At 43.5% G+C, this 144,179-nt stretch overlaps 4 protein-coding genes across 7 annotated transcripts; 1 reads left to right on the forward strand and 3 right to left on the reverse strand.

The window, feature by feature from the left end:
• Positions 1–14,938: 14,938 nt before the first annotated feature.
• AMPD2 (adenosine monophosphate deaminase 2) lies at positions 14,939–26,816 on the reverse strand. 4 transcript variants are annotated; one of them, XM_037826448.1, is made up of 19 exons: positions 26,703–26,816; positions 26,403–26,536; positions 21,410–21,540; positions 21,079–21,209; positions 20,652–20,720; positions 20,450–20,561; positions 20,026–20,212; positions 19,576–19,717; positions 19,375–19,464; positions 19,030–19,159; positions 18,660–18,854; positions 18,445–18,576; positions 18,044–18,207; positions 17,701–17,827; positions 17,429–17,592; positions 17,016–17,136; positions 16,518–16,691; positions 16,193–16,303; positions 14,939–16,029 (listed from the first exon to the last, which is right to left on the reverse strand). In XM_037826448.1, exons 2-19 carry the CDS (start codon positions 26,410–26,412, stop codon positions 15,820–15,822), a joined length of 2,400 nt encoding a protein of 799 aa, XP_037682376.1. In that variant the 5' UTR covers positions 26,413–26,536; positions 26,703–26,816; the 3' UTR covers positions 14,939–15,819. The 4 variants fall into 4 exon arrangements, 3 of the variants coding, with proteins under 3 accessions (XP_037682376.1, XP_037682375.1, XP_037682377.1); XM_037826447.1 differs by lacking the exons at positions 26,403–26,536; positions 26,703–26,816 and adding an exon at positions 25,489–26,369; XM_037826449.1 differs by lacking the exons at positions 26,403–26,536; positions 26,703–26,816 and adding an exon at positions 22,721–22,792.
• A 6,685-nt stretch (positions 26,817–33,501) lies between these two features.
• Positions 33,502–40,318, forward strand: GNAT2 (G protein subunit alpha transducin 2). The gene is made up of 8 exons (XM_037826451.1): positions 33,502–33,619; positions 35,398–35,440; positions 35,718–35,859; positions 36,574–36,731; positions 38,596–38,724; positions 38,834–38,963; positions 39,541–39,694; positions 40,128–40,318. The coding sequence occupies exons 1-8, from the start codon at positions 33,502–33,504 to the stop codon at positions 40,316–40,318; spliced, it is 1,065 nt and encodes a 354-aa protein (XP_037682379.1).
• A 6,808-nt stretch (positions 40,319–47,126) lies between these two features.
• GNAI3 (G protein subunit alpha i3) lies at positions 47,127–95,572 on the reverse strand. Its single transcript, XM_037826450.1, has 9 exons — positions 95,327–95,572; positions 64,014–64,056; positions 63,757–63,898; positions 59,370–59,527; positions 57,387–57,515; positions 54,202–54,331; positions 53,627–53,780; positions 49,281–49,493; positions 47,127–49,194 (listed from the first exon to the last, which is right to left on the reverse strand). The coding sequence occupies exons 1-8, from the start codon at positions 95,442–95,444 to the stop codon at positions 49,303–49,305; spliced, it is 1,065 nt and encodes a 354-aa protein (XP_037682378.1). The 5' UTR covers positions 95,445–95,572; the 3' UTR covers positions 47,127–49,194; positions 49,281–49,302.
• A 1,401-nt stretch (positions 95,573–96,973) lies between these two features.
• GPR61 (G protein-coupled receptor 61) lies at positions 96,974–104,828 on the reverse strand. The gene is made up of 4 exons (XM_037815418.1): positions 104,783–104,828; positions 102,044–102,242; positions 99,559–101,799; positions 96,974–98,890 (listed from the first exon to the last, which is right to left on the reverse strand). Exon 3 carries the CDS (start codon positions 101,172–101,174, stop codon positions 99,819–99,821), a length of 1,356 nt encoding a protein of 451 aa, XP_037671346.1. The 5' UTR covers positions 101,175–101,799; positions 102,044–102,242; positions 104,783–104,828; the 3' UTR covers positions 96,974–98,890; positions 99,559–99,818.
• Positions 104,829–144,179: the final 39,351 nt, after the last annotated feature.

The following is a 144,179-nucleotide window of genomic DNA, read 5'->3' on the forward strand; positions in this document are numbered from 1 at the left end:
TTTCTGGTATTTTGCATAAAACCAGCATTAGCAAACCAGAACACCCTCCCTTCCAGCCTCTGCCCCAGCACATGCCTCTCTCCCAGCAAACCTTTTTCCCAATTCCAGGATCTGAGGAAAGAGCAGCAGCTGGTCAGGCATCTGCAGCACAATCAGCCTCCAGGGTCTACTGGGGAGAAGAGAAGGTGAATGGTGGACACAGAGATGGAGACAGGAAGGAAGCCACCAGAAAGAAAGGAGGACCAGCAGGGAGCAGGGTCACCTATGCCAAGAAGCAAGAATCGTCTCCCAAAGGGAGCAGGTGATGGGCTACAGAGGCTTGGAGAGGGCAAGGAGACGAACGGAGAAGTCTGGCCTTGGAGAAGGAGACTAGTGGTCAGTGGGCATTGTCTGGAGAGAAGCTGCCAAGTGGTAGAAGTGAAGGGTAAGGGGGGAGTTGATAAAGAAGAGGAGGATAGGAAGGTGCAAACTGCTTGTTAAAAAGTTATTCAGCGGGGGCAAGATGGTGGACTGGTGAGCTGTATGTTTTAGTTACTCCTCCAGGAAAGTAGGTAGAAAGCCAGGAACTGCGTGGACTGAACACCACAGAGCAATCTGACTTTGGGCATATTTCATACAACACTCATGAAAATGTGGAACTGCTGAAATCAGCAAAATCTGTAAGTTTTTGTGTACAGGGGACCCGCAACCCTCCCTGCCAGGCTCAGTCCCGTGGGAGGAGGGGCTATCAGCTCCGGAAAGGAGAAGGGAGAACTGCAGTGGCAGCCCTTATCGGAAACTCATTCTACTGATCCAAACTCCAACCATAGATAGACTGAGACCAGACACCAGAGAATCTGAGAGCAGCCAGCCCAGCAGAGAAGAGACAGGCATAGAAAAAAACAGCATGAAAAACTCTAAAATAAAAGTGGAGGATTTATGGAGTTCTGGTGAACATAGAAAGGGGAAGGGCAGAGCTCAGGCCCTGAGGCTCATATGCAAATCCCTAAGAAAAGCTGATCTCTCTGCCCTGTGGACCTTTCCTTAACGGCCCTAATTGCTTTGTCTCTTAGCATTTCAATAACCCATTAGATCTGTGAGGAGGGCCCTTTTTTTTTTTTAATCCTTTTTTTCTTTTTCTAAAACAATTACTCTAAGAAGCCCAATACAGAAAGCTTCAAAGACTTCCAATTCGGGCAGGTCAAGACAAGAGCAGAACTAAGAGAGCTATGAGACAAAAGGCAATAATCCAGTGGCTGAGAAAATTCACTAAACACCACAACTTCCCAAGAAAAGGGGGGTGTCCGCTCATAGCCATCATCCTGGTGGACAGGAAACACTCCTGCCCATCGCCAGCCCCATAGCCCAGAGCTACCCCAGACAACCCAGTGTGATGGAAGTGCCTCAAATAACAGGCACACACCACAAAACTGAGCATGGACATTAGCCTTCCCTGCAACCTCAGTTGATTGTCCCAGAGTTGGGAAGGTGGAGCAGTGTGAATTAACAAAGTCCCATTCAGCCATCATTTCAGCAGACTGGGAGCCTCCCAACACAGCCCAGCAGCCCAGAACCACCCTGGGGGGACGGCACTTACCAGTGACATAGCACAGTCATCCCTCAACAGAGGACCAGGGGGTGCACGGCCTGGCAGAGGGACCCACTTGCAATTCTCAGGAGCCATACGCCAATACCAAGGACTTGTGGGTCAGTGGCAGAGACAAACTGTGGCAGGACTGAACTGAAGGATTAGACTGTTGCAGCAGCTTTAAAACTCTAGGATCACCAGGGAGATTTGATTGTTAGAGCCACCCCCCTCCCTGACTGCCCAGAAACATGCCCCATATACAGGGCGGGCAACACCAACTACACACGCAAGTTTGGTACACCAATTGGACCCCACAAGACTCACTCCCCCACTCACCACAAAGGCAAAGCAGGGGAGAACTGGCTTGTGGAGAACAGGTGGCTCATGGACGCCACCTGCTGGTTTGTTAGAGAAAGTGTACTCCACGAAGCTGCAGATCTCATAAATCAGAGATAAGGACTTCAATTGGTCTACAAATCCTAAAAGAACCCTATCAAGTTCAGCAAATGCCAAGAGACCAAAAACAACAGAAAATTATAAAGCATATGAAAAAACCAGACGATATGGATAACCCAAGCCCAAGCACCCAAATCAAAAGACCAGAAGAGACACAGCACCTAGAGCAGCTACTCAAAGAACTAAAGATGAACAATGAGACCATAGTACGGGATACAAAGGATATCAAGAAGACCCTAGAAGAGCATAAAGAAGACATTGCAAAACTAAATAAAAAAACAGATGATCTTACGGAAATTAAAGAAACTGTTGACCAAATTAAAAAGATTCTGGACACTCATAGTACAAGACTAGAGGAAGTTGAACAACGAATCAGTGACCTGGAAGATGACAGAATAGAAAATGAAAGCATAAAAGAAAGAATGGGGAAAAATTTTGAAAAAATTGAAACGGACCTCAGGGATATGATAGATAATATAAAACGTCCGAATATAAGACTCATTGGTGTTCCAGAAGGGGAAGAAAAGGGTAAAGGTCTAGGAAGAGTATTCAAAGAAACTGTTGGGGAAAACTTCCCAAATCTTCTAAACAACATAAATACACAAATCATAAATGCTCAGCGAACTCCAAATAGAATAAAGCCAAATAAACCCACTCCAAGACATATTCTGATCACACTGTCAAACACGGAAGAGAAGGAGCAAGTTTTGAAAGCAGCAAGAGAAAAGCAATTCACCACATACAAAGGCAACAGCATAAGACTAAGTAGTGACTACTCAGCAGCCACCACGGAGGTGAGAAGGCAGTGGCATGATACATTTAAAATTCTGAGTGAGAAAAATTTCCAACCAAGAATACTTTATCCAGCAAAGTTCTCCTTCAAATTTGAGAGAGAGCTTAAATTTTTCACAGACAAACAAATGCTGAGAGAATTTGCTAACAAGAGACCTGCCCTACTGGAGATACTAAAGGGAGCCCTACAGACAGAGAAACAAAGAAAGGACAGAGAGACTTGGAGAAAGGTTCAGCGCTTAAGAGATTTGGTAAGGGTACAATAAAGGATATTAATAGAGAGAGGGGAAAATATATATGACAAACATAAACCAAAGGATAAGATGGCTGATTCAAGAAATGCCTTCACGGTTATAACGTTGAATGTAAATGGATTAAACTCTCCAATTAAAAGATATAGATTTGCAGAATGGATCAAAAAAAATGAACCATCAATATGTTGCATACAAGAGACTCATCTTAGACACAGGGACACAAAGAAATTGAAAGTGAAAGGATGGAAAAAAATATTTCATGCAAGCTACAGCCAAAAGAAAGCAGGTGTAGCAATATTAATCTCAGATAAAATAGACTTTAAATGCAGGGATGTTTTGAGAGACAAAGAAGGTCACTACATACTAATAAAAGGGGCAATTCAACAAGAAGAAATAACAATCATAAATGTCTATGCACCCAATCAAGGTGCCACAAAATATATGAGAGAAACACTGGCAAAACTAAAGGAAGCAATTGATGTTTCCACAATAATTGTGGGAGACTTCAGCACATCACTCTCTCCTATAGATAGATCAACCAGACAGAAGACCAATAAGGAAATTGAAAACCTAAACAATCTGATGAATGAATTAGATTTAACAGACATATACAGAACATTACATCCCAAATCACCAGGATACACATACTTTTCTAGTGCTCACGGAACTTTCTCCAGAATAGATCATATGCTGGGACATAAAACAAGCCTCAATAAATTTAAAAAGATTGAAATTATTCAAAGCACATTCTCTGACCACAATGGAATACAATTAGAAGTCAATAACCATCAGAGACTTAGAAAATTCACAAATACCTGGAGGTTAAACAACACACTCCTAAACAATCAGTGGGTTAAAGAAGAAATAGCAAGAGAAATTGCTAAATATGTAGAGATGAATGAAAATGAGAACACAACATACCAAAACCTATGGGATGCAGCAAAAGCAGTACTGAGGGGGAAATTTATAGCACTAAACGCATATATTAAAAAGGAAGAAAGAGCCAAAATCAAAGAACTAATGGATCAACTGAAGAAGCTAGAAAATGAACAGCAAACCAATCCTAAACCAAGTAGAAGAAAAGAAATAACAAGGATTAAAGCAGAAATAAATGACATAGAGAACAAAAAAACAATAGAGAGGATAAATATCACCAAAAGTTGGTCCTTTGAGAAGATCAACAAGATTGACAAGCCCCTAGCTAGACTGACAAAATCAAAAAGAGAGAAGACCCATATAAACAAAATAATGAATGGAAAAGTTGACATAACTGCAGATCCTGAAGAAATTAAAAAGATTATAAGAGGATACTATGAACAACTGTATGGCAACAAACTGGAAACATATGAACAACCTAGACTGACCAGAGAAGAAATAGAAGACCTCAATCAACCCATCACAAGCAAAGAGATCCAATCAGTCATCAAAAATCTTCCCATAAATAAATGCCCAGGGCCAGATGGCTTCACAGGGGAAGTCTACCAAACTTTCCAGAAAGAACTGACACCAATCTTACTCAAACTCTTTCAAAACATTGAAGAAAATGGAACACTACCTAACTCATTTTATGAAGCTAACATCAATCTAATACCAAAACCAGGCAAAGATGCTACAAAAAAGGAAAACTACCAGCCAATCTCCCTAATGAATATAGATGCAAAAATCCTCAACAGAATACTTGCAAATCGAATCCAAAGACACATTAAAAAAATCATACACCATGACCAAGTAGATTTCATTCCAGGCATGCAAGGATGGTTCAACATAAGAAAATCAATCAATGTATTATAACACATTAAAAATTCGAAAGGGAAAAATCAAATGATCATCTCAATAGATGCTGAAAAAGCATTTGACAAAATCCAACATCCGTTTTTGGTAAAAACACTTCAAAAGGTAGGAATTGAAGGACACTTCCTCAATATGATAAAGAGCATATATGAAAAACCCTCAGCCAGCATAGTACTCAATGGTGAGAGACTGAAAGCCTTCCCTCTAAGATCAAGAACAAGACAAGGATGCCCGCTGTCACCACTGTTATTCAAAATTGTGCTGGAAGTGCTAGCCAGGGCAATCCGGCAAGACAAAGAAATAAAAGGCATCCAAATTGGAAAAGAAGAAGTAAAACTGTCATTGTTTGCAGATGATATGATCTTATATCTGGAAAACCCTGAGAAATCGACGATACAGCTACTAGAGCTAATAAACAAATATAGCAAAGTAGCGAGATACAAGATTAATGCACATAAGTCAGTAATGTTTCTATATGCTAGAAATGAACAAACTGAAGAGACACTCAAGAAAAAGATACCATTTTCAATAGCAACTAAAAACATCAAGTACCTAGGAATAAACTTAACCAAAGATGTAAAAGACCTATACAAAGAAAACTACATAACTCTACTGAAAGAAATAGAAGGGGACCTTAAAAGATGGAAAAATATTCCATGTTCATGGATAGGAAGACTAAATGTCATTAAGATGTCAATTCTACCCAAACTCATCTACAGATTCAATGCAATCCCAATCAAAATTCCAACAACCTACTTTGCAGACTTGGAAAAGCTAGTTATCAAATTTATTTGGAAAGGGAAGATGCCTCAAATTGCTAAAGACACTCTAAAAAAGAAAAACGAAGTGGGAGGACTTACACTCCCTGACTTTGAAGCTTATTATAAAGCCACAGTTGTCAAAACAGCATGGTACTGGCATAAAGATAGACATATAGATCAATGGAATCGAATTGAGAATTTGGAGATAGAACCTCAGATCTACGGCTGACTGATCTTTGATAAGGCCCCCAAAGTCACTGAACTGAGCCATAATGGTCTTTTCAACAAATGGGGGTGGGAGAGTTGGATATCCATATCCAAAAGAATGAAAGAGGACCCCTACCTCACCCCCTACACAAAAATTAACTCAAAATGGATGAAAGATCTCAGTATAAAAGAAAGTACCATAAAACTCCTAGAAGATAATGTAGGAAAACATCTTCAAGACCTTGTATTAGGTGGCCACTTCCTAGACTTTACACCCAAAGCAGAAGCAACAAAAGAAAAAAATAGATAAATGGGAACACCTAAAGCTTTGAGGTGAGGAACTCCTGCACCTCAAAGGAATTTCTCAAAAAGGTAAAGAGGCAGCCAACTCAATGGGAAAAAATTTTTGGAAACCATGTATCTGACAAAAGACTGATATCTTGCATATATAAAGAAATCCTACAACTCAATGACAATAGTACAGACAGCCCAATTATAAAATGGGCAAAAGATATGAAAAGACAGTTCTCTGAAGAGGAAATACAAATGGCCAAGAAACACATGAAAAAATGTTCAGCTTCACTAGCTATTAGAGAGATGCAAATTAAGACCACAATGAGATATCATCTAACACCGATTAGAATGGCTGCCATTAAACAAACAGGAAACTACAAATGCTGGAGGGGATGTGGAGAAACTGGAACTCTTATTCATTGGGACTGTATAATGATTCAGCCATTCTGGAAGTCAGTCTGGCAGTTCCTTAGAAAACTAGATATAGAGTTACCATTCGATCCAGCGATTGCACTTCTCGGTATATACCCGGAAGATCGGAAAGCAGTGACACAAACAGATATCTGCACGCCAATGTTCATAGCAGCATTATTCACAATTGCCAAGAGATGGAAACAACCCAAATGTCCTTCAACAGATGAGTGGATAAATAAAATGTGGTATATACACACGATGGAATACTACACGGTAGTAAGAAGGAATGATCTCGTGAAACATATGACAACATGAACCTTGAAGACATAATGCTGAGCGAAATAAGCCAGGCACAAAAAGAGAAATATTATATGCTACCACTAACGTGAACTTTGAAAAATGTAAAGCAAATGGTTTATAATGTAGAATGTAGGGGAACTAGCAATAGAGAGCAATTAAGGAAGGGGGAACAATAATCCAAGAAGAACAGATAAGCTATTTAATGTTCTGGGGATGCCCAGGAATGACTATGGTCTATTAATTTCTGATGGATATAGTAGAAACAAGTTCACAGAAATGTTGCTATATTAGGTAACTTTCTTGGGGTAAAGTAGGAACATGTTGGAAGTAAAGCAGTTATCTTAGGTTAGTTGTCTTTTTCTTACTCCCTTGTTATGGTCTCTTTGAAATGTTCTTTTATTGCATTTTTTTTTTTTTTTTTTTCATACATTGATTTAAAAAAAAAAGAAAAACAAGGAAAAAAATAGGTAGAGCCCCCTTGAGGAGCCTGTGGAGAATGCAGGGGTATTCGCCTACCCCACCTCGATGGTTGCTAACATGACCACAGACATAGGGGACTGGTGGTTTGATGGGTTGAGCCCTCTACCATAGGTTTTACCCTTGGGAAGACGGTTGCTGTAAAGGAGAGGCTAGGCCTCCCTATAATTGTGCCTAAGAGCCTCCTCCCAAATGCCTCTTTGTTGCTCAGATGTGGCCCTCTCTCTCTAGCTAAGCCAACTTGAAAGGTGAAATCACCGCCCTCCCCCCTACGTGGGATCAGACACCCAGGGGAGTGAATCTCCCTGGCAATGTGGAATATGACTCCCGGGGAGGAATGTAGACCTGGCATCGTGGGATGGAGAATATCTTCTTGACCAAAAGGGGGATGTGAAAGGAAATGAAATAAGCTTCAGTGGCAGAGAGATTCCAAAAGGAGCCAAGAGGTCACTCTGGTGGGCACTCTTACGCACAATTTAGACAACTCTTTTTAGGTTCTAAAGAATTGGGTAGCTGGTGGTGGATACCTGAAACTATCAAACTACAACCCAGAACCCATGAATCTCGAAGACAATTGTATAAAAATGTAGCTTATGAGGGGTGACAATAGGATTGGGAAAGCCATAAGGACCACACTCCACTTTGTCTAGTTTATGGATGGATGAGTAGAAAAATAGGGGAAGGAAACAAACAAACAAACAGACAAAGGTACCCAGTGTTCTTTTTTACTTCAATTGCTCTTTTTCACTTTATTATTCTTGTTATTTTTGTGTGTGTGCTAATGAAGGTGTCAGGGATTGATTTAGGTGATGAATGTACAACTATGTAATGGTACTGTGAACAATCGAATGTACGATTTGTTTTGTATGACTGCGTGGTATGTGAATATATCTCAATAAAATGAAGATAAAAAAAAGTTATTCAGCAAATTCATGGAGACAGAAAGTAGATTACTACAGGCTACTAGTATTAGTAATTGGTGGTGATGGTAGTGAAAATAACAAAGATCACTGAACTATACACATGAAAGCAGTTAAAATGGGAATTCTGCATTGTATATATGTTACCTATGGTAATTTGAAGCTGTGTGTTGCGGGACACTGATTACGTGCCTTAACTTGGCGGGCCTGGGCTGGGGGACCGGATCCACCCCTGGGGAGGGTAGTGGGTACGGGTGAGTGCGCCCTCCACAGCCCCCCGGGCCTGGGAAAGTGAGGCCGGAGGCAGGCCCCATTTCCTCACCCAAAATACCAGTGTTAGGGGAGGCTTGCCGGAGGGAACCGCCTTTTCCCCACCCCCTTATCTTGCCCGGACACTCCCCGTTGCCAGAGCAACTCCCCCACCGCCAGTGCGCATGCACCGTTGCCAGAGCAACTCCTGCCCGTGACAAACAGCTTCCGCGTCCTCTCAGAACCAATCCAAGCCTTTAACCCTTACAGCTACCCCGCCCTCTAAACCGCCCCATATAAGCTTGTACTCTCCCCCAATAAAGCTCTCTCTCTCTTGGTTTTCATCACCCAAAAAGAAACGTGTCCCGCCTGTTCCTTTCTCGCCGCCCTCCATACTTGCACGCCTCCCGCCGGGGACCTGGCCAAGTCCCCCGCCTCGCCCTCGCCTCCGGGAAAGAGCCCCCGCCGCCGGTACCCTCGGAGCAATCCTGGGAGCCTAGGATTTAGCAACCGGCCGCCACCCTCCCCCAGACGAATCAACTGTGACCGCATGTGTACCCCAAAGAAATTTGTTCTTAAATCTAATCCATTCCCATGAGTGTTGACCCATTGTAAGTAGGACCTTTTGATGAGGTTACTTCAATTAGGGTGTGGCCCAGCCCAATCAGGATGGGTCTAATCCTATTAATGGAATGCTTTATAAGAACTGAAATTCAGACAGAGAGAGAAAGGCACAGAGGAAGCAGCCAGAAACTGAAATCAACAGAACCCAGGAGAGAAGGGAGAGACCAGGAGACACCGCCATGTGACAGAGGGGCCGAGGATTGCCGGCAGCCAGCCCGAGACGCCCACAGTCTTTGGGGAGAAAGCATTGCTTTGATGACACCTTGATTTGGGCTTTCTTCTAGCTTCAAAACTGTGAGTGAATGAATTCCCATTGTTTAACCCAACCCATTTCATGGTATTTGCTGGAGCAGCCAGGGAAACTAAAATATTACCACAAAATTTTTGTAAACATATGTATATTCAAGAAAAAAAATTATTCAGGGACAGGAATGAGATAAATAGGAAGTTGGCTGATGGGGGCTGGGAGCAGAAGAGAAGGAGCTGGGGTGGTAGGCTGAGCTGAGGGCAGTGGGCAGGGGCAGAAAGAGGTCACGCGGTGGCCAGAGCCTCCACAGACACCCAAGGAGGGGACGGGCTCTTGCAGAAGGTGCCCAAGCCCGAGAGGTGGGGACAGAGAAAGAGGACACCAGAGGTGTTAAAGAAGCCTTAGTGTCCTGGTCAAGGTCCAGGCCCCACCCCCCAACCACCTCCCCCTCTAGCTACACTCTCACCTAGGAGTCCCCCCTCCCCACTCTGTCCTCTCAAGAGGCCCTGTGCCAAATCCCCAGCAGGTCCCAAAGGGAACTCGAAGCTAGAAGAGCCCTGGGCCAGGGGTCCAACTACAGGTCCTCGTCCCAGCTGCCATTTCCTGGCCCCGTCACCTGGGCAACTTATGGGACCACTGTGATGTTCTGTGAGGTCTCCATCCACTGTGTATGTATAATACCGCACGATTTCTGTTTAGATCCTTCCTCCTTCTTGTTCCAAAAAGGATTTGAGGTCTCTGGTAGGAGTGACCACACTCCTGTTCAACTCATCAGGCTGTGGTAAAAATTAAATGCGGAAAATGATATAGCACAAAGTAAAAGTGATATTGCAATTTTTTCCAAAAAGGAAGTAGCTCACCCTACCCTGGCCTTCTAACTTCCTGTTTCTGAAGTAATGGCATAATTATCCTAGTCCCCTGGGCTTGGACTCAAGCATGATGTATGATTCCGTCCTCTTCCAATATCGAGCACTAGCTCCTATCGAGGCTTCATAAATAATTACCTGTCATTTATGGATTGACAGTTTTCTGTGTGCTAATCACTCTGCTAAGAAAGCTTTATATAGAGTATTTAATCTCTATAACAGAAGAATGAATAGACACTGGTATCCCCATTTATACACAAGAGAACTAAAGCTCAGAGTTCATATAATTTGCCCAAGATTTCACAGGTAATAAGTGACAGAGCTGAACCATGAAACAGTGATTTTAACCTAGGGATCACAAACTCAGGCATCTCCCTGGCAATGGGTGGATTGAGTCATGCGTGAGGCAACAGGGAGGAGTGGGGCTTGTGGCCAACTGGCATGCATGCCCCACCTCAGGACATTCACATTCTCAATCTTATATAAGGCTGTGCCAGCCAATTACACACTGGGACCTGCTCTGCCACCCCTGTCCTAACCACTAGTCTTAGCTACCTCCCTTGGAAAGCTCCTCTCCACCCCTACTGCCAACACCCCAGTCCTCATCACACATACCTACAGGAGCCTCCTCCAGGGCCCCCAGCCTCCAGCTTCACTCACGCTGGCCAGCTGCTCACCAGAGTCGGGCACTGTCCTTTCCAAGCATCCCACTCCTACAGAGAAACCACCACCACCACCAGACACAACACTCACAGCCTCACTGCAGAACCATAGCAGGGTGGGAAGAACGAGGCTTTGTAGACAGACCACATGGGTTCAAATTCCAACTCTGCCACTTCCTTACTGGGTCACCTTTGGATAAGTCACTTAACCTCTCTGAATCTCTATTTTTACCTCTCCAAAGAGGAGGAGGATGATAATAGCTCCCATGCAGAGTCCTTATGAACACTAAATGCATTCACACTTGTAAAGTGCTTTTTAAAAAGCATTTACCCCACCATGGAAAACACATAGTGCAGGCGCAAACATATCCTAGTTGCTTCTTTGGGAACCCAGGCTGGGTGGGTGCTCATTCCCCTTTCCATATCTCTCTCAAGCCTGGGAAGTCAGAGAGAAGGAGTAACTTGCCGAGCTAATAAGTGGATTTAGGGAGGAGGTGGGGGTGGGGGAAGAGGAGCTGGGCCAGAAGCTGAGGGGACCCCCTGTCCCCAGCCCAGAGCAGGACTGTAGTGGAGGGCATTTCAAACCCTTTATAGATCTCACATATCTGATTCTTGGAGATCCCAACCCCATTGAAACAAACATTTAAAATGCACCCACACCCCCCAGTAAATATAACTAGTCTTTGCTTTACATCTGAAAGGATTTTTATAAATGTGCTGCAGAAATTATTTGACTCTGAGTAACTCATTTAGTTTACTATTGGTTATGATTTCTCTTCCAGCATCCTGCATACTCTGGAACTCTTGTCAAAATTCCAACTTACAAATTGTTTTCAAATATCATGACATTTTTACGGGTACTAAACTGAGTAAATATTAAAGTTGGCACGCTACTTTCTGAAGGCATGTAATAAAACATTTATTTCAATTTTGACTTTGCCCTTTTCATACTTTTCACCCCCCCCAACCCCCAAATTTTTTTTTTCGGGTTTCCAACATCTCCCAGTCCTTCGAAAGTTCTGGTCTGCCCGCTGCTCATGAAGCCCCGTCTCCAGACATGCAGGCTACCCCTGAGGGTCCAGCTACAGAGACCACCGACCACAGAGGGTCCAGGGCACCCTGATTTGGGGCAAGTTTACGTTCATTTTGAAATAAGTGATATGTCAAATAGATCATATGTGATTTAATGTTTAAACCTTTATTGGCATTTTCTATAAATAAATTTGCACATGAAGCAATACCTTGATGTGCAAATGTTCTGATGCAGCGTTTGGAAATGAGGATCACCGTCACCCTAAGCAAGCACCCCTGCCCCCAGTCTGCTCCCCTCGATTCCCCCCAGGAGGAGGCTCCAGGGAGGGGAACCCATGCAGGGCAGGGTGGGGTGTGGCCTGGCACAGGTGCCCTCGGAACTGCCAGGCCGCGATGTTCTGTGGTTGACAAGGGACAGCTCTGGTGGACACCTCACTCAGGGACAGCCCCGCAGGGCAGACTCATTTGCCTGTCTTATTGTGCTCTGCTTGGGTCCTTTCAAAGCAAAGCTATTTTTAAAATTCCCTCTGCCACCCACTCTCATGTCCCACCCCTCCCCATGAAAGACTCTGGGGCTGGAGCCAAGGAAATTATGCTTCCTACTTTACAAAGACATCCACACAAACCTCCCAAGCAGGTCACAGGGCAGACGTGATGGGACTCCATAAAAGGAAAGGGGGTGGGAGGAGACAGGGGCAGGCAGGAGGCAGGGAGAAGGCAATGGCATGACTTTAAATCTCAGTTTACATGCTTTTGATTCATTTCTATCCAAAGCCCTAAAAAATGTTGTATCTTAGACTTTGTAATTTTGCTCATGAACATCTAGACATGGAAAATAATCTGTAAAGCCTTGTATGCAAAGCACATACTACCTAATATTTTTTGAGAGCTTATTTAGTGCTTTATGCCAGTGACTGAATGAACCCAAAATCAACCTATGAGCGAAATGCTATTATTATCCTCATGAAACCGGTGAGGAGCCTAAAGCACAGAGAGGGGTAGTAACTTGCTCAAGGTCACAGAGCTGGAAAGTGATGGAGCCAAAATTCAAACCCTGGTGGTCTGGCTCCAGAGCAGCACTGTCAACCTTGACCTTAGACCAAAGTTACTTTTAACTGAGAAGAGCCATGACAGTAAATTACGATGAGGTTTACAATGGCACAGTGCACAGTGATGAAAATTTATATTTACAAAGAGTATTTTAATGAAATGTGGAGACTTATGTTAAAAATTTTAAAACATGTCATACATATATGACCCAATTCTTAAAAAGAGTGAAAGGAATATGAAAATATATAAAACAGTAAAATATATAAATATCTCAGGCATGCAGTAGGTGGTCAACAAATATTTGGCGAAATTGGTAGATTATGAGTGGGATTTTTTTCTTCTTCCCATTTTATTATATTTTCCAAATTTCCTTAATGAGAATGCTTTCTTTTCAGACAAAAAAAAGAAAAGAAAAGAAAAAAGCGTTAAAATGGTTTAAAACTTCTTTGCTCTGTATAAATGAGAGAAAAACTTCTGAGTAACTAGAAAACTAGAAGTTGTTAAAAAAAACAAAGTGGAGAGGTTATTACGAAACCCTTTAAATAGTAGTATTGTTAGAGCTAGACCTCAGAACACATTGAGAAGAACGAACAAGGGACCAAAAAATGGAACAAAGGGTTCTATTGAACGACAAATTGAATGAGTGGACCTGGAGCCCTTATTGGCTAAGTGGCAAACGAGACAGGCCATGCTTGCCTTCAAGGGGCCTCTAAAAAGATATTTTAATCCTGCTTCCTCGTTTAACAAAGAGAAGACACAGCATGTTTTTATTACTGAATATGTCCACCTCCTTGAAAAGAAGGCCCCCTCACCCTTGGAAAGTATCGACCGCAGCTCCTATCCCTCCCATCTAGGTCCTGCCACTGGCCGTTTTCACTGAGCTCGGTGCCCCAAACAGAAACCAGCCAGAATTGGACCATTTCTCACTCATTGTTCAGCTCCAACCTTCAGTTCTATATGTAAGTGGCCAGGACAAACTGGTAGGAGAGACCTGGAGGCTGGGAGGAGGCTGGCTAGAGCCCTGAGGAGGATCGGGGGGCTTCTGCCGGGAGCACCGAGAGGCTGGGTGCAAACCGGCTCCCATGCCTGGGAGAGTCAGGCACTGGGGCAGAGCGAATAAGCAGGAGGGAGGAGGAAGGCAGCGCCTCCCCGCTGCCCCACAGGTCCTCAATTACAGACAGGCTCACGCTGTTCTAGGCTAATTGCTACTGAAGCCTGTCTTTTCTCCCCACCAGAAGGGCTTGCAGGCGCCTCCAGGCAGCCTCAATAGGCTCCTCTGTCGCCCTCCCAGAACCCTGCCCAGCACAGAGCACATTCTACCTTTCTCCTTTACACAGGCAACAAACTCCAGTAACCTCTGTGCCTGAGGTGGTGCTCCAGGAACTCTTGTGTGTAAAGCACAAGACAGAAGCAGAGTTGGTTAAGGCTGATTCAGAATGCACAGGCTTGCTCCAACCCTTTGCAACACAATTTCCCAGGGAGCTTGCAGAGTTCTGTGCCATGTCCTCCATCTACATAATTCAAATCTCTGAGGGCAGAAACTGGAAATCTGCATTTTAAACAAGCTCCCCAAAAGATCTTGAGTTTGAGAACCACTGGCTTCAGGTCTGCTTATAAGTGCCCATTTCCACATCTCCCAGGCTGTCTTAAGAGGCTGGAAGTAGGAAGTACCAAAGTGGGACAAGGGTGCCATCCCCTCGGCTGGCGCGACAGGGATGTGCCCCAGACCTGGCGCCAGATGTCCCCCTTAGCTGGGGAAAGCTGGGTGAGGGCCTGGGGCAGCAGACAGGGTCCCAGCAGGCCCCTCCTCTCTCCTGTGGCTTCCTTTGAGTTTCCATGTGCAAAACACACATCACTCAAGCCCAGTTGCCCGCCTCAGAATCTGCTGAATCTCTATGCAAAAATCTCCTGACCCACAACCTCAGCCACCCCCACCACGACTCTCCCTCTCCCCACAGAGAGCCCACCTGCCTCATTACTTAAATAATCTTTATTTCTCATGCACTAGGAAAGATGGTACTGTATGAAACACTGCATTTCACAGTAAAGGCCTCAGTCCAAAACATGGCACTGGGACCAGCTGGGATCCAGGGCTGGTTAACGCTCTGGGGACCACACTGGGGACACCACCCCCAGGGCTGGTGGCAGATGCAGGACCCTCGGGCCACAGTGGCCCCAGACACAGCACAGGGTGGCTGTGGCTCCCAAAGAGACACAGGAAGCTGATACCACAGGAGGAGCAAATGGATTGGAGAAAGGATGAAGGCTGCTGGGGCAGTGACTTGACAGAGGTGAGGGGTGCGGAGCTCCTGGTCCAGCACCTGAAGGCCTAAAGTCATCCCTCAGGCCCGGAGAGCCCAGGGCTGTGACTGAGCTCAAAGGATGCTCAGCAGCCTCGTGCCTATAGCAGGCTGTGTAGACCCCACATGGCTGCCCCTCGGCTTGGGTGTCAGGCCAGAGTAAAAGCTACAGAAACAAGGTGGGGCCTAAACTAAGGTCTTGCCAAAGCTTGGATTTGCCCAAGCAGGACCTCAAAGGCTAGAGGGGGCCAGCCCCCCACAACCACCCAGGCCCCTGTGGACACTGGAGACACACACAGGACAGCCAGGCTTCGGAGAATCCTGGGGCAGGGCCAACGCTCAAGCCCTTGGGCCTTGGGTGCCCCCTGGGCCAAGACAACGGCGATGCAGATTCCTGAGCATCGTTTCCACTGGGGATGGCACAGGTACATAGTCAGAGACATGCAGGACAGCAACAAAGAACTGAGACGTGCAGAGACCAGAACATCATAGGAGGGGTCCGAGAATAAAACATGGTCAGGGTGCTGAGACGTGGCAGGCGTTGCCTGGGCCAGGCTCACTGAGGCCCGGGGCTCATGGTGAGGCCCACCTCCTCTGGGATGGTCTCCAGCATCTCACTCTGGACGGCCTGTGTGATGAGTGCCAGCTCCTGGCACAGGGTCTCATGGCGGTAGCCCACGCGGATATCCGGTACGTTAGTGCGGCGGATGTCGTTGCCCTCAGGGCCCTCCTTGGTGTAGCTGGGTCCCAGCCAGTGGCTCTTCACCTGCGGGGTGTGGGGGCAGTGGGCAGAGCTGCAGCTAGCTCTGAGGGGCCACCCACAACCCAAAGCCATCTCAGGGACAGGGCCCCTGGGACCTTCCCAATGCCGAGGAGGGGAGGAGAGAGGAGATGGCAAGGTCCAGGCGGGTCAGGGAGCGGTGTGGTACCTTGTGGGAGAAGCCACTCATGAGCACACTGTTGCGGGCCAGCTCACACATGTCGCAGGAGCTGAGCTTCCACACCTGGGTAGCGATGCTGTACTCCTCCATCAGTGGCTCCTGCACAAGCCAGGCTCCGTCAGCCAGGCCCAGCCAGGCCCAGGCCCTCCCTCCCTGGTGGGACTTGCAGCAGGGCAAGCGGGACCCTGGTGTGCTGCGTGCCACCAGCAGGGGGCAGCACCGGCCCTGAGAGCTCGCCCCCGCCCTCCCCTGCCCCGTGCCCTGGCATCTGGGGGTACCCCCTCCCCCTGCCCACTGCCTGCCAGGTTCTGACCTTGGTGAAGTGGAACTGCAGGGGGTCGTCAGTGGACAGCGAGACCATGAGGCCACGAGACAGGTACTCAGGTAGTGGGTTCCGGTGGTAGCTGAGGAAGAGGCTGTTGTTGCTGAGCGGGGACATGGCGATGCCGATCTGGGCCAGGTAATACAGGTACTGCAGGACTGGGGCCTGGGCGCCAGGAGGGGGCGGGGTAGGGCCTGTCAGGTGGCCTCGAGGCCAGCAGGGACCTGCTAGTCCGGGAGGGTACAGACCACAAGAAGGCAGGGCGGGGCAGGGGGCAGCGCTGGGAGGAGTCCAGGCTGGGCCTGCTGTGCAGGGGCCAGGTTAGAGCCAGAATCCAGGCTAGAGCCTGAGGCTGGGGATGGGAGTGAGGGGTCCACATGGTGCAGGGGTTAGTTGTATTGGGAAGGGGAATCCACACCCGGGGCTTGGTGAGGAGGAGGATCCACGGCTGAAGGGTCTGGGAGGGGATGCTGGGGTGCAGACCCTGACCTTGCGCAGAAGCAGCCCATGGGAGATGTTCTCAGCCAGCATGAAGGCCGATACCAGGTGGTGGATGGGCCCGGCCTCCCCACAGTGCGGCCTGAGCACAAAGGTGTGGAAGCCCCTCTGCCTGGGGGGCACGGAGACAGCGTCAGCTGCTGAGCCTGGGCCGGCCTGGACTTGAGCCCCCTCCCCATCACATGCATGCCCTAACGTGGGCCTGGCCTAAGGGGGGCGGGGGTGGGTCCTTGGCAGTGAGGGGTGAGAGACAGAGCCCCAAGGGCCGAGAAAGAACCCATCCATCCAGGCGTGGGGACAAGAGGTGGGTCAGGCTCCCGTGGCCCCAGCCTAGTGTGGGCTCAGAGCGAGGTCAGTTGGGTGAGAGACAGTGAGCAGAGACACGGCCCTGGGGGTGCAGGGACCTGCGCAGGTGGTTCAGCATGGCCATGTTGGCGAAGGTGTAGTACAGGTAGTAGGCATAGGGTGGGTTGTCCTCCTCCACCCAGGCCTCAGGGAGAGGGCTCTCCAGGTTGAAGACATGGTTCTCAGGCTTGGATTCATCATCCACGCTGTCAAAGCCATCCACCTGGCACAGGCCCCGTGGTCAGGCACAGGCCCCGTGGTCAGGCCCAGACCTGCAGCTGGGCCCTTGCCAGAGGCCTCCCCACACCCCAGCCCTGGGCTGCCCACTCACGTGCTCCAAGAAGAGGTGCAGCTCTGGGTGGCTGGCAGGGTGCACAGTGGCCTCAAATAGTGGCAGGAAGATGTTCTCCAGCATCTCCTGGAAGTTGGCCAGCTGGCCCTTGGTACGGTACACGTCACTGCAGGTGAGAAACACACACACGCACATGCCAGTCAGGGGGTAAGGAAACCCGGCAGGCCAGCAGGGATCAGAACTTGGCCCAAGAACTGTACTGGGAAAGAGAGGACACCGGGGCAGACCATGCTGGACTGACCAGGGATGGAACCAGGGAGGTCCCTCCTCTACTCAGCCACTCCCAGCCCCCATGTTCCCTTCCACGCCAAGGGACACTCACAAGAGGCGGGGCACCTGCACGAGCCAGCGTACGTTGGGCGAGTGGACGCGGTGCAATACAGCCCAGCGCGCCAGCTTGTCCCACTCATCCCTCGAGCGCCCGTAGATGGAGAGCCGCAGCTCCGCATTCTGGTATTTGCTCTCCTCCAGGTCTGACATCACCTCCTGAGAGACATGCATGGGGCAGCTGTCACATGGTGCCCTCACACTGACAGCGACTGTCACACCCAGGCTTCTGCCTGGCCCTGTCCCTTCTTTCTGTCTCTGCATCTGCCATGTGTGCCTAGTCCGACCTCGTTACACATCTTCCATCCTCCTCCCCCTATTGAACCCACTCTGTCTGGGGAGGGCTGACCACAGGCCCCTCCTGTGCACCGGACCCTGGCAGCCACTCCTCCTTACCTTGATGATGTGAGCAAAGTACTTCCCAGAGACCTTGTTGTCAGTCTTGATGAAAATCTCTCGGAGAACGGACTCCCCAATAGGGTTGTACTTCGCATTGAACTTGTCAAAGCGATGGAAGGTGTTCCTGTCCTGGGAGAGAAGGCCAGCCCTCGGGTCACCGCCCAGCCCCCGCCCTAGCCCAGCCGCTCTGCCCCCGTGCCACCGGGACAGACCGCATGCACGTCAAGTGTGTCCACGCTCAGGTCGTAGGCGGTGAGGTTCATGCTCTCGAAGACCTCCCGCAGCGTCTGCTCGCGGCCCTGCTCCACGTGTACAATCTCCTCCAGGTGCCGCTTCATCGCCCGTTTGATGAAGCGCAGCAGATGCTTCTGGTTCATGCAGGACGAGGCGTGGATGTGCGTGTCCACCTAAGGGGGAGTGGTGGGCTGCTGGGTCCATGGGAGGCCAGGCTGGGAAGGTCAGGGCAGCAGGATGGGAGAGGCCTCCCAAACTGGATCCTGGGGGGTGAGAGGTGGGGAGGGGGCGCCAGCCCTCAGGGTGGAAGCTGGGTGGAGGCACAGGTTGGGGGCAGCCAGGGCCCACCTTGCGGATGTTGTAGAAATCTCGGTGCGGCACCTTCTTCTGGGCAGCCAGCTCCTTCATCTCATTGAGCAGCACATGCATCTGGAACTTGGAGCTCAGGTACTGCAGCCGGCGATAGCAGAACGACTTTCTGGGCAGAGGGTGAGGGGGTGAACAAGGCAGGAACTCAGGGTGCAAGGGAGGAGCTGTGGGCAGGAGGGCCTGGGTAGCAGAGTAGAGGGAGGGGGCAGGAGGATGCAGGGCTGAGGCTCCCTAGGAAGGGGCAAGAGACCAGGCGTCAGGTCTGGGTGGGGAATCAGGGCGGGGAAGGTGGCCATGTCTGGCGCAGGCCGGGTGGGGGCTCACATGGGGCCGTTGATAATCAGGGCCATCAGCACATTGACATCAGCCACAAATTCCTGCAGGTCGGGGTATGGCAGCTCCAGCTCTGCGCAACTGGCATGTGGGGGGAACTGGGGTGAGGAAAGCAAGCCAGGCCCTCTGGCCCCTCCCCCAAGCCAAAGCAGCCTCCCAGGCACCTTCCCCCAACACGCCAGCCCCTCTTACTGCTCATCGAGCTCCCTGCGGGTGTAGACGTGCACCACGCCCCGCACCATGCGCAGACCTAAGCCCAGGTCCCCAGGCATGGTGCTGGGCTCACAGTGCTCGTAGGGGTGCTGCTCCAGCGCAGGGGGATGCACCGGGGCGTCTGTGGGGTAAGGAGGTAGAGTCAGGGCCAGGACTCCACCAGCTCTCTCTGCCTTTCAAAGCTGGGGAGGCCGAAGAGCCCTCCCTCTGCCCAGTCCAGAGGCCCCGCAGGAGGTGAGAGATGCCAAAGGCCCCAGCAGGGCAGCTCCCACCCCCATCTCTACCCCTTGCCCTCCCTGGGGGCACCAACAGGCCGGGATGAGCATGGACAGTGGGGAGAAGCCCGTGGGGCAGAGGCTCTTGGGCCCTGAGCTCAGGGAGCCCGGGAGACACAGGCACCTGGAGTGGGGCAGGGATGAGGGGCCCTACCAGCAGACACGGGGGTCTCGGGGCCCTGCTCGTAGGTCCGTGTCTCCAGAGGCTTCTCAGCCAGCTGCTGCAGGTAGCGGCGGGTCGTGGGGCAGAAGCTCTGCAGCGCCAGCGCCATGTACTTCTCCCTGATGAAGAGGGCCCGCACCACACTTTTGGCTGCATCCAGCAGGTCTGTGAACGGCACCTGGAGACAAGGACATGTGATCGTCCTCCCCGGTCTCTGATCCCGGGCCACACTCTCCCCATCTGCACAGGCCCTGATCCCAGAAACTCTCAGACCACGTGGTTCTGGAGCATCCTCACCACCCCAGCTTTCAGGAAGAGAACAGGGCCAGCCTCCAGCTGCAACCCCCAGCTCTGCAGGCTGGATGAGCTCCCCGGGACACCTGGGGGATGGAGACAAGCCCTGCCCCATACTCACGCCACACTTCTCCTCCCCAGAGATGGTGACCCGCTGGAATTCCCGTTCCAGCAGCCCGTCACGCTCCCGCAGGCCCCGGTCACCCTGGCCCTCGCCCTGCTCCTTGTAGAGCCTGCACGGGGAAGTGGATGGGGACCGGGTGGGAGACAGAAGTGGCCCGGGTCCCACCTCAGCAGTCCCCTCACCCCTCTGCCCTTCTCACTGTAAGTCGGAGTCACTGTCTGTCTTCAGAAAATCTTGCTTAGCCCGAAGCAGGATGTCTGGCTCCAGCCTGGAGGTGAGAGGGGTGAAAGGTCAGGCAGATACGACCCCTGGCACCTGGCTTAGCCCCACCCACGTACTATCACACGTGACCTCCCAGGGTTGTAGAACCCTGGGCTGTGGGCACTGTTCTTAACCCACTTTAGAGATGAGAAAACAGATCTGCAAGTTAAGCAACATGCTCCAGGGCACAGGGGTGGGAGGAAGACTGAACCAGAGCCCGGCAGCCTGATTCCAAAGCCCGTGCTCTAGACTGCCTCCTGGGGGCCCCAAAGGGAGAGAGGACGGGGAAGAAGACAGAGGAGGGGCTCGGCAGACAGCCGTGGCTGCGATGGGCCAGCCAGGCTCTGGAGGTTGGGGAGGCGCACTTGACATCCTGGCTGATCTGCCGCTCCAGGCGCTGCCGCCGCTCCTCCAGCTGCTCGATGGGGCTCTCCTCAGGGAACTCATAGGGAGCACTCCGGAGCTCGCTCTCAGCCAGCGAGCGGCTGAACAGCTCCTGGAGGGACGGAAGGCAGGAAAGGGTCAGGCCCTGGCCCTCACCCCGGCGGTCCTCCCCAGCAGGCCTGGGGGTGGACTCAGAGCAACAAGAGGTGGGGATCAGGGGACAACCAAAGGAGAGGACAGGGGCAGCTGAGGTTGGGGAATGCAGGGGCAGAGGCAGGGCATGAGGACCCGCGTGAAGGGAGCCCGGCATACCTCTGCGATCTCCTTGCATTTGCCATCCATAGAGGTGCGCAGGTCGAGCGGGAAGTGCTTGAGGCAGGGGGCGGGGCCTGGCAGGGATCGGGCGGCCTGCAGCGGAGGGGCCCCCAGCCCACCTCGAGCCTCTGTGGAAACAGTGGTTGGTTGGGGGGGCAGGGCCTGGGTATCCTAGAAGCCCTGGGTCCCTGCCCACCCCAGGCCAGCCCTGGGGAGAGGCCAGAACAGGCCTGGAAAGCGGGCTCCCTGGTGCTAAGGAGCGAGTCTGTGTGTGGATCCCATAAGATCTCACCCTCACGGTGTAGCCAGGAGGCCCCCCACCCATTCCAGGCTGTGGTTGTGGGTGCTGAGTCTGGCTGTGAAAAAAGTGGATTCATTCTCTCGGGAATAAGAACTTGAACCCTGGACTAGGGCCCACTCCCTTGGCTGTGAGAACCTCCAGATGAGTGCCCGTGCACACACACGCACACACACACATAGCGGGCGCTAAGGACCAGGTGGCCCCACAGGGATGCCCAGCCCACCGCAACCAGGGCAGGCAGTTGAGGATGAGACCGGCCTCTTACTAGCAGATCCTCACCCACAGGGACAGGGCCCCCGCCTGCTATCGCAGCCCTGCAAACCACGGGGGAAGCCACTGGCTCTGACCTGGGGACCAGCCCTCAAAGGAAGAGGAGGGGAAACGGAGGACCTGGTTGGCAGCCGGAACCCTGTCTCCTCCCCGGAGGCCTGCCCTCTCCCCCAGGACCCCAGGCTGCCAAGACGTGGCCTGGCCCCAGCCTGCCCCTCCCACTGCTGGCTGCCCCTCTGAAGGGAGCTGCCACAAACAGGCTGCGCCACTGCGAGGCCCCAGGATCTGGGCCGGAGGCCCCACGGAGGGCCCTGGGAAGGGGAGTGTCAGAAGCCAGGGGTCTCTCTCCACTGAGGGGCAGAACTCTGTAGCTGCAACGCCAGGAGGCTGGCACCAAAGGCCTTGAAGCTGTGAGCCTGTAGGGGCTGCCTGAGCAGCCAGCCCACCCTGAGGGACCCTTCCTCACACTCGGCAGCCTCACCCTCATGGGTGGGAAGCTCGCTACACTCAGCCAGCTCTGGGGTGCTCCCCTCCGGAGCCCTCCCCTCTCCTCTCTGCCCGGGCTTAGGGAAGGATTGAGGGCTCTGCCTAGGTAGCATGCCTTAAAGTCTCCATGCCCAGTTCCCCACACTCCAGAGTCTGGTCCCCAGGCTGGACAAAGGGAAGAGAGAAGAGGAAGTGCCTACCCAGATCCAGGGCCCAGACCCCAACCCACACGGGTCCCTGCCCAGCCCTACCTGCCGAGTTCAGGCAGCTCCTGCCAGCAGCCCCGTGCCCCCTGCCCGCCTGCTTGCTGAGTGAAGCAGCAGTCAGTCCCCCAGGACAGCTGAGGGGCCGGCACGGGCTGTACCAAGTGCAGCTGCAGGGAGGGGAGACCCTGGGATGGCGGTAAGCAGGGACTGGAGGAGTTCGGGGAGCCCAGAAATCAGGGAAGGGGCCTCAGAGTGGGGAGTTATGAGGAGCCCCAAAGCTGAGCAGTGCCTTAACCTGTGCAGTACCAGGGCCCAGTCAAAATGTGGGGAGCCCCTAAGGGGGAGGAGCAGGTATACTGATATGGGCCGGGCACACTGGCAGGAAGGGGCCAAGCCTCCTTAAAACCCATTGCTCTAGAGAACAGAGAGTAGGCAGGGCCTGGCTGGCCAAGGGGTAGGAGGGGAGGAAAAGGAAGGGGAGAAAAGCCCTCCTCATCTCATACCCACCAGTCCAGGCCCATTTTGTCTGCCCAGGGGCCCTGTTGCCCACCACAGGCTGTCCTCTGAGCCCCCGCCTGGGAGGTCCCTCTAGAGAGACAGAGGAGCTGGGGAGAGGAGCTGGCTGGGAGCCAGGGCAGTGGCCTAGCCTGGGTCATAGTCAGGTCCTGAGGCTTCCCATTGCCCAGCTTCTCAGGGGCTGTGCTGGTTCATGGCCCCTGAGATCTCCAACCCCGGTCCCAAGCCTAAGTCAGGAACAGGACAAACGGTCCAGAAAGGGAGGTTTGAGAGATGAATGACTAGAATTTGGAGGACTTAGTCTGACTCTGATACACTGACTGGCAAGTCTCTACTTCTGGAAGCTTCAAGTCCTCGTATAAATGGGGTGATAAGTGGTTCCTGCCCTGTTCCACCAGAGCTGCTGAGAAAGGGTTGCAGAGATAACGACTTGGCAAGGGTTCTGCAGAGCCCCGAGATGAGGCTGTGCAATTATGAACTCCTGGGACCCTCAAAACGGCTTTCCACATGTAGCACCATCCACTAGGGCCAAGGCAGCCGGCAGTGAAGGGCAGAGAACAGAACTTGGCAGGGAAGTTGTGGCAGGGGATGATGCTGTCTCTTACTTGGTGGAGGGCAGAGCAGGAAGGGAAAGGAAGATGGGTACCCACCCCAACCCCTGGGTGGAAGGCAGAGCCTAAGGTCCTTGCTTGCCCAAGAACCTGATTCTACACACACATCCTCCCCACACAGGGCCCCAGACCACTTCTAATCCCTCAAGGGGAAGCAGACCACAGATCTCCATGGCTGATCTGTGCTAGATCCTCAGGATCTGAGCCAAAGGCCCTAATCTCAACCTTCTCTCCCAGTGGGATGGCTTGGAGCCTCCAAGGCTATGCTGGGGGTGACAAGGACAGGTTCCAGCAGACAGAGCCATCCATGCAACCTGCCATGCCACTGCACAGGGCTGCCAGGGATTCAGCCTTCCCCCCCACCCCCAGTGGAGGTGACACACAGGAGCAACCTCCACACTCTGGGAGGCCAGGGCCTAGCAGGACCCAGAAGGCTGAGCTGCCTGTGGTCCCTTCTCCCGGGCCCTGTGCTGGAGGTTCCTGCCCATAGTACCACACGCCCACCCACACAGGGGAGAATAAACCAAAAGCCCATAATCCATACACAGCCAGTCCCCAGCCATTCCTACCAACTCCAGGATTCTGGGTAACTGGGCCTCATAGGCAGGGAGGTGCCTCAGGCTGTGACTCATAAGTCTCAGAAGCTCTCACCCTTTGACCACCCAAAGTTCTCTGGGTCAGCAATAGGGCAACTGGAACAGATCCAGCCCCAGGAACACATCTTCTGGGGGGCACGGACGTGGCCTCAGGACAGTACAGGTCTAGGGCCAGGTATCTTCAATGGCATAAACAACACAGGAGGGAGATGCTCAGGCTACAGGGACAGACAGTTGCTGGGGGAGGTAGAGGCTATCCCCAAAGTGTGGATAGGTTCTTCCTTAGTCACAGGATCTGGAGGCACTGGGTGGCAGGCAGACCTCCCGTACCAGGCATAGATCCTGGTAACCAAGCCCTCACCGAGACGGGCATGGCTACACCACGCTGCCTGCTCCAAACCTCCTGCTCCAAATGGTGCAGAGAAGCCTACTAGAGAGGGAGCTGAACCAAAGGGTGCAGAAGCACATGCAGCACAGCCTGAACCCCGATACGAGCCTGACCCAAGGACACCCCATACCCTTGAGAAGACTCACATGCACAGACCAAGAATAAGCAAACATACAGTTGAGTCTCCCAGCTCTTGGTTGCCAGCCAGCAATGGGTGTACCCTGATGTCAAGACTCCCCCGGTGAGGAGGTTCAAGGTCAGGGGTCCTGGAAAGAGGAGCTAGCCACAGGAGGACAGCCCCAGCCTACCCGGTGAGGCACGGCCACCAGTGTGGCTGGTCCAAAGCCCAGCCAGCCCCACACACATGCTCCCCTCATCCCCCCTCCATTCACACACACTCCACATGCAAAGTCGTCTTAGCACATCCACACGCTGACACGTGTGCAAACACACCTCTTGCTGCACCCACATCCACGCCCACTCCTTGTTACAGAGGACAGCATCCCTGACACCGAAACCTCAGTTACCCCCATCCCACCTCCCTCCCCACGCCACCTCTCAAACTGGCTGTCCCTGGGACCGAGGTCGAGGGGCATGACCACAGAGGGGGCCAGAGAAGAGGCCCCCCTCCTTGAGGGGCCAGTGGTCTGGATGAGAAGAGGTGAGAGGGAGCCCGTGCCCGAGGCTGCAAAGCACACTCACCCTGTACTGCAGTGGAGGCCTGCAGGCTGGCCCGCTTCTTAAAGGGATATTTGGCCTTGGACTTGCTGGGGGCAGATGGATAGGATGCCATGGCTGGGGGAGCTGCACGATGGCGGGGAGCATCCGAGCAGCACCGACTAGAGCCTCGCATTGCCACATCCAACCTCTTCCTCCGCCCCGCCCCCAGCAGGAGTGACTGATGCAGGAAGCAGAGGCCCCGCAGGCGGAAGAGGCCCTGGCCATGATTTCTGATGTTGTCTAGGCAACCTGGCATAGTGGTTGCCTCCATCCCCACCCCTCACCCCTCCCCTCCCCTCCTCAGTTTCTGGAGTGACAGGACTGATGGTGGCTGGTCCTGGAGGGGGGCGGGGGTGGGGTGGAGAGAGAAAATAAGATGGCAAAGGGCCAGCCCCCAGCTCTCCAACAACCCAGCCAGGAACCCTCACTCCTTGCCAGGGCTTCAGGGCAAAGCCCCCGTTAGCTGGTCCAGCCAGCCTGGGAGAAAAAATAAACAGGAATCCAGCGCCTGCCTTCACGCTCAGAACACATTCCTCTCAGGGCAGGCATAGTGGGGCTTTCCTCTGTGAAAACCTGGTTCCTCTGAGGCAGAGCCTCCGTTTTTCCTTCTCGAGGGAGGACGGGGGTGGTAGTGAGTAGCAGGAGCCAGTCCTGGGAAAATTCCACTGTCGGGTGGCAAAGAGGCCAGGAAGAGGGGGCTTGTCTGGGGGGGAGGGGGGTCTGTGAAAGAGTTCCTAGTCTCTTCGGACTCTTCCCTCCTTCTTTCCACAGTCAGGCTCTCCTTCTCCAGGCCCTCCCCAGAATGAGCCGGCCGCCTTCCCCAGGTCCTCCTGTCACCCTGGTTACTGCACTTCTCCATCCCCGAGACGATCCCCCCAGCGCACGCACACACTCACCTGAGGCCATGCTGCCAGAGTCCCCAGGGGCACCAGGGACGCTGCCCACACAGGGTAAACGGGGACTCGAGGGAAGAGAGGGGTGCTGAGTCCCAGAGCCCGGCCAAGTCGCTCCGAGGGCTCCTGCCCTGGCACTGCGGTGGGGAAATAAGGCAGTGTTTCAAGGCTGGCGGGAGGCGGACCCCCACCGACCGCGGCGGTTGCGCTGGCCTGGGTAGACCCAGGAGCCCCGACCCCCAGGCCGGCACTCTAGAGACGGGCAGACCATGTGCTTCCCGGAGAGCGGGACCCGGAACTCACCCTGCTTTCTCTCAACACTGTCGGGGTATTTGGGCTCGGACTCCCATAGCAGGACTGCCAAAAACTCGCCAACGCCGCGCTGGGGTCCGTGGCCCCGCCCTCGCCCGGGCCCACCCCCCGCCGGGCCTGCCCCGCCCCCGCCATTTTTCCGCTTCCCGGGCGCCACGTGGGCTTCCTCCGCGCCGCAGTCGGCCTGGCGGGGACCTCCGGTGTTGGGCAAGTTCACAACCCTTGGGTGCGTCAGCTTCCTCATCAGTAGATGGAATGGGGTAATGACCGTACCTCACTCAAAGGGGTTATTGTGAGGATTAAATGTGAAGCCCCCTTGCACAGTGCATTGCACAAAGTCAGCGCCCAGTAAAAAGTAGCTATTATTAGTGTCCCAGGATTCACTTTGAGCCGTAAATGCCCAGCATTCCCACTCGAGGTCCTCTGTTTTCTTCTGGCAGGCGTAGGTACGCAGGGTGTGACCTGCTATTCTGGCTCCCCTTTCCTCATTTATTTCTATATTTGGTGGTTAAGGGCTTAGGCTCTGTAACCAGATTGCTGGGTTCAAATCCAGGCTCCTCCACCTACTGACTTGACTTCTCTGTGCTTTCATTTGATGTGTAAAATGAGTGTAAGAGTACCTGCTTTATGGTGGTGGTCAGGATAAATGAGCTAATACAGGTAATGTGCTTATAACTGTGCCTGGCCTGTAGTTTGAACTCACTGAACATTCATATCACTACTATGTCCTAGGTTTTGGCTTCTTATTGACACTCTCACAGATTGATTCACCTTCCAGCCTATAAAGAAGTGGACTGTTTGTGGGATGCTGCAGATACTCCAATCAACTACCACCCCCATCCCCAAGTGGCAGAGAAAGCTACATAAAGGGAACTTGTGCGGGAAGGGGTTAAGTCTGTACGATTTCCCTGCATAGAAATAAGCACCTAATAAGCAGCAATTAGAACAGTCTCCTCCCTATTTCTCGCAGGTATCCGAGGGCCCTTTGACCCCCACACCCACACTCAGTTATACTAATGCTGTTTGTTCCGCTCTTCCCAGTTCTCACCACCCCCACAGCCAAGTTTCTTCTTTCAAACTTTGCCTCACCCACCTCTCCCCAGGCTGGATTCTGAACCTTGAACCCTATTCTCTACCTATATCCAGTGTTGCCTCCATTGATCCACTGCTCTTCACCCTGGACGCACATCAAAAAACAATAGTTTCCCTCAACACACACATACACACAAAGTCCACCTCAGAAGGAAACAACAAAACTAAAAGGAAAAAAGGAGTTCCCATGTTTTACCTATCAAATTAGCAAGATAGGTAAAAAAGATAATTCTAATAATCCCTCAAAAGATCATCCTAATGCAGTTAGTGAGATGGGAGACACACACACACACACACACACTAATATGGACATAAACAAATCTTTCTGAAAGCCATCTAGGAACATATACTCAAGAATTTTTAAAAGGTTCATATTATTTGACCCAGTTATTCCATTTCAAGAAAACTGCTCTTTTTTTAAAGCTGCCAGAAAAAATATGAATAGTTGTTCATCACTGCAATGTTTATCACACAGAAATGTTGAAAACTTAAAGGCCCAACAATAGGAGAATGTTTAAATTGTGTTAAACACATACAATGAAATAGAGACATTAAAAATTGTTTTTGGAGAATTTTTTAATGATGTGGAAATGTTTACAATATAAACTCAGGTGAAAAAATGGATGCAAAAAATTGTACATACCATATGGTCCTGCTTATGGAATACATATGTACAGAAAAAGAAACATGCCTACACATTTACATGATTGTCTTGTGAGTGGTGGATTTATGGATATTTACTTTCTTCTTCGTACTTACCTGCATTTTAAAAATTGTCTACAGTGCATATCCATTACTTTTATTATCAAGGGGGAGGAAAAAACAATAGTCTGTAAAATAGCCTACACACACACACACACCAACTTCCCTGGGTCTTAACCCCAGACTTAAAACTATTCTTAATATAGTCCTCTAAATTGGTCTTGGGGTCCTTAGGAATTTTGAGCCTGTTGGCTCTCAACAATGAACAATAAAATAAATCTCAAAATTAAAAATCAAGTACCATATAACCATGTAGAACACCATCTATTTTCTTATAAAATGGAAATTTTGACTTAGTTTTGAAGGGTAGGATCTTGCATTGGGCCAGGCCTCTTCAAGATCTCCCCTCAATCCAAACCTACCTACTACCTAGCTGGCCAACAGTTGGCAACTCCTGCCCTCTACACTACCTGGGCAAACTGGTTCCCTAATCCCTTCAGGTTTTTCCCCTAGTCCCGTCTGTGACACACCCTTCACCTTATGGCCCTCCTCTATTTCCAGGCCATCCCGGTTGTGTTGTAACTGCTAGGAAGTCTGCCCTGATTACAGCTAAGCACCAATCTCCCCACCTACTCAACACTAACAAGAATCTCAGTATAATTTCATTGTCTTTGTAGAACAGAGCTCGGGAAATAAAGGAGTGAGTCATGCCCTTGGCCTCTGGCTTTCTTCATGTTGGGGCCTGAATGTTGCCTTACAGCCTCAGGGATCTTCCCTAATTCCATACACAGCTTCCTTCCTTCATAGCCTGTGCCTCAGGTAGTTCCTTAATTGGCCCGCCCAGAATCCTGGGCCCTCTCAGGAGGATGCACTCCTATTTCTCTGAAGAACTATTGCTCCATGCTTCTGGCCTCCTACCTAGGCCAGACCCCTCTCTGCAGATATTAGCTTTAGGATAAAATACCTGCAGCTTCCAAAAGATCCTAGGTCAGGACAATTTCCCAAACCACACCCTATGCCTAGGCTCGCCTAGGCCCTGGCCCACTAAATTCTGTCCTGATTCTGTCATCCGGGCTTCTCACAGGCTCGAGTGCACCTTACAGCCAAGCCTTACTCCAAGTCCCGAGTCACACCACAGCCCCACCTCTCCAGCAAGCCAGGGATTTCCCCTCCTCCCCTAAGCAGTTATTTCGAACCAGCCATTCAGCTCTTGCTTCTCAGCTTGTCCCAGCAGTCACTCCCACCCACTCTCCCCTACCTCCACCACCCAGCACTGTTTATAGCACCCTGCAGCTGTATGTCTGAACTTGTTTATAAGACCGCATTGGATTTTAGCCAAACCTCTAAGCTTGTCATTCAAGGTCCTTCATTGGCTGCCCTCAATTTCCCTTTCCTGTCCTCATCTCCCACCCTCCCCTCCAGGCACCTTCTCTCCAGTCACATCAGGTTTCCCACTCTTCTCAGAGAACACTTTGTACCTCTTACCTCCATGCCTTTTCTTCATGCTCTTTCCCCTCCCCAAAATGCCTGTCCCCTATTTCTGATGTTTCACTTTTTTGCCTGTTGGAAGTCTGTTCATTTTACAATCATCTGTGCCTTTCTTCTACCACAGAATTTATCAGCTTGACCTCTAGTTGTGTGCATAATTATCTTTCCGACCAGATGTGGAGGATAGGTTTTAAACAGCTCTGAATTCCCCAACACTAGCATAGTGCTCTTTTGGCGAAATCGTTTTCTGTGATTTTACCTCATCTCCTCCTTTGGCCTGGGAGGTCCTAAAGGTGGTACCACATTTTTCATGTCCTCCCCAACCCATCTGAGACAAGACTTTACCCACAATCCTATCACTGGATGTAAAACAGATGCTGACATCGCCCCTTAACTCAGGAAAATTAAATTAAAATTTGCCCAAATTAAAAAAAATTAAATTTAAATTTGCCTAAATTAAAAAAAAAGAAGTGGTAATTCCTTTTCAATCACAATGATATGGCCATAAGGGCTGTGAACCAGGACACCTGAGCTCTAGCTCTGATTCTGATACTAACTTGTTTATCAATATGGGGATCATTTTTTTTTGTGCTTGGTTCCCTTATCTCTAAAGTGGAAATAGCACCTACATGCCTTACCAACTTCACCAAGACACTATTGCCAAATGGGATATAAAACAGCTTTGAAAACTAAAGAGGCACAGTACACAAATTCACAGTTTTTGTTTTTTTTAATGCCCCTTTCTTCTAGGAGATGGAAGTAGAACAGTCACAAGAAAGATACAGGAGCTAAAGACCAGAGGTGGGAGGTCACTGGCATCAAGATGGTGGATGCACAGATGTGGGTCTGTGCTCTCAGAGGCCAGACTAGGGCCAGGAGTGTCCTTACTTTAGCTTAGTAGTGAGAATGGGGAACTTGCACCCAGCAAGCTAGGAAATGAAACAGAAGCAGCACTGAAGTTTGCAGATATGGTAGCTGAAAAAGGAACAAACTCAAACATTTTCTCCATGTGTGAAACAAGTTGGTGATTCCTTTAACAACACAAGTGCTATTATCAAGCTGATGCATTTGCCTGTATTTTGGGACCAAGTGTTCTTTCTCTCGCTGGCTGGTTACGTGGGGGTAGTGGAAAGATCACCACCCTGGGAACTAGACCAAGTTGGGTTGTCTGTTTAGTAAGCTATTTGACCTTGAACAAGTTACTTACCCCTGAAGTCTCAGTTACAGGGTCTGCAATTTGGGGACAATTGCACTTACCGGGAAGTTATTGTGAGAATTACCTCACAGGAGCCACATAAATTGTCTAGCACAGTTCCTGGTGGTCCCTTGCTTTGAACAGTGCAGCTCTGGGCTAGGTAGAAGTTACTAATGATGTGGGTGGGCTAGGGCAGGGCTGGTGGTGAGGTATGATTACTGATACCTTATAGCAACGATTCCAGGACAGTCACAATTTCAAATGACTCTCCTATTTTCCCTTATGTTAATAAGCAAGCACTTGCCAATTTCTGATTGGAAAAACATAATCACCTAGTCTATTTCTCCATCAGCCCTGAGAGTCTGGGCTTCAGGCCAGGGGCTTCTCCACCAGATACCCAGACATGCTCTTGAAAGGTGGTGAGAAGGCAGAGGATGATCAGTGATGGTTCAGGGTACCTGGTAAGTGGGAGACTCCCACTTTCACAGTCCAACTTGCCACTACTGCACAAATGTGGCTCTAAAAGGGAAGAGCAAATTAAATCCTTCTAGCTCAGTGGTTCTCCACCTTGGCTGTACATCAGAATCACTTGGGGAATTAGAATCACTGCACACCAGACAAATAAGGTGGAGAACCAGAATCACTGCACTCCAGACAAATCCAATCAGTACTTAAAAAACAAAACAAAACAAAACAAAACCAAAAAACAAAATCTCCCCAGGTAAATTCCACTGTACACCGAAAGTTGAGAACCACTGTTCTCAGGGTTTTTCAGACTTGCCAGATGACAATAATCACTTATTTATAGCTAAAAATACAGTTTTTCAGGCTCTATAACAAGGATTTATTGATTTTAAAACAAAACTTTAAAAATATGTATTTATTTTAACACCTTTGAAATCAGGGTGTATCTTCCAATCAGTGGCTTCTAAGATTTGATGAACTACGGAAACAAGCATCCCTGGTGATTCTTATATTTGGCAAGGTTGGAGGAAAAATCATTTTCCTAAGGCAGTGCATCCCCACTCTTAATGTCCTTAGGAACCACCTAGGATCTTGTTGAAATGCAGATTCTGAATCAGAAGGTCTGGGTTAAGGCCTGAGACTCTACATTTCTAACAAGCTCCCAGGTGACCTGGTGTTGCTGGTCCTCAGACCACATTTTGGGTAACAAAGACTTAAAGTATGCCCATCTGAGGAAGACTGCACCCCCAAAACTCAAACCGAAATAATTGGCATAGAGGAATATGACCAAAGGAGAGCATCTTTTATAAATCTGTGAGGCAATTGCTAGATTGCACTCATTTCTCCCTAGGAAGGGGCAGCTCAGACGAAGGCCGGAGGGCAAACTGCCCCAACCTCTGAGAAGCCGGACTGGAGTCCAATTTCCCAAGGAAGTAGAGTTATTCATGTGAGGCAGCATAAATCCCACACCAAAGACTAGCAAAGTTCAGTTACCAAGTGAAGTCAGGCCTCAGGAAGCAGCCCCACTCTCTCTACCACATATGCTTTTTTCTTTCATTCATTTACCAAACTCTACTGAGAAAACACAAGGACTGAAATTCAAAGATAAAATGAGACTGGTTCCCTGACCTACAGTCAGAGGGGAAACAGGTTTGTGAACAAAGTACAATAAACAATGTTAATGGCTTCCTGGAGCAGCAGCCACTGGGGGAGCTGAGTGAAACATATCTAATCTTTCCAAGGAAAAGCACAGCCCAAAACAAAAATTCCTTGCCAGGACCAGCTTGCTACAATGGAGGGGTATGCTTTGATGGCTTGAGAGCCCTTAAAACCAAGACTATCATTTGGCAACTCAACATGGGGAGTTCATCTTGTTTATGCCTCCAAGATCCAAGTGAATCTAAGGCAGGAGACTTCTAAGGGATGAGTCCCTCAAAAAATATGGGAGCAGCTGTTATCCTACTCCAGAGAGTTCCAGCACCCCCATCCTACCCTCCTGTCTCAAAACCCAACAGATCATTTCCCTAGTTACACAAACATTTGAGTCTTTGCCCTTTGTCATATTAAGCTCTTAATCGGTTTGGCCCATCACAGTGCTGAATATACAGGCTATAATCTCTAGGCTAAGAAGTAGGTCCAGTTGGGGTAGGAAATCTCAGCCAAGGTAGGCAGGGTACAGAACTTTTAGCCTGCTCCCTCACCCAAACCCGCATAGGATAGCTTTTTTAGGAGGGCTAGGAGTTGACATTCAATCTGGACTTATTTCTCCCTTGTCTTCCATATTACAAATAGGAAACCCTAGAGGAGAAGTGTACGAGTTTGAGGAAGCAGCCAAGGAGAAGCAGAAACATGGGGAGTGGAATCAGTGCCGAGGACAAAGAATTGGCCAAGAGATCCAAGGAGCTAGAAAAGAAGCTGCAGGAGGATGCTGACAAGGAAGCCAAGACAGTCAAGCTGCTATTGCTGGGTGAGTGAGATGGGACAATGAACCAGAAAAGGAGTAGGCACTGCTCCTTCCGGCTTATCCTGGGTAGCAGATGAGTCCTAGCCCACCCCATGGGAAGAGGGGTGGCAGTTTTTCCCTCTTCCCCACCCAGGCTCAGGCTAGGGGACTGGGAGGTCTAGGGATGAGTTAAAATGGGGCCTGCACAGCCACCCCTAAGTTGATCTAGAATGCCAAAGCTAGTCTGGAATTTTTCTGTTCTTCTGAGCCAGGAATAGTGCAAGGACCAGGATGGACCAACTCATCTCCTAATCTAATCAAACCTAAGAGTTCCTTGTGACTTTAATCAAATACCGAGAACCCTGGGCTTCGGATACTCACCCCCATCTGCAGTCAGAGAACTCTGAGCCAAGGAATCAGAAGAGGACAGGACCTTCCCTCACCAATGGACTCAAAAGTTCCACTGTAAAACCAGTACCATATAGTCCCAAGGAGAGTCCCACTGGTTCTTCCCAAGTATACTGGCTCCTTCCTCTTGCTTTCAGGAGTAAAATCTTTGAAAATAGGGAGCCCCGCTGGGGAGGAATGGAGTCTTCATCTACAGTAGTCCCTTCCTGGCTTTCTATTCAGTGGCTGTCTCTAAAGCTCCTGCCAGATGGGAGGTTCATCAACTTGATGAGCTCCTAAGCAGATCATCCGTCTGTGCTGAGAAAAGAAAAGCACCTCAGTTGGTCAGTCTGAGAAATAGACCCTGGCTGTAAATAGAATCAAGGCAAAAAGAATTTGGGACACCTGGCTTAGAAAATAACCAATAGTACCAAAGAGTAAGCTAATAGGGGCAGATGGGCTCTACGAAGCAAACAACAGGCTGGCCCAGTCAGCTCCACACCCATGAGGAGCCTGGGAACTGGAGCACCAGGCTAAAGAACCTTCTTTTCCCAACTGATTTGTGGTACGGCCCTCTAAGGACACACTAAAGGAACATAACTCTGTAAGCTGGACACAGAATCCAAGGAGCCCAGGAGGTTGCACAAGGGGAAACAGAGATGGCAGGGCCACTTAGACCTTTTAAACCTAAGCAGCTTTCTCCAAGTTCAGGATAAGCAGCTTAGAGGGAACAAGCACAGGCTAAGTGGAAGGTGGTTGAAGCATCAGGGTTGAATAGATTGTGGGGAGAGCTGAAGGATATGTGAGGTTTTTGATGGAGGAGAGTGTGAATGAGGGTATCGGGACATTTTAGTCAATAAAGGAAACCAGCAAAACGATGAAAAGATGGTATTTCAGTGAAGTGACTCAACTCTCTGAAATCCTATCCTAAGACCAATCTCCTGGGTCAAAATGGACAGAAAGGAGAAGTGTGTTAAAGGAATTCCCCTGAATCTATCGGTTCTCCAAGGGGGGAGATTTTGTCCCCCAACCCCCACCCCAAGGGTATTTGGTAATGTCTAGAGACATTTTTGGTTTTCACAACTAGGGATTGTGACAACTGGCCTTTAGTGGGTAGAGGCCAGGGATGCTGTTAAACATCCTACAATGCACAAGACAGCTCCACCCCCATCCCCTGCCTGCTAACAATTATCCAGTCCCAAATGTCCATAGGACCAAGTAGAGAAATTCTGGTCTAAATCCAGATTGAATGGTCTGAGCTCAAGGCTAGCAGAAACTGAAGGCAGCAGTTATCTCTGTCTTTTCCCCTAACATGGTTCCCAACCAAGCAATGACTTGGAATTCTCACAGGTCATCTACTGGAGGGTTGGGGAGAACTGGTAGAAATTTGAAGCATAAGCATTTTTTCCTTCTAGGTGCTGGGGAGTCAGGAAAGAGTACTATCGTCAAACAGATGAAGTGAGTAAGAACAAAACCCCAAAGAACTAGGGTAGGATGAAGTCAGTGGAGCTAGTGGAGGTACTGAGGATGAAGGGCTCTTTAGCCTTAAGAGACCCAGATGTAAAGGATTCCCAATGTCCCTCATTTGCACGCCCTTTGCCTTGCCTTACCCTCCACTTTGGGACAGCCATAGGAATAGAGACATGATTCTTGTGATCTTTTAAACCCCCAGATTTCCAACCCCTTAGGTCTCATTACTGAGATCCAGCTGGGGCTAGGTGTCTGCCACTTGCAGGATCATTCATCAGGATGGCTATTCACCAGAAGAATGCCTGGAGTTCAAGTCTATCATCTATGGGAATGTGCTGCAGTCCATCCTGGCTATCATCCAGGCCATGTCCACACTGGGCATCGACTATGCTGAACCAAGCCGACTGGTAAGTGTTTAAGGGTGGAGGCAGGAAAGACAAATGAGGAAAAGAAACAGATGAGAGGCCAACAAGCTATAAGGAAAGATGGGTCAGAAAAAGTATTGTATGACTCAAATCCCACCTGTTGAGCCTCAAATCTTTTTATTCAGTCCTAGAGAAGTACGCAGTTCCTACCTTTATAATCAATGTTTACAAAATTCGCTCTCAACTCCCTTTGCCTTTGTGTCTTATTTTACCATTTAAATCGCTACCCTTGGGCTCCTTGCCCTGGCCATGGAACTTTTATAAGCCAAATCCCTAGTTCTAGTACTGGTCTTTTCCTAGATTTAAATCATTGAGAGAACAAAGGTGATGGGTTCCTGTTTTCCGTCTTGATTTCACGATCAATTTGGCCTTCAAACTTCCAATCTCCCTGCAGCAGAGAACCCACATTTTGTGGTGGTATACTTCCAGACTAAGGATGGAAGACAGAAACACCAGAAAGGAAGCACCTGAGATCTTTGCTATTCCATAGGCATTCTAGGGCTGGATATATTGCCACCCTGTTTATCTTGGAAACACAGCTCAATATGTTTTCTTAGCGTAGAATCTTTGCTGGAGATTGACTCCACCTTAGGCTTTGGGAGCAATGCAAAATGCTTTCCATTCAGCAGTACTTCCAGAAGCCTCCTGGAAAGCCATTACCCTTCTGTAGTTCTCAGCCAGGTTTCTGCCTTACAGGAAGCTGGGCGACAGCTCAACAGCCTGGCTGACTCCATTGAGGAGGGCACCATGCCTCCCGAGCTGGTGGAGGTCATCAAGAAGTTGTGGAAGGATGGTGGGGTGCAAGCCTGCTTCGACAGAGCCGCAGAGTACCAGCTCAATGACTCCGCATCTTAGTAAGACTCTGACTGGGGAGGGGGTGGGATGAGAAGTCTTATCCAGGTAAAAATTTTAGGCACTGAAAGCTGGAGACGCATGAACTGAATGCAGTTTGCAGACCTATTTTGTTAGGCTTGCACAATATTTTACTGTATCTTGAATTTCATACCTTTAGATAGGGACATTTGCCACATTCTCCACCACTCTGTTGTCTTACATTTACTCACTGGAGCAGCAGCTCACTGGTACAAAGTTGAAGACGCAAAACTCAAAACAGAGGTGCTCTTGTCTAATAGGCCACAGCCCCTGTCCTCTTAATGAGGCCACACTCTCCACTCTCAGAACCATAAACACCAAGATACCTCTGCAGTTCTACACTCTCCTAGGAGGCATGTGATTCATGATGGCCCTTTCAGGTATGAATTATCTGACTGGTAACCCAGACTCCACTTCGGCAACTAAATAGAAATTAAAGTCTCCTCCACCCACAGCAGCTTATGCCAGGGTGCCACAGAAACTGCCAGGGCAAACAAATGAAAGGTGGTCAGGGATCAGAGAGATCCAACATTGCAAAGCTGGTTCCAAAAAGATGAGAGACAGAGTATCAGTCTTAGCTCAGGAAGCATGCTATAGTGATCAGTATGGACTCAAGAATCAAAGAGATATGTGTTTAAGCCCCATTCTGCCACCTCACATTTTAATGGAGCACTCAGTAAGGCCGAGACAGTGTTAGGTGCACCATATATGCCATCTCACTTAATCTGCACAGTCAGCCTTCAAGGTAGACAGTACTTTTATTAGCTTCATTTTAGAAATGAAAAATGGAGGTTCAGAGAGGTTAATTAACTTGCCCAAGGTTACATAGGTAAGTGGCCAAGACTGGATTTGATTTCCAGGTCTACCTGACTACAAAGCTGAATATTTTTTACAATACACCACAAAGCCTCTTGTCCCTGGGCAAGTTATTTAATTCATCTCTATTTTTCCTTCATCTTTAAAACGGAGATATAAACTTGAAGGCTTACGAGGGTTAAATGAAAAGTTTAAATATGAAAATGCTTGGTATAAACAAAGCACTAGTGTTAATTCCACCCCCTTCTCCTCTCAGTCATCTCACTTCACAAATGCCTTCCTCTTGGCCCCCTTTTTTTTGAACTTTAAACTATTTTATGGTAACTTTCAAACACAAACAAAAGTAGAATAATACAATGAATCACATAGCTTCAAAGGTTATCAACTCATGGCCACTTGTGAGTTTCATTTTACCTCCACCCCCACCGGATTATTTTGAAGCAAATCCCAAATATTGTATCATTTCATCTTAAATATTTCATTGTGTAGCCCCCCTCAAAAAAAAAAGAAAAAACAAGGACTCTTAAAGTATCACCATACCTAAAAATTTTCGTAATTGCTTAGTATCATCAAATATCCAAGTCTGTCTTCAAATTTCCCACTTATCTCAAATGTTTTCCCCCAATTTGATTCCGGTTACAAACACAGTCCACGTATAACATTTGGTTCATATGTCTCAATCTCTTTTAATCCACTCCCATCGCTTGATGGAACTTTTAGCACCCATTTAAATCACTAAATCTCATTTAAGAGTCTAGAAAAACTCAGGCTAAACCCAAGGTCAAGTTATCTGACTTGATTTAAATGGGATGGAACCCCGCCTCAAAAAGGCTTGTCTCTCAGCCCACTCCCCGCTTCCTTTTATAATTACACATGAGGGTTTGAAGGAAAGAATCCTAGATTTAATATGGATTTCAGTCCTGGCTCTATCACCAAATGAGTGTGTGACTTTAGGTAAGACCCTTTAACTCTCTTGGCCTTGGCCTGTAGAAAATTTAATGTCATCAATGCCAATCACCATTTCTCTAGCTACCTGAACCAGTTAGACCGGATTACATCCCCTGACTACCTTCCTAATGAGCAAGATGTGCTACGATCTAGAGTTAAAACTACAGGCATCATTGAGACCAAATTTTCAGTCAAAGACTTGAATTTCAGGTGAGTACAAGTTTCCCTGGGGCACCTCAGATAACACCTCTCTGTGGGTCCTAAGACATGTGGGTCCTAAGTTGGGCACATCTATGGGAACAGCTGCTTTTTCCCTCAGGATGTTTGATGTGGGAGGGCAGAGATCTGAGAGAAAGAAGTGGATCCACTGCTTTGAGGGAGTCACCTGCATCATTTTCTGTGCTGCCCTCAGTGCCTATGATATGGTGCTGGTGGAAGATGACGAAGTGGTGAGTAGCCTTTCCTCAAGTCGCACAACTATTTAAATGATGGAAAGGGGATTGGAACTCAGATCTGTTTGGCTTTGGTAAAGGAAACTCCCCTTTGACCTTTCCAATAAGGCTGTTGTCATTCCAGTGTCCCAGCTTGGGTGATTTCAGCTAGCACTGAAATTCTAGCAGTCTTCTAGCAGACCACTCAATGTCTCATGCAAATAATTCCAGAAAAACCTCTTCTTCCTCAGCTTCGGGGATAACACTTTAGAGCTCCATATTTACTGAGAGAGGGTAAGCCACTATTGTGGGCATTGTACATATACGATCTCATTTAACTTTCCCAAAAACCCTATGAGACAGGGAAACTGAGGCTCAGAAAAGTTCAATAATTTTCCTCAAGTCGCATAACTATTAAAATGATGGAAAGGGGATTGGAACTCAGATCTGTTTGACTCCACTCCACCACAATAAAAAGGGATAAGCGGTTCCCTTTCTTTTTACATTTGGAACACTGGTTTCTCCAAGGGGAACAAGAAAAAGAAGTAGATAGATTGCCCAGTCTGATATTTTCGGTGGTGTTTCCTCTTATTAGAATCGTATGCATGAGTCTTTGCACCTGTTCAACAGCATATGTAACCACAAGTTTTTTGCGGCTACTTCCATTGTCCTCTTTCTCAACAAGAAGGACCTCTTTGAAGAGAAAATCAAGAAAGTTCATCTCAGCATCTGTTTTCCAGAGTATGATGGTAAGTGTCAAGGGCTGGAGACAATGGTGATGCTTCCTTACTAATGACTGGTGATTTCCTCATTCCCTATGACATGGATACCCAAAGGAAATTATCTTAAGGGAGAAACTTGGGCTTTCGGTTATAGGGTTTTAATTCACATGTCTCTGGAATAGAGCAGATGTCAGATGCAAGAGAATCACTGAATGTTCAAATTATACCTACCAGAAACCAAGGGCAGAGACATAGAGAGAGAGACCTCTCCCTTCAATTTCATTGTTCAGCTCAGATGAGAAACACTGGAAGTGCAATGGAGAGAATCCTTCCTCTGAAAATAGGCCTCCAAACTGCAGTTGTCTAACCCAAACTTTTGAGGATCAATCTCCTAACAAGTAAGTGAGCATAAGAAGGGTTAATTTAACCAATTTCTTCACCATTTTTTCTGGAAAATCAGGGAACAACTCTTATGAGGATGCAGGGAATTATATCAAGAGCCAGTTCCTTGACCTCAACATGCGAAGAGATGTCAAAGAAATCTACAGTCACATGACCTGTGCTACAGACACACAGAATGTCAAATTTGTGTTTGATGCAGTTACAGATATTATCATCAAAGAAAACCTCAAGGACTGTGGACTCTTCTAATCCTCACCATTCTTCGGTTATTCATTCTATAAACAGCCTTGGAATTTGAATTTCAAACAGAAAATTACAGGTCAATATACCATGATAAGAACAAATCCATTCTCCTTTGGAGATGGAGTATGCATGAGTGCAACTATGCCTCATACATTCTTTTCAACGTGGGATAACTAGTGTAGTTTAAAGAGCATGAGGCCAGAAGTCAGAAGACCCAGATTCCAGTTCTGGCTCTGCAACTTACTGCAGATATGTGAATATTTTACTTCATTCCTCTGAGCCTTGAGTCCCCCATCTATAAAATGAAGATAACTTCCCTACCTATTTCACAGGGTTATCCTGAGAATCACAAACACAACTGAAGGGAAGGCACACAAAAGCTAATGTGGTTAGAGTCAAAGAAAAAAATCCTATATAAAAGCTGACCTTTATAAAATTCAACACTTGAGTTTTTAGAACAAATTATCCCAAGAACATCTAAGCAAACAGCAAACTTTCCATACGCTCTGCAAAAACAACTAAAAACAAATCTTGATAAACCTTTCACCTACTTTTTGTTAACAGACCTCTATGTGCCTTAGCTCACATATGCATCACTGGATAGGAGATGTGAGTTTGTTAGCTTCCAACACACACATACACAAATGACCATCTTTATTAAGCAGATTATCCCTCTGCCCCCCACCCCAGTATGCCAGACAGAATAAGTTTCCTTTAACTCTATAAATAACTGTTTCTCAGCTATACAAGATACTTTCTAAATAAACTTAGAGGACAACACACTCCCACTCAGAGTATTAATGATCTTTTTGCTCCCACTTCTCTACTATAGAATTTAGAACAAGTGAACAATCCTAAAATTCTCATTTCAACTGCTGCATGTCCCACAACAAAAAGGCAGTGGATCTTACTTTAGGCACTGACAGTCTTTGCAGCTGCATCCATGTAATGCTAGCTGAAAACAAATAGCACCTCTCCAACAAGTAAATTATTCGTTTGAACTCTTCTGAGGGGAAAGGGTGCATATATTTTGACAAGAGATGGTGACGTCAAGTACAGATTTAGCACTTACAACTACTAGTGAGGAAATCTCTTGGCATCCAAGATTTAGTATATAAAAGTGTGTGTCAATTAAAATGAAAACTTGCTTCTTGCCAGAAACACATTCACACTTAACGCTGCTACTAGCAATATTGATACTAGAGAACCATATGAGCTTGAAATACACTGAAGAAAAAATGTGCAGCTGTTAAAACTGGATTCATTTAATAGTCTTTCTGATTTCCTAAAAAGAAACCAACTTGGGAACAGAATTACTAGAAAAATAAGGGACATTACTTTAGCTACTGCCAATTAAAAAACTTAAGCCAAAGAAAAACTGTGGGCAAGACCTCCAGAACCCAAGAGTTGTTCATGGGCTACTCTGAATGGCATGTACCAACCATCACTAACCTGTTCACTTCAACTCCAAATGCAGGGGTTCTGAGTCTTTTTTTTTTGTACACAGTTCTATCTGTAGACTCTCTGGAGCTTTGAAGACCCAGGTTAAGAACTCTCATTCAGGTATGATTTTGTCTAGTCAGGCCCCAAACATAATTCATCCCATTTATTCCATCTTCACTTCCCCAAATTGTTTAACTTTTCCATCATCATGCACGTAGGTAGGAATTGCTTTTGGGCCAAAACTATAAAAGCTAACATAGGCTCCCTTGTTAATTGACGTTCAATATACAACCACTCTATAGTAGTAGCGTGGAAAGCAGGGCCAGTGGGACTGGTCTTTTGGCAGGACAACTAAAATCTCTAACAGGACAAACGGAAGGTTGTATTTTAGTCCTCCTCTGTTTTTCTGGTAGACATCCCAACTTTCAACTGGTTGTTAAACAAATTTACAGAAGCCACCTTGTATGAAACATTTTGCAAAAAAAGTTTATCTGGAGGATGAATTGGGGGGAAAATAGCTGGGCTTAAAACAACCTATTCTACAGCTGCTTACTGAAGTTTATTTTGGGTGAGGTAAGGATCTGGTTACATTCATCTTATAATGTTTTCAAGCTAAAGCTCTTCTGGCAAGGCTACATGGAATACTACCATTGTAGGTTATCCATTCACCTGTACTTACAACAATAATTTTCTGAAACTCCTGGCCTAGATTGGGCTCTCCTCTGAGTAAAGGTAAGAGGATTTCACCCTCAAATGCTCTGATAGGCTTCCAGAAAGGTGTTGTTAACCCTTATCCCCAGCTTAACTGTCAGGACCGCCAACAGATTGTTCCCAAACCTTACACTGTTAAGAGTTAGAGACCAAATGCATTCGTACTTCTACACAGCTGGCTTCTTTTTATCTCATGGGCATTTTGATTGTGTACATGAAAGTTTTCCCTTTTTATAACATGGCTGCTAGAAAGCTTAAAACAAAAATTAAGCCATATACTCTGTTATCTATTTTTATCTCTCTTCTTTTGCCTTTTAAATTTATACTATACTGTTGAATTTTGTGTACCTTTACAAGCCATCAGAAATTCTTTTTGTAACAAAGTAGGTAGAAAACAAATATTCAACCCTATTTTCTTGAATTGCAATCGTAATTCTTGGAATGACAAAGCTAGAAGAAATTTAAAAATATTCCAGGCCCATCATTAGCAATTTACAAGTAGGAAACAGAAGCCCAGGGAGGTGGAGTATCTTTACCAAGATCATACTGCCAGAAAGTAGCAGAACTAGAAACCCAAAACAGGTCTTCTGAATCCAGGTCTTTCAATATACATCTTGCTACAAACAAAAAATCATAAAATCAAAGTCAATTTCCCATGCTCCTACGCTCCTTAGATCCCCAAACAAATTCTTATTTTTTTTTTAAGTTATTATACCGTCTCTAAATCATAGATATTTTAACAAAACCACCTTCAAATTACACACAAATAGTTCTCCAAATGGAATGTAGAACTCGCACGAAATCACAAAAGTATAAATGTTTGTTGAAGGTATTATTTCCAGTTGAAGTCCTTGGAGGGCCGAGACCCTAATGAACACCCATGCCGGCAAATCAAATTAGGCTCCATTTCACATAAATCTGATGATAGTTTTCTTTTAAATAAAAATATGATTGGAAATATGTTTTTGTTTCTGTGGATAAAAAAGAATGAAGTGCAAAATTTCAGTCTTAAAAGCAAGACACATTTACTTGTAATAGTTCCTACTCTGATAGTAAGATTCACTTACATGTATCTGAAATAGTCTGAATCAGGGTATCCTTTACCCATCCCCCAAGAAGAGATACAACAGCATTCAAAACCCACCCTACACTTGGAGATGTGATGTAGACCAAAGTGTGCCAGCCATGCTGGGTGGAGAAGGTGGTGAAGGGTGAAGAGCTCTTACCTCCCACTGCCCTCTCTACCCTGCACAACCCCCGGAGCACAGAATCCAGCAGGACTTCAGTGTTGGGCCAGGGACTGCAAGTGTGCCAGAGCCTCTGGTGTTTCTGCTAGGTAAAAGCATTAAGACATTTCTGTGAGGTCAAAACAAATGAACTGCAGATTGCAGAAGGGAACTTTTCTACCTTTTGACCATGAAAAAGTAAACATTGGTATGAATAAAAGATCAAGAACTAGACTTAAATAAAGGTAAAACAAAGCAAAGACCTTTTCACCCTGCCTCCCAAATTTCAGAGCAATTTATAGCTGAACTCCATTTCAGGTCTTCCAAATGAATATGGGAACAGTGATGCTGAGAACAGACAACCAGCTACAATGAATGTATCTGTTGGTATTGCCTTAGAAGATGACTTTTTTTTGCAGTGCGGTTATCCTGAGTATCATAAAGAACATTTACAAAGTGCTTTCAAATATATTACTTCTATTTATCAGAACCATAGATAATCATAGCTGGGAGAAATTTAGTCCACTGCTGGGTAACAGGTGAATGATACAAGACTGAAAGTGACCCGCACAGATTTCATAGCTAGTTGGAAGCACAGAAAAGACCAGAACCCGGCACTCCAAACAACACTCCAACCTCACAAGATTCTGAGAGGTCTCAGGACCTTTATCCTACAGGAGCAAGGAGGAACAGTTAGACTATACAAATACAAAGGTTAACTTCTTGCTTTTTGTTATGCCATGGGCATCTCTCTTACATATAAATAAGCCTAGTCAGTATAAACCAAGGCAGTATGGGGAAGTGGGGGAGAGGTTAGAAGATATAAACCAGGTTAAACAAAATGTATTTACTGCAGCTGTCAAAGATCTTACAGGCTTAGGGAATGCTAGCACATTGAGATAATGTGTCCCAGGAGTATATTATTCATTGATTATTTCTGCTATCTTGTTGATTACCACTAGATTTCAGGAAGAGAAAACATCAGCTTCAGGCAATATAAAGGCTTACATTTGACTCCTCAATCATTTCCCTTTCCAATTCCTTCCCAAGCCCTCTGAAAAAGACTTCCATTATATAGTTTAGAGCTAGCTAGCTTTGCTCTCTGCAAATGAATATTCAGATTACTGCTTACAGTCACCTCCGTCACATAATTTTATCTTTAATGTAGTGTGTATCATAAACAAATGCAGTGAAATAAATGAAATAAAAGTAAATGTTTGGATACCCCAAGTTTCTTGTTTCATCTTAATTTTGTATAAAAACTAAATACTTTGTATCTAAAATGTGGGAATGTTCCTTTGTCCAAATAGCCCTCATACCAACTTTTTTTGGTGGAAGGCACTTTAAGTCATGTACAAAAGCTGATTCTTACTTATTGGCAAATAAAAAATAACTAATTCATCCACTAGTGATGTTGAAGTTATCTATCCACTCAAGTTGTTTATTTTTAATATTTGTATTGATCTTTAACATTAAGACCTATTCAGTTGTCCTCAAATGTTGACCAAGGTTGGCTGGATCAGAACCACCTAAGGAATTGTATAAATTCAGATTTCCAGATCTGTCTCAGACATTCTAACTTAGCAGGGTTTAGCCAGGAAATGTCTATTTACTGAATCACACAACCCACGTTTGGGAACTACTACTGTATAATATTCTTTACTATCACTCATTCCTGAGAATACTTGAGAAAAAAAATGCCCTGCCCTGACTTGTTCTGAAATATGCTGTCTTCAGCAGAAGCAACTCAGAAAGAGTAATGAGCAAACAATTTAAAAAGTAAACAAAGATAAAGGAATAAAGGCCTTGACCATCCTAGAAGTTAGTTCTCCAGTGCCGCTCTAAACCTTCCTCTTGCTTCTTGATAGTTGATAGCAAAATCAACTTTCAATTTCAGTACCCTAGGCAGCCTGCTTTTTCTCTTGTGCTTGTTAGAAGCAATTTAATAAAACATGATGGCCATAAAGCTTATGTGGAGAGCCATGGCTGGTCCAGGTCAGATCTCTGATTTGTACTATGAAGCCTGAAGTAGAACACAACCTGGCAGAACTGGAAAACCAAGATCACCTTGTTTTTAGTCAGCATTACATATGAGAAGGAAAGCTTTCACAAGTAGTGAGTCTGAAGAAAATGAGTGCTGTTTGAGATTTGTAGAAATGAACAGATGATTTTTTTTTAACATCTGGAAGGCTAAGAATCTATCAAAAGCAAGTTTTTAATTGGAACAAGAGATTGACTTTATCTTATATGTAACTGCTAAAAGAGCAAGAGAGCTCTGCAACAGGAAACACCAGAACTTTGTCATACATGCTAAGTGGATAAATATATGAAGTGACTAGTCAAACCAGGCAAGCAATGTCCAAAGAAAGTCACAGCTACAGATCAGAAAACAGTGGCCAGGATACAAGAGTATAAGGTAGGTGAATGAATTAAAAGAACCAACGGTTATTTCTAAATACTCCAAAATATAAATGTAATAAAACATGAATAGAAAACATGTAAGAATAAAAAATAAGGCAAGAAAATTTTTTTTCTTAAAATTTGGTCAATCTATTCTTATAGAAAAAAGCAGCACTCATGGAAAAAAAAAAATCCATCAGTGAAAATAATAATAAAATGCTACATTGAACCAGAGATTTAGAATTCAAATTCTCCAAGATGAAAATGTCATCCAAAAATCCACTTATAAATAATTGTAAATATTCTTGGAATTTTCATGCCAGGTGGTGAAATCTGTTACAAGGCTAAATTTAAAAGGGATGGGAAGATTGGCCATTAAGGAGCAGAAAAACTCCTCTTTGCACAGAGATTAATGGATGGCAATTCTATGGCCCAAGAGGTTTTAATAGGTAGAGATGTGACTGTCAACAACATAAAGCAATTGCTGCAATTCTCCCTGCTAAGGTCTATCTACTGTTCTTTATTCATTAAATTTTAATTTTCTTACAAGTGCTGATTTCTTACATGGTCAAAAGCTGGACACCTGAATTCTGAAACATTACTCAACACAAATCTCAAGCATTCTCCAGGGAAAAGATAACTAGCAGCTTTTAGCTTCTTAGATTACAAATATCAATCCTTCTTCTGAAACCAGGCTAGTAAATTTGACTTTTCATCCCCAAATTCTGGCCCTATGAGAAAACAAATTAGTGTTTTGCAAACTTGAGGGATGATCAGAATCACCTTTTTAAAATTATAAATTATAAAATTATATCTCAATCTCTGAGATAGATCCAGCTAACTTTGACTTAAAGTCATATTTGTAGCCAATGATTTTAATTGCCTCCTGTGTCCTCAAGGAATGTGCATTTAGGTAAATTATTTGGGATAGTGGGGTAGAGGTGGTCTTCACGTAGGTATAGTGCAAATGTAAATTGTATATAGGCAGAAAAAAGATGGAGAACTATTTTTCATTAACAGAAGGACTAAAAAAATGAATAAATCAGAAATATATATTCAAATGAAAATACAAAATGCATTCCAAAGTAAAATGTACTTTTTGGATTATCTGCTATTGGATTATCAACAACAATATTCCATTAGCCCAGAGTATAGAAAAACTATAGTTAAAAACAACATTCCACCAGTTCTCATTTCCAGATGATCCTGTATTACAGAATACAATAAGGAAAAGATATTCAAAATGAACAAATAAGAACTATCAATCCTATTTACAGTGTGGGCATAAGTGAGTCAGCAATTGAAGCTGATAATTTTCTTTCTTTCACATTGTTTTCCACCCTAAAAAAGTTGTTAGAGAATACAGTTACGCCATATGCATAGTTACACTGTTCCAAAAATAATTTAAAAAATAAAAATTTTTAAAAAGCTATCAATAAAGGCACTGAACTGCTGTGGTTTGCTTTCTGAAGCAGTTTTGACGACCATAAAATTTTTTTTTTTTTTAAACTAGTGAAAGGTCATATCAAAAGATGAAATACGATCCAATCTTTCGGACCCAAAAAGGCACACTGCTCAAACTACTGATTTGAATGCTCAAAATGCATTATCTTCATTTGCCTTCCCCCAATAGACCACTCGATATTTAATGACATTTGCTGTACATTGTACAAGAAGATTTGCAGTGAATATAGCTTTCCACACAAGCAAAATGTAAATCTAGAAAATGGATTGGGACTGTTTATCACTTACACACATATGAAATAAAATTCCTCAGTGTTAGGCCAAGATTCAACAATATTACGTCAAAGGACTAGACCTTCAGGGAACCCTACCTAAATCCCTTCTTAGACAACGACCAAAAGCACACTGAGCAGGGACAAAAAAGAAAGAGAAGAAAATATTTCTAGAAAAGACTAATTACAAACAGAAGCAAACCTGGACACTTTACTCACCATTTTAATACTGCTGCCAACTATTAACAGATTAAAATCTGTACACATGACAAAGTGGAAAAAATTCCCCAAATGTAATAGTTTCAGCAAAAGAACATACTGACTAAGGGTTACTACAGTCAACATAGCTACAATAAAAACAACAGCAAACAAGGATTTGGCACCACATTTACAAAGTAAAAGCATGCACTGTTAATACACTTTAGATGTCTCCCAACAGAAAAGGCCACAGATGATGGAAAACAAGGGGCACTTTTTACAAAACTCCCTATGACTGAGACAAACACACAAGAATCAAATTTAGTAGATATGTAACAGCAAAGTCCTTGGTTCCGTTTGGAATTCAGCAATTTGCATTTTTAATTGGCAGCTGCCCTGGGTGTGTCTGAACCCAAGAAGCTGGTTTTATCATACTACATTAGTATTTATCTAGTAATTTGGAAATCAGCATAAACCAGCTTAATCTTTAACCATAGGCTTAAAAAATAGAGCTAGAATCTTATTGCAGAACTCTCCAATGTAATTTCCATTTAGAAACCACAATGGTACTTTGAGCAGGATAGTAACATAAACTGCATCCAAAAAAAGCTACAATTATAGCCCCAAGAATTTTAAGTAATTACGGAAATATTATATTCTGACCCTAACAAGAGTTAAAAACAAAGAGTTCCTACTAAGAGGAATATTTTCAACATGATCTGGTCACATCGTGTGCATAGTTAAGATTGTGTTTTAATAAAGATTCTTTTGCAAACAAAGAAATAAAATTTAGAAGAGTTATTCTTCTTGGATGGAAAAAAAAAACTTTCAGAATGAACTACTGGTGGTTTGTTAAGAAGGAAAAAAAAAAGTAAGCTACATATTGAAGTTCTGGAATGCAGCACCTCAACTTCATATCTGCCTTTGACATTTGAGATTATGAAATCCAAGTGATATCCTGATGACTGAATCATACTTAACAGATGTTCCAATTCCAATGTCTGACTTTAGCATCTCATGTCAATTAAAAATTCCCTAATACAGAAGACTGTGCTAAAGAATGCTAAGATTCTGCATGCTGCTGCCATTCCCCTGGTCCCGTTCATGCTTGCAGCTGTCCCACAAGACAGCAAAAGAAGTCTGGTCTCAACACGCCACACTGTAATAACTAGAAAAGAAGAACATTCTTAATTAGATAAAGTTCACAAGGCCAAGAAACATCACTGTGGTACTATAAATTGTTTGAAGTTTTACCTTTTACTAACATTCAAATTCTTCAATAAAGTCCACATTCCTTTAAGTTGTTTTTAATGATGACATCAGTAACGGCATCAAAAACAAACTGTACATTCTTGGTGTCTGTGGCACAGGTGAAGTGGGTATAGATCTCCTTGGTGTCTTTTCTTCTGTTCAGATCTTCAAACTGGCACTGAATGTAAGCAGCTGCCTCTTCATATGTATTGGAACCTGAAACAGAGAGCCCATATTCTCATTTCCTATTATAATAGCTGCCTGATCTGAACTAATCAGGCCACCACCATTTATTCAGGAATAGAGGGGAACATGACCAAGACAGAATTCTGTATTTCTATAATTAGATTTTTATATAATCATGAGATTTTTCATTGTAACTAAAATGAAGTCACCACACACAAGGATCAAGAAACATAAAACTTTAAGCCTCTTTTTCTGCTTTCACCTAGATTTTCAGCTAAAAAAGTGGAAGTAGGAGGATGCATTTCTAAAGAAAGAACATAACTGTTTAAAAGGTTAGAGAGCCTGTGCTTTTTGCAGTGATCTTGAAAAACACAATCCAAAAGGGCTTCTTTTCAAAATCACTCTACAGTTTTAAGGAACTTAGGCTCAGAGGCTTCAAGGCAATAATTTAAATGATCAAAGGCAAACTAGTAGAAGCAAAAGGAAAGAGACCTGATTATACACTTTAAAAGGGTGAATTTTATGGTATGTAAATTGTTATCTCAATAAGGCTCTTATTTTTAAAAAGGGGGGAGAGGGAGCCAAAGATAAACCCTATTTTCAAGGTTAACACTCAATCACCTGTTTTCTACACTATCTTGCCTACTTGCAGAGCCTTTGGAGTAGCTCTAGACACAGGATGCAGAGCCAGGGAAACTGACAAAGACAACACAGTTATTCCACTGAACTAGAAGCTATTTTCAGTTGACATTAAGCATGATTTTAAAATGTCAGCTACATATATAAAGATGACTGAATAACACAGAAAAGTATAAGAAAAAAAGGAACACTGATTAAACCAGATATTTAAAGAACTGAAGGAAGACAGCTTGGTAGGTGCTTGAAGATTTCTTGAGCTATGCTGAACAACCTCTGCAAATAAAAAGAGGCAGATGATTGAAAACTGATGTTTGCCTATTGGAAACAGATAATGATACTTGGGAAATCAAGACCCGAAGTCAATGGATAATAGGCTGGAAGTTCAGGCACACACACAAAAAATTGTGTAAGATATTATAAGTGGCTTACTATGTATAAAAATTCCTAGCTAGGCCCCCTTCAACATTAATGTCCTTTCACTTGCCTTTAAGTAAGATTTCTCTCCCATCTTAAAACTTGGCTACTTTCTATAAACTCTTTCCCAGTTCTAATCTACTTCTTAACTCTGAACAGATGGCCACATTTCCAACTTACCTAAGAAAACAGAGGCCTGTGGGGCTTAAACTACCTCTCAATATTTTAGCCACTACCCCATTAAAAAGTTAACTAGAGCCACACTTATCTGTACTGCCAGAGGTGTCTTCCTTCTGGTTCAAAAATAAATTTTTTCTTCCTAGACTTTATTTAAATATTTGAGGTGAAATTCAAATAACATACAATTTACCATTTTAAAGGATACAATTCAGTGGTATTTACTGTATTTACAATGTTGTGCAACTACTGCCTCTCTCTAGTTCCAAAATTTTTCATCACCCCAGAAAAACACCCCATACCCATGAAATAATCATTCTCCCTTTCCCCATCACCTGGTAACCACAAATCTGCTTTCTGTCTCTATGGATTTGTCTATTCTGGATATATCATATAAAAGGAGTCATACAACACGTGGCCATTTGTGCCTGGTTTCTTTCACTTCACACGATGTGTTTGACGTTCATCCAAATTGAATTATGTATCAGTACTTCATTCCTTTTTATGGTTCCTTTTAATATTTCATTCTATGGATAAACCACAATTTATCCATTTATCTTACCTAGAATCTTGATTTCTTTTTTCCCATATGCTGGGAAATCTTGCTATATCAATTACACCTACTTTTTACTTATCTTTTGCTACATGGTCTTAACTCTAAATCTTTAAACATTCTTTTTTTTTTTAAATTATTAGGGATGTTGTAGGTTTACAGGAAAATCATGTGGAAAATAAGAGTTCCCATAACCACCCCCCTCATTAACACCTTGCATTTCATATTCTGATGAAAGAACATTATTGTAAGTATACTATTAAGTCTAAAGTACATGGTTTACATTAGAGTTTCCTGTTTGTGTTGTACAGTCCTATGATGTTTGGGGTTTTTTTTTAAGTTTTTATTCTGATACACAACCTAAAATTTCCCCTTTAAACTAAATATAATTCACATATATAATTCAATGCTGTTAATTACTTCACAATGTTATATTACCCTGTAAACATTCTTAAGTCTCTCCTTCCTTTTATCCAAGCTGCGCAAGAATAGTCTACATTTATCTTCATTTCACTTCCCACTCAATAACTCCCTGCATCTGCTTTACTCTCACCTTTCCACTGACACTGCTCTCAATAATGGTCAACAGCCTCCTAACTGCTAATCCAAATGCCTATTTCCAGAATGTATCTTTAATCTGCACGTGATGTTTTTGACCACTGCTCTCTTTTTGAATTCTCTTCTTTGTTTTTATATTTTGACTTTCTTGGTTCTTCTCTTTGTATACCACATAAACTTTCCTTTTTCTCCTGCCAAAAGAGGCTGGCATTCTCTCTCATTCCACCCGGGGCCCTTTTCTCTCCTCATTCTATATGAACTCTCTAGGTCATCTCATCTATTTCCATGCTTGCTTTACCAATGACGCCCAAATCAATACATCTAACCCCAACCTCTCCCCAAGCTCCAAGGTCATATACGTAACTGCCAATTATTAGATAACGCTACCTGGTTGTTCCAGATTCTTCAAAATTAACATTCGTAAATAGGAATGCAGATCACAACACTAGCATCCAAACTAGACAGAAACCTGGGAGCATATTTTTGACTCTTCCCACTTCCTTCATTTCACTTTATGAAGAAAGCATTTACAGTGTGTTCTTAGCCAACAATAATTCCTCTTCCCTGGAAATATCCCACTCTGATCTACAAGATCATGGTGTACCCCTGGCAGTTGCGTTTGTGCCCCTGAACTCAAGTGATTGACTGGGCTAAGGATGTGTGCCTGACTTAACTTAGTCGAGGATCCTAGGAATTTGAACCTGGGCCCAAGCAATCCCAATCTAGCCTGGTCTCTTCAACGGAGGAGACACAGAAATTGCGGTACGGTCATCTTTTATCATATAAACTGAGTAGCAGAGAAAGTTGATAAGGAGAGAGAAAAGAATAAAGAAACTACACAGAGAGAAAAAGAGAAAAGAGATGGGGAAAGAGAGTGCTTCCAGGGCTCCTGACAGTTTTCTATTTCCTCATTCTAATTCCATTCTAAGATCTGGCTGCATCCTTGCCCTTGGCTTCTGTGGTATATCCCTATATGGTATATTCCCCAAAACTAAATGGTTTTTATTTGCATCCTAAGAGAGTCTCTACTAATTCAACTATCCTATTATCGATCTTGCTTACCATTTATTGCTTAAACTTTGTAAAGCACAGTATCAACTACATCATGGACCCCAATTAAAATCCTTCAAAAATTCCCCACTGTCTCAGCATGAGATACAAGGCCTTCCATGAGCTGATCCCTGCCCGTCTCTCCAACCACCTTTCCCACCACTTTAAACTTCAGCAATACCAAACCCCTTCTGGATTCCAGAACAAATCATGCTATTGTTCATTCCATATTTTCATATATGCTATTCCCTCTTCCTAAAATGCATTTTTTCTCTCATCTGCCTGGTGATTGCCAATTTATCATCTTAATACTTCACTCAACTATCATTTCCTATAGAAAAAGATTACACTGACCTCATTAGGGGTAACCACTTCTATTTTACTTCTATTAAAGTACACTTTACACTACAGTAAAATTATTCATGGCTCTCTCCCTCTGCACCTAGATTTCAAGTTTCTTGAGCACAATGACTGCATCTTTTCCTTGTATTTCCTTGGACATATTTATACCAAATTTTAAATTTATCCCACTCCATTTTCCTCAAGATATGAGGACAGCAATTTAAAATAAACACATTAAACTCAATTATGTATGAAATAGCACTTCAGACTTAAGGAGCCTTAGTCATATGCTTAATGCTGAGTCTATTACCTGTGAACAGTCTCCATAAGATATACATGCATCATTCAAAACAAAAGGCAGTTGCATGAACATCATGAAAGTGCTGATCTAAGATATGCACCTCCAATAAACTCTTTCATGACCCCTTACCTGTGTATTCTGGATAACAGATAGTCAATGGACTCCGCTTTATTTTTTCCTCAAAAAGGTCTTTTTTGTTGAGGAAGAGAATGATTGAAGTATCTGTAAACCATTTGTTGTTACAAATGCTGTCAAACAGTTTCATGCTTTCATGCATTCGGTTCTGAAAAAGAAACAAGGGATGATGGATCAGTAACAAAAGGTGAAGTGAATTAACTATTAATGAAAAACAGAACAAGTTTTAAAAGACTAAATGGCATTCACAGAAATAAGTCAGATAGTGATAACACAAAAGCTGGGTCAGCCCTCATTTCTGTAATTCTTGGGACTTGGGGCTGGGAAGAAGGGCTGGCTGATAAAAGGACTTAATCCTGCCCACCTGTGCTATGTGGCTATCGCATCTATTCAAGAGGAACAGGGCACAGATCACTATTCTGAAAATTTAATCTCACTGACAAGGAGAAAAATTATGGCTATTAAGTTTTGGTTGAATGACAAAATGGACACACAAAGTCTTCCTAAGAGTTATTTTCCATTTCCTGGCTGCATTAGACACGTTTTTTTCACCAGCAGCTCCAACATACCATCTCCTCATCCTCGGCCAGAACAAGGTCATAATCACTGAGAGCCACACAGAAGATAATTGCTGTCACTCCCTCAAAACAGTGAATCCACTTTTTTCGTTCCGATCTTTGGCCACCTACGTCAAACATCCTACGTAAGGGGAAAGAAAGCACAAATTCAGTGAGGTCACACATATACCTCTCCCTAATTTAAATGTTTAGGGAACTTCTCACCGCATATTCAAAGCCTTGTTTATAATAGAAAAGACAAAGACATTTTATAATATAATCAAAATAATTTTATGTTGTTAAAAGGAAAACAATATGAAAAACTAAAATTTAGGAATAATCAAAGCTCTCATTTTAGATAAATAGTTGAGCCTCTTCTCTATCAAAGCCTGTATCGAATGTGCCAAATCAGCAGAATAAGTATTGAAATGGAGTCGAGGAAGGTGAGGGGAAGATAGGACAAATGAAGAACTGAGTAATACAGCTTAAGATAATGATAATATTTATTGTGTTTATCATGGTGCCAGATACTACCCTGAACACCTTAAATACATAAAATTAATTTACCTTCATAATAATACTGTAAATACTATTATTATCATTCCCATTTTGCAGATGAAGACACTAAGGTGGAGATATGTTAAATAATTTGCTCAAGGGGATACTGCTAACAAATGAGGGCTGAGGACCTGAACTCGGGCACTCTAAACCCAGAGCCCATGCTCTTTAACCACAATACCAATCTACCTTTCAAAAAATGGTTTGCCTCTTTAGTTAAAAGAGAACAGAGAAAAAATATAGATCTCCAAATTGCATTCTGCTTTCACAACCTCTCCCAACTGATTCAAGTTTGGTTTCCTTACTTTAAGAGAAAAAAATACTTTAGAGATTATGAAAAAAAAAAAAAAATCACAATTATGTGGTCAGATCTTACAAACCCAGTATCTAAAAACAAAACTTAGTATCTCTCAACTCCACCAAGTTTTATTTGCACTTAATTAATGATTGCAAAGCCTCAATTGTTCACACACGTTATGTTCCACTCCAGGTTAGTTTTAGTACACTACTCCTTTCTGGGGGACTTACTTGATAGCCCGATTCAACTGCTGAATTTCTACCAATAGTGCCTACATCTACTCCTATAGCAAAAGGAACACCTGCACTGCTTTGTCTTTTAGCTTATGCAAGGGTCTGATGAGGTATGCACACAAGTGGTTTGATACTCGTAAGATCTATGTTTGATGACAACAATAAAATTTTAAAAGGCTTACTTCTGCAAGCTGGTTAGTGTGTGTCACATTTACAATAACTTAGGGGCTAAATTTTCGGAGAATTTATTCCCCAGATAGTGAGAGAAATGAGACATAGTTGATAACGCTTCAAAGTATGCTTGAAAAGGAACATTCACCTTATCCTTTCATGACCCAACATCTTCTTTTTGGTTGATTTTGCACAGTTCTTTTCAACCTTTGGTCACGACATATGGAACGATGCAAACATAAACTTGCTTAAAAACATGGTCATTTTATAGGCTTTAGGAAGGCTAACACCACACATCTCACCATGAAAGTTTTTCAAGGGAAGATAATGGTACACTGATGATTTCAGTTTACTCTTTCCTTTTCTTCTATGAAGTCCATAAAACTGGTAAAACATTGTGAGGTTCCAAGTTGGGCTTTTAGCGCATATTAGCATTTACAATACTATTCACTAACAGATCAACATTTTATAAACATTACCTCAAAACTGAGAGGCAAGTAAGCAATTACACAATGCCTTGCATATAGGAGATGCTCAATAAATGTTTGAATAAAAGGATAGTGGTTTTTCCTAGAGAGAAGGAAAAGGAAGAAGTGCTAGTACTTCATAACAAGGTATCTATAAGCCAACAATAAACTGGGTGTGCTACCTTAATTAGAGCTGAGTGTTTACCTAACTAAAGATCAATCTTAGACAACCTCAAAAAGAAGTGTCCCACACTAAATAAATAAAGGGCACAATATTTAACTATAAGTGGAATTTTACCTGCAGAAACATCTTATTCTAATGGTTTCACAGGTGATAATCCATGCTGCTTTTGTTGCTTTTATTAAATAAATTCATCAGTACTGAAGATAAGCAATTATTCTATTTTAAAGGCATTCAGCTGAACTGCTATTTTCCTGTACCAGGTTTCAAATCTGATTTGGTGTATTAAGATTTCTAGTTTCTAGTAATGTTTTCTAGAAATGCCTAAAACCCTGTGTGAGTTTCACAAATCCTACAGAGCAACCATTCTCAGAGAAAAGAAAACCAAGAGGATCCGAGGTTGTAGTTACATTTGCATGCAACAATGCTGAATATCACATTCTACATACAAGCATAATGAGGTAGCCAAAAGGTAAGTCAATATATTGAGGGGGGGAAATTTACTCCTAATCACAAAACAGAAAATCGGAACCCGAAAAGATACTTCTAAAATTTATAAAAGACAACACAGAGAAAATCCAATGCCAATGCGAAAATCCTTTGTAGTAGATTAGCAGAATTCTCTCTCACACAAAAACAACCACTGTTTGTCATCATACTTTCCCAAAATATGTCTATTCCCAGGCGAATATTCCATTCTGTACTGTATTAAGAACTTACTTGTGCATGATGCTGTGCACATTATCAGTCCAAGACTAGTGGCAATATTAGCTCCATTACATTAAACTTAGGAAATGCAGACCAGTAAGAAAGGATTGACACAGGTGAGAAAAGCATCTCTACTTTAATATCAAAATGGCAGAACAAAGCTATATAACTAAACTAAAAAACTGGCTTTCTATCCTTCTAGTACTGTTATCTTTCTAAATCACAAACATTCAATACCTGTTTTGGCAATTCCAATAATAAAGCAACTGAAAAGAATAAAATTAAAAATAAAATAAATTGGTACCCACATGATTAATTCTATCTTATTTTAGGTAAGCTACAATTTGATTTTGAATTTAAAGTCCTCCAAATGGACAAAAATAACTGAAGCCATTTGGAGAAAGAAGAAATATTTGTGTCCCCACCCAATTAAAACACTCAAATACTGGCTAATGAATATGATGGTAAGTTTCTAAACCAAAGATATCCACTAAAGAAAGTTTACTCCAATTAAGAGGTACTAACTAAAGGAAAGATATTTCTGCATCTTGGCACACCTAGCAAAAAGACTAATGACTTACTTGAAGTACAGGTCTTTGAAAGTGAAATGCGTTTCCACAATGCCTGTGGTCTTCACTCTTGTCCGCAGGACATCTTGCTGAGTTGGAATATAGTTGATTTGGGATATTCTATCCAAATCATTTAGGTAACTAAATAAAACACATTTATTTTTACCTGGTAAAGCCAATCATGTGCACAGCAAGTGAACAGACTCAATTAGTGCCTTGCCAAAAGTACATTATGAACCTTTCACTTAAAGGGATGAGGTTGTAGTTACATTTGCATGCAACAATGCTGAATATCACATTCTACATACAAGCATAATGACGTAGCCAAAAGTTAAGTATCTTCAGTATCACAGAAAAAATGTGAAACCAGAATAGGACAATTAAAGTGGGTTCTATATACACTAAACAAAAGTGAGTTTTAATTCTACGGAATGAAACTGTGAAGGCCAATTTTTAAAATGGAAATAATGTTAAAGAGTCTTGAAATTTATTACTAAATTAATTGTGTACCATACATTACAAAAACCAACTTAAAACAAAAGCTCTCAGACATTTAAAGTTAACAGATCATTGCACATTTAAACATTTAATAGGACATCAGGAATGGTGTTTGAATTATTAAAACTAAAAAGAGAATGATATTAAATAAGAATGAGTATTTCCTATTTTCACTCAGGAAACAGAAGAGTTGTGGGGTTTTCCATCTAAGCCAAAAACAAACCATAAATACCTCCAAAGAAATTTAAATAATTTGTTTGGTAGAATAATTAAAAGCCTGCTTCAAAATAAAAAAAAAAAGTCATAAAAGAAAAACAAACAAAAAAACCAAAAAGGGGGGGAAAAACTGCTTTCAAAGCTAAAGTCTTCACTGATTCCAGAGTTTCTAAAGATTTTTTGTCTAATAAATGGAAGCGCATGGGATACCACTCCCAGAAAATCTTTAATTATCTTCTATAAAATCAAGCATGCTATCATTATTGTTAAGGAATCAGTCAAACTTAGATCAACGATTATGGAAAAAAAAACCTCTAAAAATCACATCTCTTCAGGTGTGGTCAGGGGATTCACAGCTTACTAAGTGATAAAAAAGGCAATTAAATAAAAGGTGGGCAAAAATCCTGAAATGTTTCTAAAGTCAAGTTTTCATTGGAAGAATGAGTTTTTCAAGTATCATTTAATTTCTTCTTATAACAATTAAGCTAGAATAAGGATGGGAAAAGTAGGAAAATGTAATCGTGGAGGAAATACTTTAATGTTTAAAAACATTAAAAGTCTTCATCTGGTACAAAGATGCATATAGGTTAACAAGAGCTCACCATTCTCCCAAATGCACATTAAAAAAAAAACATTCTGAATATAGATTTTATAAACATATGCCAAAGAAGCAAAGTAGGATAGCAAGTAACAGCTTAACAGAAATATTGATTACAAATTCTCCAAACCTATGGAATACCCAAGAAAATTTCCTTGACAAATAGATGCTTCAACTTCATTCCAATACTCATCACTCTCTTCCTATACACAGTCAACTATTGTGATCTGTGGTGGCCAGTATCAGATAAATCCACAGTGCAGGCCAGCCACGGAGTTGGCAGCATAGAAAGGCTATCACAATTCTAATTTCCCTCTCTAGCTGGCTTTCAATGCAAAGCAGTTATGCAGAGAGAACTTACTGAGTTGGAAGAGATCTAAGACCTAGCTGCAAGAGTTTCTTTCTTTCTTCACTTACTATAAATATACCATGGAGCTAGCTACTTTCATGGTGACAAGTGTCCCACCTTCCATCTAAATTCCAAAAGGACCTTTTTTCTCCAACTCATACAAATGACCAAGGGTTATAAACCCTACACTGAGAAAATCTTTATAAAGAATCCTACAAACTACTACAAGTAGTATTATCTGTTACTTAAACATCTACTTAAGGAGGGACACTGAACTTTCTCTAGAGTCACCAAATTATTTTCTGGTATAGTTTCACAGAGAAAAATTACTTACTATGAAGCAGAATCATTGAGCTGATATTCCCTGGATCTGCTGAAGCAAGCTTGCACCCCACCATCTCGCCATAACCGTTTAATTACTCCTGCTAGTTCTGGAGTCATGACTCCTTCTTCAGCACTGCCAGCTAAAACAAATAATTGCCGGGCATCGTCCTGAAGAAAGCAGTTAAGAAAGAGGGACAGATGATTCTCTGTTCCTTAAAAACTCGACAAACAGGCTCTTTAAAAGAAACAGATTCTATATCATATTATTTTAAAAGAAATACTAAGAAGACCTTTTAGGGCAGGGCAGTCTGAGAAAATTTACAATTAAGTCTTTCCTCCTTTTCACTCCACCTAAAAGACAGGATTGTGGATAAAAGTCCAGAACTGAGCTGAGGGATGATTTCATTCCCCCTATGCACCTTCACACCACCATTTCCAAAAAAGATCTCTTCTGACTGGCCCATAAATCTCCATCCTGGTTATCATGATTTTCAACAGAGAGAAAAAAAAGGACTGTGAGACAGGCACATGTAATACATTCCCATTCTGTTAAAAGAAGCCTACCATAAAGATAGAAATGAGAAGACTAGCAGCAAGTAAGAAGAGGTAAAGTCTAAACACGTCAAAGGAAGTAAAACGTTAATCAAGTTTAAAGACAAAGCTTTCCAGTCAGCTTAGGATAGCAGAAAATGAAGAAGAGGAGTTGGAGGCATTTAAAAAGAGGTCTGGAAGCCTAGTGGAGGGAATAAATTCCTAAGGGAAGTATTCAGGTCTCTAGATTCCCCCAAAGGAATAATAATAACTCTATAAAATAGGAGAAGGGAGAAAGGCAGGAGGGGGAAAAGAAAGTAACAAGGAGGGATGTCATCAAACCATTCATGAGTTATAAACATAGTTTTATAAGCGGTTACATTAAACCTAAAATATGTGAGAGGTAGAAAGGACAGAAAAAATTATAACAAATTAATGTTTTGCTTTATCCTATCCATCCCTACTTGGTAGATAGTTTAAAATAAACACAGGTGTCATGGGATGTTTTCCCCACCTTAAATCTAACATTTATCTGACTCAGGAGATTTCCAAACAAAGCTAAAACTGCAGATACTGAAAAAAGCACATACTGGGTAAAAGAAAAGTAAAGGGGGAAAGGAAGCAATCAGTTGCCTCAAAAATAGTCATTACAATAAAGTCAACTAGCAAGCAAAGTATTTCAGATAACAGGTGAAATCACAACCCACAACTCCTAAAACCTGTGTATTACCAGAACTTGTATACGCACCTAAGCAAAATCAAGCAAAACTACCAATAGTGCACTCAAATTAATTTTGCCAAACTCAGGGTCTTTGGCCTTAGTGGTCTTTGCCTAGTAATATTCCTCCTTTAAGAGCTTCCCTGTATTCTTTTTAGTATTACATGAAGTCTAACCTCTCTAGAAAACCTTATCTAAGATCTACACTCCCCCTCTTCTCTTTTCAGAGATAAGAATTTTGAAGAAAGGAACAAATGACTGAGATTGAAAAAAGCTGAAAAATTATACAAACTGGCAAACATTCAACAGTGAGCATGTCCTTCTACGTGTATGGTATTGTGCTTTTCTATCTAACATTTGAAGAAGACTTTACAGTCCCTTGGTTCTGAAATCTGAACTATACTCATGCAGGTATTCAAATAACTTCAATAAACATGACTTTTTAATAACAAGATTTCAATTTCAGAAAGTTCAAAAAAGAGGGAGCTGCTGCCATATTTTTGCCGTGCTTACTCTGCAAACATTATTCTAGGAGGAAACACTTTTTCCTTACCGCTTACTCTTTTCTATTGACCTGCTCTTGCTACCCCACAATAAACTTCTTCTTTATAATGAACTTCATACTTTCATCCTAAGCAGATATGAAAAAGCTGTCTATCCTGCACCCAGCCCTATTATTATCCATTCACTCTAACCAATCATAAAAAATTAAAAGATGACAGAGGAGCTTTAAATATAAATCCTTACATATGAAAGGAAAAAAAAGAGAAATTTTTAAAAAACTAAATAGGATTGTAGATTAGGATAGGTGGATCCTGGAAAGCTAAGAGATTCAGGAGGCCTGACAGGGATCAATGATGTCAACTGCATCTGGTGACAGAGGAGTGTTAGGACCCAAAGAGTAATCACAATTGATATGATAAAGGAAAGAAAAGAAAGGAGGGGTGATCAAGAAAAATAAAGAAGGATAGATGGGGAGGGGGAGAAATAAAAACTCAAAGGAAAAAGAAAAAGGAAAAACTAAAAGAAGTAAATAACTGAGATGGAGAAAAAGCCAACAAAGGAAGGGAAGAGCATAAATATGGTATTACTAACCAGTTATCTGACATAGCAAGTTCAACAGAGAAGGAGAGTTAGGAAATAGGGAGGAATAAGAAAAGGGAGGGAGAAAATAAGAAAATAGAAGAGAGCTGACCGAAGAAGGCAAAGCAGGAAAGAAAAGCAGTAGGCGAAAGGAGTAGAAAGCAGTAAAACAAGAATAAAGACTTTATTTTTGCTTTAGCTATCAATTTTTCCCTGCTCAGAGACTTAGAAAAAAACAAAGTCTCAGATTTCTGTATGGTATCTTGTTACAAAAATATAAAATTCATGCCTCACATATTTCCTCTTCCCTTCTTCTTTTGCCACTGTTCTCTCCCATCATTTTATAACCCCTATTCTAGCTCTGCTTCCCCTATGACACTTTAAATACATTTTTCATTGTGAAATTTAACATATATACATAACAGTGATAACTTTCAAAGTACGATTTAACAAGTAGTTAGAAAGCAAATTTCAAAGAATGTTATGGGTTACAGTTCCACAATTTCAGTTATTTCCTTATTGGGAAATATAAGATATATACGGAAAGGTGATAACTTTCTAAGTACAATTAAACAAGTAGCTATAGAGCCAGTTTCAAAGGATGCTATGTGTTACAGTTCCACTATTTCAATTTTTTCCTTCTAACTATTCTAATACCCTAGCATCTAAAAAAACATATTTATATACAGATTCAGTATTTGTAATCCTTTGTTTAATCCTATCTTGTCTGTTGCTACCCCTTCCTCTTGTTTAATCACCTTCTCGATCTTCAGGGGTGTCTAAGCAGTGACCACCCTAACTTGTTCATACTGCAAAGGGGTGTCTACATTATGGGGAAGGGGACTGCATCTGGTGGTTGTTCTTAAAGAGGCTGTTGCCTCTGGGTTTTAGGACTTGTCTGGCATAGGAACACTCTGGTAGATTTAAGTTTCTGAGAGTTACACTCAGTGAGTGAAACTTTTATAGAATCTCAGATAGGGACCTAGGTATTTCGGGACTACTGTTGGTTAGGGCTTGGCATACTGTGGCCATTTGGGATATCTAGCTGGAACTTGCATAAGAGTAACCTCAGGATAGCCTCTCGACTCTATTTGAACCTATGCCGCTTTTAAGACACTTCCTATACTAGTACCATCCAACTAGGACCACACTTTTACTATCTTCCCCTCAACAATTTCCCTACATATTTGTTGAATATTAATTTACATCTGATAAGTTGAGAGGGTGCCTCATAGATATAGGCTTTGCCTTTCCAGACAGACTTCCCAAGTCATTTCCTCTTATTTTTCCATAGCACCTAAGTATGATGCTCTGAACAAAACACTTAGGAGATGCTGATGGCACTCTTAATTCCAAGGAATAATTCTATTCCCAGCCTACTGTTGGACTTCAGCTGATGGTGATATAAAAGATCCCCACTCCAGCCTTCATTGTGGCCCTCTCCCCACTGGTATCAAATATCTTAATTTATAACCTAGACCTTCAGGGCTCCCTATGTATTATAACTAATCAATACAACTTTAAGTATCTGTCATATGCAAGGCATTAAAGAATTATTTTAGGATATGGTATAATCTATAACCTTTAGGTCAAATGTAGACTAGGAATATTCTTGAACTCCTGAAAACTGTCTCTAAAATTTAGACTTCATGTTCATGTCCTTATTTATTTATTCTTGGAAATCAATTTTTACCTTTAATCTCTATGCCTCAGAAAGCAGAGCTATATATCATGGAAACCTTTCTTTTAGATTATTTCTATTTACTATTATTACTAAATAATTACTAAAAGCCAATGGTGATGTGAAAGAAGGAATTAAATAAAACAGCTATTACAGAAATCTATAGTATATCAACAAACTCCTTTTCTTAGACTTTTCTTTGTAATGGTAATCTAGTATCTCCCAAAGCAGACTGCCAACACTTCTCAAATGACGACAGAGTACTTTGCTACATCTTATCTTGTTGTTTAAACTCATTTCCCTAAACGTGAAGCAAATTTTGCTCCTCCCTTAACTGCATCTACTGAATAAGAGCAAGCAATGAGGAAATGAGAAAACACTTACTGCTCTGGCAGCTTCCCCAAAGTCAATTTTTAGCCGTCCCATGGCTCTTATGATTGCAATGATGGACTGTATAGTATTGCTGTAGACAACTACTTTATATTGTTTACATTCTTCCTCTGAATATCCATCCTCATGAATGATTCTTTAAAAAGAAGAAAACCACAAGCCATTACCATGGACCTAAAAATGAGAAGATGCTATAGACTTTTTATGCTTTGAGGAAATCTAGCCTTCCAAAATGCCAGGTTCCAACTTACTTCATCTGTTTCACAATGGTGCTTTTACCAGATTCTCCAGCACCTGAAAGAAAACAAGACAGACCGTGAATTTATCGTATTCAAACAAAGAAGTATGAAATCAACATGAGTGATAATTCTAGATTAATTGGGACTACAGGTCCTAGGGAAAATCTTGGTAAGGTTTCATGTCTATCAGCAAAAATACTAAACTTCTCCATTATAGCATTTCACTTTCTTTACATAACTCAGCAACCAAACATAATTCATTCAAAGTGTCCCAAGGTCTGCTTGACATCATTTGTGTGAAGTAGGTGTGCCCAAGGTGAGATGGCAACTTAAACCTTTAGAAAACTCATCCTGTACATGAAATATCATGATACAAGACCTGAACACAGGCAAAAACAAGGAAGTAATATTTTCTGGTCTATTCACTTGTACTAAGGTCCTCTGTTCAAGGAATTGAGGAATGGTTCCAAGAGCAATCTTCTTACATCACAGGACTAAAGAGATAGAAAACAGACGCAGAAGAGGCATTCTTCACCATTTTTTCACTGTATATCCCCTCTCAAGACTTCATTTCCCTCCTTAGCTAGCTGGAATTGCTTTAAACTAATAACCACAAATATCAAATGGGCCCTTTGAACTCCCTGACAATCCAACTGCATTTTTCTAGTCAATTCTCCCTACATGATGTCCATTTCACACCACCTCCCTTCTCTCAAACCTTACAAATTCCTATTTCTGACTCTCAGTTCATGATCCTGGGAAACTAAAGCTATCAAAAAACTACCTCATTTTTCCGTAATCAAATCGAACAATCTATCTGCACCATCATTATAAATATCTTGCACCACTATGGATCATCATGAGCACTTGGGAAACTACAGGCCTAGACCACTGCAGAAGCTGACCAAATTTTTCAAACCTTACCTTTTTATAGTCAGTTTTCCACTCAGCAGTCAGAAAGAACTTTGTGAAATGTAAATCAGAACATGCCACAACTCTTTCCCAAACCCCTAACATGGTCTCCAATTACACTGATCACTTTTCCATATTACAGATTTGTTCATTTGCTATTTTCCCCACTAAGATAAGCTCCACGAAGACTTTTTCATCTCTATATTTCCAAGGCCTAGAATTGAACCTGACATAAATTATTACTGAAATAAATACAGCTGGACAAATGAATGTGTATGGTTTAGTAAGCATGATCCTTTAAATTTTTCTCACTTCTATCAACCAAAAATGTTAAAATAAAATTCAAATAATATAAAAATTTCAGATATCTACATTCTTACAGAATCAAAAAGAAAATTTATATATTATTTTACCTCTGTTCTTATTGCCTAATTGATAATCAGGGTTAGCCACTAAAACAGTTAAGATTCAAGTAGAACACATAGGACTTTCTAAGGACAGTGTGAGAAGAAAGTGACTTCTTCCATGCAATATCTAAAAGAACTAATGATTCAATTCTGGCAAATAGAACACAAATGCACAATTATATTTTAAATTGATTAAAACACAGAATACCCAGACTATCTCATGTTACCAAGAGCTACTAGGTTAACTAGGAAAAGTAAATATTAATGAAGAAATGTGCACTATTTTTCTATTTAATAAAAATAGCATTTTACCACATGGTGAATTATTTTGAATGAAATAATAAGTCTATTAATCTCAGATCCAATTTCTACTCTCTCATTAAATTCTGCCCTGCAAAGGAACTGATTAAAACAATTATGTTGCCCTATGTTCTAGTTTGCTAATGCTGCCGGAATGCAAAACACAGAGGTGGACTGGCTTTTATAAAAGGGGGTTTATTTGGTTACAAAGTTACAGTTTGAAGGCCATAAAGTGTCCAAGGTAACACATCAGCAATCGGGTACCTTCAACTGGAGGATGGCCAATGATGTCCGGAAAACCTGTTAGCTGGGAAGGCACGTGGCTGGCATCTGCTCCAAGTTCTGGTTTCAAAATGGCTTTTTCCCAGGACGTTCCTCTCTTCAAAATGTCACTCTCAGTTGCTCTTGAGGTGTTTGTCCTCTCTTGGATTCTCCAGAGCAAGAGTCTGCTTTCAATGGCTTTCGTCAAACTGTCTCTCATCTGCAGCTCCTGTGCTTTCTTCAAAGTGTCCCTCTTGGCTGTAGCTCCTCTTCAAAATGTCACTCACAGCTGCACTCAGTTCCTTCTGTTTGTCAGCTCCAGTGATCAAGGCCCACCCTGAATGGGTGGGGCCACGCCTCCATGGAAATTATCTCATCAGAGTTATCACCTACAGTTGGGTGGGGCACATCTCCATGGAAACACTCAAAGAATTACAATCTAATTAACACTGATCGGTCTGCCCACACAAGATTACATCAAAGATAATGGCGTTTGGGGGGACATAATACATTCAAACTGGCACACCCTACCTCTCTCATGTTTTTCCTAGGCTCCCTGATAAAATGCTCCTTCTAAAACAGGAAGTAAGGATGAGGGGTGAAGTTACAGAGATTTCTGAGAAAAAAAGGAGGGAACTTGAGGAAGCTATGTTAGATGATCTTATTCTCAACAAAGGAAGCAAGGCCACCTTCAGAGAATTAAGGGGTAAAATTAATTTAGAAAACCATCTTATAAACAAACAAATAGAACAAGATGTGTGTGTACAGTTTGGCATATATAATCACCACCACTGTTGGAAGACAAACAATTCAATACATACTCTTCTAACTACAGGTCTGTAGAATCACTGCATTTACCTAAGTAGGTTCTAAATTTTATTTTTAAAAAAGATCCCTAAGAGCAGACACCATATAATATGCTCCCCTATTTTTCCCCCTAACATGTATTACATTATGGAAATATACATTACGTAAGAAATGGGGATGATTTCTTTTCAAGATATTAAAAAAACAGAAAGGCCAGTGAATGGAATCAGTAATATAAATATAATCATTGTCATACGAGCAAACTCATCCAGCTTACATACAGACCGATTTTTAAAACTAACCCTGGGGGCAAGATGGCAGAGTGGTAAGGTGTGGTTTTAGCTACTCCTCTGGGGCAGCTGGTAGAAAGCCAGGAACTGTGCAGACCGGACACCTCAGGGGAATCTGAGTTTGGACACACATCATACAGCAGTCTGCAGTGCATGGAGCAGCTGAGATCAGCGAAATCTGTAAGTTCTCATTGCCAGGGGGCCCACGCCCCTCCCTGCCAGGCACAATAGACTGTTTTGTGGCTGGTTTCCCAAGGGAGGAGGGGCCATTGCTGCTGGGAACCAGGAAGGAGAGCTGCAGTTGCAGAACTGATTAACAAACTCAGACTGCTGAACAAAAACTCCAACCATAGATAAACTGAGACCAGACATTGGAAAATCTGGGAGCAGTCAGCCCAGCAGAAAGGAGATAGGGCTAGCAAAAAACAGGAAAAATAAAAACAAAAACAGAGACTTCTGGAGTTGGGGGTGAACATAATACAGAGAAGGGCTGGGCTCAAACACATATGCAAACCCAGGGGTCCAGGGCCCTTCTCTTAGAAGCCGGTTTTTCTGGTTTCTTGTTTGCTCCTCAGTTGCTCTCCAACTACCTGTCTTTTTGCATTTCAATATCCTATCAGAACTGCAAGGATGGAATTAAAGTGCTTTTCTTTAAATAGTCTATACTCGGCCTTTCTTTTTCTTTTTTCTATTTTTTATCTTTTTTTTTTTTTTTTTTTAAATAACTATTCTAAGTAGCCCATTACAGAAAGCCTCAAAGACTTGCAATTTGGGCCTAGGCAAGAGCAGAGCTAAGATAGCTCTGAGAGACAAAGCAATAAGTCTAGTGGGGGAGACAATTCTCTGAAGGCCATAACTTCTCCAAGAAAAAGGGGGTGTGGTCCAGCTCGAATAACAGCCCTCCTTCAGGGAACTCAGACCCCAGGGGCTGGACAGGGTCAGGGTCACCAGGAGAATTAAAGGCTCCACACCTCCTTACAGTAGTTGGGGAGCTGCGGGCTGGCAAAGTGCCACCTACTGGACAGAATAAGAAAAGATTCTAAAGGCTTCACAGGAGGGTCTCATTCTCAGGGAAACTCCATATCCTCCCTCCTGAGACCCGGGCCTCTCCGGACTGGGAAAACCTGACTGGGGTTGACCATGTCTGAGACTCTCTCACAAAAAGGCTACAGAGAGGCAGGGCAAGAAACAGAAAAACAACAGGTGAAAAACTCTGATCAGCTAAATAGAACTTAAGTTAGAGGTCTAGAATAAGTTGAACTGAATACCAAGGTTAGAGAACAAAGCCAACCAACAAGAAAACCCTAGGTAAAAGAGTGAAAACAAGCTCCAGAATAAACTAATCAAACAAGTCAGATGCCTAGACAGCTTAAGATAACAAGCCATACTAGGAAACAAGAAAATACGGATCAGCCAAAGGAACAAACTAATAGTTCAAGCAAGATACAGGAGTTGAGACAACTAATGCTAAATCAATTCAATGAGCTGAGGGAAGATATGGCAAAAGAGATGATGGATATAAGGAAGACACTGGATAACCATAAAGAAGGATTCATAAACTTGAAAAAACAAATGGTAGAACTTATGGGAATGAAGGGCATAATGGAGGAGATTAAAAAGACAACAGAGGGATACAACAGTAGATTTGGAAGAAAGGATCAGTGAATTGGAAGACAAGACATTTGAATTCATACACACAAAAGAACAGATGGTGAAAAGAATGGAAAAATATGAGCAGGGTCTTAGGGAGCTGAGTGACAACATGAAGCGCACAAATATATGTGTTATGGGTGTCCCAGAGGGAGAAGAAAGGGGAAAGGGGAAATGGGGCAGAAAGAGTAACAGAAGAAATATTCATTGAAAATTTCCCAACTCTTATGAAGGACAGAAAATTACAGATACAAGAAGTACAGCATACCCCAAACAGAATAGATCCCAACAGACTTACTCCAAGACACTTACTGATCAAATTGTCCAATGTCAAAGACAAAGGGAGAATTCTGAAAGCAGCAAGAGAAAAGCAATCCATCACATACAAGGGAAGCTTGATAAGGCTATGTACAGATTTCTCTTCAGAAACTATGGAGGCGAGAAGACAGTGGTCTGATAAATTTAAGATACCAAAAGAGAAGAACTGCCAACTGAGAATTCTACATCCAGCAAAACTGTCCTTCAAAAATGAGGGAGATTAAAATATTTTCAGACAAACAGACACTGAGAGAGTTTGTGAATAAGAGACCAGTGCTACAAGAAATACTAAAGGGAGTGCTATAGGCTTATAGGAAAAGACAGGAGAAAGAGGTTTGAAGAGTGTAGAAATGAAGATTATTAGGAAGGGTAAAAAGGAAAAAAATAAAACGAATGCTAACAATTGCTGATACTCAAAACCCCGTGCCACTTGATGCCTTCTCCTCTTTCGCTTTCATTTTGACTAAAAGAGAAAACCTAAGAAGGATATTATGCTCTTTCATACTTATGTGACTTCAGTCACAACGAATTTGCTCATCTATAAAAGAGTCAATAATACTATCTCAAGGACTTTGAAAGGATTAAATGAGTTATTCATAGAAAATGTTTAGAATAGTGCCTGGCACATAGTAAGTGTTCAATAAATGTTAGCTAGCAATTATTTGTGACTACTACCCAAGTGATGCTATGTTCTCAATAAACCTAATAAAAACTCCCTGGATATTGGTGTTGGTTCAAAATCCTGGTAGAAATGTTATAACTATTTAGCAGCAACAAAACCCTAGATGGAATCTGGACTCACACACTAAAACAGCAACTTATAACCTAAAAGCTACAACAAAACTACATCAAAGCATTAGTCATTTTCTCTACCCTATACCATTTTCCCTAAAGATATTTTCAGCCGTAGGTATTCCTCTCTATAACGTCCTCTCCTACACTATTCACCACCTGTACCTTTATAGCTTTTCCCTGAAGTTTCGTCACAGGTCTTTGTATCACTACCACCTGTGCTAGTGGTCATTCCAGTTGCACCTGAAACACCTCCTTTTCCTTTCAAATATTTGTTTCTGTGGAGAAATCTTGAAACTTCTAAAAGCTCAAGGTTATAATTAGAGTAAAATCCCTCTTCTAGAGGTATGGACAGCTAAGTCCCAGTATGGCATTATTTGGGGTTACCCTATAGCCAGTGCTAGACTAAGACTCACCCTCTATAGACCCCTAATATCAGGTATCTATCTAGAATAGACACAGACAGCCCCTTTCCCACAGCAGCTGAAATCCTGATTATCAAATAAATTTGATTTTTTCAAAAATTCTCATCTTTCATTTTCAACACTGGCAGTTAAAAAGATTTTTTGGCTAATGACATCACGTGGCAATAAACTTTATGGAAGACTAGGTTTTAGTCCCAGCTCTGCCATGACTAGCTGTGTAACCATGGTTAAAGGTTACACAATGCCTGTTTCCATATACATATATAAAATGTAAAGGGTTTTGGCCTAGATGCTCTCTGCTGCAATCTAATATTCTAATATTCTATGATTATAATTATTATAATGCCAAAAGCATACTAAATCTCTTATCCTGCCACACATAGGCCTCAAATCAAACCATGGATCCACATTTTCCTATTGACTCAACTATTTACAAAAGCTACCACAACATAGTGATTAATGTATTCTTCAATCATGTACTCCTGCACAAGAAGGGACAAAGAGTAGAAAGAATTAAAATAATGCAGCAACTGTAAGGAAGTAAGATGTCTGATACATGAACTTCATATATTCACACCTGAGGATATTCTATAATTATCTAGTCTCAAACTAGCAGTTCAAGTTAGGCTACCTAAGTTAGAGTAATTCAAGTTAAACTGTTATTCTTACAAATAAAAAAGTGTGAATACTTATAAAGATCAAAGGAGTACAGTTCATGCTATTTCCAACAGGAATACTGTATCTATTGCTCCCAATGATTCTTTTTTATTAATAGGTGTAAGTAGCTAACAGAGTAAGGTTAAAATGACACTTTATTAAAAATGCTTCATTCAAAATGCTTTTGAAGGTACTATATTTAATACAAAAACTGGATGCTTCAACCCAGTGTCCATCAACGAATGAATGGATACATAAAATGTTGTATATACATATAATGGAATATTATTGAACCATAAAAAAGGAATGAAGTCTTGATACATACAACAACATGGATGATACTTGAAGACATCATGTTGAGTGAAATAAGCCAGGCATAAAAGGACAAATATTGTATGATCTCACTGATCTGAACGTACCCCAGAAGAGGCCATGTTCTTTTAATCAATTCCTGCGGGTGTAGACCTATTGTAGGTGGGACATTGTGACTAGGTTATTTTAACTGAGGAGTTGCCCCAAGGTGGGTCTTAATCCTTTTACTGGAGTTCTTTATGAGGATAAAAGAAAAAGCCCATGGAGCTCAAAAAGAAGCTAAGGGACGAAATTAAGAGAAGCTCATAGAGAAAAGCCCCAGAGAAGCTAAGAGAGGACCCACAGAAGCTCAGAGAAGAAGCCACTAGAACCAAAGGTGAAAGCAATGAAACCCGGAAAGGCACCAGCATGTGCCTTGCTATCTGACAGAGGAGTCCCAGATACCAGCAGCCTGTCTACAGAGTCCAGGCATTGTCCTGTTGATGCCTTGAGGTGGACATTTTCATGGCCTAAGAACTGTAAATTACAAGTTAATAAATCCCTATTGTAAAAGCCAACCCATTTCTGGTATATTGCCTTCTGGCAGCTTTAGCAAACCAAAACAATAGGTTACCAGCAGACAAAGTAGGATAAAGGATGGAAAGTTAAGGCTGAAAATGTGCACAGTTTCTATTTGGGTTGATTGTAATGTTTTTGTAATGGATGGTGGTGATGGTAGCACAAAATTATGAATGTAATTAACAGCACTGAATTATATATGTGAATGTGGTTAGAAGAGGAAATTTTAGGTTATATATATGTTACTAGAATAAAAATTTTTTTAAAAACCCATAGGACTGTACAACACATACAGTGAACCCTATTGTAAACTATGGACTATAGTTAATAGTACAATTATTATTAAAAATAAAATTATAAAAATGTTCCTTTACGAATTGTAACAAATATATCACACTAATGCAAGGTGTTAATAATAGGGTGGTATATAGGAACTCTGTATTTTATGCATGACTTTTTTGTAAACCCACAACTTCAGTAAAAAAACAAGCCAAAAAAAAAAAAAAAAACAATAAAAACCCCAACTGCTTCCTAATTCAATAAAAGAAAAGGTTAGACAAACTAGAGATAGGAAAAATGTTACTGAACAAACATATCTCCTAGATGCCTGGAACTGCTGAAAATTAAGACTTCAAATACATATAAATTTAGGAATTTATGGTCTGGTGGGAAAAGTAAGATCTATTTTTCCTATGAAGTTGGCGAGTTTCCTTAGCCTAAAATATCAGAATAATTTTTTCCACCCAGCCCATCATCCCCCTAAAGATGCCAAGGTTCTGCATGGAAACACCCTTGAAAACCCTGTCTATTTTTGTTCAACCCAAAATTCACCTCCTTGCTGAAGTCTTCCCTAATCCCCCTGAACACAGTTATCACTGTTACTCTGTAGGCTGGTAGATTACTCCCTTTCAGTCTCAGTCCCAGAAGATGGTGATTTCAGAAATTAATTCCCAAACTAGGCACTCTCTCCACATTTTATCTCTAACCAGTTCTGGCTATTCTAAAAACAATTTGAATATCTTCCCAGCTACCAATCTCCTCACTTCTCATGAACTAATTGGTCTTAATTTTGTTGAAAATGGTAATGAAACTCTTTGGCATGACCTGAAAACCCTTCCATGCCTGTGTACTTCCCACCTGTGTACTTTCCCCTCACGGCAACCCGACCAGGCTCAACTAGGCCCTACAATCTAGTGTCAAACACCATAACACTAGTATTTAGTCAAACTATTGTAACTATTTGGGTTTGTGCCTATTTAGGACTCCACTAACCTTGAACTCAAAAGCACAGTCCTCGAAAGCACAAAATAGTGTCTTTTTTGTGTAGTTCCCCACCCCCCACCAAATCTAGAGCACAATCTAGGACAGAGTAGACACCTAATAACTACCTGTAGGATAAATGGCTCAAGTTTCCATGAGATTCAGTTGTTGCCTAATCACATTTTGTAAATACCAGTTGCAAAGGGTGGAATTTTCAATGTGGGCAGTTAACAGAAACAGATTTCCATTTCTCTGCTATATTACTCAGCTCCACACCCACTCCTGGGTATGCCTGCAACTCTCACCCCATGACTATGACTACAGCTGACAATAATTTTGGACTCACTCACTAGCCTCACTCCCCTCTACACTTCTTACTCTCTAATCTTGTCCAAATTCCCCTGCACCCACTGCCCCACTTCAGTAAAATAAACTGCTATGGAATGCACAACTGTATGATGATACTGTGAACAACTGATTGTACATTTCGGATGACTGTATGGTATGTGAATATATCTCAATAAAATTGCATTTTAAAAAAATAAGCTGTTCTGAAGCTGTCCTGTCCATCTCTGTATCCCTAATACCTAAAACAGCGAATCAAACATAGTGGGCACTCATTAAATATTTAACCAATGAATTAATGAAATGAATTATTATCTTAAGGATAAAAGAAGGCAGTGAGTTGTGACTGAGACAGAGAAAATGAGTCTCTTCTTTGAAAAAAGATTTTTTCCAGGAAGCAATCATATACCATTCACCAAAAAGGCGTACGAACAAAAAATAAAGTTTTATCAAAAAATAAAACTTTCATAAAACTTAACTGCTATATTGGATAAAATTTCAGACTACCTGCTGCCCATAATCCCTTCTAGAGAAGTCTCTACTTTGCCTCCTCCTTCGTGGACAATGACCCACATGATCTAAGCCGTGTCACTCCCCATCAGTAAATACTTGACACAGGAGTGGCCCAGTCACAGGCTGGCCAGGGACTACAATCTGTGTGACCTAGCTCCAAAAGATGAGCGGGACCAAACAAATTATCTTGAGGAATCTGAAGTGGGAGATAGAGAAAAAGCTATCCTAAACTAAAAGGTCACAAGTGTAAAAACATTATAGGGCTACACCAACACAAAGGTTATAAAGGAAAGGATTCAGAGGAAATTGGTATGAAGAGGAAAAAGAATAGACAAATGGGCAGAGAGACTTAAAGACGCCATGCAAAAGGAGAAAGAGAACAGGAGAGCATGCAAGAGACAGAAAGTGAGTGAGGACAGAGAAGAAGGACAAGATAAAGGAGACAAAAGAGAGAGAGACAGGGGAGAGTAAAAAGAGGCAGAAATAGGGAAGCTGGTGAAAAAGAGACAGAAGAGGGCAGAGACAGCAGTCTGGCCAGTTCCAGAGCTGCCTTGGCTCCTGCAGCTTGATTCTTCAGCTTTTCCTGCATTCTCACAAAACCTCTCTACATTTTAACAAAAATCACCACCACTCCCCAAACTTTTTGAGCTACTTGAAATGAGTTTTCTGTTCTTGGGGAAAAGAAAAGAAAAAGACTAGAACTGGCTTTAAGAATACTGGATTCACTTATCCGTTCTTTTTCCTTTAAAAATATTTTAAATTATTTCTATCAAATATCAAATACATACAAGAGAATATTTATAACATATATGTATCAAAACTAACATCTGTGTACTTTTTCGTTATATATTTCTAGAAGGTACATAAATGCAATGAGGAAGGGAGAGACATATTAAAAAAAAAAAAAAAAAAGCCCTAACAACCAAAATATGTCTGTTATTTATATAGCAGTGTATGGTTTGTTCTTTCACCAATTACATGGACATGATCCTATCATTTTACAAGTCTTATAAACCATAAAGCAGAAAGCCAATTAGCCACTTCAACATTCATAAATCACCTAAGGAAAATGATGGTTTGAGATTTAAAAAAAAAAAAAAAAAAAAAAAAGCATTGCCTGGAGCCAAGTAGATCTCAAAATGTTATCACTTGAGAATATAAATAATGTAACTTGAGTGTTGTTAAAGAGCTCTTTGGGCAACTGGTCAACGAAGTGGGAGAAATAAGGGGTTCCTTCCTTACCTTAGTGGAATATTAGAAGAATGCTTAAGGGAGCAGTCATTTGTGAACAAGGGGATTAGCCTCTGGCTGCCTCAGTGTTCTAATTTTGGCCTCTATTAAGTGTCCTTTTACTTCTTTGAAAGCTGGGCAACAAAAAGCCATTTCAGAGCTAATAGTGAACTATATGGTATTTACCTAAGGCATGACTGAAAACTGTTTTTGCAAAGGTGCATTTCTTATTAGCTCTGCCGCAAAGTTTCTTTGTGATATAGAAATGCAGGAGATTAAATTTGAAGTATCATGCCCAATATGTAGCAAACATTTTAATCACAACTATATTTTATTTAGAATAACAGAACAGAAAGGTCACGAACAACATAAATAATCCAAAGATATAATTTTAACCCATTCAAATAATTCTCCATATATGGTGCAGATGTCCTCCAAGGTTAATTATAATGCTAAATTTATCCACCAAAACCCATATATCCCCTAAATTTTACATTTAAAAATATTAGAAGTGCTTCTCTACCCAGGACCCTCACAGATTGATGGCAGCATAAAAAGAACATTCATCTACATGCCTATTTAATCAAATGCAAATTAATACCACAGTTTTAAAAATCACCAATAGCAAGACTATACAAATTGAGTTGCCAGATGAAAAGGGATGCCTACAATTTAAATTTCCTTTAATATGTACCACATCATGTTAAACCAAAATCTAAAGTTTAGGTTTCACAGATTTACTTCTACTCACCCTTTTATTACAGCAATGAATGAATAGTGGAAAGGCAAAAAGGCAAGTAATAAGTAGGAGGAGAATGCAAAGTCATGAAATTATTTCCCCTCAATGACATCCATCTGTATATATAAACATATATAAATGAGATATATAAAATATATATAATAAAATGTGGCTTAAAATACAATTACTTAAAAACTCAAATAAACACTCTCCAAATCCCCTACGCATACCTTTCCAGCCTTATTTCCTACACTCTTCCTCCTATATCATCCTTCATTCCAGTCAAATCCATTTGTTCTCTCTTGCTTCCAGGCCTTTGGGTACACTAGTCCCTCAGTCTAGATGTGCTTTTCTACAGTCTGCCTTATAAGAGTTCCTATTTATCTTTCAAAGCCCATCCCAAATGTCACCTCCTCTGTGCGGACTTCCTTGATATAAATGCCTCTCTTCCTCCTCCTCCTTCCAAAATTGGCTGCCCCTTCTGAAATCATATTCCACATATACTATCGTTATTTACTTGTCTACCTCCCCAACTTGAACTGCTTAAGAGGTTTTTTTTTTTCCCCATTTTATTTTTTCTTTCAGTCAGTCATTCAGCTAACTTAGGAGATGTGACTGTTTCTCATCTATGTCTCCAGGCTAAAAAAGTATTGGTGCCATACAAGACAATCAGATTACAGAATCATAAATAAACTCATAAAGAGCCTTCTTCTGGGCAATGCAACACTGAAAACCAAAAAATTCATATTAAAAAGTAGCCCCAGCTATATGCAATGTGGCACCCTGGATTGGATCCTCGAACAGAAAAATAACATTAATGAAACAACTGCTGAAATCCAAATAAAGTGTGGCATTAGGAATAACGTACCAATATTAATCTCTTTGTTTTGACAAATGTACCATAGTTATGTAAGATATCAACATTACGGGAAACGAGGTGACAAGTACACAGGAACTCTCTGTACTATCTTTGCAACTTTTCTGTAAATCTAAAATTATTCCAAAATAAAAAGCTTACTAAAAAAAAATTTAGTACTCTAGAAAAGGTTGAAAGAACTACCAGTATTGATAAAGTACATGAATACAAATTTTAATTACAACCATAATAACAAAAACAGAAGAATAATAAATATACTTCTCTTATGATAAGGAGAGGAAGGAAGGAAATTATTTTTAATACCCTACAATGAATGAAAATATCTCAGGATTAATGCTGCAAAATAGTGAAAAACAACTGCACCATTAAACTGAAGTCATTCAATTTCTATTTTCACAAATAAATAAATAACATTGAAATAACTTACATAGAAAGCTTAAGATGGCACTATCAAATTACATTCATCAGAATTAAGTTATCAATGTAAACCATGGTGGTAATTACATCAAACTTCTGTTTTGATGTTAATGGTTCCCAAGTTCTAACCTCAGGAAATAGAGGTGGGAAGTTCCATTAAAGTATGTCATGGTAAAACTTATTTCTACAATTCACAATTAGGTTTGTTAAAATGTAATTTCCAAGGCCCTGGACAAAATCCATTTTGACATCAGCTCCTCAAGAGTGGTGAACAAAGTGTTTTAGTGTCTCCCAAATGAATTAAAAATTTTTTTCAATTCACTAATTCTAAAACCATATTGGTGGTCATATAATACACAAGATTGCCCATTTAATAAGCATGTATACAACTAGGAATATCAATACTACTACAGAAATCCAAAGGTAGTGTAATCATTCCATTGTAAATTCTTAGGATTCAATGGAATACTAACTATTTTCATTTCAAAATCTGATTTGAAAGGATAAAGACAACTTTTAATATTTGACGTAGTCTAAACAGGTTGCACAATCAATCATTACAGGAAAATCAATTACAATACAGTAAGAATCAAGCTCCCCTGCTAACATTAAAGTCTGATTTCAGTGGTCCCTACATCACCAGTATAATACGCATGAATCACAGGCTAGATAAATAAAAGCAGGAGATGCAAGAACAATTTAAATACACAGTGTATGTTTTGATCACAGCAAGATATGCCTGACTCCTTATAAAAAGCTGTAGCTTTACATTTGAGGCTAGAAAAGATTTAGAATACTATTAACTTTTAAGTTAAGCAGCAAGAATTTTTTGAGATATAAAATACTGATACATTCAAGAAATGAAAAGATATTTGCAGAAATATTTAAAAACATTTCACCATTTGAGAGACTCGGTGATAAAAGAGGCCCAGAGCAGCCAAATAGTAATGGCTCAATGAACATAACATCTCAGCTAATCCTTAACCATCTTTCTTAAACCTTTAAGTATCTTCCAAGCATAACTTGGAAATCAGAGGAAATACAGGTCTAAAGACTAAATAGATCCTCCTGAAACTTGTTTCTAAGAGCACTAGACAATATTCAAGTACAAGTTAAGCAAATTTAGTCTTTTCTGGTGTCCTTCTTTGGTTGACATCAGATATTAATTTCTGTTACAACTTAACAGCAAGTATAGGAAAACAGGGTATTTCATTTACATAGGGCACTGTATCAAAACTAGAACAATTAAAACAGTGATCCCAATACAAAGTTATTCAGTTCAAACAGCCTGAATTACAGAAATGATACTACTGATTACTAAGAGGTAAGAGGATAGCCTGGACAGATAAAAGGCTTAAAGATAACTCTAATTTGCCAAACACCGAAAAAGGATTATACCGAAAAAGGATTATACCAAAATGAAGACAATTAAAATTGTGGGGAAAAATAAAATACTTTGAACAATTTCTTTTCTTTGTATTTTTTTTCCTTTTTTTTAAATTTGAGAAGTTGTGAATTTGCAAAACAATCACGTGTAAAATACAGGATTCCCATACACCACCCCACCACCAACACCTTGCAGTGGTGTGGAACATTTGATACTATTAATGATAATACTTTTTATAATAATCGTACTATTTTTTAAAGTAGTTACCTTTATTATAATTAATGAAAGATTATTAAAATAGTTCTATCATCCATTATTTACATTAGGTGTATCTTTTCCCCATATACCACTCTATTATTACCACCCTGGAGTAGTATGATACATTTGTTATAACCCATGAAAGAATGTTCTTATAAGAATAACTACAGTTCACCACCTGCAACTGGGTTCAATGTGCTGTACAGTCCTATGTTTTACCTTTTAATTTTTATTCTAGCAATATATATATACTAAAGTTCCCTGTTTTAACCACATTCACCTATAAATATTGTACCATTGATTACACTCACAATAAAGGGCTACCATCACCACCATCCATTTCTAAACCTTTACCATCTGCCTAAATAGAAATTCTGTACAAGTTAAGCATCAAACTTTCCATTCTCTAACCGCAATCTATCTCCTGATAACTTATATACTAGGTTCTAACTCTACAAGCTTACTTATTATAATTTGTTTATAACAATAAGATCATGCAATATTTGTCCTTTTGTGTCTGGCTGATTTCACTTAACATAATGTCCTCAAGGTTCATCCATGTTGTTCCTTCTTACAGCTGAATAATATTTCATTGTATGTATATACCACATTTTGTTTCCCATTCATCGGTTGATGGACACTTGGGTTGTTTCCATCTTTTGGCAATTGTGAACAATGCCACTATGAGCATCAGTGTGCAAATGTCTGTTCACATCCCTGTTTTCCGTTCTTCTGAGTTTACACCTAGTAGCAGGATTGCCAGATCAAATGGTAGTTCTATACTTAGCTTCTTAAGGAACCACCAAACTGTCTTCTACAGAGGCTGTACCATTTTACATTGCCACCTGAAGTGAATCAGTGTTCCTATTTCTCCATATCCCTTCCAACATCTGTGGTTTTTTGTTTGTTTACTAGTTGTTCTGGTTTGCTAATGCTGCCTTTTCGCAAAACACCAGAAATGGATTGGCTTTTATAAAGGGGGTTTATTTGTTTACAAAGTTACAGTCTTAAGGCCATAAAATGTCCAAGGTAAGTCATCAATAACTGGGTACCTTCACTGGAGGATGGCCAATGGCGTCTGGAAAACCTCTCTTAGCTGGAAAGGCATATGGCTGGCATCTGTTCTAGTTTCAAAATGGCTTTCTCCCTGGACGTTCCTCTCACAGCTCCTGTGCATTCTTCAACGTGTCCCTCTTGGCTGTACCAAGCCCGCTCTTTCTGTCTGAGCTTATATAGTGCTCCAGTAAATTAATCAAGGCCCATGCTGAATGGGCGGGGCCGCACCTCCATGGAAATTATCCAATGAAAGATCTCGCCCTCAATTGAGTGATCACATCTCCACGGAAACATCCAGTCAAAAGTCTCCAGCCCAATCAACCAACACCAATAAGTTTCCTGCCCACACAAGACTGCATCAAAGATAATGGTTCGGATGTATTATCCGAACACTAGTGGTCATTCTAGTAGGTATGAAATGTTAGCTCACTGTGGATTTGATTTGCATTTCCCTAATAGCTAGTGATGTTGAACATCTTTTCATGTGCTTTTTAGCCATTTGTATTTTCTCTTTGGAAAAATGTATGTTCAAGTCTTCTGCACATTTTTAAATTGGGTTGTCTTTTTATTGTTGAGTTGAATGATTTCTTTATATATTCTGGATATTAAACTCTTACCAGATATGTGGTTTCCAAGTATCTTCTCCCATTGAATAGGCTGACTTTTCACTTTCTTGACAAAGTCCTTTGAAGCACAGAAGTTTTTAATTTTGAGGAGGCCCCATTTATCTATTTTTTTTTCATTGTTTGTGCCTTGGGTGTAAAGTCTAACAAGCTATTACCTACCACAAGATTTTGAAGATGCTTCCCTATATTTTCTTCTATGTGTTTTAGGTCTTTGATCCATTTTGAGTTAATTTTCGTATAAACTGTGAGACAGGGTTCCTCTTTCATTCTTTTGATGTGTATATACAGTTCTCCCAGTACCATTTGTTGAAAAGACTATTCCCTCCCAGTTGAGTAGACTTGGCAGCCTTGTCAGATATCAGTTGGCCATAGATGTGATGGTCTGTTTCTGAACTCTCAACCTCCAATTTGATTCCATTGGTCAGTATATCCATCTTTATGCCAGTACCATGCTGTTTTTACCACTACAGCTTTGAAATGAGTTCAGCAAAGCAGCAGGATTCAAAATCAACATGCACAAATCAGTATTTCTATACACTAGTAAGGAGCAATCTGAGGAGGAAATCAGCTTTAACATCAGGAAGTGTGAGTCCTCCAACCTTGTTCTTCTTTTTGGCTATTCAGGGCCCCTTGCCCTTCCAAATAAATTTGATAATTGCCTTTTCCATTTCTGCAAAGTAGGCTGTTGAAATTTTGATTGCGATTACGTTGAATCTGTAAATCAATTTGGGTAGAACTGACACCTTAATAATATTTAGTCTCCCAATCCATGAACATGGAATGTCCTTACATTTATTTAGGACTTTTTTGATTTCTTTTAGCAATGTTTTATAGTTTTCTGTGTATAGGTCCTTTACATCCTTGGTTAAATTTAGTCCTAGGTATGTTATTCTTTTAGTGGCTATTGTAAATGGAACTGTTTTCTTGATTTCCTCCTCAGATTGCTCCTTACTAGTGTACAGAAATACTGATTTTTGCATGTTGATCTTGAATCCTGCTGCTTCGCTGAACTCATTTATTGGCTCTAGTAGCTTTGTTGCGGATTTTTCAGGACTTTCTAAATTCAGGATCATGTCATCTGCAAAACAGTTTTACTTCTTCCTTTCCAATTTGCATGCCTTTTCTTTCTTTTTCTTGCCTAATGGCTCTACCTAGAACTTCCAGCACAATGTTAAATAACAATGATGAAACTGGGCATCTTGTCTTGTTCCAGATCTTAGAGGCAAAGCTTTCAGTCTTTCACCATTGACTATGATTTTAGCTGTGGGTTTTTCATATATGCCCTTTATCATGTTGAGGAAGTTTCCTTCTACTTCTATCTGTCAAAGTGTTTTTATCAAGAAAGAATGCTGGATTTTGTCAAATGCCTTTTCTGCATCAATCAAGGTGATGATGTGGTTTTTCCCTTTTAATTTGTTAAAGTGGTGTAGTACATTAACTGATTTTCTTGTGTTGAACCATCCTTGCATACCTGGGATACAACCCACTTGATCACGGTGTATAATTCTTTTAATGTGCTGTTGGATTTGATTTGCTAATGTTTTGTTAAGGATTTCTTCACTTATATTCATTAGAGAAATTGATCTATAATTTTCTTTTCTTGTAGTATCTTTGTCTGGCTTTGGTATTAGGGTGATGGTGATGTTATAAAATGAAGTTAGGTAGCTTTCCCTCCTATTCTGGTTTGCTAATGCTGCCATTTTGCAGAACACCAGAAATGAATTGGCTTTTATAAAGGGGGTCTATTTAGTTACAAAGTTACAGTCTTAAGGCCATAAAGTATTCAAGGTAAGGCATCAACAGTAGGGTACCTTCACTGAAGAATGGACATTGGTGTCCGGAAAACCTTTGTTAGCTGGGAAGGCACATGGCTGGCATCCGCTTGCTCCCAGGTTGCTTTTCAAAATGGCGTTCTCCAAAATGTTGCTCTTGGGGTATTTTGTCTTCTCTTAGCTGAAGCTCCTCTTCAAAACGTCACTCTCAGTTGCTCTGAAGTCCTTCTGTTTGTGAGCCCCTTTATAAGACTCCAGTGAACTAATCAAGGCACATGATAGCTGAATGGGTGGGGCCACACCTCCATGGAAACATTCAAGCAGAGGCCACACCCTAACCAAAGGTGTCACTCACAGCTGGGTGGGTCACAACTCCATGGAAACAACCTAATCCCAATATCCCACAATAGTGGATTAAAGAATATGGCTTTTTCTGGGGCATATAATATATACAAACCAGCACACTTCCTCTTCAATTTTTTGGAAGAGTTTGAGCATGTTTGGTATTAATTCTTCTCGGAATGCTTGGTAGAATTCACTTGTGAAGCCATCTGGTCCTGGACTTTTATTTGTTAGGAGGTGTTTTTTTTTTTTTCCTTCTAATACATGCAGTTTTATTGAGATATATTCACACACTACATAATCCAACCAAAGTGTACAATAAATGGCTTACAGTATCATCACATAGTTGTACATTCATCACCACAATCAATTTTGGAACATTTTCATACACTAGAAAAATAAAATAAAAACAATTAAAAATACATTTAAAAAAAAAAGAAAGAAAAAAGACTACCCAAAACATCCCATACCCCTATTCCCGCCCCCCATTATTTATAAAATTTTGGTCTTTATTTTATTACTCATCTGCCCATACACTGGAACCAAGGAGCGTCAGTCACAAGGTTTTCACAATCACATGGTCACATGACAGTTATACAATCATTATCAAGAATCAAGTCTACTGGATTATAGTTCAACAGATTCAGGTATTTCCTCCTAGATGTTCTAATAACTAGAAACTTAAAGGAGTATCTATATAATGCTTAAGAATAACCTCCAGAATGACCTCTCAACTCTATTTGAAATCTCTTAGCTACTGAAACTTTATGTTGTTGCCTTTATTTTTCCCTTTTGTCAAGAAAGCCTTCTCAATCCTAAAATGTCAGGGCCAAGCTCATCCCTGGGAGTCATGTCCCATGTTGCCAGGGAGACTTACACCTCTGGGAGTCATGTTCCACGCAGGTGGGTGGCTAGTGAGTTAACTTGCATAGTTGGTTTAGAGATACAGGCCACATTTGAGCAACAAAAGGTTTTCTGGGGGGGTGACTCTTAGGGATAGTTATAAGCAGAGCTTTACCATTGGAAAGATAAGTTTCATAAGGGTAAGCCTCTAGATCGAGGGCTTGGCTTATTAAATTGGAAGCCCCTACTGCTTAATAGCAGGATTTCCCGAGGTGGGGAAGTTTAATAGTTCCACATTTTTCTGCAGTCCCTCAAGGGGACTTTGCAAATGCTTTTTTATTTTCTTCCCCAAATATTCTGTGATATTGGGGCAATACATTAGCCTATACAGAATAACGAGATCTTATTCCCTATTCTAGGTTCTGTGTAATAACATTGTTTAAATAAATTGACCAGACGGGTTATTAGATAGTGTGCGGCTAAAAACATAAATTTTGTACCAAATAAACCTCTGTCGTCTCACACAGAAGTTGAATTTTTAAAATACAGTCAGTATCATCCTTTACCCTGTGTTCTAATTTACCTTAGTCCTAACCAAGTCCATTTCATTCCTATCTCTGATATTTTTTCAGCTTCTTTAACAGTTGCTGTATGGAGTAACGCTGACTTTCAGAGCTGCAGTACTGTAACTCTGAGTATAAGGTGTCACACAGATACCCAAATTTCCAGGGAACTATTAGGTTATAGACAAAGAGCTCAGCATCTCAGAATTTAGAAACAGTTAAAACTCAGGAACAGATGTGACTGCTGTGAGAACTTACAATCTAGGAACCTTTACAATAAGTCTTATTGAACATTCTATATTCTTTAATCACCAATTGCCCAATCTCTGCCCCCAATCTATCCCAATAACCTATGCTCTCAAATTCAATTCTCAGCATTTGTTCATTATAGTTAGTCTATATTAGTGAGGCTTACAATATTTGTCCTTTCATTTCTGGCTTATTTCACTCAACATAATGGCCTCAAATTTCACTCACCTAGTTGCATGCCTCACAACTTCAGTCCTTCTGGCAGTCATTCAATATTCCATTGTTTTTGTCAGGAGATTTTTGATGACCATTTCAATCTCTTTACTTGTGACTGGTTTGTTGAGGTCTTCTATTTCTTCTAAAGTCAGTGTGGTCATGTGTTTCTAGGAAGCTGCCCATTTCATCTAAGTTGTCTAGTTTGTTGGCACACGGTTGCTCATAGTATCCTCTTATGATCTTTTTTATTTCAGTGGGGTCGGTAGTAACACCCCCTTCTCATTTCTGATTTTAGTTATTTGCATCTTCTCTCCTTTTTTTGTCAGTAAGGGTTTGTCAATTTTATTGATTTTCTCAAAGAACCAACTTCTAGTTTTGTTGAGTCTATTGTTTTTTAGTCCTCAATTTCATTTGTTTCTGCTCTAATCTTTTCTTCTGTTTGCTATGGGGTTAGTTTGCTTTTCTTTTTCTAGTTCCTTCAGGTGTGCAGGCAGGTCTTCAATTTTAGCTCTTCTTTTTAAATGTAGGCATTTAGGGCCATTAATTTCCCTCTCAACACTGCCTTCACTGCATTCCATAAGTTTTGATATGCTGTATTCTTGTTTTCATTTGTCTCAAGACATTTACTGATTTCTCTTGTAATTTCTTCTCTGACCCACCAATTGTTTATGTAGTTTAACCTCTATAAATGCGTTAATTTTCCAGTCCTCTACCTGCTGTTGATTTCCAGCTTCACTCCACTATGATCAGAGAAAGTCCTTTGTATAATTTCAATCTTTTTAAAACTATTGAGACCTGTTTTGTGACCCAACATGTGGTCTATCCTGGACAATGATCCATGAACACTTGAGAAGAATGCATATCCTACAACTGTTGTTAGGTGTAATGTTCTGTAAATGTCTGTTATGCCTAGCTCATTTATCGTATTATTCAAGTATTCTGTTTCCTAATTGGTCTTCTGTCCAGATTGTTCTATCTATTGATAAGAGTGGTATACTGAAGTCTACAACTATTATTGTAGAGACATCTATTCCTTCCTTCACGTTTGCCGGTGTCTGCCTCATATATTTTGGGGTACCCTGGTGTACCAGTTTGTATATATTATGTCCCCCAGAAAAAGCCACGTTCTTTGATGCAATGTTGTGGGGGCAGACATATTAGTGTTGATTAAGTTGGAACGTTTGGATTATGTTGTTTCCATGGAGATGAGGCCCACCCAACTGTGGGTGAGAACTCTGGACAATTTCCACAGACGTGTGGCCCCGCCCATTCAGCATGGGCCTTGATTAATTTACTAGGGCACTAATTAAGCTCAGACAGAAGGAGCAAGCTTGCTACAGCCAAGTGGGACACTGTGAAGAACACACAGAAGCTGAGAGAAGAGCTGGAGCCGACACAGACATTTTGAAGACAGCTGTTGGAAGGTGATGCAGACATTCTGGAGAACGCCATTTTGAAACGCAACCTGAGAGCGAGCAGACGCCAGCCACATGCCTTCCCAGCTAACAGAGGTTTTCCAGACGCCAGTGGTCTTTCTCCAATGAAAGTACCCTTTGCTGATGGACACTTTATGGCCTTAAGACTGTAACTGTTAAACCAAATAAACCCCCTTTTATAAAAGCCAATCCATTTCCAGTGTTTTGCATTCCGACAGTATTAGCAAACTGGAACACCTGGTTAGGTGCATAAATACTTATGATTCTTATCTCTTCCTGGTGGATTTCCCCTTTTATTAATATATAGTGTCCTTCTTTGACTCTTTTTAACAGTTCTGCATATAAAGTCTATTTTGTCCAGTATTAGTATAGCTATCCCTGCTCTTTTCTCATTACTGTTTGTGTGGAATATATTTTCCAGCTTTTCACTTTTAACCTATTTTTGTCCTTGGATCTAAAGTGAGTTGTGCTGGTTTGAATGTAGTATGTCCCCCAAAATGCCATTTTCTTTGATGTAATCTTGTGTAGGCAGACCTATCAGTGTTGATTAGATTGTAATTCTTTGAATGTTTCCGTGGAGATGTGCTCCACCCAACTGTGGGTGATGACTCTGATTGGATAATTTCCATGGAGGTGTTACCCCACCCATTCAGGGTGGATCTAAATTAAATCACTGAAACCATATAAATGAGCTGACAAACAGAAGGAACTCAGTGCAGCTGAAAATGACATTTTGAAGAGGAGCTGCAGCCAAGAGGGACACTTTGAAGAATGCACAGAAGCTGAGAGAGTAGCTGCAGATGAGACAGTTTGAAGACGGCTGTTGAAAGCAGACTCTTGCTCCGGAGAAGCTAAGAGAGGACAAACACCCCAAGAGCAACTGAGAGTGACACTGTGGAGAGGAGCTGTGGCCTAGAGAGGAACGTCCTGGGAGAAAGCCATTCTGAAACCAGAACTTGGAGCAGATGCCAGCCATGTGCCTTCCCAGCTAACAGAGGTTTTCCAGACACCATTGGCCATCCTCCAGTGAAGGTACCCTTTGTTGATGGACACCTTATGGCCTTAAGACTGTAACTGTTTAACCAAATAAACCCCTTTATAAAAGCTGATCCATTTCTGGTGTTTTGCATTCTGGCAGCATTAGCAAACTAGAACATGAGTCTGTTGTAGACAGCATATAGATGGATTATATTTTTCATCCATTCCACTAGTCTATGTCTTTTGATTGGGGGAGTTCAATTCATTAACATTCAATGCTATTAAAAGGCATACTTTCTTCAACCATTTTATCCTTTGGCTTTTATGTGTCAGATCCTATTTTGCCTCTTTTTTTTTACCCTTTTTAGTTACCTTACTGACGTTCCTCCTTTTTATACTCTTCTCTGAATCTCTCCTCTCTTTCCTTTTCAGCCTGTAGCACTCCTTTTAGTATTTCTTTTAGGACAGGTCTCTTGCTAATGAACCCTCTCAGTTTCTGTTTATCTGTGACTATTTTAAACTCTCCCTCATTTTTTGAAGGACAGTTTTGCCAGATAAGAATTCTTGGCTGGTAGTTTTACTTTTTCAGTATCTTAAACATACCATACTACTGCCTTCTTGCCTCCACAGTTTCTGGTGAGAAATTGCACTTAAGTCTTACCGAGCTTCCGTTGAATGCTATGAATCGCTTTTCTCTTGCTGCTTTCAGAATCCTCTGTCTCTGGCATTTGACATTCTGATTAGTAAGTGTCTTGGAGCAGTTCTATTCGGATTTATTCTGTTTGTGCTTCTTGGGCCTGTATATTGATGACTTTCATAAGAGTAGGGAAATTTTCACCCATTATTTCCTCAAATATTCTTTATGCCCCCTTTCCCCTCTCTTCTCCTGGGACACCCATGACGCATATATTTGTGCACTTCATACTGTCATTCAGTTCCCTGAGATCCTGTTTAAATTTTTCCATTCTCTTCCCTATCTGATATTTTGTAAGATTTTGGATTTTCTACCCTCTACTTCACTAATCCTTTCTTCCGCCTCTTCAAATCTGCTGTTGTATATTGCTATTGTATTTTTTATCTCTTCTATTGTGCCTTTCATTCCCATAAGTTCTGCCCCAAGTTGTTTCAGACAGTTCCTGGCTATTTACTAGCTGCCTTGGAAGACAAACTGAATCCTAGAACTCCCTACTCTGCCATCAGGTTATAGATGACATTTTGTAGGTTGTTTAAAGTCAACACCATTCTTTTTCACCTCATTGTTGACTGGAGTCTCTCTCTGTGTATGATATATGATTTTAAGTAAATTTCATTTAAAGGCTTAAAATGAGGTATGTGCCCTCTAGACTGGCATTCCAGGCACTCGAAGCAGAAGGATGGTTATCTAGCTGCAGGGTGTCATTGGGTTCTGAAACAGGGTATTCCTATCTTTCAGGTTTTTAACTCCAGTTTTAAAGTATCTTCCCAAACAGCTTTGTTATATTAAACTAATTTCAATCAACCTCAAGAAAAAGAGAAATAACAACACAAAAATAGACCTTTGTAGAGTGCTAAAATATTCTACCTCTTTGATAATACTAACTTCATAGACAAGGGACCCTTGAGAGCCAATGTGAAACCCTCATTGGTACAGAGAAAGGGAAATGAAGCTCAGAAATTAGTACTAAAACTTATCTCCCAACTTTCAGTCTCTTTCCTTTTTGCCCTGTATTACATAGTATCTCCTATTTCTGATTTGTGTTACTTACCAGTTCAAAGAGTAGTATTTTACTAGTGCCTGTGTACTATATTCTGTTAGATAGAAAACAAATTTTAAAACAAAGTTCAGTAATCTGAACAGATTTAGTGTCCACTGCTCTCAATTCTTATTACGAGACTCACAATACATTAAAATTTTGGTCTTTACTGCTAATATTCTAGTTCCTGAGTACTTAAAGCATCTTTTCCTCCTCATTTCCCCCAATAAGTCCTGTTCCCCAATTAAAAAAAAAAAAAAAAAACAACTAAACTAACATAAGGACAAGACAGAGCATGGGCAGCTAAAATCTATGAGCAATGCATTTTGCCAAATATTTATACCTATTTCTTAACAAAAACCTATAAACAAGGTTATTAACAAGGAGCAAAATAGTCTGCTTTACCTCTTCCCTCAGTCTTGAACTATTTTTTTGGTGCTCACAAAAGTAGCAGAGGAAAAAAATTAGCAAGGAAGAAGCAGAGGTGATGAAGTACAGATCCTGAACTGATTACAAGTATTTTAAAAAATCAATTCCTGAATTAAAATCAAAGTAATTAAATTTAGGCAACTAATTATTCCAAGTTGAATATGCTGATAATGGAATTTCAAATCCTTCTACCCTACCTCAGGCTTAATTTAATTATATCTCCCAACCATACAAAATGACAATTTAATATTGAGAATTAGCAGGCATGGTCTCATGAATTAATGAGAAGCTAAAGCAGTGATATGTTTAATTCCTCATATAGTTTCTCATACCATATGTTCCACATATTTAAAGAGTGTCTGCTAGGTGGCAGGCACTGTAATCTATCCATTAATCATTAACTCTCTGCCATGTCTTCTTTTTAGAGACTTTGACTCACTGCAGTATTTATAAAACTCAATACCCCTTCACCCCTGAAAGACCCCACCACATCTGTTTGGGCCAATCAGATACCCTTTCCCAGGAACCTAGAATGGGGATCCTGGGAGCCTGAGTCAGATGACATGGCGCTCTTGACCTACCAGGCCAGAAGACTAGAAGAGGGGCAGGCAGGGGCAGAGAAGTTATAAATAAACAGAAAAGGCTGGTCTGTAGAGCTGACTTACCAGCAAAGCAGAGAAAGTGACCATTCTGCTATAGGAGGAATAGAGGTGGGGAAGGGATATCACAATTGATGCAACCTGATTATGTTTCATTTCTCCATCTATCGTTGAATACCTGACGCCTATGAATTGGTCTACTGTGTCCTTTTAATTTTAATAAACCTCTCCTTTACTTGAACTGATTTGAGTGCGTTTCTTTCCTTAACAGACAAAAAACCTTAGCATTAAGTCCTGCAGCAGTTATAAAGATAAGAAACACCTAGTCCCCCTGTCCTCAAGAACAGAGAGTAAGAAACAGCTAAGTATACAAAAATCATATTATAAAGAGACTGTACGGGGTATAAAATAGGTGCAAAGTACAATGAGGTTTCAAAACAGAGATGCCCGGATCATATCCAAGTTCAGAATATCAAAAAAGGTTTTATGGAGGAAAAGGAACTAAATAGTAATCAAAGTAGATGGTAGCTTGGGATATTTTAAAAATCTATTTACTAAGAAAAACAAAATATTGGAACCTTATGTCAGTCCACAATTTTTTTTTTTATTTTTATTTTACTGGTCCATGAAATCCAAATCTGGTAATGACTTGGTCACAGGATTTGGTAACTGGTTATAAGGATGAGAGCAAGAGAGTAGTTTAAAAAAAAAAAAAAAAAAAAAAAGTACAGTTTTCAGTCTAAATGATTTTGAGAATGGACAGATAATTTTAAGAACAGAACAACAGGGGGATCAGTGGAAGAGAAATGGAGAGGGAGGCAAATTCTGTATTACATATATTGACTTAAGGTAAGTGGCACTGAGTAGTAATTCATTAATTCACTTGGGGGGAGGAGAGAAAGAGAGCCATCTCAAGTACAAAAACAGGTTTCTCAAAAATTCCAAGTAAAAAACTGTCCTCTAAAAGAAGAAATAAAAGACTCTTCACTATGTCTAGTTTTTTTCTATCATCTACCCTTGCATTTTGAACATTCCATTTTTGCCTAGCTACTGGTTTTCCTGCATCTGATTCTTAATATTGCTTTTTCTGGCCAAAGATGAGAGAGACTTGAGAACAGAGATTAGGAAACTTGAAGGGAAAAGAACCTGATGAAAAACATGGCTCCCCTCCCCAGGAAAACGCATATACCCACAAATTTTTATAACAATTTTAGAAAATTTATGGATCCTCTGAAGTTCTAAGGGGTGTAGACACCCCAGGATGGATGGATGGATGGAAAGAAGGAAGAAGGAAGGAAGGAAGGAAGACACATTGTGGAAGAAACTGGAGAAGAAACAGGGGACAAAGGAGGTTGGAAAAAGGAATTATCTGCTGAGACCTAACCACTCCATTTTCTTTCCCAGCAAACTAGAGGACGAAGCAGCTCAGCACCACAGGGGAGGGATGGGGAAAAAGCAGTGCTTTAGATCTTACCAATCTCCTCTAAACGAGTTCTTGCCACCAGGAACCACTTTTATCAGAGACAACTGCACAAAAACTAACAGACTTTTTGACAATAGTGCAGGTAAGTTTAATAGGCTAAAATTTATTTTAAAAAAAACATAGTTGCAGCCTTGACTAAAAGGTTACATGCCCTGTCACATCTAATCAGAACAGTACTAAGCCCTCTACTCAGTGGTCATCACTATTCTCTAGGAACTCAGTTAAGAAAACCACTTGGATTAGTGCAATCAGGGAAGATTACAATGTAATAATTACTGAAAAGGGCCATATTTTTAGACTGCAGAAATGATTCATGCATTTAAATAAAAGACAGAGAATAAGCGCTTATATAAAACAATTTTTTGTAATGCCAGGGTCTATTTTTTTATGCCAGTTTCTTTTTTTTTTCCCCAGACAAGAAGCATCTTCACAAGAAATTTGACAACTGTTTATGAATCTTATCCCAAATAAACAGCAAATATTATAAAGAATACATTCTATAGGAGAATATAATGTAATGGTATATTTATCAAAGGACTTTCAATAAGAACATGCATATTCAGCCAATAATATGCATAAATTTAAATGTGAATAATCAATTGTATAATATAGGGTTTTAATGAATTAGATGACTCCAATTTTCTGCAAGCAACTTAATCTTTGCCATACCACCACCACTAGCAAAATACCAAAGAACAAAGTCTTAATTTCACTTTGATAATAATGTTTTGTCAGGACCTGGAGATGGCCCAGGAGTAGATCATTCAATAAATTACAACACTAAATGGTAACCTTAATTCCACCCACCACAAAAGAATGATACATATATATTTTTAAGAATGATATTAAAACTCCTTGAAGATCTTTGAAAAGGGTATATTAATATCTGAAAAATAACCAAATACCTATCTGAAACATTCCTGAAAAAAAAATGCTAACATGATAAGCTTCACAAACATCATAGTAATAGGAGATACGATTTATTGAATATATATTATTTGCTAGGCACTAATTTTAAGCATTTTCTATACATTATCTCATTTCATATTATGAAGTAGGCATCATCAACCTGAGCTTCGTATGGTTAAATTCTTTGCTCTGGGCCTCACAGTTAGCAACTGAAGGTGGGGGTTGTGCTCTGACCATTATACTTGTACCTCACAACTTTTGTCCCATCATGGCACACATGGAAAATTATAGTATTTGTAGGGCTTACTGGGGTAAAATGGAGAGACTTGGTGAAAAACAAATTTTTTCTTTATATTACGGAATTTTGACATGAAAAATAAAATGCAAAATATTACAGGTGATATTAAATACTGATTTGGCATAAACCTTCCAAATAAAATATTTTCAAATTATTAAATTCAGGAAGTTTACAGAGGGAATTATACCAAAAATGTTCAAATATCATTTCAGCTGTTGTAAAATTGTGAAAAATCACAAAAATGACTTAAAATTTCAACACTATAAAAAATATGTAAGAAGTACTTCTGTAAGGCATCCTATGCTGTGAGCACACTGGTTGGGAAACTTTGCATAATGGAATTTTGCCTTTCAATAGAACACTATGATTGAACACTAATTTGACATATCAAGAGCTTCCCAAAAACATCTAAAGGAAATTCAAAGGTATATAACAAAGGAAAAATTACCAATACTGAAGTCTTCCTTAACAAATTCAGTCTACGCTGGTTTTTTTATTTGAATTTCTGTAGTATCTATAATCCATATCACTCCACTTTTGCTTAATACTAACAATAATAGCTAACATTTACTGAGCTAGTACTATGTAAGAGGCAGTGTTCTACTTTACATTATTATCATATTTATTCCTCAAAGCAATACTATTTTGTCCATTTTAAAGATGAAAAAACTGAAACAGAGAAAAACTGAATAAATCACTTTCCCTAGGTTAAAGTTGGTAAATGGGAATTTGGAATTGAAGCAGTCTAACTTCAGAACCCATGTTTTTAACTACTATGCTAAACTATATCCCTATGAAGGCGAAAATATTTACTGAATACCTATTATGTGCCAGTAGAGACAAGGGTAATGTACATACATCTCAAATTAGACTAAGTTCGATAGTTTCACAGTGATGAAGCAAAAAGGACTTTCACAGTGATGAAGTAAAAAAAATACTTAAAGGAGGTATTTTACAACAAAAAGAAAATTATTTGCATACCATGATGGGTACCTTTACTTCTGAAAATAGCAAGATAATTTTAATTTCATATATGCATTATGATATGGCTGATGAAAGAGCATATGACTCTCTGCAAGCTATCTGAACTTGCTCAAGAATACAAAAAAAGTACCAAAAAAACCCCAATAAATTTGATAAAAATTCAAAACATTTTAGTTTGATTTTTATTTACTGCTCTTCAAGTTAAGTCATCATGTGTTTAATTTTGTTTTTAATTAAATGCACTATTTATAAAGTCCTGAATAAAGATTTTTCTAGACATTTGAACAAGTTCTGCGTGCCCATGTTATGCCTGCCAATCCTGCCATCTGGAGGAATGCCCAACGGTTTGTAACTATATTACAATAGGCTAATATTCTGAGGGGATTTCTGATGATCAAGGTAAATTAAAACACTCACAGAAGACGAGAATACACCTTTAATTTCATAACCAATCAATCAATATAGAAAATGCTAATGCCTTGAGTGTTACAGTTTATAGCAAACATTTAAAAGGCCGCCAGGACCAATGTCCATCATTAACTGGCTCATGCTGGTTAACAACAAATATTTAAAGAGCATCTACTATGTGCCAGCGACTGTGCTCATCCACAAATGAGCAATTAGAATTCATGCCTTCTGAAAGTTCAGGTATTCAAACTGGAAGCTCAAGCTCCAATGCATAACTCTCCCCCTACATCCAAAAGAGTTGTTACCAGGGCTTCTGCAATCTACAAACAACCAAATACGTTAACATGAAGAGACTAGCAGGAACACCAGACACATCCTGGAATACAAAATAAGATTTGGGTTATTGTGGAACATTCCCTCCTAAAGGGCGGAAAATTTGGCACTTCCCCTAAAGCAACTACTTTTGCGCCAAAGTAAAATGTTTTAAAAACTAAAGTTGTTCTACTGCTTACAGAAAACCATTACTCCTAATTACTCTTCTTTAGCAGATCCCTTGAAAATACTAATAGTGCAGAAATGTGGTTTGATTTATTGGGAAGCTAATGTCAAGGTACTTTATATGATTTACTGAGCCTCTAGAAGCCAGTCTCTCAAAAAATTTTCAGACTAAATCATGCTGAGTAAAATGCATGTGAATGTACGTAACAGCCACTTAAAACAAATGCCAGGTAACATAAACAGTAATTCCTGAAGCAGTATTTTTGGTTTGAAGAGACCAGAAAAGATAAAACAGCTCACCAGAAATCTGTCACAGCCTTTACAATAAATGCACACAACTCCATAATTTATCCTAAGATAACTCCTTCATTCCCATCACACATCAACCCTAGCAACTATTTGGCAACTCCCAATGTGTAATCTATTTCCACTACGTCTTTTGGCACAAGACAAGCCATTCTTTAAATTCTTTAGTTCACAATAACCGCCCCCCCCCCTTATAAAATACAGGGGTGTGCTATAAAATCTTAAAAGAATACAAATGATAGAAAAAGAGGGCAAGTATAAAGACAGCTTCAGTCCCCAAGCTCTTCTCCCTTAAATCAGAAAACTTGTCGTTTATCTCAACCACCCTACCTTCGTGTTCCTGGGTTCTTCCACCTTACAAACAGTTCAAAGTACTCACTCTCTAACACATGACATGGTCCCTGGGTGACCACCGTTGTCCCACCCTCTCTATATTAATCATTCAAGCTCCCAGATCTATCCTGTCATTAAAACTCACAAGCCATTATACAAGCCCAAAACATCATACTCTATCGCGTCCTCACTCAACATACTCTAACCCCATGCAAAACCTTCCCTAATATCAGCTCTTCCTTTAGGCATTTACCATATTTCTATCACAGTTCAAATATCTCAGCGCCCGATGGTCCCAAACTCTCTGCTAAACGCAATTCCAGCAAGGAGTCATACCCTCTACAGTCTAATTCCTACAACCCTAAAACCCCACCCCCTCATTACACCCTCCCGGGCCTCAGCCACCAGCCCCAACACCCCACCCCATGCCCGTCGCGCTCTCTCGATCCCGTCGGGTCCTTTCCGCTGGCCTGTCCTGATCTCCCCTCAGACCTCCCAACTGTCTTGACCCTCCGGACCACCCCACCGGGCCCGCCCCAGAACCCTCACCGAGCAGCAGCAGCTTCACTTCTTTGGCTGCTTTCTCCCCGTCCTCTCGCAAGTTGCGGTCGATCATCTTGCTTCGCTCCACCGCCGCCTTGTCTTCGGCGCTCAACGTGCAGCCCATGGCGGCTGCGGGAGAGGGAACCGGACCCGGGCACACTCACACACCACGGAGACGGCAGCGCGAGTAGGAGAAAGAGAGTCTGCTGCTGGGCGGCGGCCCTCTGTGTCGGCTCACGGAGCGCCCCAAGAAACCGGATATCCGGTCTTTGCGACACTTCCGGCGACGCCCCGCGGCCGTCACAACTCGAACCACTCGCTCCTGGGGAGGAGGTGCGAACGAAAATGGAAGTGCTGGGGAAGGAGCGGCAGGACCGGATGGCGGTCTTGTTGAGCCTGCTGTACGCCACGTGCTTCCTTCTTCGGCTGCCTGCCTCTTCCATAACTATAGACAAACCCGGGCCTGGCTTCTCCAGTTCATAGAGGCCTCCCGAGGTCAAACAGCTGGGTTTGGACCCAGGTAGGGGTGGCGGTTGGAGGTACAATTCCCAGGTAAGAGCCCACAGCCCATACCGAAGGCTCTGCTGGATACAACCCTTCGATCCTGGCCAGAAAACTTCTTTGATCTCTGACCGTGGAGACCCTGGACCCCTGCCTAAGTGTGGGTCACTTCCTCTTCCAGGGACGTCTCAACCACATTCTGCAGGATAGGAACAAACTGCCCAGCCTGGGCCCCGGCTACGCCTCACATTTGAGATGTGTAACACCTATCGTGCATGGGGCTTTAGCGATCCCTTTCTGCCCTCTCTACTCACCGCCTCCTCCTTTCAAAATGTTATCCTGGTCTTTGTGCCATTACATACACTGTGGGCTTGGTAGTTGCCCAGCTCCTATGTTGGCTAAGGGCCATTTGCAATCACCAGCAGATACTCTATAACCTGAAAGTTAAGCATGTAAAATAAAATTTCCTTGCTGCTCTTCTCTCCAATATAAGCCACTTACAGTGTTTACAGATGTCTTGGGTTAGGGACTTAGGACTTGTCCCAAAATTAGTCAACTTCAGTCCCATCCCCCAAACGACCCATTGCGTCCTGTGGATCCCCTGAAATTTCCTGTTGTACCACACAAAAAGGAAAGTTTTAGTAAAATATGCCTCTCAGTTCTAGTATCACCTGAAAATAAGTAAATCCCAGTGAAAGCCCAGACTGATACCCTCTTTGACTGATAACTATGGGTACTTGTGTGAAAGTGGCCCTAAATTTCTTTTATTGCCAAAAAGCCCCTCAGTAACTCGCACCATAATTTCTAAGGAGGAGGACTCTTGTAGCCCCCAAAACCTTTGCCTGTGATTGAAATTTATTGCATTACCCTAATAGAATATAAACCTTGGAATCCAGGGTTCCCATCAGAAGGTCTATATGGTGATTTATTAGCTCAATTCCTTGAGAGCTACCTTTGCCAGCGTCACCCACCATAACTCTTACCAATGCCAATTCTTCAAAATTTGAAAAGTCTCCCACTCATTCCAAAATGACTGTTAGGATGGAAGGGACTGCTTTTCCATAATCAAAACTTCTGGGGAAAAAGGGCAAGAGGAAAGGGAAGAAAAACCAATATTTATTGAGTACCTATATGCTAGGTACGGCTAGTGCTTCCATGTTTCATATCTTTAATCCTCACAACAACCCTGTGAGGTAGGTGATATTATCCCCATTTTTACAGATGAGGAAATAGGCTCAGAGAAATTAAGCAGCTTTCCCAAATTCATACAATAAGTAAGTAGATCTGACTCCAAATTTGCCCCTTTTCTACCATGCCCCTAAATGACGTTACTTGGGAAGATGTGACAAGAGAGGATCTAAAATTTTCACATAAGATTGGGAGTCACCGTAATACCATCAGGAGTCATGAAAAAGTAATTGACAAGATAGATGCCCCAACCTGATGTTTCTTCAATGGATTAGGGAGTTCAAGTTTTGTTAGGAACAGCTTTAGAGCTAAGGATTACTTATCAGACTTTATCAAGTCATTTTGGTGACTAGAAAAGTAGAAGGTGACCATGTTAGGACCATGTTAGAAATTGTTGGGAAAGTTCTCAGCATAACAAGAGAGTCTCTTTTCTTTCATTATCCACTTGGACAGGGAAAAATAAATGGCAAAGGAACCCATGTATGTCAAACTCTGTAATAAACACTAGTGAGATCTCAGTGTCAGGAAATTTCATTCTGAATTAGAGAAATCCTTGCACTTAAAACTTTCTTCTTTGATGTATTTGAAGGAAAATTTGGAGGGCAAAACCAAAGGGAAAGGCAAAATAAATTAACAAAATGGCTACCAGGCAACATTTAAGGATTTAATGCCAACCCCTCCCAAGAACATGCCCCTTTCCTATTTCCCCTGGACTCATACTGCCACCTTCTGGCAATTCTTAGGGACTACTAGCTGATCAGTGGCTTTAGGAAGAAAAGTTTTTCCCCACCATCTATCTAGGAATGAAATTCCTCAGTATGAATTTATCTTAAAATGGAAGAGAGGGGGGAGGTACAAATATGTTTTCTAATCACAAAGGACTCCCTTCCCTGGATGTACTATCTTCCTAAGGGATTTCCTCAATGTAGTAGGCACTAGGCTGGAGTAGTAAGTGGTAGGAAGACAGAAACCAGGAAATTTTCCTAGGTGAAAGGATGGGGGGGCGGGGAGCTATGTTTACCCTGTTTCATTTATTTCTTTTCTTCACTAGAGAATTTTACAACCTCTACACTTTCCACAATCTGCAGGAAGCCTCAATTTAGATGTTTTGCTGCAATGGACTGACCTCTGAAAAGTTAGAACCCTGGATATTTCTCCAATATATTTCTAAAATATTTTCTACAGTGCTTTACCAGCCATAAATTCTCTGTAAAATACAAGATATCTGATCAAATTAGACTACGAACTCCTTGAAGGCAGCAACCGCACAGCCTCTCTGTGGCTCCCAGGGAATAGTGGGTATTCAGACATGCATTGAGTTGAACTGAAGGAGTAAATGTTGATATCAGTATAAATTTTTATAATAAAAATTATTTATTGGCTTTTCAGAGGGGAAACTATCCCACTCCCACCAGCCCATTTTCCCCTTGGATACTTAAATGAGCTGGGCATTGTTCAAATACAGATCACATCACCCTCTGGACCTGACTCTTTGGTGTCACTTGACTATATTAAGGGAAATGGGATAGACAGATAATCCCACATCCTGTCCGGTTTGCAATCATTCTCCCTCCCTTGAAAATTTGGTTGATCCATGCATTGGTCACCAATACCAACCAACGCAGTTCCTACAGTCTCAGTCAATGAACTGCTGAGCCCACCTCCTGTGCCCTCTTTCCAACCCAGGGCTGCAGATCAGAGAGAGATTTAAGTTTTGTCACTGAAGCTAATTTTGAGCACGATGAATGAGAGTAGGGAGGCATTTAATGGACCATGGAAACCCCACCCTTCCCATGCCCAACCTTAGTCTGTTGTACCCGATTGTCCAGAGGGCTGGAAGTGGAGTCACTGCCATGAGGAGAAAGATCAGGGAGGACAGTCCTGGAAGGAAAAGATGATCAGTATTATTGATGAAGTTGATTACTTGGCCCCTCTGTACCCAGCCACCTTAGCAATTCAAATGTTAACTCCCCACCTCCACCTTCAGCCATCTGACTCTGAAATGATAGGAGAAAAACCCATCCTATTTTATTTTTGCCTTTGCTGAGATTAAGCCTCAAGCTTGATCTGCATATGTAGGAGAGAGATAGGGAAATAAAACAAAAGGGCTGTTCCTGGAGAGCAGGAGAGGGAAACTGCAGTCAGGTTTCCGTCTCCTACTCCATATGCCCTGATTGCTACCTTCCCCTTACTTCTGGCCAAACTCAGAAAACTGTGGTAGGAAGGAATACGCCCAGCTGGTTTTTCACTTTAAGGAAATCTCAGGTATAAAACTAGAAAATCATCTATTAACTCAAATGCAAACACTTGGCTGTAATTTAGTTCATGTTAAACCTAGCAAGGAAATGAGATGACACGGATCATTTTCTTACCTTGCTTGGATGCAATTACTGCCCTGGACAATTACACTGAAAAATAAAATATTCTAAATGGCCCCAAAATAACGCCAAACCTGGCCTGCTGTGCTACATCCTCCAATTCCTACCCTTACAGAGTTTCCCTGCTTCCGGAGGCATGGAAAGTTCCCCAATTGAGAATTTTCACCTCACCTTTGTGACCCTTTTCTCTCGTCGCTGTCTCACCATTCCTGGGTTCCCTCCCCCAGTAGTCAAGGATCACAGCCAAGTCCAAGGCTTTTGTCGTATGTCCATCCTGTCGACTCTGTTCATGACCCAGGAAACACTAAACGAAAGCTGTGTGTGGAGGCCCAGTCCCAGCCCCTGCCAGCTGGGAAAAGCTGATCCCACAAGGTGGTCCTCACAATCATAACTGACCCCCAGCTCCATCTCTCCAAGTGTCCAGCGGTCCATCATGATTCCAGCCGTGGTGAGGGGGCAGGATGGAGATAGCTGTCCGACATGATGATGTCACTAGTGAGTTGCTGTTCCAGGAACTCTGAGGTCTCCTCAGCTATCTGGCCTGGAATTCGAAAGTCAACAGCAGGTGGCTCCTGCTTGGGGCTGGGTATGGGTCGGGAAACCCAGGACTCCGTGGGACAGCCAGTCCCCTGAAGGAACTGCAGGAAGTTCTCCTCAATTGAGCCCTCCCTGCTAGGCAGCCTCAGTTCCTCCTCTGGAGCTGGCTTGAAGAAGCAGACAAACTGCTTGCTGAGCTCCCCGCGGATCTGCCGGTTGAGACATCCATAGAAGAAAGGGTTGGAAGTGAAGCAGAAGTAGCCAATCCAGGTCACCACACTCTCCACCTGTCCAGTTGAAATGGGCTGAGCACTCAGGGCGACATAGAGGTGGAAAGAGAAGTAGGGCAACCAACAGAGCAGGAACTGTCCCCCCACGGCCAGGAGAACCACTGCTGCCTTCCCTCCCCCAAATGTCCGGTGTGGGGTGGTTTGGGGGGCCCCCGAACTGGTGACCATCGTGGAGCGGCTGCTGAGAGATTCGGAGCGTTGCCGGGGTGTCTCCATCCACGTGGGCAGGGGCCCATGCTGCATGGCAGCCACGCGAGCCACTCGGAACATGCTGCAGTAGACCACAAGGATGAGGAGCAGGGGCAACAAGAAGTAAAGGACAGCAAAGACCACCACAAAAAGCTGGCAGTAGGCACTGTGGCTCCATTGGAGCGAGCAGCCTGGGGAGACGCTGGGAGCTCCTTCCTCCCGGGAGATCCTGCCCAACACAGGCACAGAAGCCATGGCCAAGGCCTTCACCCACACACCCACCAGCACAGAGGCCACCAGCCCCAGTGTCATGCGCACCTCGTAGCGCATGGGGTGGACCACGTAATAGTAGCGCTCCACGTTGATGGCCGACACCGAGAGGATGGCCAGGCTGACAAAGCAGACGCTCAGGAACAAGTAGAGGCGGCAGGTGACCTCCCCAAAGAGAGCGTGGTCAAAGAGGGTGGAGCTGGAGAGCATGGCCAGGGGCATGAGGGTCAGGGCAGCCAACAGGTCCACCAGGCAGAGGTGGAAGACGAAGACAAATTTCCGGAGGGCAGGCGTCTTGGCGATAACAGCCATGACAGCAGCGTTGCCAGCCACCGCAGTCAAGTCCAGCAGGAGCATGAAGAAGAGGGCCACAGATTCCGAAGCCACGTCCCGTAGCCCCACCTCCGGGACCCCACTGGCAGTAGAGGGGCCTGGGGTTTGAGGGACCCTGGCCAAAGTAGAAGAGTTCCCTGATGACTGAGGGATGGATGAGGACTCCATGGGGCCGAAAGAGGACACCCAGGCCACCTCCTGTCACAGGCCCATCCCCCATCCTAGTCCAGTGACCCTGGGATGGCGAGCCCAGGTCCAGGCTTCCCAGTTTTATGGTGGGTGCTTTCTGCTCAAGCCTCTCTGGCAGGCTCTTATCACCAGCCTTCCTGGGAAGGCTCGTCCAGGTACAGAGCACCAGGCCAGGCAGCTGAGGGCTCAGTAGTTCATATTCCCTTCCTGACAGGAGGTAGCTCCAAGGTCTGTCTGGGAGCCTGCAAAGAAGCAGGCCACATGAGTGATGTGGGAACCCCACCCACTCAATGCTCCACCTTCTGAGTGCTCTCCAGCTCCTTCTTTTCCACTTCTTTTCCTCCGTTCTCCATGCCCTTCTCCCTTTCAAGGACTGTTATCCAGGGATTCTGAATCCTCTGTTTCCCTTTCCCAAGTTCTTGCTGAGTTCTGGGATAGTGCCCCAGTTTTGGTGTTGTTTATTTAAATTTCCTGATTTCTTATCTCCTCGGAACTGTAGCAGCTGTTGGAGTGTAGAAGGACCACAATATTTGGTTCCCCATCCCAGGCCTGGGAATTACTAAGTCTGTGACTCTTCTGAACTTCAGTTTCCTCATAAAGGGATCTGCAAAATGAAGGGAATAATGCCTACTTCACAACTGTGTTGGGAGGCGCCTGTGACATTTATTAATGATACTAATAATAAGCAGTAACATTGATGTGGGGATTACCACCTGCCAGGGCCTGTCTTGGCACTCTACGTATATTAACTCATTTTGATCCTCATCACAACCTTCTGAGGTAAAGATGATTCTTATCCCCATTCTACAAGTGATAAAACTGAGGCCTAAGGAGGTTGAGTAACTTACCCAAGACCACACAGCTAGTAAGTGGCAAAATCCAGGCACACCCCAGCAGTCGGGCTCCAGGCCTAGGACTCCAGCCCACTGTGCCATGCTGCATGGGAAGGGCTGTGGGCCTAGGACATAATAGGCATGCAGTCAATATTTGTTGAACTTGAACTGTCTCTCAGAATTTCTCTTGCTGCTCCAGGGTCTAAGAGGTCACCTGGAAAAGGAAAGGACTGTGTTTTAGACTCCTCTGACATCCTCCACCCAGCCCCCCCAAGCACAAAGAACTTTGTGAGAAGGAGCAGTGAAAACAAAATGGCCTGGGTGGAGGGAACGTGGGAGGCCAGCTCATGCAGCCTCCACAGTTCCCAAAGCCAGAAGGCCATAAGTCACTTTAAAGCTCCCCTTCTCCAACCACTCATGAACTTCTCAGGGCCACTGTGCCCCTTTGGGTGGAGGCAGGGGAGCTGCTCCCATCCTCCCACTCCCCAGCACTCCAGGTCTCTGGTTATTGGAGGAGCCCTGCCCCAAAGTCCTCTTGCTCCTGGAGAGGAAAGGAGAAGGGGTTTGTTCTGGTATTACCAGTCACAGAACAAGCAGAGAGGACTAGGCATCTGTTTGAGAGGATGGATACAGGGACAGTAGATAGATGACCATGATCTTGGAAGTGGGTGAGCATAAAGCAGAGAAGAAAACTGAAAGAAATTGGAGAGGAGAAGGTCTGTGGTCTCAGTGACTCTCATTTCTCCCAGTCTGGGATGGCAAATCAAATCTGTTTCATGGGTCTCATGAACTTACCGAGTTTGCATATAATTGAAAGAGGTTGCCCAATATAATTTAAACTCTTTCTCATTTCTATATACTATTCTTGCAGTCAAGACTCCCTTAGTGTGTGAAGGTACTTAAAATCAGACAAACCATGGATGTGACAAGTCGATGGCCTTTCTGTAGACAGTCACAAGTTCCTGGACCACAGTTTCCTCACCTATAAAATGGGTGTAAGAGTGGAGGGTAGGGGGTGGGGTGGGGTTTGAACTAAACAACCTCCAAGGTTTCCACACATGTTAATATTTGATAATTCCATGATCTCCTGGGCTGCAGAGGACCTGATGTTTTCTCAATTAAAACAAAACATCATTTCTCTGCTGTAAAAAAGAGGACCACATGAGGCGGATGGGCTCACTCCCCTCCATAGTTACAGCCTAGGTTTTGGTGATACTACCAATAATGTAACTTCTAGCATGCTCTACATGCAATAGTTGCTCAATATAATTTTGTGAACTGAATCAAACTCAAATTAATCCGTTGGATCCCTGCCCCCAAGTATGCACTCCAAGAATACTGTCAGTCAGCTGTGTGCCAGCCAGGGGACTCTCTTCCAGAAAGGATAACCCAGGCTCCTGGACTCGAGGCAGCCCTAACTTTGGACGACTGCCTAGAAACGTGCCTCTCTACAGGGAGAGCCGAAAGCTCTTTTCTCAGTTAAAATGTCCACATAGATCCAGGGTCTGCTGAGAAGATAATGAGACCTCAGCTTCTCATAAGACAGTATACCAGGAAAAATGCCAAGAAGAAATACTACGGAAGGCATGCTGGCCCCTTAGTCACTGTGCCTCGATTAACCCATCCCTTCCGTGTGAGTGGGGCCCAGAAGACATGGCGTGGAAGGCCTGGTAGCTGTTGCCACCAGCACTGACCAGCTAATGAAGGAAAGGGCCACCATGTGGAGGTGGGCCTCAAAAAATCTGATCCAGCAGGGCCCAAACAGGGTCCCAGACTAAGGGAAACAGACATGCTTTCCACATGGAGATGGAAAGGTACCATGCAGCCACAATGGAGCCCTAGTCAAGAAGGCATTAGACATCTCTTTTTCACAGTCCCCTCAGCCCTGCCAGTATCTCCACTCTGACTCCTGATTTCCGGGATTCCAATTTGCCTCCTAACAGATGGATCAATAGACCAGGATTCTCAGTACTCCCTTACTGATGGACTGTGGTTATAGAGGGGAGGGCCATGGTGTCACGGTCTCAGAGGGGAAAACCCAGGCGGCCTCCCTCTACTCCTAGCTCGTATTATCATATCTTCTACCCCATCCCCCCACTGCTTCCTCCCAGCAACTTCCCTCCCACCTCCAGGACCTCTCTATACCTGGAGGGCTTTGCCAACATAGGGGCAGAGGGCTGATCCTCTAGCAGGAGTATGGTCAAGTTACAAGTAGCCTTGTTTCAAGGTGCAAGATGGGCTTGTCCCAGAGTACATTAAGTGCCCAGCCCAAGGCCAAAGAGGTGTCACTGGAATTCACAAGCACCTAGCTTCCATCCCTAAGGCCTGAGCCCGGACTTCCTTCAGACCAGCGTATGCCCCTTCGAAGCCTGACGAGATGCCTTTCTAGAGAGCCACAACACCTCTCCCCAGCAGAGTTGCCCATGGCTGGGATGCAGAGTTGCCCGTCAGCCTGACCCATTCCTGGAATATAGCGGACCCATCTCTATGACATGGAGCAAGACCTGTCTGTCTGCAGGATGTGGGTACTCCTGCTGACAGGAGAGCAACCCCGCATCTCTAGGCTTCTTAGATGCCCACACCCGAATTTTGCCTTTGGGATATCTGGGGGCCCATCTCTGGACAAGACTCTTAACCGTAGGACAGAGTGTGCTGTTCCTTGGGATACAGAGCAACCCCTCCGTAGGGTCCCTTGGCTCTCACCACCCGGCCCTGGGTCTGGCCCGGGTCCCTGGCCTAGTCTGCAAGTCCTACCTTTGCTGAGCAGCTCCCGGCTCCCCATGTGATAGCTCCTCTCAGCTGATGCTTCTCCAAGGCTGCTGAAGCCTGTACCACTGCAGTGAACAGTGAGAGGCAGCCGGCAGGGCAGGATGCTTCAAGAGCTTCTGGGTCCTAAGGGCCTCCTGCTTCCCGCCCAGCCCTTTGGAGCCACTTCTGGAGCAGAGGGCCGAACACCAGTGCCTGGGGCCAGGCATCCAGGAGCAGACACAACCCCTCTCTCTTCCCTCAGGTTTCTGGAGTGGCATCTCAAAAGCCTGGTGGGACCAGGTGAAAGTGGGCAGGGGAGACCCTCCTGGCCAGCCTGCTGAAGTAAAAAGAGCTCTTGGAGTCAGAAAAATCCAAGTTCAAGACCTGGCTCTGGCACTTACTAGCTGTGTGATCTTGGGCAAGTCCCTTCCCATTTCTGGCCCTGGTTTTCTTATCTGTTCAAAGGGAATGTAGGGTAGATGATCCCTGAGGTTCCTTCCAGCTCTGCTGATGTGTGGTTCTGTTTGACATCAGAACCAAGGTGCTTTTGTAGCTAGCAGGTCACTGCAGACACACGGCCCCATGGTTAGACTTGGCAGGGGCCAGGCTCCAGGGGATGGCCCAAGGTTTGGCTCCTTTGGCAGCTGCTGAAGATGTGTAGAGGACAGGTTTAGGTGTGGCCATTGGATTTGAAGTGGGGAAAGCTAAAGGACTTGTGTTGACCCTCCACTTGCCCCCCAAAAAGCAAATAATTATTGTTTTCTTAGTTTGTATGTTTCTTTGGAGTGGGACTGTAGAGGCTAATGGGGGATGGAGGAGGAGCAGAATCTAACAACTCCCGGGGTCACCTTTTGACACCACCACAGCCTTGCTTCCTGAAGGTAAAGTAAGAGCCAGGTACCCGGGTCAGCTCAGATTGGTCTGGGTTTGTGACTGGACAGAGATGGGAAGCATCATCCCTAGATGGTGCAAAGCTGTGTGATGGGCTTTCCCAATCAAAACCAGACACCCACACACACTCCCACCTGTGAAGGTGAGATGAAGGGACATAGTGTCCCATGAGATATGGAGAAAATGGTCAGTTCCTCCAGGAATAGGTCACTCCCATGGCTGCTTCAGCCAAGGATAGGATCACAATAGTGTAGAGCTGTACAACATCCCACAGGCCAAGGCATCCATGTTTCAGTGGCCCAGAGAGGTAAAGAGATTTCCCAAAGTCAAACAGCTCTACATGGCAGAACCATGAGTTTAAACAGGGAGCTCAGCCATGATACTCAAGGGCCTTCTGCCCTGAGATTTGCTGATCCTGTAACTCATTTGGTCTCCAAAAGGGAAGAAAGGGAATTCTATAATTGTTTATTGGACCAACCCAAAGAGTCATAAGATCAGTGAATTCCTCAGGGAATTCAGAGAGGGCAAGTTGGCTGCCCCAGGTCAACAACAAAGAGGCCACCCACCAGCCAAGAATGATGCAGTGATCTCTATCCCCAGCCACCCTTTTTGGGCTCTGACAAGTGCCAGGCCTTTTATATACAGCAACTTCAATCCTCACACCAATTCTTCAAATCAGCAATTACCTACTCACCCTAACTGACAGATGAGGAAACTGGAGTTCAAGAGGTTAGGTCACTTCCCCAGATCACATAGGTTGTAAGTGCCAGAGCCAATATTTGAACCCAGGTCTGTTTGTAGCTAAAGCATTTGCTCCTTCCCCCATCCCCCTGTGGCCTCTCTGGAAGCCTAATGTGAGGCTAAAGAAGGTTCCATTGAAGTGACCCCTGCCCTCCAGGAAACAGCCTAAAACAAACCACAACGTTAGATACACCCAAGTGCGAGGATATCGAATGGAAATGCCAAATAAAAAACTTGAGGACAGCAAAGTGATTTCAATCAAACCATGTGTGGTCGTGTTGACATCAATCAACTCTCTTAGATCAAGTAAAGTCTGTCCCTGCTCAGCACCTGCATTCTTCCAGGGGTTTCAGAATGAACCAGAGCAGAGCAGGATCATACATTTGATCATAGATCAGAACAGGATCTGAATCAGGGGTCAGCAAACCTTGGCTCTATTCTAATGTTTGATGGTAAGAACTTGGCCTGTGAGTTGGCCATCTCTACCTTTGCTTTTCTATCTCTAAAACAGGCAAGATTCTTTACTCCCTGTGCTGGTTTGTATATATTATGTCTCCTAGAAAAAGCCATATTCTTTGATGTTGTCTTGTGGGGGCAGATGTATTAGTGTTGATTAGATTGGAATCCTTTTATTGAGTGTTTTCATGAAGATGTGACTCAATCTACTGTGAGTGAAACATTTGATTGGAAATTTCCACGGAGGTGTTACCCCACCCATTTAGGGTGGGTGTTAATTGGATCACTGGAGTCATATAAACGAGTTCAGGAACAGAAGGACTTCAGGAGGTTCCTCATGGTTGTTTTCCTGCCCCAGGATGAGACTTTCAAGGTGGTCAGGTTTATCTTTCCATTCATTTATCCATTTATTCAATAAATATCTATTGAATGATTCTGGTGCACCCACAGCCCCCTGTCTACAGCCCCTCGCCTGCTGAGCAGTACCCACTGCACTCCTTCTCAGCTCCATCTGCCTGCTGCAGCTGAGACAGACATTTTGGAGATGGCCATTGAAAGCAGACTTTTGCTCCGAAGAAGCTAAGAGAGGACAAATGCCCCAAGAGCAACATTTTAGAGAACGCCGTTTTGAAATGCAACTTGGGAGCAAGCAGACACCAGCCTGTGCCTTCCCAGCTAACAGAGGTTTTCCAGACACCGTTGGCCTGTCTCCAGTGAAGGTACCCAATTGTTGATGCCTTACGTTGGACATTTTATGGCCTTAAGACTGTAACTTTGTAACCAAATAAACCCCCTTTATAAAAGCCAATCCATTTCTGGTGTTTTGCAAAACGGCAATATTAGCAAACCGGAACACTCCCCAACTTATCTAATGGGGATAGGGAGGGTGCAATACAAGCATATCCTCCTTCTCAGGCTTAGAGACCTAGTTTGGTGTCCTGGCTGGGCAAATAACTGGCGTGGTGGCCAGCAGGCAAGGTCTCCAGGCCCTCAAGTCTCCTCCCACAGGGCCGTTGAGGAAGGGGGGAGAGGACACTGGAGCATCCTCTCAGTTGTTGGAAGGCAACTTGACTTAGAGGGAAGTGGGAAGGCCGGGAAGGGGGCACAAGGGGGGATGTGCAGGACATGCCTCTCCTGTCTATCCTGACCTGGGATCTGCTGCTAATAATAATTCTGCCACCAGTTCTTGAAGGCCCATTCAGGGGAGGCACCTTATATGCAGTATCTCATTAAACTAGCTATTGACATCACATACCGCCACCCCACCCTGCCGCTTCCTCTTTTTAGAGCTTTGCACAATGGAGAGGATGAGAAGACCAAGGTGGAGCAACTGGGTGTTGCCCCACAAACAGATAGACATTCAGGGCTCACCCTTGCTGCAAAGCAACCACGGGGAACCTCCTGTTCCAGGACAGGGGCCGGGCCCACCTCCCAGCAGTGACAATCCACTCCTCACTATCCTGAAGGGGCCCTTGGTGCCAAACACTGATTTCAGGCCTGCCCCCACCCCCGGCCTACACTTGCCCACCAGCACCATTTGACAGGGTTATGACCACCGCACCCACCCATCCTTTCCTGCCCCAGGATGAGACCTTCAAGGTGGTCAGGTTTCTTTCCATTTATCCATTTATTCAATAAGTATCTATTGAATGATTCTGGTGCCCCCACAGCCCCCTGCCTACAACCCCTCGCCTGCTGAGTGGTACCGACTGCACTCCTCAGCTCCGTCTGCCTGCTGTCAAAACCTGCTCTCAGGAAAGAGGCTTATAAATCCATTCGCATTGATAGCAGTTTAATGTGTTCTCTCTCCCAGGAATATTAACAATTTAACAAGGAACAAAGGGAAAAAGCCAGAATATTGGGATTCCAGCACCACCCAGGGGTGTCCCTGAGACCCTACAAAACCAACCGTCACTTAGACTGTTTACACCCCAGTCTAGCCTCACCCCAGTGCCCCACCCCACCCCCACTCAGGATACCAGCATCACATTCTCTCTCTGCACCCACCTCCATCCACATGGACACCCGACCCTCCCCACCCAGATAGTAGGCCCACACATGGGCTCTCCCCATCACAGCTCAACTCCCACTGTCTAGAACCCCCTCTGCCAGCAACGGCCTGGCCTGTTCCCCAGGCACCCACCTCCCCCTGCCCACCATCTGGGGGCCAGGTGGAGGGGCTGAGGAGGGAGGGGGAGGAAAGGAGGTGAGAGCCTTGCCATTCCCTTTATGCCTCCATAGTCTGGCCCACACCCCCTGCTAGGAGCTGCGATCCAACTGTATATTCAGCTTGCAGCTGCCACTGGTCATGTGAGCCCATTGCTAGGTTACAGGGACCCAAAAATAAATCCTTCCCAACCAGATTAGAAACTGGGGGCCTTGGATGAACCAGGCTCAAAAGAGTGGCAGGAACACCCACTGTGCATGTGCAGGCTGGATCTAATGTGGAACCAGGGAGCCTCCCTGATGCTGACCCCCAACCCCATCCATCAGCTGGGGGGCTCAATGCTAGACCCCCCCCTCAAAGAAAAATTCCCCAAGGACTTCTGGGTCCTTGAGAACTACACAACAAATAGATCTACAGGCTGAGTGGTCCTTCCTCACTAGCCATCAAGGACCTCTTGGGCAGTGCCCCCCATGCCTGTTCTTCCCTGCTAACCTCCTCATGGGTGGGGGGGCCTGCCCCTCCATATGCCCTGTCCCACCCCCCAAGTCACTGGGAAAACAACATTAACCATTTACCCTATGGCTGGTGGGCAATCTGCCCCAATTGTCCTTTTCCAAACTCAGGAAGGGAGCTGTGACAGTAGGCTCAGTACTGGGCCCTTTCACATGAGCTCTCTCTCAACCACCTTCTGAGTTAGTTTCAATAACTCCATTTACGGATGAGCAGCAGACAGGCTCAGAGAGGGTAAGTGACTTTATCAGAGTTGCACAGTTAAGCAGCTGGGTTTCAAACCTCAGATCTATGTTTACTCAGACTGGAGGGTGGGGCAAGGTAGAGGACAGAGAAGCACAACAAAAGAACAGGGTGTCCCTGAAAACCCTGCCCCAGGGCCTGATAATTTGGTCTAAACTGGAGACTCACCCCAGCTATATTGCTTCCTTCCTCGTGGTTTTTGAACTCTGTCCCCTTCTCTGTGAAACTATTCAGGACCTGGTGGGGTCATTATTGGTGCTCAGGCCTGGGAGCGGGGATGGGGGGTCAGCAGGTGTAGAATATGCAAATCCCCATGGTTCAGTGTCCCTCTATGCATGGAGCTTGACATGGAGTAAGAACAGCAAAGGGTCATTGGATGTCAGGTGTCTAACTGCTTATTGTATGGATGAGTAGACCCAGAAAGGGGAGGTAACTTTCCCAAGGTCACACAGCTAAAGGGTGAAGGAGGTGTGACCAGAATCCAAGACCCCAGGTTCCCACTCCTTTTTTTTTTTGTCTATCACTAAGAAGGCAGAGAGTTAGGGTTCAACAGATCTGGCAGTGGGGCCAATCTGGGCTCCCCCAACACCTGATGCCCTTCCCCAACCCACTACAGCTGCAAGCCCCACCCAGCTGCCTGTTCTCCTCAGCAAAGTGCCCCTAAGGACAATTCTGAGGCCCAGACGCCCCTGTACAGGTCTTTTGACTCCCCACTGTGAGCACACTCCTATAGTCTGAAGCCTTGGAGCACCACATTCCCTCTCTTTCAGCTCCCAGCAGCCAGAACTGCAGGCTCCACCCTCCCTCAGGCTCATTTCACTCAATTCAAGAAATGTTTATTGAGCACCTACTTCATGCAAAAACTCAGCACGGGGGTGAGACAGGGATACAAAAATGGAACAAATACAAACCTTATCCTCTTGCTGCTTACCATCTAGGACAGGGACAAAGCAGGTTAAAAGCTTCAAGGAAGGGTCAAAGTGCTGTGCCTATTCAAAGGAAAAGGTGAACCCACTCAGGAAATCTGGGAAGGCTTCCTGAAGGAAGTGGCATGGGTCTTGAAGGAGGGGTAGGATTAAAGGAGGTTGAGGAGGCGAGTAGTCCAGGTGGAGAGCAGGTCCAGCAAAAACATGGAACAGACAAGTTTGAAGAATATGAGGGCACTGTGGGTTATCCAGTTTGACTGAAAAATAACACATGCATAGGGAAAAAGTGATAATAGGAAAGTAAATTGGCGGTACCGTGGAAGGCCTTGCAAGCCAGACTGAGGAGTCAATGCAGCCAAACTGTTTTGAGCAGGAAGACATGTGGCCATACAGTCAGTCAATAAGTATTTACTGAACCCACAAGTTCCAGAGCCAGGGGTTGAGCTAGAAGCTGGGAATTTTCCTAGTCATTCGGGTGCAGAGAGAAGAGAAAAAAAAACACATAGGTCACCAATGGAGATAGTACACGTGAACATATCACAGAGTGAGCCCAGAAGAAAGGGTAGGTCAGAGATGAAATGATACAGAGATCAGATGATACTCATGTTTCCCAGGCGGAGCTCTCGGAAACTGGCCCCAGTACCTGTGAGTAACCTGCATGTCCATTCTTTGGGGAGGAGGTGAAAAAGGGGTGGAGTGGTAATTTGAGTGCTTGGAAATTCTCCCTATAGATTCATGGTGTCATAAGAAGCTGCCCAGCCTGATCGGCAGCTGACGGCACCCTGGATCACTTAGCTAGTCATGCTACCCCTGGACGCCCAATCCAAGCCACCTTCCTTGGCTCTGGTCTGAGAACAAAAGCTGGGCTGGGTTTCCCACCACAGGGCTGCACAGAGTCCTCCCAGGGGAGCCTGATTGCTGACAGGGGAGCGCCCCTGCTCCATGTCTCTGGGACAGTTGCCCATAAGCATTACTGTCCCAGGCATGCCAGGCCCCTCTGAGCCCAGGACAGCCTTACCCTTCCATCTCCTGGCTGGGCATCTGCGGGCATAGTGACACTAGCCCGGTTGGCTCTGTCCCAGTCATTCTCCTTCCCTCAAAGTCCTCTCCCTGCATCCTGATCCACCTAAAAATAGGAACCCCCCCAAATTCTCATGCTCCCTCAGCCCAAGGGAGGGCCAGACACCCAGACTCCAGATCTCTCTAGGGGCTCCTTGGGGATGGAGAGATGGCTTGTGAGTGGGCCCTCAGAGGGTAGTAATGGTTGGAGAATGCTCAGGTGTGGGAGCTCAGTCTCTTGGGTGCTCTAGCCTGGAGGGGTAGCACTGGAGGGTCTAAATCAAGCCCCTCACTGGGGCAGGGTTCCCAGGATGGTGAGGACCTGGGTGGGAACCAGCAACAAACTGTTCCAATTGAGGGCCCCAGGCTGCCCTGGCAGCCAGCAGCCACAGGGGGGCAGTGTTGGCCGCAGAGATGCAAAGAGCTGACCGCATTCTCTGGGGACCAGCTTCTCCTTCCAAACTCCCTCCTGCTTTCTCCCTCTTGCAGGGATTTGCTGGCCTTTGGGCCCCCATCTTTTCAGACCACCACAGTCCCACCTGGAAGAGCCAAGCAGAAGAGAAAATCCTATTCTAGGAGGCGATTGGGAGGAGACCAACTGACTGGAGCCCTGGAATGAGCACTGAACTTGGAGTCCAAATGAGCAGTCTGCTTTGAGCTACTCTCCTAGCTTCTCTGAGCTCCAGCTTCAAATGAGGGGCTGAGTTAGAATTTTAGATGTTCTTTACGGTCTTTTTCAGCTCCAGAATTTAAGAGTCTGAGTCAGCAGTTGTTGTCCTTGAGTAGCTTCTTTCTCCAGGGGCCTGATGAGAGGCCCAGGGCAAGGGGTGGGAAGGGAGTACAGGAAATAGCAGTGGACACTCTGATCTCCGCAAACCAGGTCATTTTTCTGATAATCTCAGATGGGAAGAAATGCAGTCTTAGGATGGGGAAGGGGCCAATAAAGACCCCTCTAAGGGGGTCCTCTTGATTTCTTTGTGTGTTAACTGTGTGAACTGTGGCAGGGATGGCGGCTGGCTGAAGAATGTCGCTCCTCAGTCCAGGCTCCCTCGAAAGCCCTAGGGCGAGGTTGGGCTGCCCTGAAGGGGAGGCTGCAGAAAGTCCAGATCCCTCCCTCCCAGGTCCCTTCTTTCCCAGACCCCTCAACAGTCACCTACTATCCTTCTCCCCACATTGCTCTGACTCCTGCTTCCAGCACCCTGCCAGCACCTTCACTTCCAGAAAGTAGAGTCCATAGCTCCAATTCTAGGGGAGGGTACTGCCTGGCCTATGTCTGGACTCCCCTTCCTCACCCTCCCCACACCCCCATCAACCTCTGCCCCTGCCCTCCATGCTCTTTGAGCCCAGGCATTTTCTCCTGAATCCTGTAATTTCATACCAGGCCCTTGGAACCACTCTGCCCAGCACCCCAGCTTCCCAGACGGACATCTGATCTAGCACATGGGGCCTGGTCCCACCAAACATAGGGTATGCCTAGCTTCTAGTACCCCATCTCCTCTTCCTTCCTAGATGGCCCCATTTCTCACTTTTTCTGCCTTCAATTTCCTTCCTTTGATCTTTCTCTCATTTGCTTTCTGTTTCCTGTTGTCAGGACTCTCCAAGACTCTGAGCCTCTTTGCGTGGGTTTCTATTCTCCCTGCTTCTCTGTTTCTTTGCCTCTGTGTACACCTTTCTTTTTCCATCTCTCTCTCCATCCTCACTTTCTCTTCTGCAATAAGTACATTGAGAATCTGATCCATCCCTCCCTGGTCTGAGGGTATAAATAGCAGAGGGCAGCTGGGCTAGGAGCCAAACTTGCTACCAACCTCTTCCTTGCAGCCCTGGGCCTTGGGCATCCAGGACCAGTGTGGGGGGGGATTAGGGAGGTGGGTTGTGGGTGGCCCTGGGCAAGGCCCTCAGGTATAGGGAGCTGAAAGGTTAGAGCTGAAGGCCACTGTACAGAGTGGCAGACCCAGGCAGAGGGGATGTGTGACAGCAAGCTGGGGGGGGCTCTTAACTTGCAGGCCAGGCCCACCAGCCTATCCACCCCCACCTACCTAACTTAGCTCTGGAGCCCCTTATTTCAGGAGACTCTCCCAAGGGCCACTCCTCCAGGACACAGATGCGTGGGCCCAGGTGGCTGCCAGCAGACAGCAGCTGGGGGCTGGAGTGGAAGCGGTGCCCTCAGGAAACAGGACACACTCTCGCCCCAGCCAGCTCCCCGGCCTAATTAGAGACCGGAGCGGGCATTGATCGTCCCTGAGCTCATTATGTCACAGCTGGGGAACAGCTGGCCAGTTTTTTCCAGGCCATTAGCTGCGCCATGAAGTGGAGAGAGGGCGGGGGCATGCGAGCTGGATCAATACCCCGTCTGTCTGTGGGGGAAGCAGCCCGGTGGCTGCCTCCACTGGCACTCTGGTTGTGTCGCTGGCTCTCCCAGGCTGCAGGCTGGCTGAGCTCCTTTGCGCTCACACACACTAAAGCTCAGCTCCTTGCCTCCTGGAGCCTGGAAAGATGGGCTCCTGGCCCCTTGGCTGACCCTGACCTGGCCCACAGGGGACACTGAAGCTTCTCTCTCCAGGGCTTAAGAGGGGCCAGAAAGGGACTCAAGTTACCTATGTCGGTCTCAGAAGGGACCTTCAAAGTCCAGCTCCTCTCCACCCCCATGGCAAGGTGACACCTAAGGCAGCTGTTTCTGCTGGCCCCAGGCCCACCTCCCGATGGCCCCTGGGGCTCAGCCGGGTTCGGTTTCCTGTGGGGTGGGGAGATGGCAGGGGATCCTCTGACTCTTGGGGAATGAGGGGGTAGTGGAAGAAAGGAGAGATGAGACAATAATTCTCACTTTCTTTCTCCCTCCCCCTCTCCCCAGCTGGGCACCATCCACACTGCCTGACCCCAGAAGTCCCACTGTCAGAGGGGAGTTCGGCGTTGTTTAATGAACTGGCTTCTGACGGGAGTTATAAAACGTCAAGGCTGGAAGACCATCCGAAATACCTAATCCACACTCCTCGTTTTATAGAGGAAGAAACCAAGCCCTCCTATGCCTGGCTGACTCGATCAAATGCTTCTCTCTGTTCCTCTCCTGTTTGTTCCATACTGATGTCTAATTGAGCCCTGAGGCTTCTTGGGCACGTCCTCAGGCCACTGATGGACATTTCACTCACCAGTGCAGGTGTGGGATGGGCTGGGCTCCCTCTCCAGCCCACCTCCCCCCTCCAGCCGCACCCAGCACCCCCCCCAACCCCCCATGGGAAACAGCAGCAGTCACTGGCCGTCCTGGTGGGTCCAGCTACCAGATTCCTGGGCTGTTTCCCTGCCCCGCTGAACAGAAGCCAGTCTGTGCAGAGTGCCCTCTGCTCCCCAAACTTCCCACGGTGGCTGCAGGTTCCAGAATCAGCTGCAAATACAGCACAGGAGGCAGAGGGCCTGAACTTAGGACGTGAGTTCCTTCTAGGCCTGGTTCCAGCCTGGCAGACTGATTCGATTAGAAACACACAAAGTTGGGGCAATAGGTCCTTACATTTTATTCCTCATGTTACAGATGAGGAAACTGTGTTCCAGCAAGGGGAAATGATCTGCCCGAGGACACCACCTGAGACCAGGTGGTCAGGGTTGGTCCTATTCTCCCACAGGGCCTTAGTATTTGCTCTGAGTCCCCAAAGCCACTGATCAAAGTCTAGCATGCCACCCTTGGTCCGTTCAGCATGTCCCAACAAACTCAGTGTAAACCCTCTTTCCTGGGGCTCTCAGAATAGCGCGGGGGGCCTGGTGCCTATCGGAACTCACCTAGCTCCTTCTCAGGTGAGTCTCCATCAGGTCAGAAGCAGCTACCACCTAACAGCCAACCAGAGACCACCAGGTTCAAGGTTCAGTAGGAAATGTCATGTCTGGTGTTGACCCACCTGTCAGTCTGGGTCCAAGAGGTTCTTGGGGCAGAAAGAGCCTAATAATAACTCGGCATTGCTGGCTTGTCCTCCAGTATGATTTGCAGGAATGGAGTGAATGAGAAGAAATGATGTATTGTCCCTTCTGCTGGTGATGTGAGGAGAGGCAAGGTCAACACAGGCTAAAAGATGCCTCAGCCACTGGACTGGCCGTCAGAGAGGGCACACAAATGGGTTCACGGGGCCAGCTTCCTGAGGCCATTGGCAGGACAGCCTCATCCTCACTTCTCTCTTCAGCTCCAGAACGGAGAGTGACAGCCTTAAGCAGCAGAGGCTAAGATGCTGCACCCCCAGAATGAGGGGTTGGGGTAGCCAGTGTGGAGAGGGAAGCCTGGCATAGGGTGCTTAGGAGGGCAGAGATCACTGTGGCAGGAGAGGGGAGGTCTGAGAAGCCAAAGGCACAGGGAGGCAGGAAAGGGCACTTGGAAAGGGAATGAGAGGCGTGCCGACGACAAACCATATCCTGTGTCAAAAGGTCCATGGTGTGGAGGGACATTGCTAAAGTCCTGGCTTTAAGTCCCATCTGGGCCATTTATTACCTCTGTGGACCGGGGCAAGCCCCAGTCTCTCTGACTGTTAGTTTCCTGATCCGTGAAAAACCTGCAAAGAGCAATACAGTATTTGCCTCACAGATTGCTGTGTCTCTAAGGCTCACATGAGGGAATGTCAGCGAAAGGCTTTGGGAAGTGTGCAGACAGTCATGACGATTATTATTACCATAAGCCGCTGTCTCTCAGCTGATCTGTGGTGCCTCAGGACCCTGCTTCATAAGTTGCCAGGGATCGGTTTGCCTCATAGCACTGCATAGATGAGTATTGTCAGGAGTGATGGAAAGGGACTTTCCTTCTAGAAGGGACTACCTAAGCCACCCAGCAGATGTTTATGAATCTATAACAGTACACATCTGTCCCCATAGAGTGGGGACTGGCACCTAAAACCGACATCATCTTAACCAAGTGGTAAAAGTTAACATCTTGGTACTAGGACAAGTCAATATTGTGTGCCTATTTTTGACATAAACTGAGAAGCATTGCTTCTGTAGCGTTCCTGGCAAAAATGCCCAATTGCATAATCTGAATCCACTCATAAAGAAACATCAGCCAAACCCAAATTGAGGGGCATACTAGAAAATAACTGACATGTGCACACGCCTAAGGATGCATGAATACACGGACACACATACAGACACACGTACACCAGGACAATCCCTGGTGGTTTTGCCATCAACTGTGTCCCCTTCCCAGGTGCCAGACCTCCTCAGTTCCCAGGCCGTCAGGGGGTTGGTTTCTCTGCAATAACAACATTGAGGTGGTAGCTGACTGAAGAACTAAAAGAGATGTCAGGACCGGAGGAAGAGTTTTGCATTCATTAGTTGTGGTTTTCCAGGAAAAAGAAGATACCACTAATGACTTATATTTGGTATCATATTTTATGATGTTCAAAACACTGTCACACATATTATTTAAGCCACATGGCACTCTTGTGAGCTCAGAACTATTATCTGAGGCTCAGAGAGATGACGTATCTTCCTCCAGATCATCCAACTGATAGGGGACAAGATCAGACCCAATCTAGGTCATTTATCTTAAATCCTACTCCCTTTCTAGGACACTTTACTGCTTCTCACCTCTCCTTAACTTCTAATTCGCACCAAGTGTCTCTCCTGTCTGAGTCCAAACGTGGAGGTGTTCTATATGCTACACATTCGATACTCTTTTTATTTTACCTCCTCCCTCTCCCTCTCTATGTATACGTATATGTATATGTACATGTACATGTATATGGACGTGTGTGTACACACACACATATTTAATTTTTTTCTGATCCATTTGATGGTAAGTTGCAGCCATGATGTCTCTTTAACACTTCAGCATGTATTTCCTATAAACAAGGACATTTCTCCTGCATAACTCCAGTACAACATCAAAATCAGGAAAGTAATATTGATGCAATTACCATCTAATCCAGAGACTTCGCTCAAATTTTGCTGACTGTCTTAACAATATTGTTTATAGGTCCAGGATCATGTGCAGCATTTAGTTGCCTTGTCTTTTTAGTCTGCTTCATTCTGGAACAATTCCTCAGTCTTTCCTTGTCTTTCACGATCACTGTATTTTTGAATACATGTCAGTTACTTTGTAGTATGCCCCTCAATTTGGGTTTGGCTGATGTTTCTTTATGAGTGGATTCAAGTTATGCAATTAGGCATTTTTGCCAGGAATGCTACAGAAGCAATGCTTCTCAGTTTATCTCAATAAAAGGCACACAATATTGACTTGTCCTAGTACCAGGATGTTAACTTTTACCACTTGGTTAAGATGATGTCTGCCAAATATCTCCACTGTTAATAAGTATCATGTGCTCAATAATCAAATCAATTAATAAGTATTTGTGGGGAGATACTTTGTGGGGAAACTGTATAAATATTATGTTCCTCCTCAAGCTTCACACACTGTTTTTAGCACCCATTGATGATTCTTGCCTAAATTAATCATTATTATGATGGTTGCCAAATGACAAGTTTCTAATTTGATCTTTTTTCAATATTTATTAATTGGCATATTGTCAGGAAGAGCCTTCCCTTCTCCCCTATTTATTTATTTTTTGTATCTGTATTAACTCATTAATTCCTACTTTATTCAATAGGTTATATTAGGCTGCATGATTTCATATGCATAAATTACCTCAGACTTTCCCTGTGAGAGCCCCTTCAAGTTGGATTGTATATCCTTTATATACCACATTTTATTTATCCACTCATCTGTTGAAGGACATTTGGGTTGTTTCCATCTCTTGGCAATTGTGAATAATGCTGCTATGAACATTGGCGTGCAGATATCTGTTCGTGTCACTGCTTTCCGACCTTCCGGGTATATACCGAGAAGTGCAATCGCTGGATCGAATGGTAACTCTATATCTAGTTTTCTAAGGAACTGCCAGACTGACTTCCAGAGTGGCTGAACCATTATACAGTCCCACCAACAATGAATAAGAGTTCCAATTTCTCCACATCCCCTCCAGCATTTGTAGTTTCCTGTTTGTTTAATGGCAGCCATTCTAACCGGTGTTAGATGGTATCTCATTGTGGTCTTAATTTGCATCTCTCTAATAGCTAGTGAAGCTGAACACTTTTTCATGTGTTTCTTGGCCATTTGTATTTCCTCTTCAGAGAACTGTCTTTTCATATCTTTTGCCCATTTTATAATTGGGCTGTCTGTACTATTGTCATTGAGTTGTAGGATTTCTTTGTATATGCAAGATATCAGTCTTTTGTCAGATACATGGTTTCCAAAAATTTTTTCCCATTGAGTTGGCTGCCTCTTTACCTTTTTGAGAAATTCCTTTGAGGTGCAGAAACTTCTAAGCTTGAGGAGTTCCCATTTATCTATTTTCTCTTTTGTTGCTTGTGCTTTGGGTGTAAAGTCTAGGAAGTGGCCGCCTAATACAAGGTCTTGAAGATGTTTTCCTACATTATCTTCTAGGAGTTTTATGGTACTTTCTTTTATATTGAGATCTTTGGTCCATTTTGAGTTAATTTTTGTGTAGGGGGTGAAGTAGGGGTCCTCTTTCATTCTTTTGGATATGGATATCCAACTCTCCCACCCCCATTTGTTGAAAAGACCATTATGGCTCAGTTCAGTGACTTTGGGGGCCTTATCAAAGATCAGTCGGCCATAGATCTGAGGGTCTATCTCTGAATTCTCAATTCGATTCCATTGATCTATATGTCTATCTTTGTGCCAGTACCATGCTGTTTTGGCAACTGTGGCTTTATAATAAGCTTCAAAGTCAGGGAGTGTAAGTCCTCCCACTTCGTTTTTCTTTTTTAGAGTGTCTTTAGCAATTCAAGGCATCTTCCCTTTCCAAATAAATTTGATAACTAGCTTTTCCAAGTCTGCAAAGTAGGTTGTTGGAATTTTGATTGGGATTGCATTGAATCTGTAGATGAGTTTGGGTAGAATTGACATCTTAATGACATTTAGCCTTCCTATCGATGAACATGGAATATTTTTCCATCTTTTAAGGTCTCCTTCTATTTCTTTTAGTAGAGTTATGTAGTTTTCTTTGTATAGGTCTTTTACATCTTTGGTTAAGTTTATTCCTAGGTACTTGATTTTTTTAGTTGTTATTGAAAATGGTATCTTTTTCTTGAGTGTCTCTTCAGTTTGTTCATTTCTAGCATACAGAAACATTACTGACTTATGTGCATTAATCTTGTATCCCGCTACTTTGCTAAATTTGTTTATTAGCTCTAGTAGCTGTACTGTCGATTTCTCAGGGTTTTCTAGATATAAGATCATATCATCTGCAAACAATGACAGTTTTACTTCTTCTTTTCCAATTTGGATGCCTTTTATTTCTTTGTCTTGCCGGATTGCCCTGGCTAGCACTTCCAGCACAATGTTGAATAACAGTGGTGACAGCGGGCATCCTTGTCTTGTTCCTGATCTTAGAGGGAAGGCTTTCAGTCTCTCACCATTGAGTACTATGCTGGCTGTGGGTTTTTCATATATGCTCTTTATCATGTTGAGGAAGTTTCCTTCAATTCCTACCTTTTGAAGCGTTTTTATCAAAAACGGATGTTGGATTTTGTCAAATGCTTTTTCAGCATCTATTGAGATGATCAATTGATTTTTCCCTTTTGACTTGTTAATATGTTGTAATACATTGATTGATTTTCTTATGTTGAACCATCCTTGCATGCCTGGAATGAACCCCACTTGGTCATGGTGTATGATTTTTTTAATGTGTCTTTGGATTCGATTTGCAAGTATTTTGTTGAGGATTTTTGCATCTATATTCATTAGGGAGATTGGCCAGTAGTTTTCCTTTTTTGTAGCATCTTTGCCTGGTTTTGGTATTAGATTGATGTTAGCTTCATAAAATGAGTTAGGTAGTGTTCCATTTTTTTCAATGTTTTGAAAGAGTTTGAGTAAGATTGGTGTCAGTTCTTTCTGGAAACTTTGGTAGAATTCCCCTGTGAAGCCATCTGGCCCTGGGCATTTATTTGTGGGAAGATTTTTGATGACTGATTGGATCTCTTTGCTTGTGATGGGTTGGTTGAGGTCCTCTATTTCTTCTCTGGTCAGTCTAGGTTGTTCATATGTTTCCAGGAAATTGTCCATTTCTTCTACATTATCCAGTTTGTTGCCATACAGTTGTTCATAATATCCTCTTATAATTTTTTTAATTTCTTCAGGATCTGCAGTTATGTCACCTTTTTCATTCATTATTTTGTTTATATGGGTCTTCTCTCTTTATGATTTTGTCAGTCTAGCTAGGGGCTTGTCAATCTTGTTGATCTTCTCAAAGAACCAACTTTTGGTGATATTTATCCTCTCTATTGTTTTTTTTGTTCTCTATGTCATTTATTTCTGCTTTAATCCTTGTTATTTCTTTTCTTGTACTTGGTTTAGGATTGGTTTGCTGTTCATTTTCTAGCTTCTTCAGTTGATCCATTAGTTCTTTGATTTTGGCTCTTTCTTCCTTTTTAATATATGCGTTTAGTGCTATAAATTTCCCCCTTAGCACTGCTTTTGCTGCATCCCATAGGTTTTGGTATGTTGTGTTCTCATTTTCATTCGTCTCTATATATTTAGCAATTTCTCTTGCTATTTCTTCTTTAACCCACTGATTGTTTAGGAGTGTGTTGTTTAACCTCCAGGTATTTGTGAATTTTCTAAGTCTCTGATGGTTATTGACTTCTAATTGTATTCCATTGTGGTCAGAGAATGTGCTTTGAATAATTTCAATCTTTTTAAATTTATTGAGGCTTGTTTTATGTCCCAGCATATGATCTATTCTGGAGAAAGTTCCGTGAGCACTAGAAAAGTATGTGTATCCTGGTGATTTGGGATGTAATGTTCTGTATATGTCTGTTAAATCTAATTCATTCATCAGATTGTTTAGGTTTTCAATTTCCTTATTGGTCTTCTGTCTGGTTGATCTATCTATAGGAGAGAGTGATGTGTTGAAGTCTCCCACAATTATTGTGGAAACATCAATTGCTTCCTTTAGTTTTGCCAGTGTTTCTCTCATGTATTTTGTGGCACCTTGGTTGGGTGCATAGACATTTACGATTGTTATTTCTTCTTGCTGAATTGCCCCTTTTATTAGTACGTAGTGGCCTTCTTTGTCTCTCAAAACATCCCTGCATTTGAAGTCTATTTTATCTGAGATTAATATTGCTACACCTGCTTTCTTTTGGCTGTAGCTTGCATGAAATATTTTTTTCCATCCTTTCACTTTCAGTTTCTTTGTGTCCCTGTGTCTAAGATGAGTCTCTTGTATGCAACATATTGATGGTTCATTTTTTTTGATCCATTCTGCGAATCTGTATCTTTTAATTGGGGAGTTTAATCCATTTACATTCAACATTATAAGGCATTTCTTGATTCAGCCATCTTATCCTTTGGTTTATGTTTGTCATATTTTTCCCCTCTGTCTATTAATATCCTTTATTGTACCCATACCGAATCTCTTTAGTACTGAACCTTTCCCCAAGTCTCTCTGTCCTTTCTTTGTTTCTCTGTCTGTAGGGCTCCCTTTAGTATCTCCAGTAGGGCAGGTCTCTTGTTAGCAAATTCTCTCAGCATTTGTTTGTGTGTGAAAAATTTAAGCTCTCCCTCAAATTTGAAGGAGAGCTTTGCTGGATAAAGTATTCTTGGCTGGAAATTTTTCTCACTCAGAATTTTAAATATATCGTGCCACTGCCTTCTTGCCTCCATGGTGGCTGCTGAGTAGTCACTACTTAGTCTTATGCTGTTTCCTTTGTATGTGGTGAATTGCTTTTCTCTTGTTGCTTTCAGAACTTGCTCCTTCTCTTCTGTGTTTGACAGTGTGATCAGTATATGTTTCGGAGTGGGTTTATTTGGATTTATTCTATTTGGAGTTCGCTGAGCATTTATGATTTGTGTATTTATGTTGTTTAGAAGATTTGGGAAGTTTTCCCCAACAATTTCTTTGAATACTCTTCCTAGACCTTTACCCTTTTCTTCCCCTTCTGGGACACCAATTAGTCTTATATTCGGACGTTTCATATTATCTATCATATACCTGAGGTCCATTTCTATTTTTTCAATTTCTTTCCCCATTCTTTCTTTTATGCTTTCATTTTCTATTCTGTCATCTTCCAGGTCACTGATTCGTTGTTCAACTTCCTCTAGTCTTGTACTATGAGTGTCCAGAATCTTTTTAATTTGGTCAACAGTTTCTTTAATTTCCATAAGATCATCCATTTTTTTATTTAGTCTTGCAATGTCTTCTTTATGCTCTTCTAGGGTCTTCTTGATTTCCTTTGTATCCCGTACTATGGTCTCATTGTTCATCTTTAGTTCTTTGAGTAGCTGCTCTAGGTGCTGTGTCTCTTCTGGTCTTTTGATTTGGGTGCTTGGGCTTGGGTTATCCATATCGTCTGGTTTTTTCATATGCTTTATAATTTTCTGTTGTTTTTGGCCTCGTGGCATTTGCTGAACTTGATAGGGTTCTTTTAGGATTTGTAGACCAATTGAAGTCCTTATCTCTAATTTATCAGATCTACAGCTTCGTGGAGTACACTTTCTCTAACTAACCAGCAGGTGGCATCCACGAGCCACCTGTTCTCCACAAGCCAGTTCTCCCCTGCTTAGCCTTTTTGGTGAGTGGGGGAGTGAGTCTTGTGGGATCCAATTGGTGTACCAAGCTTGCGTGTGTAGTTGGTGTTGCCTGCCCTGTATATGGGGCGTGTTTCTGGGCAGTCAGGGAGGGGGAGTGGCCCTAACAATCAAATCTCCCTGGTGATCCTAGAGTTTTAAAGCTGCTGCAATAGTCTAATCCTTCAGTTCAGTCCTGCCACAGTTTGTCTCTGCCACTGACCCACAAGTCCTTGGTATTGGCGTATGGCTCCTGAGACTTGCAAGTGGGCCCCTCTTCCAGGCTGTGCAACCCGGGTCCTCTGTTGAGGGATGACTGTGCTATGTCACAGGTGAGTGCCGTCCCCCCAGGGCAGTTCTGGGCTGCTGGGCTGTGTAGGGAGGCTCCCAGTCTGCTGAAATGATGGCTGAATGGGGCTTTGTTAATTCACACTGCTCCACCTTCCCAACTCTGGGACAATCAGCTGAGGTTGCAGGGAAAGCTAATGTCCACGCCCAGTTTTGTGGTGTGTGCCTGTTATTTGAAGCACTTCCATCACACTGGGTTGTCTGGGGCGGCTCTGGGCTATGGGGCTGGTGATGGGCAGGAGTGTTTCCTGTCCACCAGGATGATGGCTGTGAGCGGACACCCCCCTTTTCTTGGGAAGTTGTGGTGCTTAGTGAATTTTCTCAGCCACTGGATTATTGCCTTTTGTCTCAGAGCTCTCTTAGTTCTGCTCTTGACTTGACCTGCCCAAATTGCAAGTCTTTGAAGCTTTCTGTATTGGGCTTCTTAGAGTAATTGTTTTAGAAAAAGAAAAAAGGATTAAAAAAAAAAAAGGGCCATCCTCAGAGATCTAATGGGTTATTGAAATGCTAAGAGACAAAGCAACCAGGGCCATTAAGGAAAGGTCCACAGGGCAGAGAGATCAGCTTTTCTTCGGGATTTGCATATGCGCCTCAGGGCCTGAGCTCTGCCCTTCCCCTTTCTATGTTCACCAGAACTCCAAAAATCCTCCGCTTTTATTTTGGAGTTTTTTGTGTTGTTTTTTTTCTATGCCTGTCTCCTCTCTGCTGGGCTGGCTGCTCTCAGATTCTCTGGTGTCTGGTCTCAGTCTATCTATGGTTGGAGTTTGGATCAGTAGAATGAGTTTCCGATAAGGGCTGCCACTGCAGTTCTCCCTTCTCCTTCCTGGAGCTGACAGCCCCTCCTCTCACGGGACTGAGCCTGGCAGGGAGGGGCGTGGGTCCCCTGGCCGCAAAAACTTACAGATTTCACTGATCTCAGCAGTTCCACGTTTTCATGAGTGTTGTATGAAGTATGCCCAAAGTCAGATTGCTCTGTGGTGTTCAGTCCACTCAGTTCCTGGCTTTCTACCTACTTTCCTGGAGGAGTAACTAAAACATACAGCTCACCAGTCCGCCATCTTGCCCTGCCTCCTGGATTGTATATCCTTCAGACATGAGCCCACGTTCTTTGAGAACTTCCTTACTTTCTAGAGCAACAAGATGTTTCAGGCCCATCTAGTAATTTCTCTGCCCAGCCTCCAATCAACCAGGACTGATCAGTCCTTGTGCTTTTAATGAAGAATGGTATGTAGAAGCCAAGGTCTGGGTGGTTGGTGTGCTCACTGCTATTGGGATTTCATTGCTCTAGGACTTCTCAGCAGACAGGGCTAGAAATGCACATGTACATCTGCATCTACCTCTCTAACTATCTGGCATGACTTCAAACTAATACTTCCAATTCTAATCTAGTAGCACAGGGTTTATTCCAGTCTTTTCCCTTTCCGTATATGTAACTCCCTTCACCAACCATGAGAAATATGGCTCCCATCATCTTCACTATATTATCCATTTGTTCAGTCCCTCCATTTGTAACTGATTTCCTAATCATCCAGCCATGCCTTCTGGCCCAGCCTCACCAAACATGCTGGTTGGGCCAGCCAAACATTGGCCCCAGCCTTGCCGACCATGCCAGCTGTGCTGGCTGAGTCCTCCATCTGATCAAAGGGAAGGAGAAAAGGAAGGGATGCAACCTATAATTTTGAAATCAATTCCACAGTTATTCAGACACTTGTCATATAACCCAAAGTTATTTGTTCCAACAACAGAGCACATTAATGTTTCCAACAGAGCCAGAACTGTTATGATGTTAAATCTAGATTAATCTGAAAAAACGGATTATAATACATGAGTGTGTTTGTGTACATTCATTCTACATTTGCTTTCTCATAATCTGTTTTTCTATTTTATATTCATGCTAGCTCTGTGGAGATGACAAAGTAGAGGCCCTTTGCCCTACTAATAAATTCAGAAACAAAATTTCAAAGAAGGTGTGTCCAAGGCTGATCAGTTGTTCACCAAACCATTTCCTTTTACTCCTGGGTACATAGCTTGACTACGCTTCCCAGCCTCCCCTGCAGTCAGGCATGGCCACACGACTGAGTGCTGGTCAGTGGAATGTGGGGAGAAGTGATGAATGCCATGTCTAGACCTGGCCCGTAAAACCTCCCACGCAATCCTGCATGCTTCCTGTCTTCTCCCCATCTGCTGACTGAAGACAGGGGGTCCAGCAGAGGACTCCGAGACCCCTCCCAGTTAGCAGCGCCACAGTGCTGGGTCCCTGTATCAGCTCCCGGGAGGCCGTCAGCTGAACACCTGCATTCAACTGTTATGTGCCTGAGATGTAGACTTCTATTGTGATAAGCCACTGAGATTTGGGGGTTATTAGTCACAACAGTTAGCTCACCCTAACTAGTAAATAAATTGCTCAAGTTTGCCCTTTAGAATTGACAAAATGTAATGTTGAATGTGACCTTCTGATCACTTCCTGAGGACTCTTCCCATCAGAGCAAACAGGTAGCACAGGCATCGTGATCACCAGAGGCTGCAACCCTATCTTTCAGAATCTTACAATTTTCCAAAAGTGACATTTTCCTCCTTAGCCCAGGTCTGACACTAGTCCCACCTTTTCGCCTTTCCGCTTTCCTAAAAGGACAGTGACCCCGGTTTGCTCTTTTATGGATTCATCTTGGTTAGATGAAAATGTCTGGTTTGTCTAATATCTAAACTCCATTAGAGGGAGACTTGCCCACCCTGTAGCAAAAAGGGGAAGAAAATGCCCCTCAGTTTCCTGCAAGTGGACACGGTGGTTGGTGTGAAAGAGGAGACAGAGCCTGTAGTCTGGGGATGGGCCAAAGTGCCTGGGAGGAAAATTAGATTTCTTCCTTCACACACAGCAGGCCAGTGGCAATTACTGGTTACTTCCACATGCTGCCTTTTCATCAGCTAGTAGCTACAGATTCAGCAAGTCAGCACAGCCCAGGCTGCTAGGAGCTGAAATCTTCCTAAAAAGGATGCTCCTCATCCCTTTCACTCCAGGCTAGACAAGGTTTCAGGATGGAAAAGTTAGAGAAGTCAGGCAAAACAGGAGGGTGGACAGAAAGCAATGCAACAATATGGGGGAAAGGAAAAACTCAGTCTAGAGATGGGGATACAAGAGGCATCCTGGGTTTCCTAACCTGGGACGCCAAGAAACATCTTGGTCTAAATTTCAGAGTTAAAGTCACAGAATCACATTTCCAGAGCTGAGTAAAGCTCCAGGATTACCCTGCCCACCTCACTGGTTTCATGGAGAGCGAATGGAGGCCAGAGTGGTTGAGGAGCATGTCCCAAGTCACCGAGTTAGTCAGGGGTAGGACTAGGCCCCAGATGTAGCCACTTCCAGACCAGTGCTCTTCGCACTTTTCTACACTGCTTGCAGGTCTAATGGGAAGCACTCAGTTTAAGGAGTCAGAATAGCAGATGCAATTAGGATCCTAAGTGCTGGAGTGCAGGGTCCCCAAGGAGCCATCTCTCAGTGCCCTTGGTCAACCCAGAGACTTTTCCTGCTTCTACGAGAAATCAGCTCCCATCACCCTCTAGGGATGAACACACACAGTCTGACTGTCTGGGGTGAGTCTCTCTCTTCCAAGGTGAAGCAGGAGTGGGAACATTTCCACTTAGAACTTTTAGAGCATCTGGGAAAGGAAAGTGTCTCCAGACTGGAAATGCATGGAAATTTCCCTGAACCCAGAAGCATGCTTGGAATAGTATCAACTGCCACATCACCACTCCAGCCCAGCCTTGTTAGTGAGGCAAGTTGCAATCAGGGAGATAATTAGCTTGCTGTTATTTATTCCCCACACTAATCAGCAGCCCACTGCTTGCTCAGTGGAGAGGGCTCCCGCCCCTAGAGCTGTGGGGGTTCTCAGGGACCTTTAGTTACCAGCCAGGAAACAAGTAGAAGAAAACAAAAGACTGGGGAGAGGGAGAGAGGGAGGAAGAGACACGGACCCCAGAAACTCAGGCGTGGCAGGCGTCTGCAAAGTGCACAGATCCCTGAGGGAGAAGAGGCCCAGGGATCCCCCGGAGCCCAGGGCAGTGCTACACTCTTCATTTTGTTCTTGGGGTTGGGCTCTGGTCGATAAAGGGCGGCTGGCGCTCAGCTCCCTGTTCTGCCTCACTGCAGTCAAATTGCCTTTTCCAAAGGCGACTTTCAAAAAAAGATGACATTTATCAAAGCCTGCTGAGTGGTGACCTTGGTGGGAGGGAGAGAGGGCGGGTACACACTGTCTCTGGAAGCAGGCACAGAAAAAGGAAAACCAGGAGGGAAAGGAAATGCTTTCTGACCTCAAAGTGGTTGGAACAATCCTGGGGAGATGGCTCTAGGTCTGAGGACAGCTACTCCATGCTCAGCTGCTCTCCCTCCTGCTCTCTTCCTTGTCTTCACCAGCACATTCTCACTGGCAGTCTGTGGCTTTCCATGCCAAGATGCTCCATTCAAATCGCAATCTCTGGGAAGGGCTCAGTCCTGTGATTTGATAACTTGGAGAAACAGACAGCCATGGGCTCAGTGGCAGTTCCAGAATTTCCATTTAGAGTAGGCTAAGAGGGGACCATTTGACTGGAAGCAGAGGTTGGGAAGGGGAGCTGGAAGACTCAGCCTGGAGCTGCGTTTGCATGGCAAATGCATTGTTTGCTACATGTATTGTATATCTGGAATGGCATGGCTAAAAAAAACCCAAGCCACCTGTATTAGTTAGGGTTCTCTAGGGAAACAAAATCAACAAGAGCTATCTATAAATATAAGATTTATAAAAGTGTCTCACATAACTGTGGGTATGCACGAGTCCAAATTCTGCAGGGCAGGCAGCAAACTGGCAACTCCAATGAAGATGTTCAATGAACTCCTCAGGCAGTGAATGGGCAACTTCGTTGAACTCCTCAGGAAACGCTTCGCTGGTCAGCCAAAGAAGAAGTGAAGGTCCTTTATCTGTCTCGCTTAAAACTCTTCAACTGATTGGATTAAATCCATCTGATTGCATTCTCTCATTGTGGAAGACACACCCTTCATTGATGTAATCAGTCACAGCTGCAGCCAAGTGGCTGATGATTTAATAAACCAGCCTTATGGTTTATTGACCAGCCACAAATGTCCTTGAAGTAATGATTAGGCCACTGCTTGCTTGACCAGACACCTGCGTACCATCACCTGGCCAAGTTGACACATGAACCTAATCATCACAGTCCACCCATTGTCAACTTGGCAGTTATACACATCACCTTAAACCATACTTTATCTCTAAGTAGAGAACAAGAACAGACATATATTTCTTCTAACAATATTCCGCTGTCCTGCGTAACAACCAGAAATGCACTAAAGCTTTCCAGAATAGGGTGCAAGTCCTTGGGTAACATTAACTCTTAAAACTGATTTCCTTTAACTTAAATACTGCAAATGAACAATACAGCTTATGTCATATGATAAGGGAATAAGAGAAGAAAGCAAAGATTTTTGCCTTATATAAAAATACAAACATACTCATAACAAAACAAGGAGGAAATATTCATGCCATCATAGTCCTTGTTTCTGTAACTGGTCATGTGGCCGTAGTTCATATTTATCACTACCTTCTTCCACAACCCATTCCATGTTCCCTTTACTCTCAGCAAGCACTTCAGCTGGCCACGGTTCTTTGCCTGGTGGGGTGACCCAAACCTTCATTCCTGAAGGTTCTTGGCCATTGGTAGTCCTGCCTGGATTGGGTTGTTGCAGTTTTCCATTGACTTTAATCACAGGGCATGGTAGCACTAAGAGACGCCCTAGGGGATCTCCTGCATTCCAGGAAAACTTCTTAACTCCATTGTGTAGCTGCAGCGCTATTTCCCCTTGATAGTCAGGATTAATCACCCCAGCTAGTACAATAATCCCCTTCCTTGTCTGTTGATTCAGAGGCATAAGAAGCCCAAAGTGGCCAGGTAGCAGTCTTAATTTCCAGTTCAAGGGAATTATTGTTGTGTTTCCTGGTGAAAGCACTCCTCCTTTTGGAACAAAGACTTGTAGACCAGCAGAGCTTAAGCTTGCAGAGACAGGAAGCAAAAATTTTTCTAGTGGGTCACTAGAAGTGATAGTGAGTTATGCCACTCCTGCTTCCACTGCTTGATTCCTGGACCCGTAAATCCTGGCTATGGGAGAAACAGCACCATAGAGTGGACACTGATTTCAGAGCATACACAGCCTCCTGGAGAACACTGCCCCAGCCCTGCAAGGTGTTGCCACCTAGTTGGTGCTGTATTTGAGTCTTCAACAGGCCATTCTACTGTTACATCAACCCAGCTGCCTCTGGATGATGGGGACATGGTAAGACCAGAGAATTCCATGAACATGTGCCCATTCCCTCACCTCATTTGTTGTGAAGTGGGTTCCTTTGTCAGAAGCAATGCTGTATCAAATAGCATGATGGTGGATAAGGCATTCTGTAAGTCTACAGATGGTAGTTTGGGCAGAGGCAAACCCATATCCAGAGTATGTGTCTATTCCAGTAAGAACAAATCACTGCCCCTTCCATGATGGAAGTGGTCCAATGTAATCAACCTGCCACCAGATAGCAGCCTGATCACCTCAGGGAATGGTGCCATATCGGGGACTGAGTGTGGGTCTCTGCTGCTGGCAGATTGGGCACTCAGCAGTGGCTGTGGTCAGGTCAGCCTTGGTGAGTGGAAGTCCCTGTTGCTGAGCCCATGCATAATCTCCATCAATACCGGCATGACCACTTTGTTCATGAGCCCATTGGACAATGACAGGAGTGGCTGGGGAAAGAGGCTGATTGATATCCACCAAATAGGTCATTTTATCCACCTAGTTATTAAAATCTTCTGCTGAAGACACCCTCTGGTAAACATTAACATGGGGCACAAATATCTTCATGTTTTTTGCCCACTCAGAAAGGTGTATCCACATACCTCTTCCCCAGACTTCTTTGTTACCAATCTTCCAATCATGTTCCTTCCAAGTCCCTGACCATCCAGCCAAACCATTAGGCAACAGTCCATGAATCAGTATACAAACGCACCTCTGGCCAGTTCTCCTTCCAAGCAAAGTGAACAACCAGGTGCACTGCTCAAAGTTCCACCCACTGAGAGGATTTCCCCTCACCGCTGTCCTTCAGGGACATCCCAGAAAGGGGCTGCAGAGCTGCAGCTGTTCACTTTCGGGTGGTGCCTGCATATCGTGCAGAATCATCTGTAAACCAGGCCTGAATTTTCTCTTCCTCAGTCACCTTATTGTGAGGAACTCCCCAAGATGCCATAGCTGTGGGCTGGGAAAGAAAATGTAAGATAGAAAGTGTGGGGGCCATGGGCATTTGGGCCACTTCCTCATTTAACTTACTTGTGCCTTCAGGACCCGCTAGAGCTCTATCTTGTATATACCATTTCCATTTTATGATGGAGTGCTGCTGTGCACACCCAACTTTATGGCTTGGGGGTCAGACAACACCCAACTCATGATAGGTAATTCAGGACTCATGGTAACTTAGTGGCCCATGGTTAAGCATTCTGTCTCCACTAAGGCCCAGTAGCAGGCCAACAGCTGTTTCTCAAATGGAAAACAGTTATCTGCAGAGGATGGTAAAGCTTTACTCCAATATCCTATGGGCCTGCATTGTGATTCTCCTACAGGAGCCTGCCAAAGGCTCCAAACAGCACCTGTATTTGCCACTGACACTGCCAGTACCATTGGATCAGATGGATCACATGGTCCAAGCAGCAGAGCAGCTTGCACAGCAGCCTGGACCTGTCGCAGAGCTTCATCTTGTTCCAGTCCCCACTCAAAACTAGAAGCTTTTCTGGTCACTCAGTAAATGGGCCAGAGTAGCACAACCAAATGAGGAATATGTTTGTCTCCAAAATCCAAAGAGGCCAACTAAGCATTGTGCCTCTTTTTTGGTTGTAGGAGGGGCCAGATGCAACAGCTTATCCTTCACCTTAGAAGGGATGTCTCAACATGCCCCACACCACTGGACACCCAGAAATTTTACTGAAGTGGAAGGCCCCTATTTTTTTGTTGCATTTATCTCCCATTCTCTGCTATGCAAATACCTTACCAACAAATCTAGAGTAGTTGCTACTTCTTGCTCACTAGGTCCAATCAACATGATATCAACAATATAATGGACCAGTATGATGTCTTGTGGGAGGGAGAAATGATCAAGATCCCTAAGGACAATATTATGGCATAGGGCTGGAGAGTTGATATACCCATGAAGTAGCACAGTGAATGTAAACTGCTGGCCTTGCCAGCTGAATGCAAACTGTTTCTGGTGGTCCTTACTAACAGCTATTGAGAAAAAAAGCATTTGCCAGCTCAATAGCTGCATACCAGGTACCAGGGGATGTGTTGATTTGCTCAAGCAATGATACCACATCTGGAACAACAGCTGCAATTGGAGTAATCACCTGGGTAAGCTTACAATAATCCACTGTCATCCTCCAAGACCCATCTGTTTTCTGCACAGGGCAAATAGTTGAATGGGGATGTGATGGGAATCACCAGCCTTGCATCCTTCAAGTCTTTAAGAGTGGCAATAATAGCTGCAATCCCTCCAGGAATCCGGTATTGCTTCTGGTTTACTATTTTGCTAGGCAGGAGCAGTTCTAACAGCTTCTACTTGGCCTTTCCCACCACAATAGCCCTCACTCCACCAGTCAGGGAACCAATGTAAGGATTCTGCCAGTTGCTGAGTATGTCTATTCCAATTATGCATTCTGGAACTGGGGAAATAACCACAGAATAGGTCTAGGGACCCACTGGACCCACTGTGAGACAGACCTGAACTAAAACTCCATCTATCACCTGACCTCCATAAGCATCAACTCTGACTGGTAGACCAGAGTGACGTTTTGGGTCTCCTGGGATTAATGTCACTTCTGAACCAGTGTCTAATAATCCATGAAATATCTGATCATTTCCTTTTCCCCAATGCACAGTTACCCTGGTAAAAGGCCATAAGTCCCCCTGGGGAAGGCTGGGAGGAGTATTAACAGTATAAATTTTTGGCAGTATAAACAGGGTCCTTCCCCAAAGGTACCCAGCCTTCCCCTCATTCAAGGGGCTTTGGATCTGTAAACTGTCTCAAGTCTGGGAATTGATTAAGGGGCCATGACTCTCTGTTTTTGTAATTCATGGTAAACTTTCGTTCACTTGACCTAGAATTCTTCTGCTTATACAGCTCAAACAAGAATTTAGTGGACTGCCCATCTATTTTACTGCTAGGTACTCCATGATCTACTAGCCAACATCATAAGTCTCTGCAAGTCAGATTATTTTGACTGCTGCCTTGAGCCTGTTTTCCATTATGGTAGCCATGCCCACCTTGTCTCTGAAGATTAACTGCAGCCATGTGGCTTCTGCTGACTAGGGATCCGATTATCCGAATTGTGTTTAAGGATTCCAGCTCAGGGACAGCAGTTCCCACAGTAATATCTGACCTACAGAGAAGGGTGACTACAGAGCTCTTCAGGGATGATGGAGCTAGTCTCACAAATTTATTCCTCACAGTCCTGGTAAAAGGTGTGTCCTCTGGACATTCCAGGGGTGTGTGAGCAGGTCTTCCATGATGAATCCACTCTAACATTCCAATCTCTCTAAGCCTTTGAATCTACTCCTCTACATTATACCAGGGCAGTTCTGGCATTTCAACCTCAGGTAATGTGGGCCACCTTTTGATCCATGTTTCAGCCAACCACACAAACTATTAACGCCCTTTCTAACCTCTCAAGCTACAACATTGAATGCAGAATCTCTGCTTAGTGGGCCTATATCAGTCAATTCAGCTTGATCCAACTTTATATTCTTTCCACCATTATCCCACACCCTTAATATCCATTTCCATGTATATTCCCCTGATTTCTGTGTGTATAAATTGGAAAACTCATACAGTTCTTTTGGAGTATAGTGTACTTCCTCATGGGTCACACTTTCACCCTTTGGGGCCTGTCGGGACTTTAGTCTAGTTATAGGTCTTGAAGCAAAGACTAGTGGTGGGTATGGGTCATTAAAAGAATTAGAAGTATCCTTCAAGTCATTTACCTCAGGACATTCTGTTGCAGTTTCATCTCGTGAAACAGGATTAATCTCTCCAGACAGAGGAGTGAGGGCAGCTTCCACAGGGGAGGTGATTACAGGTTTAGCAGGCACTGAAGGGTTAATCTCTTTAGGTAGAGGTTGGATGGCAGGCTTCTTAGGGCAGACTGGAGGTGGGGGGGCTGTTTCCTCAGGACAGACCACTACAGGTATATCTAACAAAGACTCAGCAGAATCCAGGTTTCCAATGCCCTCACTGCCATTATTATCAATCCATATGTCCCTATCCCAAGTTTCAGGATCCCATTCTTTTCTAATCGATGCCTTTACTTTAACAGCAGACACCCTGCAAGGTTGAGATTTTAGTTTACATTGTAAATCTGCTACTCGCACAATAAGACTCTGGGTCTGGTTTCAGAAATCTCAAGTCTGCGGCCACAGGAGATAAGATTTTCTTTCAGGACACACATAGAAACCTTTACATCTGTCATACGGAGCTTAAGTTTCAAATAAGAAGCCTTTAGCTTGACCCTTTCTCTTATAACTTTATCCAGTGTATCTAAGAGCAACCAGCCAACATCATTATACCTCTTAACTCTGCAAAACTCTGTTAAGGTATCAAAAACACTGTCATCCAGAGCCTTGCTTCATAGAAGAGTATGATTAGGAGAATCAGATGGTGATATTTTGCATATCTCCACTGCCAACTCATGCCATGGACTGTCAGTGCCATCTTGATTATTGAAAATGGAGTCCTCAGTGCCTTTGAATCTAATCAGAGTAGAAAACCAATTGCACAAGCCCATTTTAAGATTCCGTTTCTCAAGAACCACTCCAATACCAAGTTGTATTAGTTAGGGTTCTCTAGGGAAACAGAATCAACAAGAGATATCTATAAATATAAAATTTATAGAAGTGTCTCACACAACTATAGGTATGCACAAGCCCATATTCTGTAGGGCAGGCAGCAAACTGGCAACTCCAATGAAGATGGTCAATGAACTCAGGCAGCAAACCGGCAACTTCGATGAACCCCTCAGGAAATGCTTCGCTGGTCAGCCAAAGAAGAAGTGAAAGTCCTCTATCTGTCTCGCTTAAAACTCTTCAACTGATTGGATTAAATCCAGCTGACTGCATTCTCTCATTTTGGAAGACACACCCTTCATTGATGTAACCAGTCACAGCTGCAGCCAATTGGCTGATGATTTAATAAACAAGCCTTCTGGTTTATTAACCAACCACAAATGTCCTTGCAGTAACGGTTAGGCCAGTGCTTGCTTGACCAGACACCTGGGTACCATCACCTGGCCAAGTTGACACATTAACCTAACCATTACATCATCCCTTGGTCCCACCACTGCATGGGGTACCAAAGTTGCCAAAGGACTTGGGAATCATCTGGTCAACCTTAGGCCCCATGCAGGATCCCCACCACAAGTTTGCTTCCTTCTCCTCTCTGGCTTCCTAATTCCCTTACACATCGGCTCTTACATCACCTGTGCATTATGACCATCTACATCTCAGTTTCCTTTACCAAACCACAGCACCTTAAGAACAGAGACTGTTTCTTATTTATCTTTCTTTGTATGCCATTTTTCTACTCCTATACACTCACTGGAGTTCTTGCTATATGTGAATGGATGTGTATTATTGAATAAATGAATGAATGAATGAAGTAATAGAAAAACATCTGTACAAAGTATTCACCCAACCCCTACTTGAATTCTTCATTTAATGGGAGTTCACCACTTCAAGATGGTCCTTCCATTATTGGACAGTCAAAACATTAGAAGATGTTTCTATACGTGGAATGTAAATCTGTTTCTCTGTCGCCTTCTACCTTTTAGTACATTTCTGCCCTTTGTAGGGCCAGAAGAACAGAAGTTCTCAACCCAGGAATCCATGGATGGGGCTTATAAGGTCTATGCCCCCTGCCCCCAAAAAGTATATGTAAAATTGTGTGTGTCTCTGTTCATGTGCTTAGGAGAAGGGATCCATTGGTTTCTCAAAAGGATCTGTATTACCAAATTTTAGAACCACCCTCCATTTGTTTATTCTCTCTTCCTCAGGGACACCTATACTTGACAAACCAAGACACCTCAAAATGCTTGTTGTTTAAGATTTCCCCTCCTCACTTTTGTGAAGAAAGCAGCTCCCCAAGTTGCTATGGCTTATGTCATATGTTTTGAGAAAAACCAGCTCAGCTCCTCTAACCACACTTGATTGAATGGGGATGAGACCACATACTGAATAACCACATATGGGTGGGGCACACAGGAGGCCAAAGGAAAGGGATGGATAAGAATTCTACCCAAAAGAGTGTTCCATATTGGGTGGTAGCAGTTTGACTCACTCAAAGCCTCTCTTTGGGGAAGTCAACATCCTGGTGCAACCCACAGGAGGGTAACTTTGGGGTTATAAGGCTCTTGTGTCACTTCAAATCACTGTTTTAATTCTCCAAGTCTCAGAAGCACTAGGCCCGCAGTGACCACAGCTAATAAGGCAACTAAATCCCCAGACACCCTGTGGGTTCCTGCAATAAATCTCTCTACCTGAAGCCTACCTTTGCAGTCCCAAATATTCTGACTAATGCACAATCTTTCAACTTTCAAAGATGGTTACTATGATGACCTCCCAAAGTAAAAGGCCCCCATTGCTAAATCATCCCTCATATAGGACTACCAAAATATCCACATACATTCTCACTTAATCCTCACAAAAATCCTGTAATAGAGGTCCTCAAATTTGGGGAGTACAGAGAAACACCAGAGATCATCTTAGATACAGATTCTCAGGCTCTCATCTAGGCAAGTCTGGGATGGGACCTGGGATTCTCTTTTTAAGCAAGTTCCTCTGAGATGCTGATGTAGGGAGTCTGAGGCTCCCACATGGAGAACACTGCCCTAAAGGGTAGTTTTTCCCAAATGCACTGATATCACAATGCTTCCCAGGCTGCTTCCATGGAGATTCTAACTCAGTGGGTCCGGGCCCTGGATGTACTTTTAATAGAGCAGGTAGTGTAACTTCCATTTTGGATGTGAGAAAATTGAGGCTCAGAGTAACTTACCCACAGACACACAGCTATTTGATGATAGGGGTGAGACTAGAACCCTGCTCTCTCGAGACTCTGTTCAGTGTTCTTTCCCCTGGGCCACAAATGCAATACCACTGTTCTGGTTTGCTACTGCTGCCAGATTGCAAAACACCAGAAATGGATTAACTTTTATAAGAGGGGATTTATTTGGTTACACAGTTACAGTCTTAAGGCCATAAATTGTCCAAAGTAACTCATCGACAATCGGGTTCCTTCACTGGAGAAAGGCCATTGGCATCCGGAAAGCCTGTTAGCTGGGAAGGCATGTGGCTGGCGTCTGTTTGCTCCCAGGTTGCATTTCAAAATGGCATTCTCCGAGATGTTTGCATCAGCTTCCAATTGCTGTCTTCAAAATGTCTCTCACCTGCAGTTCCTCTCTCAGCTCCTGTGCGTTCTTCAAAGTGTCCCTCTTGGCTGTGGCAAGCTTGCTCCTTCTGTCTGATTTTATATAGGGGTCCAGTAAACCAATCAAGGCCCATGCTGAATGGGCGGGGCCACACCTCCATGGAAACCATCCAATCAGAGTTGTCACCCTTGGTTGGGTAGGTCACATCTCCATAGAAACACTCAAAGAATTACAATCTAATCAACACTAACATGTCTGCCCACACAAGATTGCATCAAAGGTAATGGTATTTTGGGGGACACAATACATTCAAACTGGCACAACCACTGCGCCGGTTTGTATGTGTATGTCCCCCAGAAAAAGCCATGTTCTTTGGTGCATTCTTGTGGGGGCAGACATATTAGTGTGGATTGGGTTGAAACCTATTGGTTCAGTGTCCACGGAGATGCGCCCCACCCAACTGTAGGTGATAACTCTGATTGGATAATTTCCATGGATGCATGGCCCCACCCATTCAGTGTGGGCCTTATTTAGTTTACTGGAGCACTATATAACTCGGACAGAAGGAGCTCATAGTGAGCTGGAGTTGAGACAGACATTTTGAAGACATCTGTTGGAAGCTGATGCAGACATTTTGGAGAACGCCATTTTGAAACACAACCTGGGAGCAAGCAGACGCCAGCCATGTGCCTTCCCAGCTAACAGAGGTTTTCTGGATGCCATTTGCCTTTCTCCAAGTGAAGGTACCCTTTGTTGATGGACACTTTATGGCCTTAAGACTGTAACTGTGTAACCAAATAAACCCCCTTTATAAAAGCCAGTCCATTTATGGTGTTTTGCATTCTGGCAGCATTAGCAAACTAGACCACTTAGCATCCTGAACATAACAGCCCTTGAGAAATGTTTGTTAAATTGAATAGAATCCACATCTCTTACTTTCTAGCCCCTAGCATATAAACTATTTCTAAATAGGAATAAACTATTTCTAAAGCATATTTGCAGCCCACTCCACCCAGCCTCACCCCCAGGCATGTAACACAGTGCTCTGCCCTGGGAGCGCAACAGATGTCTGTGAGCAAATTCATATGATATGATTACTGGACTGCACACTGCTCCATTGACTGCCTCTGGCTGTGCTCCAGACTGTAAATGAGCTGCCCAGAACTGAATGTGATACTCCAGCTATGGTCTGACCCAAACTGAATACAACAGGACCTCCTTTGCAAGTTTAAAGAACTGACGCCTGCTCTGGGGAGAGCTCCAGTCACAGATCACAGCTTTTCCCCAGTTCTGTCTGCTTTGCACTGTCCCTGGAAATGTCACGATGCATTAAAAAAAATCCTGAACAAGGTAGCAGGACACAGGCCACTCTCACCTCCCCACATTTATAAAGAGCCTACTGCATTTCAGACTCTGTTCAAGATGCTTCATGTGCATGAATTCATTAAATCCTCCTGTTAGGGACCTCTTCTGGTTCCCTGGGTTCTTGCCTGGAGCAGAAATTGGAGTCCACACAAAGGTTGGTCTCACAAGGGAAAGAGCTTTATTAAGCCAGCAGAGGTCAGGAGAGCAAGTCTCAGATCTGGCTCCCTGAGTGACAGGAGTAGCGGTGTTACAGTGACTTGTGTAAGGAAGGGGTCAAGGGATTAGGTCAGAGGATTGACAGGTAGGAAGGGGTTAGCAATGGCACATGCTCTGTTACTACATACTCTAACATACATGGTCATACATCACATGTTCAAAAATGGTATCTAAATCCCACCCAGAGGCAGAGAATTCTAAATCCCACTCAGAGGCAGAGAATTTACTATCATAACGAGCTAATGTTCATTCTAGGGTATTTTGTTATTGAACTGCACTTGCACCATGGACTGGAAAGTCCTGTGCTGTGGTTACTTAGATTTTGTGGTCAACTTTTGACCGCAGCTATTAGCTTTGCTCTGTTCTGATTGGTTGACCTTTAAGTCGGGCAATGTTTGCAAGCAAGAAAAAGGAAACAGGTGGTTTTTTTTTTCCAGGTGGCTCTTACAATTCCTCCCTTTTTAGGATCTTTCACCAACCTTGGGAAAGCTGGCGATGACGACTCTTAACTACTTTCTGCTGGCAGTGGGAATCAGCCTGGGTCTTGTTGATGAAACTCGACATCCAGCCGGGGGAGGAATTGCTGATTGCCTCTTTCAGGGTCAGAGGTGTCCAGGGGCTGATAGGCCATGAAGTGTCCAGTGGCCTGCAAGCACTTGGAAACAAAATAAGGTATTAATTTCAAAATCATTGGAGCAAAGATAAGAATTAGAAAGGTAGTTATTACAGGACTAAGTATTGGCAAGAACCAAGATAATTTGGGTAGGTAACTCTTGATAGATTCCTATGAAGATTGTGCAGAAGGATTGTTTATATTATGCAGCCAAGTGGCTTGGGTGTATAGTTTTCTTATGTTTCACTCTATCTAGTTTGAGGTATTTACCCAGCACAGCAGAAAGTATTTGCTATGGCACATACTCCCCCTTGTTCTGATAAGAGAGAGTCTAAAGCAAACTGGTTACCCACAACAACATTAGTCAACGTGTCAACGGAGATTTGAATGGCTTTGAGAGCAGAGGCAGTGGTGTTGGCCAGCTCTTCTGGGTATGGTCGGTAGGCTGGTAAACAGAGATATAGGTTTTAGATTTCCTAACATACATTGGCCTTTATCCAAACACTGTTCAAACATTGGAGTATCTGGACCTGAAGGCTAAAGATGCCTCTTTCAAATCCCTCAAAAGGTAATTGACTCTTGGGTTTCCACAGATGAAAATGTAACCTTTGGGGGCACATAGGACTTCTCAATTAGTTCCTTGAAAAGCCTGAACCTTCCTGAAAATCTTGTCACTGTCTGATGTTTTGTTAAGGCCACAGCAGAGGTTAGACAGGGGACCTAATTTATAGGCAGGTGTGAGCAAGATCTTTTCCAAGCATCCTATTTTCTTGGGGTTTTATACGTTAGTTCCCACCCTGGATTGAGAAATGTATAGTATATGAATAGGAGGGCTCCCCCTATGTTTTTTGTCCCCCCTTTTGTGGTTCAGACATATGGCCTTTTTATCTGGAATTCCATTTACAATATAATTAGGAGTAGTCTCATTATGTCTACCTGCCAATATCCAGCTGTTTCAGGATATGGCAAGTCTGGGGTATGGGATCTTAGCTACAGGCTTCCTCTTCCTATTTTCCTTTCTTCCCCATCTTCCAGAGATTGGTTCTGGGGAGGATTCAAGCTAAAATATGGAAATGGACTGTTGGCCAGCAGCTTCCCTTCCATAGGAGGTTCAAATTTTAGGTCTGGGACTTGATGGAAGTTTTGCACCAGTATAGTGATACAGGAGGAAGATTTGGTTTATGGGTTGGGATGGCTTATCCAACAGTCTTTTAATTGACATCACCATGCCAGGGCCTGGAAGGTTTTTATGATAAAATTGTTTCCCCACCCAGTTTCAGTTAGATTAACAGGTTTAACCCACAGTAGGGGGAATAAAAATACCAACAATAGCATTCTGGGTATAGATTACATGTCTAAGATATAGCAAGAAATTTAAATTAGCTAATATTCAAATCCCTGAGGTCATGAGTAAAGAGGCAATCATAAGGAGACAGGGCCAGCAAGGGTGCCAGGTCACGTACAATCTCTATCTTCTTGGGGCCCTCAGCACGTAGGGAGCTTTCCTGAATAAGACTTTGAGCCCGTTTAAGGGCTGGCAATCACAAGAATACTCATGATTGGAAGTTTCTTGGAGAGAGCTTCTTGCAGCTGGAGGACTTTTGTCAGGGTAGTCAAGAGCTTTCCATTGCACGGGAGGTGTGTCTCATTCTTGCCGTTCCAAGAGCTTCACATGGGTGTGGTGGGCCCAAAGCTGGATACCCTGCAACTTGAGAGAATAATGAGTAACAAGCAACACTAAAAAAGGTCCTATGCACTTAGGGGTGAGTTGAGAGTCTGGATGGGAGAACTTCCAGGTCTGTGGCAACACCCAATACCCCAGATTGATGTTGTGTGATGGAGTGTCTGTAGGGAATTTAAGTCTATCATAAGCATAGCATTGAATTTCATTTAAAGTTGCCCCTAAAGATCTAACATATTGTATGATTGCTATTTCAGAGCTGTAGGTTTGTTCATTTTTGAGAAATGGTCTCCCATATGTGATTTCATAGGGGCTTAAACCAAGCCCACTTCCAGGAGCAGTCCTGGACTCTCAAGTGGGCAATGGGCAGAGCTTTATCCCATTTGAAATGGGTCTCTAGGCAAATTTTGGCTATAGCTTCTTTCAAAGTGCAGTTCATTCTTTCAGTTTTTCCTGTAGATTGGAGCCTCCAGGGTGAATGTAAAAGCTATTCTGTGCTTACTGGCCCAGAGACTTCTTTTATGACCTTGGAAACAAAGGCTGCCCCATTGTCACTCTAAATAGAAATTGGGCTTCTAAATCTAGGGATGAGTTCTTTAAGTAGCATTTTCACTATTTCTTGTGCTTTTTCAGTCCTGCTGGGAACGGTTTCTACCCATATGATAAATGTGTCCACAAAGACTAGCAGGTACTTAAAGTTGCCTGGGGCTCTGGACATAACAGTAAAATCTATTTGCCAATCTTCTCCTCTGCCCAGACCCCTATATTGTACTCCTTTGTTTAAAACTGGTGGTCCTGTGCAGGGGTTGATCTTTGCACAAATCATATGTTATGTATTAATAATTTGTATAGTTCTTCTCAACTTTGGACCTATTAGGAAACTGGATAGCCATTCATTCATAGTCTCTTCAGCCATTGTGACTCTTATCATGGAAGTATTTGACAATGACCTTTATTAGATTCTCTGGAAAGAGATGTTCCCTTCTTCACTCTCTTTGTTTGCTGAGTAAATCCCCATTCCTCTGCTCTTTGTAAGTCTCTTTCAGCATATTTAGGCACTTCAGTAGGTTGTCGGCCAAGTTCAGTGGCAGAAGCCAAAATTAATGAGGCTAAAATCACAGTCTTAGATAGGGGACATCCAGTGGCAGCTTTAGTGACCTGGTCTGCTAACTGATTCCCTGCAGCCTGTTTTGAGTTGGCCTTTTGGTGCCCTTAGCAGTGCATTCCTGCCAACTCCTTGGGTAGGAATACTACTTCTAAGAGTTTTAAAATTAGATCTACATGCTTAATGTCCTTATTGCTGGATGGTAACAGTTCTCTCTTTCCATATGGCCCCATGCACACGTAAGACAGCAAAGGCATATCTGGAATTGGCGTAAATGTTTACTCTTCTACTGGCACTGACTTGAAGCGCTCGAGACAGTGTGATCCATTCTGCTCGTTGGGCTGAAGAACGAGGAGGCAATGCGCCTGCCTCAATCACCCCATCGAGAGTGACTATTGCCTGGCCTGCTTGGCATTTCCCATGGTCCATGTAACTGCTGCCATCTGTGAAAAGCTCAAGGTCTGGATCTATTAAAGGCACAGCAGTGAGTCCAGGCCTGCTGGGACAGACTTCTTCAGTAAGTCATAGACAGTCATGTTTAGGCTGCCGCCATTCAGTTCCTACCTATTCAAGTAGAAGGGTGGCGGGATTTAATTATGTAACCACTTTCAGTTCAACATTTGGGTTATCTAACAGGGCAGCTTGGTATTTGCTTAGGCACCCCATGGTCAGCCCTTGTGTCCCCTTTCTATCCAACAACGTTAGGACATAATGGGGGGTGAAAACTGTGGTAGGTTGCCCTATGGCAAACTTTTCAGCTTCCTGTAACAGGTCACAGTAGCGGCTCCTGCCCGTGGGCAAGCAGACCATCCTTTTGCTGTTGGGACCAATTGTCTGGATAAATAAGCTACTGGTCTGATGTTCCCACTGAAGGGTTGGGTTAGAGCTCCCAACCTTTCATGTATCAACAGGTGGAATTCTTTCATGGGTTCTGGGAGTCCTAAGGCTGGAGCAGCCGTTAACTTTTGCTTCAAGTCCTTAAAGGCAAACCTGCATTTGGGTGTCCAGTCAAATTGTTCTCTGTCATTCCCTTTTAAAGCTTCATATAGTGGTTTGGCAATGAGACCGAAGTTGGGGATCCACATTCTACAGAATCTTGCCATACTGAGAAATGCTCTGAGTTCTTTCTTGTTTCTAGGCTCAGACATTCCATATAGAGCCTCTTTTCTGCTTGGCAAAAGAGCTCGTTGTCCCTCAGAGAGTTCAAAGTCTCAGAGGTATTTAACATAAAAGTCTGAGAGATTTGAGTTTTTTTAGGTGAGACTTTTTAGCCTTTTTGTGCCAACATTTTCATCATAACAACAGTATTCTCATCTGAGGTTTCTTTCGTTCTGCTTGCAAAAAGTCATCTACATACTATAGGAATATGCCATCCTTGAGTTGCAGTCCCCGTAAGTCCTTAGACAAGACCTGTCCAAACAGTGTGGGAACATTTTTAAAACCTTGTGGTAGTACTGTCCAATAGTATTGTTGTTTTATCCCTGTTTTGGAGTCCTCCCACCAAAACCAAACACATGTTGAGATTCTAGATCTAGGGGGATGCAGTAGAAAGTATCTTTTACTGTATCTGGTTGTTGCTGACAGGGCAATGCAGAAATGAAACACAGACACAAAGTTAAAATTTAAGGGAGCAGGGGACCCACAGCATCGTGTGCCAAGTGGGTGCTGATGCACCTGTGCTCCAGTTATTTATTCATTTGTTACACAAAGCAAGACTACACTACGTGATCAAAAGCATTCAGGGTCTCTCAGATATTAATCTTTACATCCTGCTGCAGATAAGAAGGAACAATCTGGGGTCAATGGTTAACCCTGCTGTCATAGTCACAAGACACACATCTTCACAAGGCGTGCCCGCATGGCGTTCCATGCAGGCTTGTGGCCCAGCATTCCAGGCCACCACCCCGGACATGGTCTAAGTAACATGAAAGGCTTGGTTCCCCACACCTGGTGAGCCAGGTACAGGCTTCAGTGGTGGACACAAAGAGCGAGTACAGGTTAGGTACCCCTGGGTGTACATCTTCTACTATCTGGCTGATAGCTCTCAGG

The sequence above is a fragment of the Choloepus didactylus genome, chromosome 2 (assembly GCF_015220235.1).
Source record: "Choloepus didactylus isolate mChoDid1 chromosome 2, mChoDid1.pri, whole genome shotgun sequence".
Classification (NCBI taxonomy): domain Eukaryota; kingdom Metazoa; phylum Chordata; class Mammalia; order Pilosa; family Megalonychidae; genus Choloepus; species Choloepus didactylus.

What these genes read in the sequence shown, in the direction of transcription:
- AMPD2 (XM_037826447.1), bottom strand. Translation starts at nt 25,777, where the DNA reads ATGGAGGCAACCACTATGCCAGGTTGCCTAGACAACATCAGAAATCAT. An exon ending in GACAGTGACTCCGACTTACA is followed by an intron (nt 20,562 to 20,651) that starts GTGAGAAGGGCA and finishes TTCCCCGTGCAG; the next exon opens with GCTCTACAAGGAGCAGGGCG. An exon ending in ATTTCTACAACATCCGCAAG is followed by an intron (nt 18,855 to 19,029) that starts GTGGGCCCTGGC and finishes ACTCCCCCTTAG; the next exon opens with GTGGACACGCACATCCACGC.
- GNAT2 (XM_037826451.1), top strand. Translation starts at nt 33,502, where the DNA reads ATGGGGAGTGGAATCAGTGCCGAGGACAAAGAATTGGCCAAGAGATCC. An exon ending in AGTCAAGCTGCTATTGCTGG is followed by an intron (nt 33,620 to 35,397) that starts GTGAGTGAGATG and finishes TTTTCCTTCTAG; the next exon opens with GTGCTGGGGAGTCAGGAAAG. An exon ending in TGGTGGAAGATGACGAAGTG is followed by an intron (nt 38,964 to 39,540) that starts GTGAGTAGCCTT and finishes TCCTCTTATTAG; the next exon opens with AATCGTATGCATGAGTCTTT.
- GNAI3 (XM_037826450.1), bottom strand. Translation starts at nt 95,444, where the DNA reads ATGGGCTGCACGTTGAGCGCCGAAGACAAGGCGGCGGTGGAGCGAAGC. An exon ending in TTGGGGAAGCTGCCAGAGCA is followed by an intron (nt 59,528 to 63,756) that starts GTAAGTGTTTTC and finishes TGCTTTCTTCAG; the next exon opens with GACGATGCCCGGCAATTATT. An exon ending in TTCAAAGACCTGTACTTCAA is followed by an intron (nt 54,332 to 57,386) that starts GTAAGTCATTAG and finishes CCCCTTACGTAG; the next exon opens with GATGTTTGACGTAGGTGGCC.
- GPR61 (XM_037815418.1), bottom strand. Translation starts at nt 101,174, where the DNA reads ATGGAGTCCTCATCCATCCCTCAGTCATCAGGGAACTCTTCTACTTTG.